Below are 144179 nucleotides of genomic sequence, written 5' to 3' on the forward strand. Positions count from 1 at the left end.
CTCACTCACAAATTACTATTCAAGTCTTCACTTTCCCTTTGTTGAGTATACATCATCATCATCATTAAAATATTTGAATACTTACTGAGTACATTAGAAATTCAGACCATGTTGGAAGAAGTCATTGAGAGGACATTGACCTGTGAGCTGGACCTGGGCAACTGGAGGCTCCTCACCCCCTCCCCTGTCCTTGGAATGTACGTTCTGCCCACTGTTCTCATAGCTGGAGCCATTTCAAGGACACAGCCTTGAGAGAGTAACGTGTTGTTGAGGCCATCTGGACAGTATACATGACTGAACCTTGTTAAGATCTCTATATAAACTTTTAAGATTCTGGTGGGCAGGTGCAGAGATCTACTAGTCTCTCGGCCACCCTAAACAAGCCTTGGATGAAGTCCCCTTGCTGATTAAAACTGCCACCTACTGATCTGGAGTGCTCTCTTTCTTCTGTCTCTCCTTGCTCTTAGTGTGCAGGGGTCAATTTTAGATTTCACCTGGGGAGCTCTCAAGTTTGAGAACCAACAGACCAAATTCCCAGTTAACTTCATATTTGTCCTCTACTGGGAAACCAGATGGCTGGGGATGGGAAGGGGTGAAGTCAACATTACGGGGTCTACTCTGGTTCCTGAAACATCTTCACTGCCTGGGAGACACAATAAATGCTTGATGAAAGGATGAATATGTGAGTGACTGAGAGAACGAGCAGTCTTGTACTGCCCCTGGAAGCCTGCTCTAACCCTTTTTGTGAAGATAACATGAGCAAACAGTCACCCCCAATCCCAATTCAGTGAAGTAGCTATATATTTTATTTGATAAAATAAATTTATTCTTTCCTCATTCTTTTGCAGAGCATTGGTACAATGATTATGGTAGCCTGAAAGAAGATACTGTGGTGAGAAGATCACCCCCAACTTCTTTAGATCAGAAGCACTCTTCCCACATGTCTGAGTCCATTCAGGCTGCAATAACAAAATACCACAGACTGAGTGGCTTATAAACAACAGAAATTTATATCTCATGGTTCTGGAGGCTGGAAGTCTGAGACCAGGGTGCCAGTATGGTTGAGTGAGGGTCCTCTTCTGGGTGGCAAACTTCTAATTGTATCCTCACATAGTGGAAGGGGAAGGAAACTCTCTGGGATCTCTTATAAAGGCACTAATCCCATTCACAAGGGTTCCACTCTCCTGACTTAATCACCTCCCAAAGAGCCCATCTCCTAATACCATCACATTGGGTGTTGGAATTTAATATATGAATCCTGGGGTCACACAAACACTCAGACTATAGCACCCCAGCTGCTGGGTGTGTTGACAGATGACAGCTCTTAGCAGAATTCCCACTCACTAACTTCAAACTCAGAGATTGTCCTCTGCTAAGGAGAGTCACCTTGCCCACAATCACACCCTTTCCTGTGTGTGGCTTGCATCAAATGATCAACATCAGGGTATAAAGGCCCCACTCCCATTCTACAATTTGGGATAGTTCTGCAAGGACATTTCAGCACCAAATAGCCCCATGGGATGATCTGGATATTGTGTGACTATATCACATCCCAGCTTTTCCTTCTGCCCAATCCTACTTTCTTCATTTCCTCACAGGTCCTAAGAACACCCCCCAATAAACTTTCTGCAAGGAAATTCAGTCTCAGAGTCTTCTTTCTGGGAAACATGACCTGTAACACTACATTTTAAATTAATTTATTTATTTATTTTTGGCTGGGTTGGGTCTTCGTTGCTGTGCATGGGCTTTCTCTAGTTGTGGAGAGCAGGGGCTACTCTTCGTTGTGGTGCGTGGGCTTCTTACTGAGGTGGCTTCTCTTGCTGTGGAGCACGGACTCGATGTGCATGGGCTTCAGTAGTTGTGGCATGCGGGCTCCATAATTGTGGCTCACGGGCTCTAGAGTGCAGGCTCATAAGTTGTGGTGCACAGGCTTAGTTGTTCTCCAGGATGTGGGATCTTCCTGGACCAGGGCTTGAACCATGTCCCCTGCGTTGGCAGGTGGATTCTTAACCACTGTGCCACCAGATAAGTCCAACACTACATATTTGTTAATTTTTAAATTCTTACTTCACTACAGCTGGAATTATGGCAAATCTCATCTATTTTTTCTTCCTCAAGCCCAGGCTAAAACCATGTTACTGTATTAAGACTAGTAGGTCTAATGTAGAAATTGAATCCTGCTATTAAGACTTAGTGCAACTGTTTGGACAACGACACATTAAAGTCTGGATTCCACACAATTTTTCAGAACCTATACATGTAGCTTAACCCCCTCATCCTTCACTCTCCCTTACCTTCTGCTCCTAGAGTCACTCAGATATTTCACTGTGAAACTCACAGAAACAATGACCTCTGGTTGCAGAATGGAAAGAAAAAGAATGACACCCTGGCCTATCTTGGAAATGATTTGAATGAGGGTGAATCTCATGCCTGTTTACAAAGGTATGATTTTAACATTCATTTGTTTCTTTGATTTCTTGAGTACCGTTTCTTCAAAGGTTCAAAACTCAAAAGAAGTTTTAAACATCCTTCTTTTTCTATTCTTAGGTCTCTGTATGTAAAAGTGCTGTAATTAGGAGCATGCATCAGATATATCCCACTTCCTGTTCTATTTTCCTTGCTTAGGAAACCAGATCCTTCCAGAAAGGTGAAATAAATAGGACTGGTTCCAAACTCAATTGTGAAGTAAAGTTTGTCCATGATGAGCCTCTCCCCTTTTGTGGTAGACTCTGTCCCTTTGTTGTTTCTCTTCCCCAACTCCGGGGCTCCTCAGCCCACTGCCAGCCTCCCATCCATCCCTCTCCACAGCACCCCCTTCTCCTTTATCCAGCTTTCTCTGTCCTAAAGTTCTCTGAATCAGTCTGATGGCTTCCATGCTGCCTGTTGCCACTACAACTGAAACTTCCCTGTTCTATAGCTCATCACCCAAGGCCAACTTTTCTCTCTTAGGAGTCAATTTTGCCTCACATACTTGTAGTTGATTAGTAAGTATTTAAATGAATGAATGAATATATGAATAAATGAACTGTTCTCTAATAATTCACCACTTGGTATCCATCTTATCCCTACACACCCAAGGTATACGTGTATTAATACAAAGGACCAATAAATGACTCCACAATGAAAAATAGCTGTGATATATCTAGATATTTCAACAATAATATGGCCTTGGGAAAATGAATCTAGCATCTTAGGAAGCTATTACTCAAAGACAGAGAAGATCTAGAGATGACAGAAGTTTATAATACTAAGTCTGATCTTTAGTGAATGAATGAGAACCTTTATAAATCTCTTCTTTTGAAAGAAGTTCTGTTCTTTGGTCATAACTCCTGTACAAAGAACAAGATTGACTGTGAAGAAGACAAACAAAAATATCCTTCAGTTCTGGAGAAACATAAACTGACAAGGAATAATTAAATTAAATACCATAAAGATAAAAAGGCACATACAAAGTACTATGTATAATAAAATCGCTATTTGAAGGTAATCAAGCAGAAAAATACACTGTAAAAATGTAAGACCTATGGTCAGTGGTGACCATAGTTATTAGGGGGAAGACTTCAAGTAAAATAATTGAAAAATTAACTCGATATTGAATAAAATATAGCTCATGGGAATTTATGTTTTAGCGTTTACCAAATTCCTACGATAGTCTGAAATCCCATTATTTTAAGCAAAGAAAGAGGGAACTTTGAAAAAGAGGGAAGAGAGGCAATAATAAAGTCAATCAAATGACTTAAAAATTTTTTAAAAAGGTGAAAAGTTTGGATTATGAGTATGGAGGAAAGAAGATTGGATAAGAGGGCTTAAGACCAACCAGCAAGGAGTTAAAGGTACCATTTAGTGATGGTGATTGGCAGCTGTTAAGAATTTCCACTCAGTACAGGTAAGAAGAAATGAGCTTGTGTGGCTACTGGACCTCAGCTGGATATCAGGAAGAATTTCCTGACTGTAAACGTCAAGAGTTCTGGTTTGCAGTATCAAAGGGAGGCTTCTGGGATGTGCCTATCCCAGGAATATTTTTCAGCCTTAAGCAGGAAACTGTTTGGGTGGTTTTCAGTAGACCTGTGGATGGATGGGATGGGCTTCTCAGAATCTACTGGTCTCGTGTTGCCGAGGGGTGTGCCATACACAGTTGCCTTCACAGAGTCCATGCCAACAGCTGACTCCCAGCTAAGGGGCCATGGAGTTTTCCCCCCAGGAAGGAACAACTAAGTCTTTCAGTCTCTGTTCCAGTCTCTTGGACCAGTCCTTAGGTATACACTGTAGTTTTTCAGCTCTTCAGCACTTAGGTACTTTGCTTTGGAGCCAAGGGCCTCCTGGGAACAATGTCTCATCTGTGTGTTGACAGTAACAGCCTGTGGGCCAGAGACACTCAGCCAAACTCTCCCTCCATCCCACAAGGGCTGGATTGCACACTTCACCTGCAGTAATCCACGTTTAGCCAGCCCCAGCTCGCCCCTGGGGCCAAGTTCCCCCCTGCCCCTTCTCCAACCTTTTACCCAATTTGATTCCCATAGCTCCTCTGCCACATTTATACCAATCCTCATGCAAGATGGTCTCTACCAGCTCCGATCCCACCCACAGTGAACGATAACACATTAGTGGCTCATGGCCTGACTCGAACAGTAGATACCAAAGGGGGAGGTCCATTCTGCTGAGTTGGGTGGCCGGGTATTTATAAGAGGTTTGATCTGCAAAGAGATGCCAGTCTTTTCCTATAACATGATGGCCTTTTATTTATCATGCAGCTGTTGATTTACATGGGGAGTTAAGAACTCGAAACAAGCATAGAGTTTTTACATGGTCTGTTTCTGCTGAGTTCAGAGACTTGGAAATATCATTTGACTTCTGGCAAAAAGACAGTTTCAGAAAGGCATTTAAAACCATCTTTTTGTCCTTGGCCCTGAGTCAGAGAGGGACATGGGCTTATGAGGAAAGCAGAGTTTCAACCCTCAGGCAACCCTACAAGAGGTTGTGTGTAAGTCGCATGCAGTATACGAATTCAATATCAAATGACACACCAGAACAATCTCCCTCTAGGAATGTTGCCCCTTCGTAGCAGTAGCGCAGTATTTCTCATAAAGCCTCCATCCAGTGGTATGTATGACAGTGCATGGGCCTACTCAGTATGAATGCAGAAGAGAAAATCGGAAGGGTAGTGAGAGACTAGAGGAAATTTAAAAGAAAGGGAAAGTAGAGTCAATGAGATTTTAAGGAACAAACTGGGGCTGTGTGTGTGTGTGTGTGTGTGCGTGTATGTGTATGTGTAAAGCCTGGTGATCCTGTTTACTGTCTCTGAGGTTTGGGTCACCTCTTTTTATTCGGCATAAAGTAGCTACTTGGTCCTACGCAGAAGAAGCAGGGAGAAATCAGAGTTCCATCTTTGACGTCTTTTCTTCTGATTCATGATTTTCTCTCTGAAAAACACCAAGAGACTGATATTCAGATTTGGAGTCCACTCTTGTTTTTGAACTCTGAGATTAGCAAATTGAGCTATTTAATTCCTCCTGAAAGTCCTAAATCCATCTTCAATTTTTATCTCATGAACTTCTCATATGGAATTTACTTGTTTCCCACTGATGTTGTACACAGAATGGTAAAATCCAAAATTCAGCTCCTTTGAATATGCAAGACATTTCCAAAAATGTTTTTGGAGTTCTGTTCCCATGACTATATCTTAAAAAGCATCCCAACTCTGACCACCATATCCTCCTATCCCTTTACTCTTTTCTTTTTTTACACTGATACCATTTTTTTGCCTTTAATATTGATAAAGATCAGGAAGCTTGAGAACACATTGTGTGGACAAAGTTTGGGTAAAACAGACTTTTGTTTATATGATTGGAGGATGAGAAACAGCAAAAAATTGGAAACAATCTAAATGTCTATCAATAAGAGAATAGTTAAATAAATCATGGTCCATCAATACATTTAAATTCTGTGTAGTTGGTTAATAAACTATAAGAAAGCTTTTCACACAATGAAATGATACTTCATATTAAGTAAAAGAGTCAAGCTGTACAATAGTATACAATAGTGTATAATACTCTTATCAATTATGCAAAAGAAGAGGGTGAGTGCATGCATTTATATGAACATTTCCTATCCCTTTACTCTTAATCAAATCCAGTGGAGGTCAAAGAATTTTTATTCAACAGGAAATTAAAGGGACCAAGAGGGGAAACAAACTTCAACTTGCTTTACCTGTAGTCTCACACTTACCAACCTCTTCCCTTTGAGGAATCCATCACAAAAGTTTTGCACGTGCTCTACTGAGACTTCCGTTATGGGCAGTGTATCCCACACATCATCCAGAGTCTGGTAAATTGCCAATGCAGGCAGCTGAGACTTCTTTAGTTTGAAAAATGATATCACCTTCCCATTTTGCTTCACACCAGTGTCCACCAGAATAAAAAGAATCTGCAGTAGGAGAAGTTTGAAAAAGAAAGATCTCTCTGAGGTCCTGGGGAGGAAGAGACACCTTGTGATTGTTGGAGTTTACACTGATGGAATTTAGGGTCTGTGCCACACAATTTAAATCTTCATTGAGTTAAAATGAATTTCTTCTTGTTTTGCATTGTTTTGGTTTTTTTATCCCTTTGATCGGGTTTATTTCATTTTAAGACCATAGAACTGGAAGAGACTTTAGTGGTTAGCTAAGGGAGAAAGTATGGCCTATTGGCTAAATGAAGAGAATTCTTTTTAAATGTTACCTGTAGTATTTTCTAGCTGTGTGACTTTGGGTACATTACTCAGCTTCCCTGAGATTAGGTGTTCTCATTGGAAAAATGGGCTTTTGTTGGGGGAGATTGAATGAGAGAATGGATTTAATATTTCTAGTACAGTTTTTAGCATATAGTAAGTGCTTGAAAACTGTCAACTATTTTATATTATTAAATCAAACCTTCTGCCCAAAGTGGAAATCTTCTTGATAATAGTCTAGAGAGTTATCTACGTTTAGTAACACTGAAAACTTCCAGTGCTAGGGAAACAACCACCAGAAAGTCAGCTTGTTTTATTACCAGACAGCCCTTGTCATCGAGGTCTCTAATTCAATGCAGTAGCCTTGAAGTGGTTGAAGTTTTACTATTTCAGTAACATAAGCAGAACTGCACAAAGTAGGGAAGGGAAAGAAATAAATATTTATTGGACATCCAGTGGGCACTAGATACCTGACAGGTGTTTTAGATGAGAAATAAGCCCTGAGGTCTAAAACTTCAGAGTTTATAGCAAGGAGTTAATAAATCGTGACTAACAGGTGATTTTTATTTTCAGTTTCTTTGGGTCTCTATTTTCTCTGCACCCATCAAGGCATTAAAAAAAAGAAATAGACTTACTGCTAATGGAAGATATGATTAAATACATCTTTAATAGTATAAAATACATCTTAAATTTTAAATCAGAGTAATGGGATTTATTATGCCCCAGTTCTCACTTTGTTATCTCTTAACCTTATGTATTTTCCTCATTTATCTCACTTCCCTGGTCCCATCTCCCTTTTTCTAGTGTCTTGTTGCTGAGTATTCAAAAGGGTATTTCCCAGTCCAGACTTACCTTCCCCTGGAAGAGCTTAGCTGCTTCCTTGTATCTGTGCAAGCTTGCTTCATACTCTGGGGAGGCCTTGTTCATCATCAGTAGAAGATGAATTGGAATCATACTATTAAATAGGCCAATTACAGCCTGGGAAATTGAAATGCATTGAAGTAGAATGAAAGTGAAAAGGAGGGAAAAAAAACATTAGTGACAACCGGTGAATAGGTACACTGGAACATACATGAGAGCTGTCCATCCATCACACCAGTGGCAACTCCTCCAAGATGGTTCTGAGTCAGTCTCACCCTCTGGTTTTCATGCAACTGTGTAGTTTCCTCCTCCCCACACTGAATAGGGCTGAGCTGAGTAACCAAAGGGATATTGCAGTAATGCTGGAGTGTGACCTCCAAGGTTAGGTCATAGAAGACATAGTGGTTTCTGCCTTGTTCTCACTCGTATCACTTACTCTCTTATACTGGTCACTCAAGCAGTCTTATGAAGAGATTCGCATGACAAGGAACTAAGGCCTCCTGCTAACAGCCAGCACTGACTTGTCTGTGACTGAGCCATCTTAGAAGCAAACTCTTCAGCCCCAGTCAAACCTTCCCATGACTGCCTCCCTGACCAATGGCTGCCACTTCACATGAGCCCCCAGGTTTGCAGCATCTAGCCCTAGCAACTCCCAAACGGTTGACCCACAGAAACTGTGTGAGACAATCCATTTTTTTTCTGTTCTAAGTTGTTAAATTTTGGAGTAAGCTGTTATGCATCCATAGGTAACAAATACACCGTGGAACATTTTAGTCACCTTTTAAACCCCTTTTCATGTTGCAAGAGCAGCCAGATGCACTTAAAATGTGGACTTTGCATGTTAGTAGTGTATACTTTTGAGTGCTTACGATGTGCTGGGCACTGTTTTCCAGTCTTTACGTGTAATAACTAATTTAATCCTCAAAGTCCCAGTTTTATAAGAGAAGAAATTGAGGCCCAAGATCTCCTAAAGTCATGAAAGTGTTGAGCTGCGGTTCGCAGCAAGCAGTGTGGCTCCAGAGTCCATGATCTTAACCACCAGGATGTACTGCCTCATACACAGCTGATGGCAAAGCCTCAACAGAACCAATTCAGCCCTCAGCATGGTTGAATCAGACCACCTCAGGTCAGCCACAAGGTAAGCTCTTCAGGAGACCAGAAGCATTGGCCCTTTTTTGCTGATTAGAGATGGTCATTCCCCAGGAAGTTGTCGGTGATGGAGGGGAGGGGACAGCTGTGAACCGGAGGGAGGAGAGAAGATAGAGTGTAAAACTATGGCACGGGTTCCCTTCATTTCCCTTTCCTGAAATGGTGCTGCAACTGTCGCTATTTTAGACAAAATCCCATTCCTTTTCACCCCTCCCGTCTAAATACAGAAAGCACTGCTGTAAAACTAGCATGTGCACAAGAAGAGAGAGTATGGTGTGTTAAGGAATCTTTGGGCAGAGTCCCAGGGTGGTGGGAAGGGGAGCAACTAGGTAGGATCCTTCCAGAAGCTACACACTACTCTGTAGAGATTTTTTTCAGCTCCACTGGCCAACATGTAGGTAAGGAGAGTCCAGTGAGTTCTTTCCCAAAACTTTCTCCCTGGACTTTCAAACCAGGTCTTACATTTTAAGTTTGGGAGATTGGATGCTAAATAATTGTCTCTTGTTCTACTAGATCCTGCTACTTAAACTTAGACCATGCATCTACTCTCCTAGAGCGGAGATGGAGAATAAATCTTGAGAGGAGTCAAAAAATCAAAGCTGAGGAGTCAAATGATATAGTTGTCTTAGCAGAAGGGATTGAACACAGCAGAAGTGATTAGTTTAATCTTAATAGATTAAACAGCTGGATTTTCACCTTGCAACCAAGTACTGAGTGTGTGCCTTAAAACTGCACAGGAGGCCAAATACATGGCTGTGAATTTCTGCCCAGTTGCTATGGGTACAAACCTCTGTATCAGCAACCGATGAGAAACAACTATAGTAGTATGGGCAGGTCACCAGTTGAGAAAAACACTACTTTTCAGAAATGAAAATGTCACAATAAAAATTGAACTTGCTTCTCTAAAGAAATTCTTTCCTAATTTCTTCTTGATGTGATTTGCTGTCACTACTAATATGGAACTTAACAAATGTCATTGTTCTATAAGATGAGAGATGGACCAGGCATCAGAACTCAGGAAGGCTAGTCCTTGCCTCTGCCCTCGTTCACCTGCAGAACTCCAGGACCCTGGACCATAAGCTCAGGGACCGGAAGATCATCTTTTCTGGTCCCACATGCACTCCTGGCAGCTTTATAGACACAATGACCAGAATGATGATGGTCTAGGAGAAAAATTCCTTTTCAATTATTGCTGCCAACACCCTTGTGGTGCGTGTGTTTGGAATCTTAGCAAATGTGGAAATGGAGTCACCATTCCATGGAGAAAAACATGGTGTGAGAGGCGGACAGGAACTTAGTCAACAGGAAAAGGGGTATTTTCTGTTGAAGCCTGTGTGGGGCAATGGAAAAACCACAGGACTCAGTCAGACAGACCAGTCATAAAAAAATCAGGGACAAGTGGATAGGGCTGTCACTGAAGCTCAAATTCCTAGTCATATGGCCTTGAGGAAGTTACTTCACTGTTCTGAACTGCCATTTCCTCTCCAGTAGAATAGAAATAGACAATATGAGCTAATGCATCATCAGTTAAATTTTCTGACTTGAAAGATGCCTTTTCCACTTACTGTGTAATCTTGAATATTGTTTGGAACTTGAGAGTTCTCTATAAAATGGACATAATAATTTCCTCTCTCCTACCTCAAAGAATCTCTGTGAGTATTAAATGAGAAAATGGTGTGAAAGGGCTTTGTAAGTTCTAAAAAGCATGACATGCATATAAAGTACTGTTAGTAGAGAAGGCATAGCATTTCTGAGCTGATGTAGATCACTGGAAGTCAACACTCCATCAGTCTATGATTTACGTTCAGGAAGGCAAAAGGCAGGACATGTAAAGTAATGCTATAAGCTGTAGAGTGTTAGAAGGCCAGCAGGACAGCTGGACCAGCACCTTCACCCAGGTTTCAGGCAGCATGCAACACCCAAGGAAGACAAACCCAGAAAGAAACCTGAGACCCCTTGACGATCTAGGCCAGACCAGGAAATGTTAGTTATTAGTCGACAAGGAGATAGGCACAGAAAATGGGAATAGGTGTATAAAAGCTTTAAAGAAATTTTACATCATTGCGACATCCAAATATGTGATCAGTGGGCTTTGTTTTTAAACATTTCATTTGTCTATTAATTTACTTTTATTGTATTTTACAAAAGTATTGGTCACCAATGCTTTAAGAAAACAAAATGGACCTTCAGCATTTTTGCAATTGCAGCAAGCTCACAATCTTGTTGCCTTCACTGAACTCTCTCAGGCAACCAAACTCAGAAGTTTTGAATTAGTCACCTCAGCACTGCACTCTCTCTTTCTTACTAGTCATGTGACATCATTTAACTTTTCTGTTTCTTTCTTTGTTGGGTAGGGACAAGTCTGTCAACTTAAGGGTTGTAGAGGGATGGCAACATAAACAACTAGGTGTTCAATTAATGGTGGTTAATATTATTATTGGTCAAAAGATCGGAACTCCTGGAGGAAAGGATTTCTGCTACGAAGGCAAATACCCTCCCTGACATAGCGACTTAAGGGTCTGCAGACAGGGGCTATTTACCATAGGGTTATACTCTGTCACCAAGTGGAGGTTGTTGCTCTGAATGAAATGGCTTAACTTGGTAGCATCCATGCTTTCAATATCTTCACTCTTTAAATCCAGTTGTTTGTTATCCACCTGGGTCACACAAAAAGGATAACATTGTCACTGTCTTCATGCATCAATAAATGTTTCTAGACTATTTACCACATGTCAGGCACTAACTAAAGCTCTAAAGACAGAAAGGTAAATAGGAAATGTTCCCTGCCCTCTAGGAACACACTGTCCTGTGGGACACAGAGAAGTAAACAGAAACATCACACAGAATGTGGCTAGCGTCATCACAGACCCATTTGTCACCTAAGGAAGAGCAGAAAAACTCCCAGGAAGAGGCAGCTCCTGAAGAATGGCTAATAAGACTTGTTCAGATGAATGAGGATGGGGATGGGATTTTAAATAAAGAACAGTATTTGCCAAAGGCAAAAAGATGTGAGATGCCCATTCTAGAAGCTGCAGTTTGTTTAGCTTGACTCTAGCAGTAGATGTTAAGTGCAGGTAGAAGAGAGACATAGACAGTGGGGTAGGCAGGACAAATTCCTAAAGAGCCTTGAAGTCAAGGTAAGTAGATTAAACTCTAACCTGAGGGCAAGGGGAGACACTTACAGGATCAGATTTATGTTTTATTTATGTACCCTTCTAATGTGAAATAAAACACACATATAGAGAAAAGCACAAAACAGAAAATATAAACCTCAGTAAATGATCACAGAGCAAACAACTGTGGAACCACCACTCAGGGAAAGAAATAGAACATTACCAGAATGCCTGAAGCCCTATGTGATCCCTTCTAATCAATAATCCATTAGTTTTCTGCCAAAGTGACCATTATCCTGACTTATGATGACCATCTTCATCCTTTCCTTTATAGCTTTACTGCTTAAAAATGCATCTCTTAATGTTATAGTTTAGTTTCATCTTTTAAAAACATTATGTAAGTGGAAACGAATTATTTTTTGTATGTGTGTCTCAATTCTTTTGCTTAAAATTTTGTTTATAAGAGCCATCCATGTTATTGCATTTAGCTATAGTTTGTTCATTTTCCTTGCTCTATAATATCCAATTGTATAAATATGCAAAGCATTTATTCATTTTACTACTGATGAAAATTTAGACTGTTTTCAGCTTCTGGTTATTAAAATAAGGCTGCAATGAACACTCTTGTTCATTTCTCTTGGTACTCATGTCTCTATATCTGTTGGGCATGTATCTAGGATTAGGATTTGATTGTAGGATATGTATGTTTTTGACATGTATTTTGATGTGTGTTTGGGAGACAATGCCAAGCTATTTTCTAAAATGGACAATAATGTACATTTGCATCTGTACTGTTGGAAATGTCCCATTGTTCCACATCCTTGCCAACACTTGGTATTATCCACCTTTCTAATTTTATTCATTTTGATGAATATCTGGTAGTATCTCACTGTGGTTTCACTTGTATTTCTCTGATTAACCAGTTGTATATCCTCTTCTTTGAAGTGTCTGTTCAAGTCACTTGCCTATTTTTCTATTGAGTTGATCCCTTCTTTGCTGATTTGAAGATGTTTTATATATTCTGGATATGAACCCTTTGTGGTTTTATATTATATATCTTTTCTCGCTGGGGACTTCCCTTTTAATGGTGACTGCATATGAACAGAAGGTAATTTCAATGTAGTCAAGTTATCAGCCTTTTCCTATAACTCATGTGTGTTTTTGTTTTGTTTTGTTTAAAGTGCTTTGACTACACCAAAGTTTTGAAGATATTCTCTTATTTTATCTCCTAGAAACATTATTACTTTGTTGTTCACAATGGATCTAAAATCTACCTGGGACTCATTTTTTCTTCCTTCTTAAACTGATGCTTAGATTCTGATTTTTAGCATTACTCTTCTCTAAAATACACATTAAAATCTCCATATTTCCCTTTATAAGGCTATGGATGCCTTCTAAATTCATAAATTTTATATGTATGTTTCATTATCATTCAATTCAAAATGTTTTCTAATTTCTGTTCTTATTTCTTCTCAACCTATTGGTTATTTAGACGTGTATTTTTAAATTTCAAAATGTAAGATTTTTGGGTTATATGCTTGTTTTGATTTCCAGCTTAATTTCTACATTTTATTCTTATTATTTGTCAACTTCTGTATATGTGATATGTGTCCTTAAAATTATGAATATACTATAGTTTTTGAATACAGTATTCTGCCTATGCTCATCAGGACACAGTTAATTTATAATTCAAATTTTATATATATATATATATATTTTTTTTTTTTTTTTTTTTTTTTTTTGACTAGCATATTCTCTCAAGAGAGGAGTGTCAGAATCTCCCAGTATGATTGTGGATTTAACCATTTTTTCTTACAATTCTGGCAGTTTCTTCTTATATATTCTCAAGTCACGTATGCAGATTTAGAATTGGTAAATCTTCTGGGCAAATTAAAAGTGTTGTCTTTATGAAGTGTCCTTCTTTATCCCTAGGGATGCTCGTTGCAGAAAAGACTACTTTGTTCATACTAATATACTTATACCAGCATTCTTTTAGAAGTGTTTACATGGCATATCTCCATCCTTTTACTTTCAACCTATCTTTATACTTTACGTATGTCCCTATTTTTTAAAACATTGTATCTCTTGTAGAAAGCACATAGTTTTATTTTTAAATCCAGTCTGATAATCTTTGCCTTTTAATTGGATTATTTTTATATAATGTAATTACTAATATATTTAATTAAATATTCATTTTTCCATTGGTTCTGCCTGTTCCAAATCTCATTTTCCTTCATTTTTGGCCTACTTTGAATCCATTGAGCACTTTTTATTACGCCTTCTTTCTCTTTTTTGACTCAGAAGTTACACACGCTGTAATTATTCTCCTAATGATCACCAGCATGTGTTACAACATGCATACTTTACTTACCAGAATCTAATATTAGCTGGCAATTCTACCTTCTTCTTGGATAATGCAGACATTAGAACATTCTAATACACTTTACTTCCTTCCAAATCAGTTCGTGGCCCACACTCAAGACTTACAGGCAAAAAAAAATAAAAATAAAAAAATAAAAAAAATAAAAAAGACTTACAGGCGATTATTGTTCTGTGTGTTAATTCTAAATCTCACAAGACATTATTATTATTGTTATATAATCAATATACATTTACATTTATGCATATATTTATATCTTAGTTTCTCTTCATTTCTTCCTGCATTTTTGAGCTTCTATCTGGGAATTTTTTCCCTCTGCCCAGAGAACACATTTAGTATTTCCTTTAGAATGAGTTAGATCTGTTGGGTGACATATTCTTTCAGTTTGATTGTTTAAAATATGCTTCTTTCACCTTTATTTTTGAAGGTTATTTTTGCTGGGGGTAGCATTCTTTGTTGAGAGTTATTTTCTTTCAGTTTTTGAAAGATATAATTATTTGTATTCTGCATTCCACTCTTTCTATAGAGAAGTCATCTGAGAATCTTAGTATTACCCTTGGCTTACTTTGAAGGTAATCTTTTTTGTCTGATTTAAGATTTTTCTCTTTTTCTTTGACTTTCTGTTATCATACTATGGCATGGCTATGGGTAAATTATATAGATGATACATATATATAATTATATATGTGTGCAGGTGTATGTAGTGTGTGTGTATATATATATGTGTATGTGTGTGTGTGTATTTATATATTCATATATGATCAGGGGCTGAGGTGACTCGAATCTGTGCTGCAGCTCTTGGGAGGGCTGATCTACTTATGGTTTATCTTTGATTTTAGGGTATTTCTCTTTAGGGTCCAAAGTAGAACAAAGGATGTCTTACTAGTTTTACCTCCTACTTCCTCTTGTGGCCCCTGAACTCCAACATTTAATTTTCTGGCTCCTTGAATATTGCAAAAATGCTAATAAACCTCTCAGCGTCTCTGCTGCTCCTTCTAGAACTGGCTAAGCCCCCCAGATGAAAAGCAGTCCAAATACAGGGTTCATCTTTTTGGGTTTCCATTTTATTTTAGATCTTAGCCTAGACATACCCCCTTCTCTTGCTAGTTCTCCAAGGTCTTTCTTTAAAATATTTTTTTTGCTCAGCTTTTTCCAAAAAATTATCTTTAGTGGAAGGGATTGTCTAGTTACCTGGTCTGTTATCCCAGATTTGCATTTTAGAGCTGCCTTTCCATGATACTCAGGTATGTTGAAAAGATAGGATGTCATATTGCCAAACATTGCTCCCAGAAGTTTCCCATTCCCCTCCCCCATCTCCTCATGCCCATAAAGACAGAAGATAAAACTTCCATCACCCATAGCAACTATGCCTACAGGTAAAACTGTCAGGGTCAGATCCTGAACAATTCTGCTTCCTGAAATAATTTGGGTCATTTTTGAGATCCTTGGGCCACCAACACTTGAACACCTCCTTAACCCTTTCCCTTTATCTGCTATCTTATATCGGTCCTACCCCATCAGATCTTGCCCTGGATCAGAACCATCTTCTATTTTTCTCTTCTTTTCTTCTAGGTGGTCTCTCACTGGGTTAGTTAAAAGCAATATGAACCTCCAAGAAACCCAATGCACTCTTTATGGTTAATTGTATTAATTCTGAGTCTATTTAGTCATATCTGGGTATTTCTCTTATAATCCATTTGTGTTCAATTATTTGTTGAGTGCCTGCTGTATGTTAGGTGCTGAGGCCCAGAAGTGCTGACCTCACTCAGATGTCAATTTAATCACTTTATTTCATGATTGTTTTTCACAACCCGAACTTATGAAATACATAAATGCCGAGGTACAGCAAATGTTTGTCTTTCAAAAAAAGAATTTTGAAAAAAATTCATCGAAACCACAGGATATTTTAAAAGGTGAACTCCTTTTGCATATTTAATTGTTTTTAAATTCACACAGTTTGAGTAGAAAGCTTGGGGCAGAAATATAAAAGCAGGAGAAAAATGTCTTCCTAGGTGGAGTTCTTGCCCACCCTTCTCCCATCCCTCTCCTCTAGTCGGTAGAGAAGAAAGTGAACACAAAGGATCTTAAAAGCTGCTTAAGGCCTGCTTTGCCACCTGTCATGTCTCCTTCCTAAGGCTTTGCTAATTGTGCAACCATCAAAATCATCATTGTAATCACAAAACAGTGTCCTTTTAATCTTTAATACGTTTAAATACTTCCTGATTATTTTTCTGGAAACTTGCAGGCCTGGTGTCTAAGCTCAGGGGACAGAGCTGTGGTCTGAGCCAGGAGTTCCTCCCTTTCTGCTCCCTTTTCCAGGCAAACCCTCACATTTCCCAGAACAAGACGAACAGGAAACGCCAGCTCCTCCAGGTGTTTCTGGACTTAAGGAATGCTGTATACTGGAAGCACCACGGTTAAGCGGTGATAACATTCTCTGAGAAGCAAAGAGCTTTAATAAAAACCACCCTCCTGAAGGCTTTCCAGTTGGTTGGGCTTCTTTGAACGAAACATACCCGGTTACTTCTCTATTTCTTAAACCAAAAACTCTGGAACGTTCATGTGTAGGGTTCCTGGAAACAACATTTGAAAGGAATTCTTCCTCTGTAAAGGGAATTTATTTGCCTAATGCACTGGAAAGAAAACCCAACCCTGGAACCAAGAGTGGGGGAAAGTTTTTTATATATTTTGCCAGTTTTTGGAAAGAATTTTCCTTGAAAAATCATATTATTTTTCTCAAGAAAAGAGGCACCAGAATAAAAACAGTAAACAGTAAACCAGAAACAGTAAACCAGAAGGGTTGTCACCTTACAATATAATTTTGAGGTTCTCCAAGAGAATCAGATGTGGATTATGTTTCAGACACTCTGTCCTACCAATGGATTTCATCACTCCTTTTCTGTTTATTAGTATTCCAGCAATATTCCTTTGAATTCTGCTCGATTTCTCTAATTAACAACCCAGCAGTTCATAAGACATATTAAAGTTGTCTTAGTCTACACCAGTTACAATATTAAATATCTGGGCTATCACGGAGAAATCATTTGTTTAACAAATGCCCTCATGTCTCTGGGTTTGTTTTTTTTGTGTGTTTTTTTTTAACATCTTTGTTGGAGTATAATTGTTTTACAATGTTGTGTTAGTTTCTGCTCTACAACAAAGTGAATCAGCTATACATATACATATATCTCCATATCTCCTCCCTCTTGCATCTCCCTCCCTCCCACCCTCCCTATCCCACTCCTCTAGGTGGTCACAAAGCACTGAGCTGATCTTCCTGTGCTATGCGGCTGCTTCTCTGGGTTTGTTTTTATAAGCTGCTTAGCTTACCATATACTTGGTAAGTATATACTTCAGAAAAAATATTTAAAAATTTGACTTATCTTACTTCTTGCCTTTCTTATCAGTTTATTTTTATGCACTGGTTTCTTCTGATTCTCTGCTTGGAAAGGTGCATTTCTTATAATAGGTTTCCAAGGAATAATTGTGAAAGGCATGAAAGGATGCCTCTACTGTGTTTCCATCACTATCCCATTGGGTCAAAGTTAGGCTAATTATATGTCTTTTTTGGCATGTGGGATCTTAGTTCCCCAACCAGGGATCGAACCCGCACCCCCTGCACTGGAAGCACAGAGCCTTAACCACTGGACCACCAGGGAAGTCCCTATATTTCTTAAAATAGAAGTGATTGAGAATATTCAAAATGAGGTAAACATTCAAATAATATCTGAAATTCCAGTTTAGGACAGGCTCATGGTTTTTTCAACATGGGATTACATCTCTGTTGGGGCAACATTAAGAGTCCTATTGAGAGTGGTGAGGATTACTATCACTCTCACAAAAGACAAGCTCTGTCCTCACACAGACAGGTTGTCATACACAACTTACTATTGCTCCATTTTACGTTTTTCCCAATCACATGTATATAGTTGGCCTGCACTGTTTTTGCAGGTGATGCGTTCCATAAATATAGCATTTGCCAGTCTCTCATCTCTCCAACATAGCTGTCAAATCATATTCCCACTTATTATTTCAGCTTATTTCTAAACACGTTCTTACAATGGAAATTTACTGTAGGGACAAGTTCTGCAATTTCTTTGTCAAAATATGCCATGCCTAGATTAGCTCTTGAGAAATAATCCTGGGGTTTGATTAAATAGTGCCATGGAGATAGAGAAATGGTTTAGGAGAAAGTGTGTTTCTTTTCTTTTCTTTTTTTTTTTTAAGTCTTTAGAATGAGGGGCATTAGAGTAAATAGAATCTAGGAGTAAAAACATTGGTTTTCTTCAGGGTTAAGTACTGTAGAAAGTCACTATAATATGGTAGAAATGGTAGCTTTGGAGTCGGCCATGCTGGGGATGAATCAGGTGTCTGTGACTCTTTAGTTGTGCGAGTCTAGATACTGGAATCAATCTCATGCAACTTTAGTTTCCTTATTGATAATGCAAGGATAATAATAATAATTTCATCAGAGCCTTGTGAGAATTCAATGGTTGAAGCTCGGGGAACACCTGGCAGAGCGCCTATTGTAAATTAGGCAGAAAAGCAAACAGATGAAATTCTAGACCTTAGATGAAAGTAGGTACCAGAAGATTGCAACTGGCTCATGGTTCCCAATGTCAAAAAGAAGAGTCTTAACTGCAGACGTAAAAGGGTCTCCTCATGGGCCTACATAGGGTCCACAGTGACCAACTGGCAGGAATCAGTAAAGACCATGTCCATCATGTAAGGACATCCGTTAGCTCCCAGACCACCCCTGCAGGACTCGGGAATTGACCATTGTTTCTAAACACTAGGATCATCTTCTGAAGGGCACGATCGCATTGTGTGATGTTTTTTGAACGTGTTAAAAGCAGAAACTAACACACCATTGTAAAGCAATTATACTCCAATAAATATGTTAAAAAAAAAGTTTTTTCAATGCAAAAATTTGAAATACACCACAATTTTAAAAACCCTAAAAAAAAAAAAAAAAAGAAGAATACTCTTGGTTGATGTTCTTTAAAAAAAAAAAAAAATAATAAAGTTATTCCAAACTCCTGAACAATAATCCTTGTAAAATTCGGACTGAATTTTTGAAAGTGTAAACTGAGAAAAAAAATGTTTATCTAAAAGCTGTCAGTGCAGAAGCTGATCCTGTCCCAGACCTGCCAGTGGAGTAGGGCAGAAACCAGGGTGCTTGTTTTTGGTATGGGACATAAATAATCTTGTCCCCAGAGGTTCCAAGAGTTCATTCGGAGTATGTCTGTCACTAGTGGGAAACAACAAACAGATTCTAAAGGAGAGCGAGCAGCTCTGGGAAGTCATCAACAGGGCTTTGTAAAGAATAAATTGTAAACAAAGGTAGTGCATCCATTAGAGGTTGTAAAGCCTGCAGAGACATTGGAAGCAACAGCACTTGTTTTTCTTCCCCACATGTGTATCTTGGTGGTACTAGGACTTTAAATCAGGCTTTCATAAGATCTATAAACAAAAAACTGGGAAAGAAGTACTTGTGGATCTGTAGCTAATTAGAATTTTTGTACTGATAGGTTGCTACAAATAGTTCAACAGTACAATGAAATGCATTACTGTAACCTTCCATATCTTTTTTTAAAAAAAATATTTTTACTGAAGTATAGTTGATTTACAATGTTGTGTTAGTTTGTGGTGTATAGCAAATTGATTCAGTTTTATATATGTACATTTTCATATTCTTTTCCATTATGGTTTATTACAGGATATTGTATATAGTTCCCTGTGTTATACAGTAAGCCCTTGTTGGTTATCTATTTTATATATAGTCTGTATCTTTCTCACCAAAGCTCTTCAGAGAAGAGTTTGATTTCATCCTATTTTAGAGTGCAAAGCTGCAACTGCTGTCCAGGTTGGGGAAGAATTGCTGAAGGGACTCAGGCACCTTCAGACATATTTTTTGGGAGTGAGTAAGTTCCTGAAACACTTTCTTAGTGTCTTCTAGGTACCAGAGACATACTCTAGACCTTGGAATACAAAGATGACTAAGTCATGGTTCCTGCCCTTGAATAGCTCATGGTCTAGTGGGGTAAAATGTGAGACAGACACAGAAATACGTGACATGCCTTATAAAAAGTGGTAAATGAAAACAGAGACATGGACATTTAGAGGAATAGTTAGGCCAGTTTGGAGATTCCAGAGAGGCTTTCTGAAGGATAAACTGCTTGAACAGATCCACTGGAATATGAGGGTGAGGCTGTGACAGGGGCCCTGCCGGGAGCTGGCATTCTGAGCAGAGAAATAGCCTGTGTGATGTGGTGGAACTACACTGTGTATAGTTGGGTATTGAGAGTGTAGAGCCCAGGGTGGGAATGTGCTAGAAAAGGGAATGGAGAAGTAGGTAGTGCCACGTCATAAAAACTACATGTTTAAATATCTTGATTTTGCTCTCTTAAGACATGGGGACTATTGAAGAATTTTTAAGAAAGACGTGTCATCGTCAAATTTCCATTTTATATCCATCATTGTGATACCAACCTAGAAACTTTAATAAGTAGTAAGGGGAGATCTATTAAGAAGGTATTGAAAATATTTATGCCAAAGATGCTAAGAATCTAAGCAAGGAGTGAAATAGAAAGAGTGGAGGAGAGCATAGGCCCAGTAGGCTAGGAGGTATGATCGGCAAAGATTAGATACTGAATGAACACAGCCATTCAGTAAGACAGTGTTTTAGAGGGAAGAACATGATTCAGCAGGTGCAGATGACAAATTCAGTTTTGACAAAGTTAAGACTGCAGTGCTTATGAGGATATTCAAACAGTTATATCCAGCAAGCATTTGAATCACAGGAGAGGTCCAGGCTAGAGGTAAAACATTCCAAATCCTCAACAAACACATAATCGTCAAACATGACAAAGAATTATATCACTGAAGGATTACACATTCATTCAGTAATTGATTCGTTCACAGGCAGAGTACAGAGGAATTTAAGGCAGTGAAAATACTGGGATACAGTAATGATAGATTCATGTCATTATGTATTTGTCCAAAACCATAGACCACAGAACACCAAGAGTGAACCATGAAGTAAACTATGGAGTTTGGGTGATTATGATGTTTCAGTGTAGTTTCATCAATTGTGACAAAGGTACCACTCTGGAGGGGGATGTTGATAATGGGGAAAGTCATGTATGTATGGGGCAGGAGATAAGAGGAATCTCTATATCTTTCTCTTAATTTTGCTCTGAACCTAAAACTACTCCAAGTAAATACTTTTTCAAAAAGTAAAAAAAAATAATTATTCATTCACATATTCATCTATTCACCAAACATTTATGAGTACCTGCTACATGACAGGCACTTTTAAATGCTCGGTGGTTGAAGTAATGAACAAGACAGCCTTTGCCTCCATGGAGCATGGATTATATAACCTAGATTGGGAAGAGCATTGGGTCAGGCAGTAGTATGGGTGGAGGAAGAGAATATCCCAGGGAGACGAAAAGAAGAGGTAGACCAGGAGAAGGAGGCTCCTAGGTCAAGGAAAGAGAGAATATTAAACAGAAAAGAGAGGCCAACAATGTCAAATATGGCAGAAATGTTCAGTCAAATAAGACTTAAACAGTATTCATTGGATTTGGAAATATGGAAGCCACCCTGAACTGGATGAAAGCAGTTTTAATGGAGTGGTACATAAACTAGGTAGTTTATGGGCTTAAAGAAAGTTGGAGACACTGAGTAGAAAATACATTTAAAAGACAGTTGGATGAGGCATATGAGATAGATAGGATGGAGGTGAGAGCAGAACGGACCTTCAGTTCAGAAATCTTGAAACTTTAACTTTTGCTCAGTTTCTCATTTCCAGTGGACTCTGGTGATTTTCACCTTGGTGTTCCACCAACAATGTAAACTCAACAACAAAATAAAGCAACAGAAATCCCTATTTCTGTTATGCCCTCACTATTCCTAGGTACCCTGGCTTTAAACCTCGCCTCCTTTCCATAATTTTGATATCTAATCCTTGCAGGACCTGCCTTTTCTTCACTTTCTACTGCTACCTCTTTGCTACAGATCCTTAGTACATGATCTATTTTGTCAGCCTAATAAAAGTTCTCTCTACTCTTGTCTTTTTGCCTAACAATCCATCTGACTCATTGCTGCCAAAATAATTTTGCAAACACATTTCTGTTCATATTATTCCCCTGACCTAAAGGCTTGAGGGGCTGCCTAGTGCCAAGCAACTTAAGTGCAAACCCATTTGCTGCTATTCAAATTTCCTCACAATATGGTTCCAATCAAGCTTCTCTGTCTTTTATTCATTCGCCCAAAACATGTTCCCTGAGATCCAGTCAAGTTGGCCTGATCACTGTTTCCCAAGTTTATTTTTTTTCCCCCCATGTTGGCCATGAATTCTCCTCTATTTTGTCCAAATTTTATCTGTTTTTAATCCCAGTTCAGTTGTCTCCTTCATAATTTATTTTGGTCAGAATTCCTACCCTGCCTTTATCATTTGAACCCTTGTAATATTTTATCTATGGTGATGCTCTTTGTATTATAGATACGTGCATATTATGTTTACAATCTCTACTATATCTGTAAGATCTATGAGAGGGGAGAATATACTCAATGTGTTTTTATTATCATTATCTTGCATAGCACACAGAGTAGTTGTTACCGCATGTTTGATGAATGTAAGTGAACTCTCAAAGGTATGAAAATATAAAATTTTAGAGCTCACAATGACCTTACTGATGATATGGTCAAACCCTTTTATTTTATAGATGAAAGAACTGAAGCCAAAAAATGTTCAGTGACCTGCCCAAGTCACATGGCTGGTCGGTGACAAAGCAGTGCTCCAAATCTTATGTCCTGACCCTCAGTCCAGGCTTCTTCCCATTTCGTGACACCACCTGTTTAGGAAGCTTGAGTTGAGCCATCGTCCTTGTCATCATGACTCAGGCAGCACCATTAGTGTTCAAGACCTAGACTCCTTCCTGGTCTCAGAAGTCTGTACATCCACAACCCAAGGAAAAACTGGTAGAAGGCTGGAGCTGCCCACCTGACTTACCAGACGGAAGAGGGAAATGGTGTTCCCAGTAACACTGTAGTGGGCCAGAACCTCGGAGGCAGTGCTGATTCCAAATGACACATCTTGGAAATTTTTCACCACACTGTGGAATAGGGACACTGCTGGTACTTCTAAATCCTAAAAACGAGAAGAAAAAACCCCACAGGTTGTTTTTGGAGGAGAGAGACAGAGAAACAGGCTAGGGAGTAGAAATGTGTTCACTCGTATCAGAAATCATAGTGTCCAGTGAGACAACATTGACCTCTAAAAATGCAGGCTGGATTTGCAGCCACATAGTTGAATTTTCCAGGCTGGGTGGGTTAATAGGTAACTATAACATTGTGGCTAAGCCTGGGACTCCTGTCTGGCTTTACCATAGAACTTGCAGTTTATTAGTAGCTGAGAGGGGTCTCAAAATCATAGAGACCTGCAGAGTTGGGCTGCGCTATCATTGATATACCAGAGGGGGCAAATGTTTGGGGAATAATTTGTGGAAGAAAAAAGAAATGCAAAAATCAGAAATAGGTGCTGTCAAAAGGACCAAAAAAGAAAATAATGAAAATAAGAGAAATTAAAGTGGAAGCTTAGAAGGTTTATTAACAAAGGCTTGTGTAGGATGTAGAGGAACAATCCTCTTTCCACTGTGTGTAAGCCATGAAGATACTGTTCATGCGTTGGTCCAATTCTAGAACCCAGGCCTGCAGGACAGAGCAGGGAAGCCTATTCTGAGTGATGAGTCCAGTCCTTCTATAGCAAGCTGGCATTATTTCCCTGCTGTCATGGGACCTTTGTCCTCAGCAGCTCCAGGCAATAAACTATAGAGTGAATGTATTTGTCCCTGACATCTCTCTAACTAGAGAAGTAGATGTGCTAAGAGAAAAGATCATGGTGAGCCTTGCATCTGGGGTCAAGCAGAGGGAGTTGGCACCTTGCTCATCCAAAAGGGTGTGTGGAGTTCATTCGAGGTTATGAACGATTGTTCATCAAGGCTTCCTCTTTTTTTATTCTGCTCCTTAGAATGGAATTGCTCGTGAATCAAACAACGACACCCGGTGGTCATTTAAGTTATTGCGCCCAACTCCACTTGGCACTCCTGCCTGTCTGAGGGTGGCTGTTTTTGTCTACAGTTCAGATCTCTCATCATTGAAAAATTTGCTCCCTGGTCTTCCTACCCGACTTACATCTCATCAAGGCTATTTCCAGCTGTGTACACAGAATAGACAGGGTGATGATGAGTTGGAATTAATGAATGGAAAGAAGACAAGAAGGTCTGCCAGGAGAGAGCAGGGGCTTGATCAGCTGTGAGAATCTCCAGATGTTACCTCCAGAGAAAGAGAAAAATGATGGAATGATGCCTTCTCCTTTATGGCTGCTTTTCTTAGCCAGGAAGCCAATCTGGAAGATGGAGGCTAACACCTTCAATATATAAAATGCCATCCTTATTCAACATTTCAGAGCAAACAAAGAGAGAGAAGCATGGGGGACTACTTATTTGGTAAGAGGCTCTAGACTGGAGGCAACTATTGACAAATGCGTTGCCTGGATGATAGAAGTTGGGTTACTCTGGCCCCTGCCTCAGAAATTCAGATACTGTCCGAAGCTTCAAAGCATCCACAGATGGGGAGACACAGTCGGCAGTCTCAGAACTCTTAAAGCAAGTGTGAGGAAGACATAATTCAGAGACTGGGAATGTCTAGAAATTGAGAGATCTTGATGGACAAGCTAAAAGCAGACTCTGTACCCTTTGGCTGCTAAGGCAGTGTCATCTGGCCCGCATGTGACTAACGCGGCTCCCTTAAGGTAGAATATTTCTGGTTCTTTGGAGGGACGACAGCTGGGGGTATCTGGACAAACCTGGAAGAAGCCTATGACAGCCACCTCAGCAGCAGCGACGAAGTCCATGGCGGCTTGGACATCTGTGAGCCGCACGGGTTCCCGGGCGCCGGGACCATCTAGACAGAGACAGAGGAGGGTGGTGGGGGGAGAGTGAGAGAGAGACAGAAGGTTTGGGCATACTGAGTAGAGAAGAAGCAGCTCTAAATCATAGGGGCATCTCTACTTTTTCTCTTCATACTAAGGCCAATGAGATTTAGGAGCGCAGTTATCATTCCAAGGCTTTATTTATTTATTTTTTACTAACATGGGGAGGGGGGTGTCCCCACAAGATAGCCTATTTCTGAAGGAGAATGCCAGACTACGCGAGGCAGATCTTTGTCCAGCATCTCCTGGGAAGTTTCCTAGGTTTGGAAGACAAATACCCAGAGCCTTAGCGTGTTCCCTTCCCTTCTTCCAACAACACTTTCACCCCATGGTGCTCTTTTCTTTTACCTGAGGATTCCTGAACTTCTGCAGCAACTTCCGGGGATAGTTTGCATGTGAAGAGACATAACAGATACAGGCATCTGAACGGCATGGCCCCCATTTTCCTGCTCCTGGTCCTGCTGCAAACCCCGGCCGTGGTGTCTGAAGCTGCCGAATCAGGGAAGCCCACTCTTCAGTTGACTGTGGTGTTATTCAAGCTCTGGGAACTTTGCAGCTGGCTCTGGGATGGGGGACCTTCAACTTCTGAGATAAGAGATGGAGTTCAGTGACAGGGCCTCAGAACAAAACCAGCTAGAAGAAAGTCAGGTCAGTTCATTTAAATAAAATATTCTATGCCGGGTATTGACCTATGCACTAGAGATACAATGATACCTGTGACCTGATCACCTCTCCCAGCCTAGATTGTTTATGTGAAAAATGGGCAAATGAACAGATCATTTAAATATAAAATGGAAAGTGATTATAAAATTGGGAAACTCATAGGGTGCTAGGAGAGGATGGACTAAGGACATTTTAAACACTGGTGGGGTCCAGTGAAGGCTTTCTTCCTGCTGGGGATGCCTAAACAGAGTCCTGGGTAAATAAAATTTTATGAAGCAACGAAGGTGGAAAGGGAGTTTCATGTAAAGAGCCAAAGCACAGAGATGTAAACGTGGTGTGAGAGATAATTATTAGTATTACCAGAAAAGGGAATGATAAATCCAGGCAGAAAGGCACGCTGGGACCAGATCGCAAGGGGCTTTATATTCTAAGTGTAGGAGCTTGTCTTATTTCGTAGGTGATGGGAAGCCACTGAAAGATCTTAAGCAGGAGAGAAACAGTGCCTGATGTGGCCCAGGTGCCTGTGGAAATTTGAGAGATTCTCACAGGCAGAGGGATATATAAGTCTCAAGCTTAGTAGAAACTTCTATATGATCATACTATAAAATAAAATAAATTGAGATTTCCTACCATTCCTATCCTGAAAGCTCATTGCCCATCGCACTGGAACAGGGGAACGACACTGCTCCCAATGATGTAACACCACGTGTACTGTGCTCTGCCCCAGTTCCTCTGAGGAAACTCATGAATGGGAACCATCCGGTTACCATATTTGTTTGAAGGAAGAAAGCAAAGAAATGAGGGTCTCAATCTGATCATACAACTGTTTTATTCTTGTACTCTTGTGCTGTTTACAGTGTCTCCCAGTAAAGAAGAACCCCAGTTGGCAGGGAATGTGATTAGGGACCTTCAGTGAACGAGCAGCAACCACAGGAGAATCCAGGGATGGGAGGAGATACAGGGACCCCAGGCAAAAGGACTGTTAGTGCTAGTTTGCCCATTTCCTGGCCTCTAGTTGCTCGAATGGGAATAAAAGAGGGAATATTAAACGATTGTCTGTTGGGATGGAGAACTGGGGAGATCTGGCTATGAGAGGGGATCAGACGGGTGGGGCAGGATTAAAGCCTGGGTTTTAAGCATCTTGTTTGGGGGACCACTGTGAGAGACAGTGTGGGAGAGGATGCAGCGATAAGAGAAGGTGGAGGTTGCTGGAGAAGGGGCTCAGCTGTGATCAGGGAGGAGGGACGGGGCTCTTCTGGGTGGCAAAGGTAGGGAAAGGGATGGGCAGAGGCGCTCATTCTGTCCAGTCCTTCTTGATGGACAGGCTCCACTCCCAGGTAAGGTGGTCGTGCTTGTCATCATCTGTGAAGAAGGATTTGTTGTGGTAAGTGCCTCGAGCCAGCATGCCCTTGGGGGCCTCCTCAGTTGGAGTCAGAAACTCATACTCTTCTGGCCGAGGTCCGTAGCTGCCAACCATGAATGTTGCTTTATCCACTGGGAAGAAAGAAAAGTTCATTAGGGTGAAAGCCTGGTAGAGGGAAAACAAACTCTGCACACTGGAGAATTTGGAGCACAGCTCACTGTGATCAAAGCCAAGAGCAATGGTTTCCAATCCTGGCTAAACACCAGATTTACCTGGGGCAACTTTTTGTTTTCTCTTAAAAACATTTTTTTTAAAAAAATTGGAGTTCTTTTTAATAATACACTATTCTTTGACCCACTCCCAAAGGTTAGTGATCTGCTGGGGGTCCCAAGAAACAGTGTCTTTAAAACACATCACAGCTGATTTTGAGATTCAGGAAGGTGGGGAATCAGTGCCCTAAATCCATGGGGATCAAGACTCTTTTTATGGAGATGTAGCAGATTATACCATAAAAAAAATCTCAGGTGGTCAAAAGGTACAAACTTCCAGTTAAGATAAGTAAGTCCTGGGGGTGTAATGTACAGCATGGTGACCATAGTTAACTGTACTCTAGTGTATATTTGAAAGTTGCTGAGAGAGTTGATATTAAAAGTTCTCAACACAAGAAAAAAGCATTGTAACTATGTGTGGTGATGGGTATTAACTAAACTTTTGGTAATCATTTTGCAATATATACATATATCAGATCATTATGCTATAAGCCTCAAAATGATACAATGTTATATGTCAATTATATCTCCATAAAAAAATATCTCAAACTAGTTGAGACCTGAGTTCTGGCTTCAGCTCTGCAACTACCTAACACTTTGGAGCCTCTCTTTCTTTTCTATATAATGAACTTTAAGGATCTTCTGTCTACAAACTATCATTCTACGAACAGTTGGAGGAGGTAAGGTAACAGCTGGGGATCAGAATGAACAGAATTCATGGATGGAATAATTAAATGAAAAGGAAAAACCAATAATTTGGTTAAAAAAAATAGTGATGAACTGGGATAGATAGTAAAAATAGCCAACCAAAGTTATTAATAGGTAACTGGGATATATATTAAGAATAGTAGGGATTAGAAAGTATAAGTAAAGGTAGGTAGGCAGGCAGGTGACATTTAGTTGGCTGTTGTTTTGAATAAGCTTGGAGGAACAGCTACAGACAGGTCATCGACCTCTTGCCCAAGTGAAGCACCACAGCCTTTACGCCTAAAGGAAAATAGGAAACTGAACTATTTTTTCATGAGACTAGGTATTGGAAAGATCAACCAAGATCTTTCAGGTTAACAATCTTCTGTGGCATTTGAGTCACTGAGTGGTTCTCTATGTCATGCAAATTGATCAATGTCTTCCCTAGCCCTCATTGATTGATTCGGAGGAACTGACCTACACATTATTGTTTCACACTTCTGGGGGATGCTGTTTGACACCTTCAGGTAAAAGGGAACTTTACAAGTGCTTCCATCAGCCTTCCACCTTTCTCTTCTCCCTGCCCATATTAATGGAAGACAACTGAAGACAGGTTCCCACGGCATGTACCGCTTAGGTACAACTTGTCGAGAAAACTGCACGTTAAGTAATGTGATATTATTTGTTTCAGTTACAAAGCTTTTCTCAGTTCTAGAAAGAGTATTTTTTTCTATTTCTTTGTTTATGAAATTGAGCACCGTCCCCACCCCTCTGCCCTGCCACCTGCCCCCCGTATGCTGCTCCCACCTCCCATTGGATAGATCTTTCCTATCTTGGATTTCTCTGACACCCAGGTTTTATACTTGTGAACTGTTTTTTTTTTTTTTTTTAAATTTTAAGAGTACATTTATGTACTTTGATTCAAACTTATCTTGGTTACTCTTCCCCTTCATAAGTAATAAAGTTGAATTCCAGAAGCTGAATGCTGAAGGTTAGTGGCTGACCCAGTCTTAACTAAGTTTCCTGAATATAGAACTTGCCATTAATATGTAGGTCAGAAGTATATGTGTGCCTCTCATAGGGTGAGTGTCCACAGCTGTCATCAGATTCTTAAATGAGTCTAGGACTAAAAATTGCTAATAACCTGAAGTTTAAGTGTCAGTGAGAAGCAGAGTTTGGGACAGTGGAAAGTATGGATACTTTACCTTTCACCCCAGTCCGGTAGGTGTGTTGAACATATTTCAGTCCTGACACAATATCCTTGTTCACCTGTAGGTGGGAAGGATCCAAGCGATTCAGATTAGAGGGTCTTTCATTTTTCTTCATCTTTCATGCTGATCCTACCTAGCTGAGGCTTCTCTGAGGACGAAAGGACTGAAGATTTGGTTCAGAATAAGTTACTACTGTCTTTTAGCGTGGTGATGAGGCAGACATTGGAGAGAGGAGGTCACAAGACTCAACGTTACCAATCTGGTTGTAACTGTCTAATACTGTGATTTTTGGTGTCGGGGAGGGAATGGTTAATTACAACATTGTCTCAGTATTCTTCATTACATTTCTCCTTCCTCAATGGTCCAGAGAATGGTCTTGATCTCCCCCTCCCTGATATTACTGGCCAGAAGACCACCCTTGTTTTAGGTTACAAAGGTACCAATGGAAACTATTGTGTAGATATCTGAAAAATCCTAACTTCAGAAATGATCCACCTAGCATATGAAAAACAAACAGAGAAAAGTCGTAATGGAAAATCAGGTCTAGAAGATGATTTTGCCTGTAATGTAACTGTGATTGGAGTCTAGAGATGAGGAGATGGGTCACAGGAAAACATCCCCCTATGTAAATAATGGGTGAAATCCATTTGCATCTGGCAGGTATTTTGGATGACTGTCATTTTCAGACGTTGTCTGAGATCTTGCCACTTTCCCAAGCCTTTCAAAGAAAATTTACTAAAGCAGAATGAAAATATAGACAGCCCAAGCACTTTGTTTTTCCATGATTCATTCTACCTAGGACTGAACTGGTCTCTCTGTTAATTTTATACAGTGGTCATGTTTATACAAACAAATTAAAGTGGGCATGGCAGCATTAGCTGGATGGCTTTGTTAATTGTTCACCGATGTAAGAATTAAAGCATCTTAAAAATAGTTTCTCCTCAACAATAAGTAGGACTCCCTTTTTGTTTTGGACAGAATAGTTAAAGCAATCTGTCAGTGCTACATTTTGTTTTGTTGGCAGTGAGGTAGCATAGCAGTGAATACTGCCAGCTGAGGTTTGAAACTGTCACTCGGTAAAATCTGTAGCATAAACCTACCAAAAGCAGACAGAATGAAAACAGCTTCATTGAAGAACTGTGATGAAACGAAACCCAAACTTTCTAATTCCTCTGACTTCCACTTGTGACTCATAGAAATAGGAAAAATGAATGCATCTTTCTAGAAGTCTCTAAGCTGGTCTTCTGGGCCTATTAGAAGATGTGGTCTGGTGGTTAAAAGACCAAAACACAGGAATGGTGGCAGAGTAGTAAATAAGGGCTTCAAAATAAAGAGACTCCTGTTTTTCTAATGCTGCATAGAGTGTTCATTTAATATAAATATGGTTGAGACAGACAAAAGAAAAGTATAAATATTCCTAGCTATTCTCTTCCTCTGCCTGCACATCCCTCGCAATTGTCTTTTCCACCCCAGGAAAAGACAGTTTACTGGGGGCATGAATGAAAGTGAGAGCCATGGAAATCACATATACCACACCTCCTTGGGAGGCAGAAGGAAAAGGGGGAGAAACTAAAAGAACCATCCCAGTTTTCGGAGATTGTTGTTAAGTTTTGAGGAAGAAAGAGAAGAACTTTGAGAGCAACTAAGAGAGATAATGAAAGAGGATTCTAGGATGTGCTGCTGGTGTTATGAATGCAAACTTTCTTGGCCATTTTTCAAGAGACATCAGTAAAGATTTAAATCACTTTCCAATTACATATTTTCAGTTTTGGACTGGTGTTTCTTCCTCGATCCACGCTGGGACAGGCCACAGGGCAGTTCGACTTTATGTGGGTTACACATAGAGAGTGATCTTTCCCTGTTAGAGACAAAGCCAAATCTCTGAAGTGGATGGGACTTGAAAACTGCTTTCTGTGCCCACCTCCTCCATCGCCTTCATGTGTAACCCTGACTGCCGAGGACCCAACCCCGGCCTTCCCACCCATGGCAGAAGCCCATGTACCAGACCTTTCCTTCTCATCTTATTCACATCAACATTTTCTTTTTGAATTTTATTTATTGATTTTTATACAGCAGGTTCCTATTAGTTATCTGTCTTATACATATAAGTGTATATGTGTCAATCCCAACTGCTTATTAAATTGAGAAATTAAGGCGGTAGCATTAATGATTCGAAATTAGACTGATGTGAAACTCATTTGAAGCATATTTGGATACAATGCCTTACTAAACTCTCAGGTGCTTTAGTAATAAATACAGGAAACAAGTAAGTGACTATTATAGAGTGTCTATTATAGAGTAGGCATCAACAAATATTTTCAGAAGGAAATTATTTTGAGGCATATTTGTATGTGGTGGGGAATGATTGTCCGTGGACCCTGAATCATATCCTGAACCTTGGAGAAAGAAGGGCTGGTGTGCAAATAGAGAGGGCAGATGGGGTCTTTGTTGGTGGAGCCCAAGCCCTGGAGGAAGTGACCAAGTGGGAGTGAGGGGCAACCAAGGCACATATAAGCAATTAAATGCAAACAGTGAATTTCTAACTCATTTGTTTTCAAAGTCAAGGTTACTTTTCTCCTTGATTTTGGCTGCTCACTGGGATATGGGCCTATTCATTCTATGTCAGTTTATCTCCTATTTAGTTTTGCTCTTACTTGTTTACCTGCTCTACAACTAAGTTGTAATTTCCAGTTATTTACCAAGGACCACACCCCCTGGATTTATATATCCTTGAGCAATTAGAGCTGAGGCTCTAGCTGTTCTATTTTCTTTTCCTATTAATTTATTCATTCATTTATCTATTTCTCAATAAATAGTCATGAAATATCTACCATTTACAAAGTTTTGCTTGAAATATTGCAAAGAAGGGATAGATAGTCTCTCCCTATCTCAAGGTGTTTAGGCTGAATGGGGGAGAAATGATACAAATGATATAAAACAAAGTAATGTGTGTCTTGTGGATGGGAGTATTAGAAGGTCCCAGGAGAGGGATCCCATTGGCTTCAGTGATCAAGGGAGAGTCCAAGGGAAGGGTCCTGGCTGGAAAAAGGGCATGAAGCAAAGGTGCACCTTTAACAGGTAGAGCCCAGGATTGGGGAGAGGACAGTCTAGGGAAAAAAGATAAATAAACAAAAAGTATGCCAACGTGATAATGCAAGGAATTTGATTTTTTCTTCCTCTGATTATAGGAAAGATTTAAACTTTATTAAAACATACAAAACCAGATACTTACTTTGAAGTTAATTTTGACTCTATATTCAACACCTTCCTTTAGCACAAAGGTTTCTTTTTTGAGGGCTTCCAGATCCCCTGTAGAAGTGGATTTTGAAACAGTTAATTCTCCTCAGAAGGACATTCACGAGGAGATGAATGAAGTTGAAGCTCCAGAGCCATTTGCTGGGCTCCTCAGAGCAACATGATCCACATGGTCCTCAAGTCAAAGAATGTCTGAGATTAGTTGCTGCACAAACACACATTTGAAATGCCTGAAATCTTGCAGCCAGATGTGAAAGAAATGTGATAGAGCTTTTCCCCAAGTTTGACTGCAACCTTAAGAATATGTAAGACATTATGGTTAAAGACTCTGCCCCCACCCCACAAATAAAGAAACAGGAGAAAAATATTATATGAGTGCCAGCTATTTGTTTTTGGAGATTTGTTAGCATTTGTGGTGTTTTCTAGCTTTAAAAAATGTACTCATTTGGTTCCTTTTTTTCATTCTAAAAAAAATTCACTTTTGTACTTAATTTTGCTTTTGCATTTGCAATTTCATATCATTTTTCTTAAGGAAAAGGAAACATCATTTAAGTTATAAAAGCTTCAGGCTCCATAAAACAGATCTGCCCCTAATTCCTGTACCCTGGTTAGAGAGGTGATTTTTCTCTGCTCCTCTCCCAATGTGATCCTGTATAATTTGACATTCGGGGTGACTCTGTGTGTGTGTGTGTGTGTGTGTGTGTGTGTGTATGTTTTGCACAGTTCTGTGCAGCTGTTTCATGTACAGAGTTGGTACCAGAATCCTATGTATACATCTGGGATTCACCTCCATAGCTTTTTTGTGACAGAAAACTGAATTTGGTTTTCTTGCTGCTGGGAAAAGAGGACAGAGACCAAGTTTTCCCTGCAATATCATCAAGCCCTTCTGAACAGAGCAGGTTTCCTTAGCGCTAATTCAGACCTTATCTTGCAAAATGACGGTTGTACCTGGTAACTTTACGCAATTTCACACAGGAAGAGGTCTGAGGTCCGATGAGAGAGAGAGAGAGTTTCTCTCTTGGAGAGATGCTAGAACATGGAGGTAGTTGAATGCGCGCTCTAATGATTTCGGTTGAATAGGAAGTGTGTCTTAGCCTCCAATTTCCTCTCTCTGACAAAAAGCCCATATAAGGTAAAGAGTGGATGTGTCCTGTGTGAGGGGAACCACCTTGTTGCTAAGCCTACTGTTCTAGAGTCATGCTTTATTCTGTCTCATGAGTCCATTTTTTGAATCTGGTAATAATTTTTTGTTTTTTACTAAAGACCTGCCTTTCATGCCCCCAACCCCTAGCTCGGTGGCCCTTTCCTCATTCCTCCCAGTTGCCAATTTTCCCCAAATCACCCACCTTCCCCGTCTCTCCTCATTTCCTCCAGACCTAAGTCTCAGGAAAGGACTTGACCCTTGTCACAATAAAGTGAAAGAAAATAACATGTTAATTTGTACATCTTTAGTGGGGGAAGTTGCTTCTTTAAAAGAATCAGAGCTTTAAGTTAAACAATGTGTATTTAACAGTGGAATTCCTAGCATTATTCAGGAGGTCTTAGATTGCTTCCTGTCTTCAGGTAAGTTCTGTAGCTGATGTAAGGTCAATATTTTCTCTGATGTTTAGATTATATAAATATTACCATTTCAGAAGCATACAGCTTGCTTCTTAACATTTCCATCAGCAGTCTTTTTACACAAATAGTAATTCTCCTGCTACCATGTGGAGATAAAAATCTGAAATAAATATGATATAGGTAGCTATATCCAGTACTTACACCTGACCCCTTTTCAATTAGAGACAGAGATTGGGCTTTTCATTAAGCACAGTAAATACTGTGAAAACTATGATTTGTGAACTGGTCTCAGCATACCTTACTAGAATTCACTTTACTAGGATTTTTCTTTTTTTTTGCTGGGACAGAGGACAAAAACCAGTTTACCCAGTGATGCCATTAGGCCCCACTGAACAGAAAAGATGTGTCCACTTACCAGTGAGGTCCATGGTGATTGGTCCTGGGGCACTTTCACAAACCAGGGTAAGACGGGTGACAGTGACATTGGGGGCTGTTGGGTCTGCAGGATTCAAAAGGGAATGTAAGCACAGAGAGGAGGTATTTACATACTCTGTGTGTGTGTGTGTGTGTGTGTGTGTGTGTGTGTGTGCATTTCAAGTAGGAGAGAGAGAAGATAAAAAAGAAAAGGGATATCTCCATCTGGAGGAGAAATAGAAATGGAAGTGGCAGATTCACCATGCTTGGTCTTAGTGGCCTTATAAATTCCAGTGATGCTATTTCTGCTTCAGGTACTTGTAGGTCCATCTCAATCATCAGTAGCAGACATTTCCTGAGTGGCTATGGGTACTCTGTTGGTTAGTCATGGCCCATCCATATCTCTGGGCCATGTCTTAGTCTGCCATTGCGTATGTGTATGTGGAAGAGATGGTTATTTAGGTAAGGAGTGAGAAGGAGAAAGAGAAGAAAAGGAGAGAATGTGAGCAATCGTGGAGAAAATACAATTCTGAGTGGTAGTCTGAAATTCCTTCTAAACCCTCCCTATGTGTTATTTTTATCTACTTCAATGTCAACTTGCACCTTATCTCGAAAGAAAACTTAATTATCTGGTCCATAACTTGATTCGGCACATAGAGATGGCACCTCACTCACTTAACTCTGGAAGCACTTGGTACACTTTCCTTTGCAACTGCTCCTGAGTAGCTGAAATGTCTGCCTTGTCAGTGCCCCTCCACCTGCCCCCCATCTCTGCACACACACACCTGCTACCACAGGACCGTCCCCCAGGAGCGTTTTCTTGTACTTAGTTAGACTTTCATCATCTTTGTCCATCTCCTGCAGCTCCTTCAGGGACTTCTGTGGTGGAGGCTTGTAATTGAGCTTGCCATCCAGCTCCTCCTCCTCCTCCTCCAGGTGTGGTTCTGGGGCCTTTTCAGTCATTTTGATCTACAGAGAGAGAGAGGGAGAGAAAGAAAGAGAGAGAGAGATGACGGTCTATTAGCCAAAAGTCAGTGGATATGAACGATGTTTGTCGGGCTGTTCTTAGCATTATTTTTGCCAGAATGAACTTGTGCAATTGTCAGTGATTTTCCAGATTTTCCGCTAATTCAGCCTCATTCTAGTTCACAAAATAAGAATATAATGCATTCCAGGCTTTCCTTTGACATGCCTGAATGTTACCACACTGTGATGGGTCCCTCCCGTTTGCTGAATGAAACTGACAGAAAATAAGTAACTCTTTAGGAGTTCTGTAAAACAAGTGAAACAACATAGTGCAAGCTGCCCCGGACAATAATGAGTGGCCCTAGTTCATATACTTATAGAAATTATCACAGTCCTCCAAATCCAGCCAGCCTTGCCAGTGTCAAAGTGCTCAGGGTGTACAATCCCAGTTATGATGGTTTCAAGTACGTGCTAAAAAAAGTTAGCTCTTTCCCATTCATTGAATCTTTCCCTGAACTCCTGCAAGACCTCAAAGGTAACTCCTGAGAAGTTGTAGGTCCCTGTGATACCTGCCTGAGTGTCTGATTGGTTTTCACCCCACACTGCTAATAATTCCTTGAGGGCAGGTACTAAGTGTTGTGTTTCTCTTGAATTTCCCAAGACACTGGAATAGTTCAGCCATTTTATAAGTGTTCATTCATTGACTTAATAGGTTCTATATATAAAGATCTTCTGTTCTTTGGAAATGACACAAAATAGCAAAGGACTCTAAATTCCTCCAGACAAATTGTAACTGTGTCTTTAGTACCTTCTATCCATTTCCACTTCCCATTTAGTACCTCTCTACCCTCTCGAGATTTCCCCTGACCTTATGCTCTAAGACCTCGCCCGGGCCTACTCTGGGGTCTGTCTTCTTCCATCATCATTTATATTTACTTGTTTTGTGTTAAAACATTGAGGGAAGATCTAATAAAATTATTCACACTTAAGTGTTGATGAATGAATAATAAATTTAAAAATTATTCCTCTTAGGGCATGTATAGTCAGAGCTTTTCAGAGCTGAAATGAACCTTAGAGGTAATATATTCCAAACGCTAATTTAATCACTGAGAACCTTGAAACCCAGAGGTTAAGAGAACTGCCCAAGTTCACATAGCTGGGTGAGATGCCATGTCTTAATAAAGAGGAAGAAATCTCTACTGGAAGAATTTCAGGCCCCATGGCTGGCAGCAATGGAGCTATTTGGGGAAACAAGGGAGATATTTGGAGAAGGAGATAATGTCCTGATTTCCTTTTGTTCTGCTCTGAGGGTAACTCTCTTCCCTGTCTTGGGTAAAGGCTTTAGTGCTCGGAAGTGGCAGAACACTAAGAAAATAGCTATCACATCTCATCCTGAGTGACTCTTCAAATCTCTATAAAGTCCCCTGAGAGTGAAGCTGTGTCTGGCCAAAATCAGTTATGGTTTTGAGTCTCAATGTCACTATTACTGGCAACAGGAAGAAAAATAATTTGGAAGTGAAGCCAAACAAAAGCAGTTTTAACAGAATAAAAAAAGGAAAGGAAAAGAAATCATATCTCCTGGCTCATCAATCCTCTTCCAGCAAAATAACAAGCCAAACACTGTGACTCCTGATCAACTCTGAAAACAGTATTGCAATGCCCAGGTCCGCTTCCTGTGTAGGAAGGAAGCATGTAGGCCTGTTCCTATGGCAACTCTTGCTTCAGCTACAGAACCAGCTCCACTCAGAGTTGAGCCTCTAGAGAAGATCACAATAAACAGAGTGACTAACTCAACTCATGTTACAAACAACACTCAGGGAAAGTGAATGAACTGGTTGGAAAAACAATGAAGGATGCAGTGGGTGGAGGTCGTAGGTTGTGGGTAGTTTAAGGACAACCATTAAGCCACACATAAAGAGCAACCCAGAGGAGACTAATCCGATGAAACAGGTTCTCTTCTGGAGCCTGACCAGATATCCAGGGTAGAGGTCACATAAGAAACCTGCAGACAGAGCATCAGTAAAGCTATCTACAGATGAAAGCATCTCAACCCCCATAGGCAGGACTTTCTGGAATATATCGCTTGGTTCTAACAAGTCATGTGCTTGAAGTTTGACCATGAGATGATGACATCACAGTAGATCAAGGTGACTTTAATAACCTAGGGAATTGTAATTCTGCACCCTCCAATCTCAATTTTGAAAGGAGAGAGAGAGAGATAGAGACAGAGACAGAAAGACAGAGACAGAGGGACAGAGAGAGAGAAAGATCTGGTCTAGGACAGCATTTGCTAACTTCTCACACTGTAATCATTGACAAGTCAATTTAACTGTCATCTAGAGCTTGATCTTTTCATTAGTGAATCTGAGACTTGTGTCACTTTTAAATTTCCTTGATTCATTAGAGATACAATAGTTGCTCTATAAAAATGAGCCAAAAATTTATTTAAAGACATTGAAGATCAGAGGATAATGTGGGATTACTATATGAAATTGTGGAAGTCAAAAGGAGGAAATTCGGGACTACATGAAAATAATTTGGTCTAATTATATAGCATAAAAAAAAAGAGATATGAAGTCAGATGACCCCAAACCAGTTCACTCTGGAGAGCTGATTGGAAGAAAAGATGAAAATGTTATAATATGGCAAATAAAAGACTGGAAACCACTTCTCAGGGAAAGGCCTTTTAAAAGCAAAATTAAGGTCACAAATATTTGATGAGCATCTAGTATTTACAAGACACTGTACTTTAGCACATACTGATATTTAAGTTATTCTCCAAAGTGGAGAAAACGCTGGAGGAAGAGCAATCTAGCCATATCAAAAAAGCCCAGCTCGTTTGACTGATGGTTCTTAATCTTTTTGGAGATTACAAAGCTCTTTAAAAATTGGGTAAGGGTCACGGTCCTTATAAAAGGAAAAAAGGAAAAAGTCCATGAAATTGTGCATGCAGTACAGGGGTTCATGGACTCCTAAAGTCCTTTGTAGATTCTACTGAAGTCCATGATTAAGAACATGACCTTGAAACTGTAACTTTTGGAAACAATGAAGCAGAGCGTTGAGTGTTAAAGGGGAAGCTTGCTTGTCTCTGAAGCCTGGCCAGACCAATGGCACAACTCAGCCTCAAGCCAAGGATCCTGTCTGTGAACCTGAAACGTTGGCCCTCAGAAGCAGGAGAAGATACCAGGTAACATCTGGATCTGACCACAAGCCCAGCAGAAGAGCGACGGTGCACAGGGGGCAGTTTTAGGGAAGAGTTCTGGGTCAATCTATTTGATTTTGGATAATTATTCCCTCACTGAACTAGGCCTCATCATGCATGAGTTCTCATTCTGGCTTTGCCACTAACTAGCTGTAACCCTGTGAGCAAATGTTCCAACTGCTGTGATCTTCCTTTCCTCATCTTGGGAAGTGAGGGGTTAGGGCAGACCATCTCTAGGTGCTTTCCTTTTCTAAGGCCTTTACCTGTAGTCAAGTGTCAGCTAAATTGCCATTCAGTTACCGTATTTCACCGGTGTATATAAGAGACTACCTACCTCTGTTTTACTATTTCAAATTTATGTGAATTCCCCAAAGATCCTACGTTTTCAATTTCACAGTTCATTTCCGGGGAACTTCAGATTCTCCCAAAGCCCCAACTGGTTTATATATCTTGACAATGGTGTCCCAGACTACCTGTGTGTGTATATTGAACTACAAATACAATTTTCCTTTTTTTTTTTTTTTTATAATTTTTACTGTTTTTTTTTTTTTTTATTTGGCCGCACCGTGCAGCTTGCAGGATCTCAGTTCCCTGACCAGGGGTTGAACCCGGACCATGGCAGTGAAAGCCCGGAATCCTAACCACTAGGCCACCAGGGAACTCCCTCATTTTTCTCTTTTCCATTTTATGGGTGCTGCTGAAGTGAGAATAGGAATTTTATGGAAATTCCAGACTTTTTTCTAATCTCATCATCTAAAGAACAGCTGGTTTTGTAATTGATGATAATAATTCTAACAGTTATCACACATAGTGCTAAATGCTGTCTTGAGGATTATCTCATTTAGTCCTCACCACAACCCTAAGGACGGCCGTTATCATCATTCCCTTCTACAGATCAGGAAACTAAAGGTGAGGTAAGTAACTTGCCCAAGAAGACTTGTTGTGTAAGCGGCAGAATGAATATCTGAGCCCGGGTGGTCTGACCTGAGGCTCTACGCTCTGTCGCTCCAGCTGTCTTTATTAAGAAGTAATAATGAAACTGGAGAGCTCTGGAGAGCTCGTCGGTCATTGTGGGAATCTCCCCGGGGGGTGCACAGGCAGAGGTAAGTGCTGCTTTGCAAAACTCTGCAGGGCGGCTTTAGCAAGTCAGGGAAGTGTCACATAAAGAGGGTTTCGGTGCAACTAGGCTCCGTGTCCCCTTGCGCAAGTCACTGAACCTCTGTTCCAGTTTTGGCCTCTGCAAAATGAAATCGTTGCGTTAAAAGATCTCTGAGACCCCCTTCATAATTCAATGACCCTAATGCTCCTTAAGTTAAAGAAGCCTGTAAAACAAGAAAGGGAAAGAGGAAGCGGAGGTGAGGTTGGGGAGAACCCAGCCCATGAGCATAGAACGTTCTTGTTGGGGTCTGCTCCCTTCCCTCTGGAGCTCACCCCCTGTTCCACAAAGAGCAGGGTTGTTTTGTTTGTTTGTTTCTTTGTAGGTTGTTTTTGACTTTGGTTCTTTACACAGTAGAAGTGAAATGGAGAATTATCAATTTTAGATTTCATAAGGCCCCAAAGCACACACGCTTTTTTTTTTTTTTTATGTGCTCACCACTCTAGTTATCTATTTCCTGCTTCACAGATGCCTACACATGTGAATTTTCACAGCAAACCCTCACACACCCATGTTTAGTATTCAGTGAAACAGTGCCAAGCTTTAGATGGGCTGAGGCAGGAACTTAATCCTCTCAGGCTCAATTAAAATGCCAAATTAAATTAGGGTGGGTACTCATGGCATGAGTATAACATAGCACAAATCGGTGTTTTTGCTTACAAATTCAGTGAAATTTCCAAGACACTGAAAGTGAAATGCACTTAAGAATTTACCAGTCTCCAGGATGGAGCACACTCTTCTGGTCCATTAATGCAGTTCTAAATAAGTGGAGGGCAAGAAAAGGTAAAACTCTTGAGTTTAGATGAAACAAATCACCTGGTTAATTCATAGAAAGATGACCCTGTATGTCTCCTGGAACTTGAGCTTCGAGACCGATGGACCAGAAATTCAAAATGTGTATCCATGATTGACTTTTTATGGGACTTAAGCCAGTTATTAACCTCATTGAGCCCAAGTTTTTCCACCAGTAAAGGGGGAATAATAATCTTTCTTTACAGGGTGGGAGAAAACATGAAAAGTTCTTGGACTATCCTGGTCACTAGTAGATGCTCAATAACACTCTGTTCCCTTTGTCTCCTCCCTTCCTGGTGATGCTGTCTGTTTTGCTACAGTTTCAGCTTCAGCAAGGTAACTGGCTGCCAGACACCAATGCTTTCTTTTGGATCTGCAGTGTTGACAAGGTCCTCTCCTTCCTTCTTAAAAATAGATTTTGTCTCTTTGAGGAGTAGGAAAGAGACAAGAAGTTCTGGGAATTGCAAGGATTGTTTATGAACTGAGTCAGCCGTAAAATGGGACTGTCACTATTATATTTATTTAAAAAGCAATTTAATTTTAGATTCTATTTATTGCTCTCTTTCATAAGTGAAGCCAGGGGTCACTCTGTGAATGATGGGAAATGACAGGAGACACAGGCACAGCTAATGGAGAGAATTCCCTCTGGCTCTGGAGCAAAGTACAGTGGAGACTTAACTCATGCCCCAAAGTTGCCAGATCATGCTTCTAGATGCACAGGCCGGGAGTATTAGATAAAAGAGTAAAGTTGAGGGAGAGAGAGAGAGGAATGTGGAAGTAACAGAAGTAGGGGATTCCCATCAGACAAGTACCTATGTGAGCATCAGCACTCCCTTTCATCCCTGACATCTTCACTTCCCGATGTCCAGGATATGCCCACTTTCCCCAAATCTGGGGTTGTAGCTTTATAGCGGGTCATGGAGAGCTGGACCATCTCAGAGCTAGTTGAGGAGGATTTGGGTCTGCTCTGCTGCCTACGTGGTAATTCGGCTCATTTGGGGGAATCCAAGTTTATCCTTCGGGACACCAGAAGTTGTCTTGGTTCTGGATTCCTTTCTGGTGTGTCACTATTCCCTAGTGACCTAGAGGAACTGGTGCTTCCAGGGCTCCTCAGAGCTGCTCTCTACCACCTCCGCCCCACCAAGAACATCTGAAACTGCAGTGCTGGGTAAGAGGAACCAACCCAATGCCTGACAGGACAGTGTCTTGTTACATACAATAAACATTAAGATCAATCAGAGGAGGGTACAGATTCCTAGAAGCAGAATTCTTTAGCATTTCCCTTGAAATAATTATTTCCCAAGAAATAATACATCATTCCTTCCTGGACATTCATAGTACAGTTGGTCCTCTGCTGATACTGAGGGCACGGGACTCAGAGCATCCGTGGATTTTAGTATCAAGGAAGAAGGCGGGTGGTCCTAGCGCCAATGCCCCGTGGACACCCAGATTCATATGCAAAAGGAGCGAGAACTCAGCGGATGCATTCAACTTTCCTGAGCCTCTACTGTGTGAAGTCACCCTACTTCCACAAACATTCATTTGAAATAATGCTCAAAGAAAATTGCATTAAGGCAGCCATTATTGGGCAAAAGACTACACTGCAATTACTCGATCCATTCACAGAGGTTGTAAATTAAGCATGAAAAGTTAGACAGAAGTAGACACGATTTTTATAAGCACAACTGGTGAATATCAGCGCCTCTAAGAAAACCCAAGTGAATTTTTACCAGCTCTGGCTGTGGAAACCAGAGCGTGTGCAAACCAGCAGGGAGGGACTCAGTGATTCTTCATTGAATGGATAAATGTCGAAGCTTCAGGAGTAACATGAGACCCATCTCTGGGGGTGCCAGTATGGACTCTAACGCAAGATCCTGGGTGACAGTAACACTGACCCAGGAACAAGGATGCTCAGAATGTGGGATTAAAGAATATTTCTTCCATGGGCATTTCCTAAAATGTCCCTCTGAGGCATTGTAGCTACTGGTTCTTTTTTGCACCAGTGTGTGACCTTAGCCAAGTCATTGAACATTTCTGAGCCTTCCTGCCTTCACTGTGTCCTCTCAGAATTCAGATTTATAAATTTCTCATACCAGACCTGACACGTAGAAGGCCCTCCACGTAAGTTGTTTCTCTTTCTCTATCTGCTTAATTTTTACTCCCCCCAAGGCACCTCTCTTCCTGCCAGCTGAAGTCTGGAATTTATTGTGCTCCCATGAATTGGTCGGGGCCCTCATCTTTCCATCAGATTGACTCTGCTGTTCTGAGCTTCCACTGAAAACAGAACCTTGACATTGCTCAGAGGATACTTCCTGAGGGACAAATTCACGGTCTCCCAAATAAGGACCAAATTCCAATGCCTGGAAGATGCCAGCCTTTGTTCGGCTATAACCTGGTTATTCCACGTGTGCTGGATCTGGGCGGTATGCATGGGGAATGAACTATTCTCTCAGAAGTCCACACATCTCAGGAAATAATACGATGATCTTACTATGTCTGTGTCATATCTGGATTTGGGAGGGATCTTTCCTTATAAATGTAATGAGACAAAGCAATGGCGAGGGTGAATGATGGTTGCCTACGACTGAACTCTCTGGGGCCAGCACAGACCGCTTGATTTCCTTTGCTTGATCAATCCTGCGCTGCGGCTCCAACATGCTAACCCTGAATTCAGTGGTTCTTGGTCTCTACGTGAAGGGGCGACTATGGGACCTCCATGTAGGAGCAATCTGCTTTCCTCCACCCTGAGCAGAACAGCTCAGAGTTTATCAGACCCATGCCACAAGTTACCCTAGGTCCAGAGTTTAACTACAGACCACTTTCTGAAACATGCTGCCTAGGACATCCTCTAAAAAGGAAGAAAGTATTTCAGGTCACACCTAAAGCACTTCTCATGGCTGCCAAATTCAGACCCTGACATTTTGAAGGCCCACTGACTGGGGGTCCTCTCTGAGCCCACTTGGATTTTTCTAGAATGTATCTCTTAATAAATTGTTTGGTATCTTCCGTGTTTGCTTTCAGTTCTCTCAGAGGTAAAGAGCTGGTCTTTGGCAACAACAGCACTTATCTTTTTGCCCATCTCATTGGCTTTTGCTAGTGGTAGAAATGCTACCTATTCCTGTAGAGGGATGAGTGAATAGCCATGCTCCCCCCTTGGATAATTAAATCCCACTGTACCCTAGGGGAAGCTTTCATTATGCATTTCTTTTATATCACCAGAAAATTCTTCAGTGGAAAACAGCTTAATATTTGACAACTTTGAACCATTTTTTTTTTTCTTTTCAACCAGTCTCTTTAAAGTCTGCCTATAAACAGGAAACCACACATCTCCACCCCAGCACCAACCCACCATCTACCAACGCGTTTCGTATCAGTTTGGATCTACAGTCTTTTTGCTTCTGAGCTTGGCCAGATGCCGGCTCCAACCTTGTAGGAACCTGGCCAGGCACACCCAGTGGCTACGCTCAGAGCCCTTTTCCAAGACATCCAGAATTTTTCTCCTGGGCTGCAGCACTCACCCTCCCTCACCGAGGTGCCTCGCCTGAGTCACTGCTGCCACTCCCTGCTCTGACTTCCCCTTCTCTGCAGCCTCCTTAGTACTTTCTTTTATAATGTTTGTTTTAAAGAGGCACAGCCCCTCTCAAAAAAATAAACCGTAGAGGACTGTCGTCTGGTGTAGAGATTCCTCCGTTTGTCTGTGCTCACCTGTAGCCTCCCCTACCCTGAAGGTATTTCAACTTACATTCAGGGGTTCACGTCTCCGTCCTGGGTGCCTCTGTCTCTCAAGGCTGACTTCTGAGTACTGGCAGTTAGAACAGGAAGGAAGTTGTGAGAAAAAAAAAAAAAAAGTTTTAAACCTACTTGAAGAGGAAACCCTGGGCTGTCTCAAATCCTGTTCCTCTGTGCTGTGTATCTCTTGATCAGCCAACTCTGAACAGCATTCCTGACAATTCATGGCACATGTGAGAGCACGGCCACCCATGTGAACACGGATATATCTGAGTGTGCAGACAAGGGCCTGGAGCTTATAACTGTGCGTCCTATGAATAATTGTGTGGCTATGTCTAAAAATCAAGTCATTTCAGTGCATACGCTTCTGAGGCAAGTAATCTAAAACCAGTAGCAGAAAATTCGCATAGGCCTTACTTTGTATCACTAACTTCTGTTCCTTTGGGGTCTCTGCCAGCTTCCTTATCAGCCAGATATTTTGAAAGTTAGCTGGCAGTGAATGCAGGGTGCTAAGAAATTATGAATTTTAACTACATGTATTTAGCCCTAAATCTTAAGATTTGTCCTCAAACTGAGCTTTAGAGTTTTGTTGGTCATAATTTCAAGATGTAGCGTGTATTCCAGCACAAACTATCAAATGTTATTTATTGTAGTTTTCACTAATTTTTCTTTTAAATTAAAAGAAGCCAAAGCACTGTTTTGATTAAACCTAAGAATGCAGATTACAAAATAAAACTTCATTAATTCATAGTCTTCAAACTCAGAACTTGTTATAATTTAACAAGTGCTAAAACTGACTTTGTACCTTATTTGAGGAAATGGCTTGTGAAGTAATTTAAATGGGAACAAGTTGCAGAGGCCATATTTAAATCATTTGAGGGAACAAACAGTTTTTAAAGCATCCAAGCCACATTTTCACTAGACATTTCCATTGTTGCTGCTAATAATAAATGCTTATTTATATTAATATTTCAATATTCAGTATTTACATTGTTCTAATATGTTTAGAGCTGACAAATTACGCAAATATATTTGGAGAAACTGACATTTATTTTGTAGTCATTTAAATGTAGTGCATTTTGTTCACTTCATTTAGTAAATTGATGCCACCAGCTAGATCTTATCCTTAGCCAATGGAACTGAAATAAATAAGGAGGTGGTGGTCATTTGATGGGAGAAAAGAGATTAATCTAGAAAAATATGAAAAGGAAAACAGTATAGAATTAAAATTAATAAAAGCGAGGAAAACCAAATACAGATTTAGTCTATAAATTTCAAAATGATGTAGATAGAACATAGCCTTTGAAACAAAGTATCTGACTGTATTATAAATAAAAGCAAATATTAATTTACACAGAAGATAGTAAAGTTTGTAGCTCAGAGCTCTCAAGAAGGGACATATTTCTTCTTTCAATAATATTTTTTGAGCACATAATTCCTCCAGGTATTGTTCTAGACACTGCATCTAGATATACTGTTTATAAATACAAGGTATCTAGATACAGCAGTAGGCAACAGACAATCTCAAAATCTCTGCTCTCTTGTGGAATTTATGCTCTAGGGGAGACAGACAATTGAAAAATAACATAGAATAACATAGGTAGAGCTACCATATGATCCAGCAATCCCACTCCTGGGCATATATCCAAAAAAAGCAAAAACTGTAATTCAAAAAGATACATGCACCCCAATGTTCACAGCAGCACTATTTACAGTAGCCAAGACATGGAAGCAACCTAAATGTCCATTGACAGACGAATGGATAAAGAAGACATGGTATATATATATATAGAAGGTATATATAGACATGGTATATATATATATGATGGAATATTACTCAGCCATTAAAAAGACTGAAATAATGCCATTTGCAGCAACATGAATGGACCTAGAGATTGTCATACGAAGTGAAGTAAGTCAGACAGAGAAAGACAAGTATCATATGATATCACTTATATGTGGAATCTAAAAAAATGATACAAATGAACTTATTTACAAAACATAAAAAGGCTCATAGACATAGAAAACAAACTTATGGTTACCAAAAGGGAAAGGAGGAGGGAGGGATAAATTAGGAGCTTGGGACTAACAGATACACACTACTGTACATAAAATAGAGAAACAACAAGGACCTACTATATAGCACAGGGAACTATATTCAATATCTTGTAATAACCTATACTGGAAAAGAATCTGAAGAAGGATCTGTACACCTGAAACTAATACAACATTGTAACTCAACTATACTTCAATTAAAAAAAACAACATAGGTAGAATAAATTATTTGGAACAAGAAGGATTTGAAAAATTGAGAGTGGTAGATTCAATGGATGCCACTACCCATTTCTCATGCTATTAGGGAAGCCATCACTATTCAAACAGGGCATTTTTTTTCTTCTAAACCCAATACGTCCTCACAATTTTTCTTAATGCACGGCTTTAGGCACAGATATTGGAAGGTATGGAAACCCCTAAAAGTGTCTGTAAAAGGAATATGTATGTATGCAGTGTGTGTACAATTATTGGGGGAGGAGAGAGAATTCATAGCTTTCATCAAATTTTCAAGGAGGTCCGTGACCTCAAATGAATTAAGAGTTGCTAATGTAGAATAGAGCCTCTTCTTGATGATATAATGATGGATTTTCAGTAAGTAGGAGGACAATTGCCATACCCTTCTAAAATATCTTCCAGCATCACAGTCAGGGTTGGGATCTACCTGAAATTACCATTTCTCATTTTCTTCTGTTGCAGTTCATTTTTCACATGTATTTTTATCTGATGAGAAAACTGAGATTAAGAGATTCCGTCAAGAAGATTAACATGGCAGACACCCCCCTTCTAGCCCATGCTGACAAAGATGTGTTATGTACCAAGGCTCCCATCTCCATATCTGAGCTTCTGCAAGTGTACAAAAATGCCTGCCATGGTAGTAATATGCTCTTACTCTAAGGACCTTAGCTCTGTAATGCCAAATGAAATCAATGGAACTGGGAAATTTGCACAGGAATTTCCGGAAAACAATCAAAACTTTTAAGTATTTTCCAGCTTTCCTTTGCTGCTATAAGGATACTGAAATGTAAATTCTAGGCAAATTTTCCATGGTACCTTCGCCGTGAGCCTGAAAAAGTGACGGATGACTGCAGACTGTTGAAACTTCCCCTTTCTGCAGACACATATTTCATTTTTTTTTTAAATTTAAAAAGCATATATTAAGCATTCTGTTAACCAGCATTTTTAAAGAACCTTCTAGGGGCATCATATGATACTAAATGAGGCCTTCCACAGACTTAAACTAGATGCATTTGAAATTAAATAGATGTAAAGTTCTATATCTAAATAAATAGAAAAAAGAAAAGGAAGTTCTAAATGTTGAGAATAAAGAGAGTTGAGATTGTTTTGGCAGTTACTCCCAAGGCTGTAGCAGACAACAGATTTAGCAGACAGTCAATAGTGTGATGTGTCAGATGGTGGGAGGGTGGACAATTCAACTTTGGACTCTCTCAGTAATACTGTCCTGATCACATGTATATATTGTACTATTAGAATGTGGGCTAGCCATGCTAGATGACACATGGAGTGTTATGTTAATGCAGACACAGTATTTCAAGAAAAATGTTGGCTAACTACATACGTTCTAGATGAGACCAACAAGCTTGGTGAGGATGTGGAGGAGGGCTGACCAGAGGGAAAATTCTAGAAATTATCAGAATAATTACTGAAGAAACTAAGGATGTTTAAGCCAGGAGAAGAGAAGTTCACAGTGTTGGTGAAAATGCTATTGACATTGCAGAAATCACTAAAATCAAGTCTAAATACATCCGTCATGACCAAAAATTGAGCTCAAAACTAGCATTATTCTCTCATCATTCGATGGAGTAAAAATTTGAATGTTTTATTTCCCTCCCTTCCCCCCAAATTAGACCAGGCACTGCTAGGTCATAGCACAGGGCCTGGGGTCTAACGGCTTCTTGCCTTCAGAGGTGCCATCAGGATCTGTGTCTGAGGACTGAACTTGTTCTTAGGGAGTCTTCTCTCTTGGCCTGGTGCTTTTATATTACACAGAGAAGAAGAACGACAATTCAGGGGGCTAATCTCCCCTGCAGGGAAGAAATTTCTCTCTGCCAGTGACAAGTTCTGAGAGAGTCACAGAGTGGTAGGCGCTGTCGTTTTGAACCAGAGCTTTTACCTCTTTGGAGCAGTTCCTCAGAGCTATGTGAGAGGCTGACTCCCAGCCTACAGTCCTCAGTAAGATCCCCGGATAAAACTTAACTCACAAATCTTAGTCTGCACAAATTTTCTTCAGTCGACAGACATCCCAAAGGGACTCTTCAACTTCAGTCCTCAAAGAGATGTGGGATTTGCATCCCACCATTGCCTCCACCCACCTGCACAGATATATTTCTTGGAGGCTACAAGTAGGGAAAATAAACTCTCAGGGGAAGACTTTCTGCCCCAAGAGCTATTCATTCTGCAATGTGTCCTTGAGGCCCAAACAGCACCTGGGGTGGACGGGAGAGCTGCAGGTCAGGCAGATATGCTGGATCTGTGTCTCCCTGTCCTTGTATCCTTAAGACAATGGTTTCACTCCTCTGAGCCTTAGTTTTCTCTTCTGTAAAAGAAGGCTGATATCATACTTCGGCGTTCCTGGAAGGGTTGGAAATAATGTGTGAGAAATCATATAGCAGCATCCCTACTTCAGAGTAAGTGCTCAATAAATGGTCCAGCCGAAGAAAATCATCACCACCATCACATTCTGATCCTTATTACTGCAGAGCAAATGTTAGAATAACTAGAAAAGAGTCAGTTTCATCTCAGTGCTTATAATCAGCCTGCATGCATATCCAATATTACCTCTTTCGTTGAACCTTTCCACTGCTGATCCAAAACAAGTGTGTAGTTTTTTTCTGAACCCCTAGAGTGTGCACTGTTTATACAAATATAATTTAGTACCTTAGTAAACACTGCCGTGTGTTATTTAGTGATTATTTTATGAATATTAATCTCATTTCTCCACCCAAATACAAATTGCAGGAGGAAAGGTCTGTGTTTTACATAACTTGCAGTCTTTGGAATGCCCAGTGTAAGACTTGACCAAATCATGCCAGAATTGAAGTTCTTTAGTAGAAGTATATCTATCTAAACTAGACAGAATTACCTGCATTCTACCCCTGATTCCATCTCCTTCCTGTGGTGAGAATATTGCCTTGCAGAAGGATGAGTATGAGTATGGTCACGTATCTACAGGGGTCAATGAGACCAACCTTTCTTTTTCTTCCTTTCTTTCATATATATGACATTTTAACTACGTTATTCAGGGTTCCATAGCCTTGGCATAAAGACTCATTTCTTTTTTTTTTTTTTTTTAAAGATTGATTGATTGATTGATATGTTGGGTCTCCGTTTCTGTGCGAGGGCTTTCTCTAGTTGCGGTAAGCGGGGGCCACTCTTCATCGCAGTGCGCAGGCCTCTCACTATCACGCCCTCTCTTGTTGCGGAGCATAGGCGCAGGCTCAGTAGTTGTGGCTCACGGGCCTAGTTGCTCCGCGGCGTGTGGGATCATCCCAGACCAGGGCTCGAACCTGTGTCCCCTGCACTAGCAGGCAGATTCTCAACCACTGCGCCACCAGGGAAGCCCCAAGACTCATTTCTTAATTCCACAAACCCTTAATCTTTCCCAGTCCACACCATGCCACGACCTGTGCACAGGTACAGAGATAAACAAGACACAGAACTAGACCTGTGCAGCTAGTTCTAGTTGCCAGCGATGTAATGGGGGAAAACAGAAATAAACAAATGGAAAACTTTTTGTGAGCTTAGGAAAAGTAATATACATGGGGTATTATGAGAGCACTAAGTAAGGATATCAAAGAAGGCTTCTTGGAGGAGGTGACTATAATGCTCAGTCTCAAAGGATAGTAGGTGTTGGGTTGTTGACATGGGGAGGGTTGGAAGGGGAGGAGAAGGCATTTGAGGAAAGCGGAAACATGAGCAAAGGAGTGGCATCCTAAAATAATGTGGTATGTGCAGGGGATTACAAGGAAGCAGCTCAGGGTGGCTGGACCTCAAAGTGCACATTACATAAGGAGGAGAAGCGTGCCTGGAGCGGGGTAAGTGCAGGTCCAGGTCACAGTGGACCCCTTACACTATGTAAACAAGGAGCTTGGCCTTGATCCTGTCCGCGATTCGGAGCCATTGAAAGTGAAGGAGGGACAGGATCGATTTTGTGTTTTCCTTTGCAGTTTACTCTGGTAGCTGTGTAGATGGATTCGATGAGAACAAAACCAGTTTGGAGACTGTTTAGGCCTGAACTAGAGACAGAGGTGATCAGACTCGAGAAAGATTTAGGTGAAGTTGGCATGGCTTGGTGATTAATGAGACGTGAAGGATGAGGGTGAGGAGGGGTGTGGAATCACATATGACTTATGGGTTTCTTGCTAGGATGAGTGGGTCCTTGGTAGGAATACCAGCTGAGATAGAGAACACAAAGGAATGAACAGAGGTACTGGGGGAGTAATGACTTGAGTTTGGACATGTTGAGTATTGAGTTTGAAAGACACTGGATCACTTCTAGGAAGTGATTTCAGACAGTAAGTGTGATGTATAAAACTGGATTTCAACCTTAAGTTAATGATTTACACTTCATCAGGCTATGGGCAGTAGTTTAAACCAGGTCACGCAAAGTGCGGTCTGAAGATCAGCAGATCAGCATCACCCAGGAATTTGTTAGAAATGCAAATCCTTAGGCCTGATTTCAGAACTATTGTATCAGAATCTCAGGGGTTGGGGCCAGGAAGCTGTTTTAAAAAAACTGCAGGTAAATTGTAAAGTTTGAGAAACACTGGTTTAATTATGTAAATGGATGAGATCTCCCATTGCTGAACTCACTTATTAGTTTTAGGAAGGTTTTAAAATATAAGTCCTTAGGATTTTTCTAATCATGTCATCTGTGAATAGAAACAGTTTTTTTCCTTTGTTTCCAGTCTTTGTGGTTTCTATTATTTTATGCCTGATTGCACTGGCCAGAACTTTCAGTACCGTGTTGATAAGAGTGATGAGAGCAGACATCCTTGACTTGTTCCCGATCTTAGAGAGAAAGCATTCAGCCTTTCATAATTAAATATGATGTTAACTGTAGGTTTTTTGTAGATGGTCTTTATTAGTTTCCCTCTATTTCTAGTTTGTTGAGAGTTTTTATCATGAATGACTGCCGGATTTTGTGAAATGGTTTTTCTGCATCAGTTAGTTTGATCATAGAATTTTTCTTCTTTAGTCTGTTGATATAGTGAATTATGTTGATTGAGTTTTGGATATTGAACAAATCTTGCGTATATGGAATAAATCCCACTTGGTCTTGATGCATTAGTATTTTTATATATTGCTGTATTGGATATGCTAATATTTTAAGGATTTTTACATCTAAATTCATGGGAGATATTGGTCTGTATTTTTCCTTTTTACTGTTTTTGTTTGATGTTGGTGTGAAAAAGTTTCATGAGGGTATGGGTGAAGGGGTCAGTTGTATGGTGATAGATGGTAACTATATACCTAGACTTGTGGTGATCACTTTGTAGTGTATACAGATGTTAAACTATAATTCTTACACCTGAATCTTACATAAAAATAATTTTAAAAACTCATGAGGGTAAAACTGGCCTCATAAAATGAGTGGGGGAAGTCTACCTTTCTTTCTATTTTCTGAAAGAGAATATTGTGTTTTTAATGAAGTTATTTTTTCAAGATTAATAACGTTGTTCTGGAGAATCCCTTAGCATGGTAGGGTGTTGAGGGAAGGAGGGACCGGCCTTGTGCATTCCTCCTTCACATTTAGCGTGTTCCTCTCTAGGGTCCATTGTGCATTAGTAGAGTGGGAAGCTCAGTCTAGGGGATTCAAAATGTGGAGGAGATGCATTTTTGACGTGTGTCTTCCGACTCACTGGTATTTTAAGAAACACTAAAGAAAGATTCGAGATTAGCACTTGTGTAAGCAGCTTATAGGACAGCTAAAATCTTAATTACTTTCTAATTACTTAGTACTTGCCCTTTAACTCTTTTCCTGTATATAATTAATAAGACTTTCCCATCCATCAGAAAGGATTAAGTAACAAAGATTACAGAGTTATGGAACAAAGATTATTTTTTTAAAAAGTATTTTATGATATTTAGATTTAAAATTGACATATAGGAAGACTCACTCTCTGTGGTGTACAATTCTATAGGTTTGACCAAATGCATAGAGTTGTATATCCACCACTATGATCTAGATACCAAATCATTCCATAACCCTTCAAAAATTCCTTTCATTTCCCTTTATAGTCAACTCCTCCTCTCAATCCCTGGCAACCACAAATCTGTTCTCCAGCCCTATAGTTTTGCCTTTTTGAGAATATCATAAATAAAATCAGACAGTATAGAGTCTTTTGACTTTGGATTCTTTCACTTAGCAAAATGTGTTTAATATTCATCTATTAAATAATGTTATTCCATTTATGTCACTCCATCCATCTATAAATCTTCTCTCTCTTTTTCTTTTCCCCCAGCAAGGTTCCTGCTGGCTTTGTTTCTTTTGTCTGTGAAATCCAGGCACACCCAAGGTTCTTCCAGGAAATTACTTGGTTATTGATCACCTTGTTTATAGCTGTGTGACCCTATTACCTGATTGATAAGATCTGAGATAGATAACTGACCAAAAGTTCACCACACTAGGCAAGGCAATGACCAATGAAGTGACCTGGTAGAAGAGCTCTGTCCAACAGAGGCAGGGGGTGTTGATTGACTGGCTAGTCTACTCCAATCCTCTAAGACTCAGTAGAAGTAGAGTCTACTCTACTTCTACAGTGGAGGCAGAGCAGAAAGTGCAGCCACTTGGAACAGGGAAACACGATGCACCTCCTGAAGATACCAGGTGACCAGGTCTTTAGAACTGCAGGGTCTTGAACAATGTTTCATTCTCCACATAGCCTTGCTGAAGCTGACTGTGTTCCTTGTCTTTCATACTCCTCCTTGTATCCCATACTTTTACTCTTTTCATCCTTGTTTCTTTCTAGATGTTCAACATTTTCTTCTTCTGTCATTTCCTTTCTGTTTCAAGAACTTCCTTTATTATCCTTTTAAGGTATTTTGATGACAGATTCTTTTAATCTTCCTTTGTCTGAGGATGTCTTTATTTCCCCTTCATTCCTGAAGGATCAATTCACTTGATAATAGAATTCAGAGTTGACAGTTCTTTTCTTTCACGATGTGAAAAATGTGCCACTTCCTTCTGGCTTCCACTGTTTCTGATGAGAAGTCCTCTGTCCTTCACCAAAGAAATGGAGAATGTGGGAGGGTTTGACAGATAAGCATCAAGACATCCATGGGTCTGGTGTGTAGGGGTAGAGAAAGATGTGAAAAGTAATGGAGACAAAGGAGGGAGTGGAAAGACCCATCCAGAGACAAAACATCCTGCTGGCTCTGCAAGGTGTTTGCTGTCTTCAGAATTCCTCTAATTTTGGTAAATACCAAGGGGAAGATTACTGAAAAAAACCCTTAAGCTGGTTAGCTGCCTATGTAATCTGCTTGGGGCTGCAGGTTAAGAATCATCCCCTGCCTAGAAAGGATAAATTGACCTTCTTTCTCTATAATCTCATGGAGTGCAATTCTCCTATAAGTAACAATTTAGAGAAGCGCACTGTAGTTCACTAGCAATGCATGAGAGTAACCAGCAACACAGGCATCTCGGTCCAGGTCTGCTTTGCTGTAGTAGAGTAGAAAGATAGCTGAATAAACAAGATATTTGCAGGGTTGGGCCTTGCTCCTGGCTCCCCTACTCACTTTATATGCAATCTTGAATAAATCATTTAATTTCTTTACGACAAATTTGTCAAAAGAGCTTAATGATGCTGGCATATTAGTTAAGGTCTATTCAAAACTGTATAAAGTGATGTACAAATTCATATTAGTGGCTCAATGCAATTGGAAGTTGTGTGTCAAGTGTCCCACTGAAGGGGATTGTAGTCTGGACCCTACACCCTGAAGCATTTGGTGTGAAAGATCCAGCAATCAATTCTCAAATAAATATCATCAGTTAAGAGTTCCCAGCTATCACTTGTGCTCTTTCTCTGTCATGTATCACTGAATTTTAGGTTATTCCTGATTTGTGGTTTCATCTGTCTGAGAAAATGCATATAACACTCATTAGGGAGAGATACTGGTATTTCTCAATGGCACTGCTCACATGATCAATGTCTCCAATGAAGCAGGGGACACTGTGAGAATTACGTGATCATCTGTGTGTGTATATGTGCGTGTGTGACAGAGAGAGAGAGGAGAGAGAGAGACAGTATGCAAGGGCTTGTGTGTGTCAGGAAAAGGGAAGAATGGGGGGTAGGGACTAAAGGTAACAATGGAGAAGGAAAAAAGATTTTGAACTACAATCTGCAAGTCTCCCCTTGGAAATCAACACTTTGTGTGTGTTTGTGAATTCAATACCTATTTATGGGCAGGAGAGAGCCCAAGTCAGTTTGTAAGAACATCCAATTAACAGAAAAGCCTGTCCCAGTCTCACCCCACACTCTTCCAGCTTCTTTGCACCTGGGCTTATGCTCCTAAGCCTATGATGATGCACTTAGATAGCATGAGTGTATTACAGAGAGATAAATCAGGATGCAAAGGTCCTTTATTCATCTACTGTGAAGAAGGCAACCGGATAGCTCATTGGAGAAACACTCAGCTCTGTGAGTATTCCTCAACTTCTGGGGAGTTTAAGCAGGATATAATCAAAGGGCTTTTGTTTGTGGGGGCAGGGGTGGGGGTTTGATTTGGCTCTAAAACAAAGAAATGGAAGAAAAGAACACACTGAACCTGTGGGCCTGGACCAGGGCTGGGGATGGAAATGGGAGAAAACATGGAGGAAATACACCAAAACTTCCTTATAATGCCATGGGACAAGCTCATAAGTGAAACTTGATTATTACAAGGTCATTGCAAACCTTGATTACTAAATTCACTTAGAAGCAACCCAAAACTGACCCTCCCTTTTGGTGGCTCCAAAGCAAACAGTTTTCTGGGAAAAGGGGGATCTGGGGCACTAAATGACCACAGAGCAAACAGTTCTTTACTCCCAGGGTGTGCTTGAAAACTTAGTCCAGGCACCAGGAGGCTGATGTGGGAGCGTAGGATGAGGGGAAGGAGCCCGGAACCAGGAGGGGAATGACCGCAGTGCAGGGGCAGGTGTGCTAAACCTTCTCCCTCCGAGCTTAAAACGTTTGTTTGTTCCTAGCTGAAGCAAGGTACTCGCTGGAATTTTGTTTTTGTTTTTTTCACGGCTTTGGTTTGGGTCTTCCTTGGCTCTCCAAATTATTAGATTCTCTCTGCCTCAGTGGGACCCTGGGTGACGTTTATAGGTCCAACCACATCAGTGGAGGAAATTGCTCCTTCGCCTATATTCTCCCCATCCTCATCCATCAACAATGGAATCGTCTATCTGCCCATATCTATGCTGAGAAAGAGGGAACTCGAAGCCTAGGGCGATAATAGTAACATTAGAGAACCTGACTCAGGAATCTTCAGAAACTGCCCTTCCTTACCTGGAATTTATGAAGTATCATCTGTAGCTTCCTACAGCCGAGCTCTGCTGCCTGGGGTCTAAGGCAACAGTAACCTCAGTTCCCTCAAACCTATGCCTTGAAAGCTTACATTGCTGCATCCACTTTCTGCAGAGGAACAGCTTGTAATTTTCAAAAGGGGAAGGGCTAACAGTGTTTTAAAAACAGGGAAAACATTCTGTCTCACAAAGGAATGAATTACTAGATACTTTGGGAGGCAAAAATGTGAAACCTCTGCTTGCAGCTAAAATCAAGTCTGATACTAGATTCAGGATTATTCAGCTTCCAGGGATGCCCTTGGAGTTCTTCGGAAAGCACGGTCAGGATAAGTTCAGCTGTAGGTGATACCTGTGGCTGACAGGACTGATTTCCAAGGCAGGACAAGGTCATATTTGTTCTGCTCATCCCAAAGATGTTACAGGGAACACTGGAGGGTAAATCTATGACAGAAACACCCTAGGGATTGGTTGACTGTCCTAGGTACTCAAAGATGAAATATTGTACACGAAATGCTCAGTAAATGTAAAAACAGTTATTATTCATAGTGCAAATCCCGAGGGCCATGAGGATTCAGGGATTAGCCAGGCAACTGTTACGTAACTCTTTCCAAGGACAATTCTTTTATGTAACGCATCACACTTGGAATTAGACAGGAACTCGGTCCAAGCCTAGAGAAACTTGCAACTGCAACTTCAGAGTTATATAAACATGCAAAAGAAACTCGCCAGAGAAAAGGGGAAGTGTAATCAGGGGTACATAGAAGTCAAGTGTGAATTTATGTTCTTTGGGGTTGCTGTTAGGGTTGTCAAAGGGATCCAAAGAAGTCTTCTTAAGACGGAATTTTGAGAGCAAAAATAAGTTAATAGTTGGGGCATTTGAAGGATGCAGAGGATTACCCAGCAAGTGCAGGTAGCAATTACCTCTCTGGTGCTTGACAAGGACCCTTCAGCAGATGGCCTGGAGGAAAGGGTGTGGGAGTCCAGGTGAACCTATGTCGAAACCATAAATTTGTTTGCAGGGCTTCCTTGTCTCCCAGAAGGTCTACTATAAAAAGGTTACTCCTTTTTGAGTATTTTTCACCAAACACTCTATATTATTCCCTCTTATTTTCCCCATTACCCTAAAAAGAAGATATTATTTGATTCATTTTATAGATGGAGTGAGACCTAGAGAGGTTTTGCAACTTATCCAAGGTCACATAAACAGTTTTGTGGAGCAGGAATTTGAGATTATTTCTATTTGATTCTAAAGCATCTACTCTTTACACTGTTTTGCCCCCTGAAGGGTGATATGACTGATTAAGGTTACCTTAGACCCTCACATTACAGACTTTGGATCTAACATAGTAGGATTTCAGTTAGAGTTGCCAGATAACATAAAAGATGCCCAGATAAATTTGAATTTCAGATAAACAACAACAAGACAAGTTTCTAAGTATAAGTACGTACCATGAAATATTTGGGATATACTTATACTAGAAAAAAAATCATTTGTTGTATAGCTGAAATTCAAATTTAACTGGTCGTCCTATATTTTTATTTGCTCAATGTGGCAATCCTAAGCCTAGGAGGCTCTCTAGATTAAAGAAAGGAAAGTTTGCAATTTCTTACTGCTTTGAAAGAATTGGGAAGTCCAAAAGCTTGATCTGAGGGAAATTCTCCAATTTTCCTCTGTGGCTTTGGCAGAGCTGGGATGTGTCAGTTACTGGTGGCACAGTCAGAGAGTAACACTGCTATTGGCTGCCCGCCAAGACATTCCCATGGTCCCAACCACACTTGGGAGAGGCACAAACTTTGCCTGTTTACCAGGGAAGGAGAGGGCCCGCAGCACAAGAACTGGATTCAGTGAGCAGAGGAGTTGGCAGCATATTTTCTAAAGCCACTGAGGGCTTTATGAGGTGAAGATCAGCTGATGCTTTACCTACGGTTTGACGGAGAAGGTCACAGGGTCAGGATCTCAGGACCCAAGTTTCAAAGCATTAGTTCTCTTTATTTATTTATTCACTCATCTGACAAATATGTATATGGCGTACCTACTATGGGCCGGGTACTGTTGTAGGTTCTGAGGCTACAGAAATGAACAAAGACTGAAAAAGCAGCCTCCTGGAGCATATTCCAGTGGGGGATTAAGACAAGGTCCATTGCATGTGAAGTTGATCCAGGACCCTGTCCAGTTTCACCATCCCTGGTTCCAGCTCACAGAGTAGTCAATGTGTTTTTATTGAACAAGTTGAGGACTGGCCAGGAGAGAATTAAAATAGTAATTGGGGAAGAGAAAATAGGGAAAAATATCTTGGAGGCAAGGATTTATTAATAATTTTACATGATTTTGAGAGTAGTAAGAACAAGTTGATAAAGTTATACAATATTAGTTTTGAAGGATGTGCAGTGTGGCAGAGAGAGAGAAAAGATGGTTAGCGTGAGCCAAACATTGTTGGGAACAATTGAAGTTAAGAATATTAGCATAAATCTATAATGAATGAAATACGGAATTCTACGAAAACAAGCTCCCAGGCGGTAGATTATGGACGGTTTGGCTCCAGGTGGGAGATTAAGGCTGTTTGGAAGTTCTGTGGAGTTTTTTCAGAATCTTCCTTCCCAGATTAAGTGCTATCGACTTTTGTGATAGAAAAGGAGAAAGAAGAATATTCTTTAGCTTAGCATAAATCATGCTAATTTCTTATTACATGTTATTGTAACATGTAATAAAAATCTGTTATGTTCTTTTATTTGTACTTGAAGAATGACTATGTACATTTCTGTAGCTAAAATGAAAGTCTGGGAAAATCATATTGGATAGCTCCTTGATTTAGATAGGAGAAAATGTTGAAGATTTCTGAGAAATATGTGGCTAGGAAGCTTTATATCTGGATGTGGAGTTAAAGCACACACTTACTACTTAATCACCCCACACTGTCTTCTGTGTGTTTGTGTGTATGTGTGTGTGTGTGTATTGGGATGTATTGAACACTTCTGTGGTGTTGGTATACCAGGTTCAGAGTTTCCCCTATCCAGACTACTACACTGTCATCTCTAGAACTAGGAAAGAAGTCTCTGGATCACATGAGAAGTAAATAAAATAAGGACCATAAAGAACAAAGGCCATAAAAAATGGGTCAGTAAACATTTAGAGTCAGGTTATTTTATAGCTAGATGGAAAAATATGTAAAGCTTAAAGAATTTTTCAGTGCTGCAAAGACTATAGATATTCTTTAGTTCATTTCTCTCCCTTTATAGATGGTGGAACTGGTGATCAAACAGAAGGACATCATTATAATAAATTCACATAGAAAGTTAGTGGCAGATTTATTGGAACAACAAATCCACCTAGATTTTTGAACTCTATCAGGTGCCAGTTTATATCCCACTATAATGAGCGCCTCCCTTGATTTATACCACATTCTCTTAAAAATCCCTTTAAAAGATGATAACTTCTCCCTTTTGGTGTCAACACAAGATACTGAGCTTCTTTATCAAGGTGCTTCTCTCCCCACCTCCAGTTTATCATCGGGGTCCAATAAGTAATGGTTCTCATACCTCGAAGGGTCTTCTTTTTTTCTCTTACTGTCTAAGGAGCCTGAAAGAAAACCATCAGCCCCCCAAGGACCAGCAGAATGAGTGACAATTCTACTTTGGCCCCTCCAACTTCAAACCAAGGTCCCACCACCCCACGCAAAGGACCCCCCAAGTTCAAGCAGAGGCAGACACGTCAGTTCAAGAGCAAGCCTCCTAAGAAAGGTGTGAAAGGGTAAGACCAAGATTAAAAAGAAGACTTTCTATTGTTTTTATCCCTCCATATAGCTGATTCACTTTGTTGTACAACAGAAACTAACAGAGTATTTTAAAGCAATTATACTCCAATAAAGGTCTATAAAAAAAAAAGAGTGCTTTGGTTTTAAGAAATTAATGCTCACAATATTAAATAGACTTATAAAAATTTCCAACCCCACCCTCTGTTTTCCTATCTAACAGAATCTTTGCTGAATCATGTTTTCAGTCCTGGAATCCTTTCTCCGTCAGCTCCCAGATCTACAGTCAGAATTAACATGGAAAATGGAAACTTCACAGTGACCTTCGACTTGACCTTTCAGACTTTTCTTGACCACTCTCCTTCGTTGATGTAACCTGTGCTTTAATCTGGAACACAGAAACACTGGCCACTTTTAGAACACACCGTTTATTTTTATGCCTTCAAATCTTCTCTCTTCAGTTCTTTGTTTTTCTCTTTCTCTTCTTGGCAAAATCTTGCTTATTTTCAACACACACTCATGTTAATTTCTTCTGAAAGCCATTGCTGACTCCCTTAAACAAACATTATCATTACTTCCATGTTTGCATTTTCTACATTCAGCGATGGTAACTTGTGTTATTTTATATTATATTTATTTCTTGTCATCTGTTCCCTGAGACTGAGATCCCTCAGAGAAAATTCGTGTGTTTGTTTTTTTTCCTTAACTCCCAGGGCCTAACACAATGCCAGGGACATAGTAGATGCTTAATATGTACTTTTGGATAAACTAAACAAATGGATAAATTAATCATTTTTATGACTTTCATATTGCTTTCTCATTCCAATTTCTATTTTAAAAAGTGGAGCTTGGGGGCTTCCCTGGTGGCGCAGTGATTGAGAGTCTGCCTGCCAATGCAGGGGACACGGGTTCGAGCCCTGGTCTGGGAGGATCCCACATGCCACGGAGCAACTGGGCCCGTGAGCCACAATTACTGAGCCTGCGCGTCTGGAGCCTGTGCTCCGCAACAAGAGAGGCAGCGATAGTGAGAGGCCCGCGCACCGCGATGAAGAGTGGCCCCAGCTCGCCGCAACTAGAGAAAGCCCTCGCACAGAAATGAAGACCCAACACAGCAATCAATCAATCAATAAAAATAAATAAATAAATAAGAACGTGAATTTCTAAAAAAAAAAAAAAAAGTGGAGCTTAACTAAATTGCCCCACTGATCTCTTTTTTTTTTTTTTTCTGGCTCTCAATTGTCTTGAGTTAAATTTTTACAGAGGGGAAACTATCCCTCCTCTGGGACACATTGTCTAAAACCTGCCTGAGTGCCATTTCCTTTGCCCCAGTTCAATGCAGACAGAAGGGGTTTCTCAAATACAAAAACTTAAACTTCTTCTTCTTTCCGTTTGAATCTGGAAACTCTTCACGTGACTTATTCCAGGATCCTTTGGCTCCGATATCAGCTAATTTCTCTTGTATTTTTTTCCATAGGTTTGGAGATGACATTCCGGGCATGGAGGGACTAGGAACAGGTGAGCCACCCAAAGATTTCAGTGAATTTTACCCTTGGACTTTCACCCTTTTTTCTACTTCAGGCCACATGGGGCAGTTGAAAGTTACCAGAAATACCTCAGGCAGCAGATTCTTTAAAGATCTAGAAAAGTGGGGTTTTAATTTAACTTCCTAAATAAGTATGTGTGTGCCCAGAGGCTAAAACTCTAAAAGAAATCAGACTTGCCCCAAAGTTTAATGAATCTTTGTGTTTTGTTAAATACTCTTGAGGGCGTACAATGATGAATTGTAGTCTTTCACGGTAGAAGGATTCTTCGAGTGAGCCTAGACCAACTTTATTTTTCAGAAGAGAAATCTGAGACATAGAGGAATTAAGTGACAATCTGAGGCCACAGAGTGAGGTACTGGAAACAAGGGTGGGGCCAGGAGAGCCTTTTCACTCTACCGGGCCAACGACTCCCTCACCTACTTCCTTTTTTCACACATCCTCTGGCACCCAGAACAGGGCCCTGCATACTGAAAGTATCCGGTACAATATTTTTGAATTGGCTAGAATTTTTATTTGTTGGATAATGCATGCAAATTACTGCATATCCTTTTTAAAAAACTTATTTATTCTATTTATTTATTTTTGGCTGCACTGGGTCTCTGCTGCTTCACACGGGAGCTCTCTAACTGCGGCGAGCAGGGACCACTCCTCGCCGCGGTGCGCGGGCTTCTCATTGTGGTGGCCTCTCCCGTTGTGGAGCTCGGCCTCTAGGGGCGCGGGCTCAGCAGTCGTGGCTCGCGGACTCCAGAGCTCAGGCCCAGCAGTTGTGGCGCAGGGGCCCAGTTGCTCCACGGCATGTGGTGTCCTCCCAGACCAGGGCTTGAACCCATGTCCCCTGCACCTGCAGGCGGACTCCCAACCACTGCTCCAGCAGGGAAGCCCCCTGCATATCCTTTTAAAAATTAATAGACGTTATTTTTTAGAGCAGTTTTAGGTTTATAGGAAAATTAAGCAGAAAATACAGAGTTCCTATAGACCCCCTCTGCCACCTTCCTCCCCCTGTACATCGTTTCCCCTATTATTAACATCTTGCGTTATCGTGGGGCATTTGTTATATACTTCATGAACCAATATTAATACGTTGTTATTAACTGAAATAGCTTGTTCATTCTTTGTGTTGTCCAGTTCCATGGGTTTTGACAAATGCACAATATCCTGTATCCACCAGTACAGGTTCATACAGAATACCTTCACTAGTCCCCCAGATCTCCTGAGCTCTACCTGTTCATCCCTTTCTCCCCGTAAACTTCTGACAACCACTAATCTTTTTACTGTCTCTATAGTTTTGCCTTTTCCAGATGGTCCTACAGTTAGAATCATATAGTATGAGTTCTTTCACTTAATAATAGTTATCTAAGCTCCCTCCATGTCTTTACATGGTTTGATAGTGCATTTCTTTTTATCACTGAATATTTCATTATCTGGTTGTATCACAGTTTATTTATCCTATTGATAGGCATCTTGATTGCTTCCAAGTTTTGGCAATTATGAATAAAGCTGCTATAAACTTCCTTGGGCAGGTTTTTGTGTAGCCACATTTTTCCAGCTCATCCAATACACTTTTGATAAATGGTGGCACTCAGAGCAATCAGTGTCCTTTCCGGGCAACTCTCAGCATATCTACTTTTTATTGTCTAATGCCACTCCTCCGATCTCAAATAGAATTTCTAGCCACTTTTATAAGGCTCACATGCTACTCTTTTAAATCAAACGCTTCTCTATTTTGGCCAGGTGTGTATAAGACCAGCAAGTTCACTTTTGACTCTGGAATATATCCTTAACTCTGCCAACGTATTTGGAATAGTGGCAAAAGGTTTATACTGATGGAAATTCTGAAGTCTTTGATCTGGTTCTAGTTCAGTCTCTACAACTGTGAGATTTTTTTGCTGGGTGTTTAATCCCTCTGGGTATCAGCCAGCTTCCTTGTAATTGAGGAACAATAATATCTTATTGCTGATGCAAGAGACTGGATGAGATGATGCCTTGAGATCACTTCCCAGTAGGCAGTGGGATATAGGCATTTCAGAATGTAAAGGAGCTTAAGAGCAGTCAGAGAAGCCCAAGGAACACATCTGGATTGGTAAGGAGTAAGGAGACTGGATTTCCAGACCATGGGAATTTAAAGCGGCCCTATTTCTTTCTTACTTTAACCCTTGGGCTAACTAGAATTCCACCTCTGTTCCCTCTTGAGTGGTTTTGTGAGACTCCGTGTGATCAGAGAGCTACACTCCCCCAGGATAGACCTAGTCCAAAGCCTTGAATCATGTCCCCAAAAAGGATGCAGAATAAAACCAACACAAATACCTTGGGAGCCTGTTCTGGGGGAATCAGAGCCCTGCAGAGGATTAAACAACTGGTCTGATCTTTCCTGGGCTGAAGGGCCATTCTAGAGAACTTCCCCGTCATCTGGACAGCATATGGAAGGGAGGAGTGAGGGGTCTCTGCCTGAAGGATGCCCTTTTGAGCAGAAGAGGCTCTCCTAGGGGTGAGATTGGCTTATAAGTTCTTCTTTTTTCCCTTGCAGATATCACGGTAATTTGTCCTTGGGAGGCATTCAGCCACTTGGAGTTGCACGAGCTCGCTTAGTTTGGGATCATCTGAGGCACCAGAGGTTCTGCCACTCTCAACAGCATCTGCTGTAACTTTGGTTACTTCTGCCCTATTGACCTGCCAGAGTCTTGACATACAGCTGTCGGAAATGGTTTCTTTGGCTTACGCAGTCATTTCCCTTAAGTTACTACTAAGAGTTCTCTTAGTGTCAGACTCTCTCATGCAGTATAGTTTAGCTCAGAACAGCGGGTGAAATCAACTTTTGATAGGGCCTTTCAAACATTACCACTTTTTCCTATCAGCTGGTTAGAAGTCATCCGTATTTCTCTAAAGTTTAAGTCCTTCAAATCTGTTTTTGCTAGGCATTCATTATGATTGGTATTAGGCTTTTAAGATACCATTTATGTCACTCCTCTACCTTTTTCTTTAATAAAGGAGATACCTCGAATCTCATGATGAAGTTCTATTAAATGCTATATGCAAATATCTGATGCCCTGTTCTGAGACCCAATTAAACAAAGAAGGCACAGTCACACAGGAAATAAGCACAGTGCATGCAAAAGAGCATAGGATTAAGAGTCAAGTTCTGATTCTGCTTTGTAACTTTGTAAATCATGGCCTCTCTGGGTCTAAATTTTACTGGACTAGGTTATCCCTGAGATCTGATGCAGCTTTAAATTGTACAGTTCTGAGTTGGTGGCAAACTGGAGATTTAAACTCAAGACTCTGAGCCTTCTGAGTGCCTTGATTCAGTTGATTGAAAAGATTTGTATCCTTTAAAGTTTAGACTCAGATGCAAAAGATAGGTAGTGGAATCGGAAAAATAAAATAATGGTTTGCTTCACCGCTGAAGTAGTGTCAAATGTAATGTGCACATAGCTATCTTTCCCCAGTGCTTTCAAGGCAATTGTGCAATTCAAGGGCTCCCTCTGTCTGACTTGGTTGCTTTGGGTACTAGCAGTATTAACTTCTTCATTTCAGTTTTGTAATTTGTGGCAAAAGAATGGAGTAAATTAACTGAAAAGAGAGGCAGGATGATAGAGGGGAAAGAGATTTGGGTTCTAATCCTGGCGCCATCATTTTGGGCAAAGATCTCACTCTTGGGATCCTCCAGTTTGCCTGAATTAAGTAATCTAAGGTTCACGGTAGCAATAAATCCTGTGACTTTGTCTGAGCATGGGAATGAGAGATGCTCAGCCCTGGAGAACATTTCTTCGGCTGCAGGCTCTGCACTCACTGTTTTGCACAAATGACATTGTTGCCTTCCGGCCAGAAATCTAAAAGCTCAAGGGACACATCTGGATGGGAATGGGGTAAGGAGACTGGGTTTCCAGATCATGGAAATTTAAAGCATGCCTATTTTTCATTTTAACCCTTGGCACAACTAGAATTCCACTTTGTTCCCTCCTCCCATTACCAAGTCCAAGCTCGTGTCGCTCACTGCATGACAGGCCAAAAAAGGAGCAAGGAAGAGCAACTTTATTCAGAAAGCCAGCAGACCTAGAAGATAGTGGACCAGTGTCCCAAAGAACCAAATTGTCCAGGTTTGGATGCTAGTTTCTTTTAAATTGGGGTATAGTTGTTTTACAATGTTGTGTTAGTTTCTACTGTACAGAGCACTGAAGTGAAGTTCCCTGTGCTATACAGCAGGTTCGCATTAGTTATCTATTTTATACATATTAGTGTATATATGTCAATCCCAGTCTCCCAATTCATCCCACCTCCCGCTTTGCCCCCTTGGTGTCCATACGTTTGTTCTCTACGTCTGTGTCTCTATTTCTGCCTTGCAAACAGGTTCTTCTGTACCATCTTTCTAGATTCCACGTATATGGATGCTAGTTTCTTTTCTAGAACAAGGTGGGGGAGGTGTGAGGAGGTAAAGTAAAAGAGGTGATAAATTGTTGCAAATATTTTCTGGTCCTGGCCAGACTCTGGAGGGGATTGTTAATTTCTTCTTTCCTGTAGCCATTCACAGGTGGCCTAGTCCGGATGTTTCCTCTGAGCATAAACAAAGGCATTTTAGCTTCACATTCAGGCATGGGAGCCAGGGTTCGGAGACGGGCCATTATGCGTACTTTAAGTTATAGGCAACATCCCTTTAGTGATGAACTTGTAGCAAAAGCAATAAAATACAAAGGTTAAAGTAAAAGAAACAGATCCAGTATGGAGTCAGATTTGTTCTTCCCTATAACACTTAGTGAAAAATAGAAAGTATAAAAGAAAAAGTAGGGTATAAATTCAAAAATGAAACCATGACGTGCAAGGAGTGTAGTGGTAAGGATGTTTTCCCCCCAGCAGGAGCTCACGCCTCCACCCATGTGCCTGTCTTTGAGCAGCTGCTCCGTTTGGCAGCCGGAACCTTCAGTCTGCCCTCGCTCATCCCAGTGGAAGGGTGTGCCTTTCACTTAGGGATGCCTGTCCTCTTCTCCAGCTGGGGAGATCTGTCCACATTTGGCTTACTTTGCAAATGTTTCCTAAACATCAAGCAATAATGCTGACACAATAGAATTCACCCAAAGGAACGTAGCCAATGGCCAGGATGGAGAAGGATCTAGAAACCATGCTATGTGAAGAACTGTTGAAGAATGCATAATATTTAGTCTGAAAGAGAAAATGTTCATTGCCAATAAATTTTTTTAAAGTTGCACTGAACAGGATGGAACAGACCTATTTCATGTAGGATTCTAGTATTTAGTAGTAAGCTAGAATAGATATAATTTATTTATTTGTTTCCAGTCTTATTGAGATATAATTGACATACAATAATGCATAAATTTCAGGTGTACAGCATAATGATCTGACTTACACACATCATGAAATGATTATCACAATAAGCTTAGTGAGCAGCCGTCATCTCATATAGATAGAAAATTAAAGAAATAGAAAAAAAATGTTTTTCTTGTGATGAGAACTCTTAGAATTTACTCTCTTAACAATTTTCATGTATAACATACAGCAGCATTAATTATATTTATTATATTGTACCTTACATCCCCAGTACTAATTTATCTTATAACTGCAAGTTTGTATCTTTTGACCACCTTCATCCATTTCCCTCTCCTCCCATCTCCCCACCCCCCCTTGGTTACCACAAATCTGATCTCTTTTTCTATGAGTGTGTTTGCTTGTTTGTTTGATTTTGAAGTATATTTGACCTACTACACTATGTGAGTTCCTGTTACGAAGCATAGTGTAGAATAGACACAATTTAAAGCTTATTCAAGCACTAGAATTTCGTTCTTTCTATTCCTAAATTCTAATTCTATCTTTTCTATTATTTTTAATAAGATACAAGAAAACCTTTATTACACAAATAACACATGTGAAAGAGATAAAGGTAAATTATTATCCCCATCAAAATCCCAGGAGCAGAGATACCATACTCAAACAGAGTAATTGGGGAAATTTTAACAAAGGGACTATTTACAAAGGCTTGGGAAGGATTAAGGAGAATCTACAAAAGCTAATAGAGTAACTTGGGGCTAGCGACAATTTGGGGGCTACGTGACCAACCTAGATCTGGAGGAACCCTAAGAGGTCAGCTCTAATCATAAGGAAGTGCACCCCCCAACCCCGAGAGGGAGGTGGTCTTCAGTAGTAAGATACAGCCAAGCCACCGTGATCCCATGGGTAATCAAGAGGGGTGGGAGTGAGGCTAATTAATACCCCAATGTTGTTCTCCCATTCTCTACTTTTCTGTTGATGCCTTCCATTGGATAAGCCTAACTTGAAGTCAGGAGGCAAAGGAGCCCATTGCTGTGGTGAGTAGGGTTCACCTTCAACACCAAAGATCAGGTGGAGAAGGGTGGAGAATGGATGTAAAGAGGCAAATTGGACATAGCCAGCAGAGCAATAGTATCAAAGAACAGACACTCTTTGTCAACCAGTGATCTTTACTTAGAGCTGGGAAATAGCATGGATACATTTAAAACCTCCAAAGTTGATTCTAATATAAACCCCAGAAGCGGAGGAAGCACAATGTCAAATAGGAAGAACACAATAGATGAAAAAGAGCAATTGCAGAAGGGAATTCTCGTAGAAGTTTAGGGTTTGGAGGATTTTTTGAAATCTCTGACACTTCCTTGATAATAACAGCCACTGAGAACCTTTTGTTACAAACACATGCAATTTGAACCTCACACCAGGTTTTCTGAATAAGAATCTCCAAGGAAAAGATCTTAGAATCTGTATTTTTAATATGGGTCCCCAATGATTCTTCATTTGTGTCAGTTTGAAAACACTGATGTGGTCCAAGCCTATATTTTAAACATTGGGAATTAGCGAATTCTTAGTGTATTGCCACCCAGTGACTGATTTAACTGGCTCTGAGGTAGTAGGTAGATGTGCCCCTGGGCTGAACAGCTGGTGTTTGTCAGGTGGAGTAAAATGGAAGCTTTGTTCGCACCCAGACACTCCAAGGACAAAGCTAGTGGCAGAAGCTGAGCTCTGCTGAAGTAAAGAGATAAGGCGCCCACATCTGGGGTCAAGGAAGACTCCCCCGTCTGCCGATGCACAGGAAGCCTCCTTGGGGGTCAAAAAGGGAGGGAGCGCCACCCCATAATAAGGGTGGACATGCACCCACAGGCCTCTGCGGTGGGATCCATCCTAGCAAAAAGTTGTGCACACATGTTGGGGAACATCCTAGGGCAGGTCAGGTGTGAAAAAAGAAACAGGATAATTGGCCAAAGGTAAACAAAGACCTGGAAGAACCGACCTATATAAGGGATTTAAATCACCTCTTTACTGCCCTTCTCCTCATTAGGAAAGACGCCCATACCCTTTCTCTCTGGGTGTGTATTTCTGCCTAGCTTCTGACTTTAAATAAATAAACTGCTTCTCTGTGGGCTCTTGTGTATTTCTGCCTAGCTTCTGACCTTAAATAAATAAACTGCTTCTCTGTGGGCTCTCCCATACGTTGTGCTGTGTCTCTATTAATATACTTTGTACCTGTTTTTACAGTTTTTGCCTTCTTGAAATATTCTTACTTTCACTTGGGGGTAAGAGCCAGGGGAAGTTTGCTTCAAGCCTCTTGCCCCTGGTGGTCTAGTGGCTAGAATTCCTGGTTTTCATCCAGGCTACCCAGGTCCAATTCCCAGGCAGGGAACTAAGATCTCTCTTCAGGAACACTCACTGCTTTCTCTCCGAGATCAGTGCCACTTGCCCCCCAAAACATATGTAATATGGGTGAGAACAGGGGCTAATAGTCGTGTGTTCTGAGTCTCAGACCGTTGTGTGGACTAATAAGATAGACGATGCCTCCCTCCTCCACACCTAACCCAGTTAAGTGCTTCTTCAGTTGCAGAGAATGTCAGAGAGTACAGAGTCTAAGTGCTGGACAAATTCCAAGAAGCTAGAGCCAAACAGCCACCATTATTCCCAGGGGTGACTTCTTGCCATTGCCTGGCGTGGCCACCCTCCCTCTGCAGCCTCTGTCACTCCCTGTCCTCATCTGCTTCCTCTGACGGGAGTAGGTAGACCAGGGAGAACGAGAGCTTTTTCTGGGCAGGTGAGGCAGTGACCTTCACTTACCCTCCACCCCTTTCCTATTTGTTTGCTTCCTTGGGTAGAAGTTGGGGTTGATGGTGCTGGTGATATAGACACCAACCCCCATTCCAGAGTTCCTAACATTACAGTTAGAGCAGAAAACTGTATATAAGGAGAAAGTGCTCCTCTGGTGTACACACCCTAGGCAAAGAGACACAGTTGCTATTAAACAATTGCCGCTGTGCTGTTGTAAAAAGATCAAGAATCACCATAAACTGAGGAAAGGAGAGCATTTTCTCGACAACTAGAGAAGCGAAGGGAAAAGATACACAGACAAGAATAACCAATAAGTCTAATATTTAGCGCAAGGAAAAATAATCACACAAGACTGAGCAACATAAAAACTAATATTATGAGAACTGAGCAGATATGACACTGAATTATTTCAAAGAGAGAAACAGAAGAGAACTTCTGTTTTATAAAAGGCCAGAGGGGAAGACTTATACAGGCCATAAAAATTGTGTGTTTGTGTAAACTAGCATGTGCTTTTTTTTTTTTAAACATCTTTATTGGAGTATAATTGCTTTACAATGGTGTGTTAGTTTCTGCTGTATAACAAAGTGAATCAGCTATATGTATACATATATCCCCATATCCCCTCCCTCTTGCATCTCCCTCCCACCCTCCCTATCCCACCCCTCTAGGTGGTAACAAAGCACCGAGCTGATCTCCCTGTGCTATGCGGCTGCTTCCCACTAGCTGTCTATTTTACATTTGGTAGTGTATATATGTCCATGCCACTCTCTCACTTCGTCCCAGCTTACCCTTCCCCCTCCCCGTGTCCTCAAGTCCATTCTCTAAGTCTGCGTCTTTATTCCTGTCCTGCCCCTAGGTTCTTCAGAAGCATTTTTTTTTTTTAAGATTCCATACATATGTGTTAGCATACGGTATTGATTTTTCTCTTTTTGTAACTTGAAATGAGCTGCTTGACTTCTCGCTTCATTAGGGCAGAATCAGGCTGCTGAAAACTGAAATTTAAAAGCGAGAATCGTGTGGACAATTGTCCACACCAGTGGACACCATCTCCTTGAGGCAAAGCAGTCAGGAGCCCTCTGTTCTGCCTGGCCCTGCCACACAGCACCTACTAGGTAATCAGCTAATTTACTCGTCTTCTTGGGGCTCAGTGTTTGGGGATTAAAGCAAGGATATTGGATGAAATAATTGTCAAGGACCCTTCCAGTATAAAACTCTAAAACTCAGGTAATAAATCTAAACATATTTCAAACATGAGCAAACCATTCTCTTTATGGCCAGAGGTCCAAGGCACTGAGACTGTTTCCAGCTTTTTTCAGAATGAGTGGTTAACTATTTTCCTTTCACATTTCTCCAGGGTCCCCTAAACCAAATCATGCATAGTGCTGCCACCTGCTGTCATGAATGAACACTTCATGAACCCTGGGAAGACCATTTCTACTAGACTTCGGAATCCATTGAGCTAATTCTGAATTCATTCCCCCTTATTGACCAGTTTAAACTGTTGTGCTACTTGGCTGTCCATGTTTATCATGTACATGTTTGCCTACGCACAAGATAAACATTAAAAGAGTATACAAGTGAACATAGTACAACATTAAGTCTCTTTTCTACCCAATGCCCTGTGTCCATAATCCAATATGACTTGTCCTTAAGAAAAGGGGACTTTGTGGCTGAGTAGTATTCCATTAAATATATATACTACATCTTTATCCATCCATCAGTCGGTGGACATTTAGGTTGCTTCCATGTCTCGGCTATTGTGCTGCAATGAACGTCGTGGTGTGTGTATCTTTCTGAACTATAGTTTTCTCTGGATATATGGCCAGGAGTGGGATTGCAGGATTATCTGGTAACTCTATTTTTACTTTTTAAAGGAACCTCCATAATGTTCTCCATAGTGGTTGTACCAATTTACATTTCTGCCAACAGTGTAAGAGAGTTCCTTTTTCTCCACACCCTCTCCAGCATTTATTATTTGTAGACTTTTTGATGATGGTCATTCCGACCAACGTAAGATGATACCTCATTGTAGTTTTGATTTGCATTCTCTAATAATTAGCGATATTGAGCATCTTTTCATGTGTTTGTTGGCCATCTGTTATGTCTTCTTTGGAGAAATGTCTATTTAGATCTTCTGCCCATTTTTTGGATATTACTCAGCCATAAAAAAAGAATGAAATAATGCCATTTGTAGCAACATGGATGGGCCTAGAGGTTATCATACGAAGTGAAGTAAGCCAGACAAAGACAAATATCATATGATATCGCTTATATGTGGACTCTTAAAAAAAAGCTACAAATGAGCTTATTTACAAAACAGAAAGAGACTCACAGACATAGAAAACAAACTTATGGTTACCAAAGGAGAAAGGGGGGGGGAGAGGGATAAATTAGGAGTTTGGGATTAACAGATACACACTACTATATATAAAATAGTTGATCCACAAGGACCTACTGTATAACACAGGGAGCTCTACTCAATATTTTGTAGTAACTTATAAGGGGAAAAAAATCTGAAAAAGAATATATATATATTTATATATATCTGAATCACTGTGCTGTACACCTGAAACTAACATGATATTGTAAATCAACTCTACTTTGATTAATAAATTAAAAAAAACAATAGAAAAGATTAAGAAAAATTAAAAAAAGGGAATCGGGACACAGACACAGACATACACAGGGAAGACGGCCATGTGGCAATAAAGGTAGAGACAGAAGTTATACTGTCAAAGCTAAGAAACATCTGGTACTATCAGAAGCTGGGTGAAGCAAGGAAAGATGCTTCCCTAGAGGTTTTGAGGGAATATGGCCTGACCAACACCTTCATATCAGACTCTAGCCTTCAAAATTGTAAGAGAATTAATTTTCATTGTTTTACGTCACCCAGTTGGTGACACTTTGTTACGGAAGCCTGATTTGCCTTTGTTATGGCAGCGTCATAGGAAATGAATATACTTGGTTAAGTCTTGAAAGGAATACAAAAGATAATTATTTCTTTAGTCACCAAATTTTTCGAGCACCAATTTATGTCAGGTGCTCTTGCTAAGCGCTGCAGACATAATAAGGAACAAAACCGGACATAGTCCCTAGCTTCGTGGTAATTACCCTCTAGTTGGGAAGAAATACTTGAAACAAAATTGACATAAAAAAATATTTCAACTGTGGTAAGGTCTGTAAGTATTTGTGGCACATAAATCTATAGGTGTATATAGTGGGGAAATAACCGGGTAACGTTGTCAGGACAGACTTTCTTGAAGAAATGACAACTGAAGTGAAATCTGGAGGGAAAATACAATTATCTAGATACCGGGGTAATGAAGGCGTGGCTGATGGGAGCACACCAGACAGAGAGAAGAGCACGTACAAGGGCCCAAGGCAGGAGAGAAGCTGGCAACGACAAGGAATTGAACAAAGCAATTAACCAGTGTCGGGGGCGGGGGGCAGTGGGAACACAGTGCAAGACCAGACAGAAACAGAAAATGTCAGACACTTTGTGTCTCGTAGGCCACGCCAAGAGTTAGACCTTTATTTATCCATTCTAAGAGAATGCAGGAGGAAGTCAAGGTATACAAGTTTAGTCTCAAGAAAACAGCTGGTGGCTGAGGGTGGGTTTGTACATGAATGTGTCCTGGGTTCTTCTTCCCACTCAGATTATCCTGTGTCCTGAGAGCCAGGGAAGAGAGGCCGTAACCAAAGACCATGTTGCTGAAATCTGGGTGAAGAAATTAAGAGGACAAGGGAGCACGAGGATATTCAAACCCTTGGGCGCTGCAGCTTCAGTAGTTCAGAAGGAGAGCTCCAGACACCCCCAAAGTAAGCAGCACCAGCAACATCTGCATCTTTGGGAGCTGACATTGCCCCAAAGAACCCATTCCCCCCCGCAAGAGGGAGGAAAGGAAAATGGTACAAAAACTGTGATGGTCAGTTTTATGTACTAACTTGACAAGGCTACAGTGTTGAGTTATTCAGTCAAACACTAGGTATGGCTGTGAAAGTATTTTGTAGGTGTGATTAACATCTACAATCAGCCGACTTAAATAAAAGAGATCATCCTTGCTAATCTAGGTGGGCCTGACCTAATCAGTTGCAACACTTTCAGAGTAGTACTGAAGTTTCCCTGGAGAACAAACCTGGTTGTGGACCTGCTTTAGAGTTTCTAGCCTGCCCTAAAGATTTCAGTCTTGCTAGTCAACTCCCACAATCACGTACATTAATTTCTGCCATAAAACTATTTATTTATTTATTTATTTGAAATATAGTTGATTTACAATGTTGTGTTAGTTCCAGGTGTACAGCGAAGTGATTCATATATATATATATTATATATATATATATATATATATAATATATATATACACATATAATATATATAATATATATATATATTCTTTTTTAGATTCTTTTCCCTTATAGGTTATTACAAAATATTGAGTAGAGTTCCCTGGGCTTTACAGTAGGTCCTTGTTGGTTATCTATTTTATATTTAGTAGTGTGTGTATGTTAAACCCAAACTCCTAATTTATCCCTCTGTGTTTATATCCTAGTCATTCTGTTTCTGCGGCAGAACATTGGCTGATACAGAAATGAAGGTGTAACAGGTTTGGCTGATAAAGCACCTGCCAGGAATCTCAGAAATAGCTGGAAGGCATAGGGGAATGAGCAGCCGACTGCATTTCCTACTGTGATAGTGGAGGTCCAAAGCAGAGAACTTGGTTTTGTGATCGTTATTTAGAGCATGTTTACACTCAGGCTGTTAGGACTTGTGACAATGCAATTCACATGCCGTTGGAGAGGTCTGGTAAATGCTTGAAGGTTGGGGGAGGTAAGCCTGGTCTCTGGGTGTGGTTGATGGCCATACTGAACTTTTCCTCAAAAGATTTCTCTTGGTTCTTTACACTGTGTAGTTTCTACCAGCAAGTCTAAGACAATTATAAAGCAAAGTAAGGGCAGATTCTTTATAGAACTGGACTTATACTGCCATCTTGTGGATGTTTAGATTTGCAATCTAGTGCTGACGAAAACAAATATGTAGACAAATAAATATGCACATACCTTCTTAAGATATGTGAAAACTGGAAGAGACTTTAGATTATTCACTGATGCCCTCATTTTACAGAAGAAAAAGCTTGAGGTCCAGAGGGTGAAATGACTAGTCACTCATGATATTGAGTTACATGAAACATTTAAATAGCAACGTATTATAGTTTTTGTTTGTTTGTTCGTTTGTTTTTTGGCTACTTGCAGGATCTTAGTTCCTTTACCAGGGATCAAACCCCTGCCCCCTGCAGTGGAAACGTGGAGTCCTAACCACTGAATCACCAGGGAATTTCCTTAATACATTATTTTACTACAAAATTAGTGTTATAAAGCCAGTGTAAAAATGCGTTTCATAAAACTAAAGAGCTTATTCCAAACAGCAAAGTACCCATTATACTCTTTCTGTTCTCCATTTCCTAGAGTTGACTCTTTAACTGCTTCTATTTTTCATCTTCTTGTAGTTACCACAACTTTAAGTAATAGATTTATACTTTTATTTAAATAAACAACATTTAGAGACTCCCTGCTATGAAAGATGAGATATTAACTTATAACACTGGCTACTTTCCCCATCCATTCTTATTCCCTAAATTCAATCCTTATTATTTTTAGGTCTCATTGATTATCACTATAATTTTGAAAATATAGTTCAAGTGGTATTTCGTCTTCCATCAGCTTCAGTCATTGTCTCGAATCTTTGCTTATTTAGGACGAGACTGTTAGTGTCTTTATGCCTCCCTCTGACTTTCCTTCCTCTTTTCCCCATTCTGTCGCCACAACTTTTCTTTTACATTCTCACGGTTTTTAGCATTAGTTTTCTGTTCACTAGCCCTACATGAACCTTATATATTTTTTCCTATAAATTGATTCTAAAAGCAGAACTAATCAACAGCAGTTCCATTATTAGGACCATATAATTTTATTTGTTTCAAAACAAGTCCAAGTAGCATGCTTTAGAAAACATTCCCTCCTCCATCCATTCAATGTCTACATTTCCAGGCTGCTCAGTGGAACATCTTCCAGGACTAAGGTCAAAAGGACTCTCTTTCCTTACATGTCATCAATTACTTAAAGTCCTGTAAAGTTTTTTGTTTTGATTACTTGTTTATTTCTCATGTTTTTCTAATTTTTTTTTTTTGGCAAAAGAATGATATGCCTTTGTCATACCCTCAAGTTTATCTGGCTTCACGATTATTTTGTTTATTGAACCAAGTCTTCTGACTGTTTTGGGGAAGTCACCCCTACCAGAGCCTCTGTCCTACTGGACCACTCTGGACTCATTGTTTTCCAACTTTGTTGCGTTGCTATGTCATCCCAAACATACTCTTATTTTAGATCACACTTGTGTTTTCCTTTCTGGAAATGTTTACAATTATCTTTTATCATTGGTGCTCTAAAATTTACAAAGATTTTTCACAGATCCCACTCAGCTATCCGGGAACCCTTCTAGGTTGAAAAGTTCTGTCTTTCTAAGTTTGGGAATCTTTTTTTTTTTTTTTTTAAACTGTTTCTTTGATAATATCCTCTCCACCATTTTCTCTGTTCTCTTTTCTCTGGGATTCTAAGTCAAAAGATGGGTTCTCTATTTCTCTTATATTTTTTCTCATATTATATTTCTCTTTATCATTTTGCTTGCATTTTTGGATGATTCTCTCTTTTATTTTTCTACTATTTTATTGATTTTTATTTTTTGCAATCCTGTTTTTAACCTCTTTAGTTTTCTCTACTTGCTTCTTTTTCTTCACATCCTATTCATAGATGTAAAATCTTTTTGAATACCCAAATTCTCTTTTTTTCCCCCTTCAGTTATGTTTTTCTTTTTGTTTATCTTCTTTTTTTTCTTTGTAATGCTGGTTGTTCTCTCCTGTCTGGTTATCTTTGGTTTGTCTCTTCATATTTAAGAATGAAGGATGAGATCCGGTATAGGCATCTCCTCTGCTATACTGGTTTCCAATGGCTTTGCAGATAGGCTGCTCCATGGAGTGGAAATTCTGAGACAGAGTTCTGTTTACACAGGCAGGAGCTTGTGGAATGGCAAGCTTAGCTTTAACATGAGACGACGTGGAGATGGCTGTCAGGTGGGGTTCCTTTAAAAGTCAGAGTGAGAAAACTTTACTGTGGGTGCCCACATCCCACTAGAAGCCCCAGCTCCCCAGATGGCTTGCAAATGTCAGCAGGGAGGGAGGTGGAGAGAGGAGAATTGAACCGGCATACCTCTTCTCTGTTTATAGTTTCAATACTCCATCTGTTTCTAGGCCCCAGACCAGTCCCTCCCCCTGAGCCCAGAGCGTCTCTGAGATTCTAGTTGGCAGATTGTGGCACCCCCATTCCCCTCTCAGCCCCTTCATGGAACTTTCCAGGCTATTACTTCCTTCGCTGTGGTCTATCAATATACTCCCACCTGTTTTCTGTCTTCCAACCGCTCATCTCTCGGTTACTATTGTCCCTTATCCCTGCTATTTTCTTGAGTGTGTGTGTGTGTGTGTGTGTGTGTGTGTGTTTCCGAACTATGTCAGTGTGTTCTGGGAGATACAGCATATAAATGCATGTACCTAGTCCAGCATCTTGAATGGTTGAATGGTTGCTAGATCCCCTTTCATGTTAAATTGTTCAACTTTATTAGCACTAGTGTGGTTTTCTGATTCTCAGTAAAATACTCGTCTTCTCATTTGTTTTTTAGGATGTTGGTTTCATGGTATGGAAGTTATTTCACATCTACTTTTTAGAGTAGGGATTCACAAAGGAACTTGGAGATAGTTTCTGTTTCTTCCAATTAACAAATCAAGGACTGGCTGAGGACCTTCATGTGCTCTGGAACAGGATGTTCATAGAAAATATAGCATATTGTTATCGCCTTCTGGGAGTTTGAATGACAGCAGGGACAAAATTATTCAAGAAAACCAGAAATTAATAAAAGAGATTATGTAATTAAATCCTAAATTGTATGAAGTAGGCTGATTGTCCTTTGAGCTCTTTTAGCAGAGTGAGAACCATGAGACCTGGAGATTGCATGGACAGCTCCTTAGGGGAGCTAGAACCTGAGCTGGCAGGATGGGGGACCGTAGTCAGAGAGAAGGTGGGCAGATGTGAATGATCAGGGCACATTCAGAGGTCCATGAGGCCCATGAGGACCCAGTGGAGGCCAACCTATTATTGTCTGATGAATGAGATAAAACCCAATCAAATCTGTGGAACCACTTTTTCAGTCAATGAACATTAATTGAGCATCTACTATGTGTAAAGTACTGTGTCAGGCACTGGATAATTAAAGCAGAAAAAAGAATGTGAGAAAGCAATCTTTGTCCCTTATTAGTTTATGTAAATAAACACAGATGTTGGAAACATGAAAACATACACAAAGATGGCTCTCATTTTAGGTCTCTTGGTTTCCTCATTTGCAAAATAAGATTGTATCAGGTGATAGAATCTCTAAGCCTCCTTTTAATGATTATTCAATAAGTTGTTGTCCTATTTTATTTTGGATCCAGAAGTTTTCAACCTGCTAGAAATGAATGGCAAGGACTTGCACGGTTGAATTAATCAATATTCATTAGTTTTTCAATGATAAATACTAATGGATAGCAATATGATTAATCTTTTAGCTATTGTAATTGGTTTTATAACACTGTAGCAGGGCAGTAAAGCACATCTTACTAAGATAGCTTTATTGTGAAAATACAGAAGGACTATAGTTTTGGATGGGACTAAACTTATTATTCTTAGTCAATTAAACAGATGCAAAGGCCTCTGAGGTCATGGGAAAGGGAGGGAAATTGTACCCAGAAGTTTAACAACCTTCTCTACAGTGAAAACGAACTTATTAGAGGCTTCCATCTCAGAGAAACGGAAAAGTAAAGTTCTACTTTTTCATTTTCCAGAAGGGTAGGTTAATTCTTAGTGTATGTCTAGGAAGGAAATCATCTAAAGATGGTAGAGAAAATTCAGAAAACGTACCTTGGTTTCTAACACCCCAGTCTTTCAGATCCTTGGATTTAAATACATTTATATTCCCTATTCTTACAATGTGCCTATCAGAGAGACTATATTCCAGAGTTGTATAACTTTAACATTTGTTATTTATCAATTAGTAATGTGTTCAGCTGCAAGTAGTAGGACGTTTGTCTGTTAGTTTAAACCTTTTTTTTTTTGAACTTCACATTTTTTTTCATCATAAAAAGGAGAGTGAAAGTATGTCGATTCTAGTGACAGTTCAATTGCTTAAAGATGTCAGGGCTGCTCAAAGATGTCCTGGCCTGGATTTTCAGGTCCTTTCTTTCATGACTTCAAGATGGCTGCTTCAGCACCAGCCATCACATCCATGTTTAAGATAGGATGAGGAAAATAGAGGAAAGTTCCAAATAGCCAGAGAATAATACACTTACGCCTATCCTCATTCCAGTAGACTTCTGCTTATGGATCAGAACTGTATTACATGGTTACTTCTAAGCAAAGGGGGCCATAAAGATTCCCAGCTCCTATACAAGGAGACCACTAGGATGAAGGGGCTGGGAATGACTTTTGGGTCCAGTCACTAGGGTCTGCCTCATTTTCCCATAAATTAGCAGCATAATTTAAACAAATAAATGCCTAAGCTTACAGATTTTCCCCACAAGTATTTGCCAAGATAGTTTATGGATTGATATTCATCCCCTAATTTATTCAATGAATATTTTAAGCCTAACTCTGAGCCAAGTGCTATCACAATGATAAGTAAATAAGACATAGTCTGTTCCCTCAGGGACCTTCCAGCTGAGATAGATAAACTGGAACAAAGTGGGAACACCTAAATCAGGTTGAAGCTGGAAGGGCATGGGAGGAAACACACCATGTGCCAGGCAGTGTTTGAAGTACAGGAAATACAAAGACAAGAGAGACTCTTAATCCAGTGGAAGGAGAAAGATAAGTGGGATAAGAGATCTAATAGAGATCTTGTTGCCTGAGTTTTTTCCATTATAAGGCCTGCAGGCCCAGGGAATCATTGCTTTCCTTATCCATTTTAAGACAGGAGTCTCTTAGATGTTTTGTAGGTCAAGCATCTTATGTAGTTCAAAGCTCAGGGCCTCAGAAATAGTATTCTTTCTAATCTTTACAGATTTCCTTAGTTAGGTTTTCTGGTAGAAACACACACACACACACACACACACACACAGTCTTCCTTTATCCTCTAGTTTTATGTCTTCTTTCTTCATTCTACCTTTTCTTTCTCTTCTACATCTTCCCTTCCCTCAATAGTTACCTTGAACTCATGGAGTTTCACCACTCCTTCAACCTAAAGTGTTCACCTAGGTCTGATATTTAATTGATATGGCCATATGGATTGTTCAGATATTGATATTTCCACAACATAGGCAAGTAACGACCTCCTGAGCCCCCTAAGTGTTCCCTGCACCCCGCCGCCCTAGCCTCTTCTCCACACAATCATAAACCAAGGGGTGAATGCCTAACATTGCCTGAGACCTTTAGGAACTCACTCTATTGTCCGTGCCTTACTGGGTATTATATATTTTTAATACTTCTTCTAAGCTCTTCAGTAGAATGCAGAGTCTGCAAAGCTCAAATGCTTCCAGGGGCCAGTATGTACAGAAACTGGGTGAAGCTGCCTGAGCAGAACCAGAGACTGTGCTACATTTTACATGACATAGGCTGTTTCCATGTCTTGCCTATTGTAAATAGTGCTGCTATGAACATAGCGGTGCATGTATCTTTTCGAATTCAAGTTTTTTTCAGATATATGCCCAGGAGTAGGATTGCTGGATCATATGGCAGAGAAGAGTTTTTTTTTAAGTGCTCTAAAAATAATTAAGATTTATATCCATGGCATTTAAAAAAGTTAGTATACATAATCTGTGGATATTGCATGGAGTTTAAATTAGTTAAGGATTAGTAAATGTACGTTATAAGCTCAGTTATTTTTTCTAACAAAGGTTACCACAACACAAACACACACACACACACACACACATTTGATTAATTTTCTCCATATTTTAATAGTCATGGTGCCTAGAAGAAGCAAAACAAGTTGGAATGAAGGCATCTGTAATATATCTTTTTCCCACAGTAAAAATAAAGTTAAAAGAATCATCTTATGATATTATTTTATCTAGGCAACTAACTGTATGCTAAGCTACAAATAGGTGATTTGCCCCTGAAGTTTTAAAAGAAGGATCAGTCCCTGAAGCATCTCCTCTAGGTTCTAATTTCTCCTACAAAATCTGTGCCTGCAGCTCATCGCTAAATCTCTTTGAGATGGATCATTTCAGACACACACAAGATATGTCTGGGACACCAGAACATCTTCAAAGAGAGTTTCCTGCAGCCCACCCACCTCAACGAACTGCATTTGAGCTGATGTGTCAGTATTTTGGCTCTTCCCAGAAAGCAATAAATCTTAGATGTTGTTTTATCAGGTACACGATGTCAGTCAGGCTGTTTAATATGAGCCACTTGACAGTTGAAATGATGGCTTATGACAGAGAGAATGTTAATGTAAAATGTCAATCCAGGTAAACTGGAGCAATTATTTATTTTTATAAAATTTTGTGTGTGTTCATCACATTAGGAAAAGAAAGTGGATTGAATACCATCTTTTCCCCATGGACCTAGCACCACTGGCCATTGGTTATGTATTTGTTTGTGGTCCATCTACCCCACTGGAATGTTAGCTCCATGAGGACAAGGTATTTATCTGTCTTATTCACTGTTATAACCATCTCAGCACCTTGAAAAGTGCCTGGAAAGAGAAGGACGTCAATAAATACTTCTTGGGTGAATAAATACAAGAATAAATGAATGAGATGATTTTGTGCATGTGAAACCATGCACCTCAGATTGGGACTTGAACCCATGTAGCCAGGACTCGAATCTGGCCAAAACCCAGATTGGGACTTGAACCCACATGGCTGGGACTCGAACCCGGCCAAAACCCACAGTCTTCCAACTGAGATCACACAGCTGGTTTCAGGACTTAATGAAGCTCGGGTTCTTGATGTCTCATTGCAGAAAGAACTCAGTGAGAGACAAAGTTATGGGTAAGAAGTGGATTTATTTAGAGAGAAACACACTCCACAGACAGAGTGTGGGCCATCTCAGAAGGCGAGAGCGGCACCAGGGTATGGGGTTGTCGGTTTTTATAGGAGTGGGTAATTTCATAGGCTAATGAGTGGGAGGAGTATTCCAACTATTTTAGGAAGGGGTGGGGATTTCCAGGAACTGGGCCACCACCCACATTTTGATCGTTATGGTCGATCTTGGAACTGTCATGGTGCCTGTGGGTGTGTCATTTAGCTTGCTGATATGACCGTATACTGAGGCTCAAGGTCTAGTGGAAGGTGACTTGTCCGCCATCTTGGACCCATTTGGTTCTAATCAGTTTAAGTCATGTCCTCGGGCTGTGTCATTGTTTCAAAGGTTGTGCCCTGCCTCCTTCCCTCCTGTTTTCACATGGATGGTTGTGAAGCCGAATCTGGCCTCTGTACCCCGACACCGAATTAAATCTCAGAGACAGTTTTGGGTGAAGTAGAAAAGAATAGTTTTATTGCTTTGTCAAGCAAAGGGGGTCACAGTAGGCTAATGCCCTCAAAACTGTGTGTCCTGACCTAGAGGGGGTAGTGAGGAGTTTTATAGTAATGGTTCAAAGAGGGCGTGATCAGCTCGTGGACATTCTTCTGATTGGTTGGTGGAGAGGTAAGTGGGAGTCAGCATCATCAACCTGGTTCCACCTGGTCTGGGGTTTAGGGGTCTACGTGCTTGTGGGCAGCATACAGTTAATTTCTCCCACCGGGTGGGGATTTCAGTAACTGCAAAACAGCTCAAAGATACTGTTATGTTTATCCCTTGATGGGGAACTGGGACCCTGCCCCAAGGCTGCACTATTGTTTCTCTTGACTGTTTGCTTCTCCCTTGTCTCTGCATCCTCTCCCTTCCCTAATTAATGGAACTCAGGGAAGGTCATGGAGGCCGAATGAAGCCTATTTCCTGTCGTCAAGAAATGGGGGACACAGAAAGGCTATTGTGCGCAGGAGCCCCACAGGGTCCTGCTCGGTTTCAGTCGCAAAGGTCAATATGGCATAAACAGTGGCATTCCTTCTCTGGATACAGCAATGCAAACTGCAGATGCCGGTTGAATTTTAACACATTTCAGTGGGATCAATGTTCTCTTACTTTTACTCCTGCTGTGATTTGTGATTCTGCCTGAGTTTACTTGAAGGGGTTGCTAAGAAGATACTGTGCTGATTTATGAAGTTACCGTCTCTCTACTCCAAACCCACCATTCTGTCCTCAGCTTTGAGTGATGCAGTGGGAAAGTTCAAGCCATCGGAATGGAGTGTTGCTTGCCCAGTGGAGCGGGAATCAATTCACTTCTCTCCGTCGCACCAGTTATTGTAGCTCCCATCCTTCAAGTGCCTCTTAGGTGTAAAGCACTATCCTAGGCGCTTCACGCTCCTGTCTCTGTTGATTCTCCACAAACCTGTCTTGCAGGTGTTATGATGACATCATTTATCATGAGACTTGAACCCAGAATTTAATGCCCCACAACTAGAAAGTGGTGGAACTAGTTCTTGGTGAAATCTAAGTCTAAAGCCTGATGGTTTGCCTTTTTTCCTTCTCCTACTATGTGCACACGAATAATCTTGCAGTGGCAATTTTCCTGTTTTCCATTAATGAGGGCTGCAGAGCACTTATGTCTTCACTGCTTCTGATCTGCATGTCTCTCACGGCTTCTTTTTTATTTGCATCATCTTTCCATTTTCAAAAACAGCTATCATGCCATTTCTTATATTTTCCAAAAAATTTTATAGCCTCAGTCTTGATTCTTAAAGATGTTCCTTAGAGTTTCAGGTCTGAAGCTATTGATCACTCAAAATTCCTCCTCTATTTAATTTTAGTGCCACATTGGTCTTTGGAATTTCAGGTTTCATGTTTCCTCTATAAGTAGATTTCCAGTGGAAGACGGGGGCTTCCTTTACTGTTTTTCTAAAATTATGTAATTTGGGGGTATTTTGCTTTGCAAACATTGATAGAACATTTATTGTATGTTTGATACTGGTGTGCAGTTCTTACGGCAATATTAACCTAAAATAGGTAACAACAGCTGTTTATAAATAAGAGAAACTGAGGCTTTCGAGGTAATTAATCAATGTAACTAACTAGATGAGAAGACAGTGGAGTCATGCCTCCAATCCAAGTCTATTCGAAGCCAGAAGCCTGTCCGTCAAAACATTAAAATCCACTGTGTTCTCACCATCACCCAAAACTTGTCTCAGAGCCATAGTTTACAGAGCACATTGCTGGTTCCCTGGTGCCTCTGTTCACTCCAGAGCCAATGGTACCATGTTGATGCCTGCAGAGCACTGATCTGACTCTACTGTAAATGACTGTTTACTTCTGTCACCCCAACTTGACAGGAAGGGTCTTTTTCACTGTTTCCTTCCAGCACTTGGCATAGTGAGGGGCACGTAGCTGGGGGTTAACAAATGTTTATTGAATCAATGGATGAATGATTCTGGGCTCACCAAACATATGCTCAACTTTGCCTTCTGTGCCTGCATCTACCTGGGGGAATTTCCATCTGCTTCAACCCCGTCAGATCTCCATCATTAAACATGTGGTGGTTGTCACGTCGTTAACAGATATTTGTTGTTGACGAAGCTGATAAACTGATGTGGAGAAATAACTTCTCTGATTGCCTACAGGAGCAGTGAGAAATGCCCTCGAGTGGACATTGTTATAACTGTACATTTTACTGAGATTATACTGGCTGTGTCGTCTCTTGTTGCAAGTGGCATCAACCCAATTCACACTAGCTTAGCCAAAAGTATATTTATAACTTTTAATATATAACTGGAAAATGGAGTGTTGAAGCTGGCTTCAGACCCTGATGGGTCCCAGAGCTGAACAATCTTGTTTCTGTTTCTGTTGGTGTGGCCCGTCCTTTCTCTTGATTTTGTGTGTCTCACTCTGGTTTCATTCTGCAGAAAGGCTCTCCCCGTTTGAGCAAAAAGGAGGGACCAGGGTAGGAAGACCATAAGTCAGTGGTTCTCAAAGTGCTCCCAGCAGAATCTACATCACCTGGATTCTGGTTGGAAATGCAAATTCTCAGGCTCTAACCCAGACCTATTGGGTAAGAAACTCTGATAGTGGGAACCAGTAATCAGTGCCTTTTCAAGCCCTCCAGGTAACTGTGATACACACTAAAATTTGAGAAGCACTGGTTTAAGAGTGGGAACTGGGTCCTGAAATAAAAGGACTTCACCCAGTGACCTTTAATGTACAGAAATGGAGGAACACAGAGGTGGCCCCAAATGAGAGCTGTACATCTGGAATTCATCTGAGGTACACGGCACGCATTTGCGAAGAGCCTAATTCATTCACCCTAATTATGACCTTATCCCTATTTTGAAGAGTCTTTAAAAAGAAAAGGATTTGGAGAAGATTTAGTGATGGATGCTATTTTGGTAGGTTCCACCTTTAAGATGGACAGAAGAACTGGAGGACAGAGGGGTCTGTATTCCATGCAAGAAAGGCATTCAGGGTCAAAACCCCAGCATTTCATAAGAACTTTGAGAGCACTGCAGCTTCCCAATTTTACTTTTGGTTTGAGAAATGTTTTTTAAATGTTTTAAAAATTTAAGCACCATTTTTTTTTTTACTCTATAGTAATAGTAATCAAATTCTTGGATGAAAAAGTGTTGTTTGTTAATTTGGGGAGATAGCACAAAAAGGGAAAGTTCGGGGAGAATTGTGATCCACCCTGGAACCAGTCTTGAGGAAACAGAAATCCCAGTAGATGAAAACAGAAGCCACAGATCAGAGGAGGAGAAAACTGCCTAAATTCCTTGTATTTCCAGAAATAGAGCCTCCCTCTCCCCAACCCTGCGGACGCCAAAGGCTCCCTGGGGACCTCAGTTTCCTTAGCACTAGTAACAAGTCACTTTGGAAGGCTGTGTTCTGAATCATCTTTCTTTTCAGATTTAACTGTTTTTATTCTTGTTTGGTCTTTTAATGAAAAAAAAAAGAGATTTTCAGGACAGTAAAGATGATGGCAGCAGCTTGGCAGTAGCTGAGCTGAAATAAAGGTTGCAAGAGCTAAGAGAGAGCTAAATAATAATTCTAAATAATAGAACAATTCAGAATGAAATAACTCTAATAATTATTCTGAAGAAAAATAACTCAATAATAATAATAATAGTAACATAATAATTGCAAACACTCATTGATCTCTTATGATGTGCTAGGTCCTTCTGTTGTATTAACTCATTTAGGTCCTTCTGTTGTATTAACTCAAAACGCAACTACTGCCTGTTTTGCAAATGGAAAAGACTGACACAGCTTGTCCAACTCAAAGAGTATTTGAATATAAACCTGTGAAGTTCTGTCCTCAGAGCTTATGCAGTTTATCATTCCATAACGTTATCTCTTGAGAGAAAGTGAATCTCATCATAGTATACAGAAGTTTCCCAACATTTCACGCTCTTTAGTGTTGGGAAGGCCACTGCACACAGTTTACCTTAGGAGCTCCTCCAGATGAGGACGGAATCCAACAACTGTCCTATCCTCATCCTGACCCTGTCATTACAGCTAAGACATCAGAGTGGAAATTAACTTCTTACTGAGAAGCATTTCCATCTGCTGACCTTCTACAGGGGTCAGTAGAGCTACCTGTGATTTATATTCTTTTTACAGTTCCTTGAACTCTTCGCTGTGAAGATTAAAGGCTCTTTCTATTGAAATGATTTTTTTTTTTTATGGGAAAAGCTAACTTGAGCCTAATTTGGGGAAGAAAAACACGTGAACCTTTGGAGGCGGGATAACCTGCAACCTGACTGCTTCACAAAACAGTTGACATTCACATGTTGAGTTTCACTGTTAATCTATCCTGATTCTCCAAGACTGCTCAGAATGTTCATTGTATTTTTGATTTCACTGCTGGCTTAGCTGAAGAGCTTGATTGTTCTTATCTGAGCGGCATTAGAGTCTAGCAAGATCTTACATCATTCTACAGGAATCAATTTATAAGCTTTGTTTACTTCGAGATTCTAGTTGACACATAACTTTAGCAGCTACAGAATTACAGATAGCATTACCAAAAAGCTATTAGCTATTCTCTTAGAGATAATATTTATAAATGAAATATAATTACCGCCTAAAAGCACGCTGTTTCCAGAGCTAAAAGCAATAAAGCTAAAGTAATAAAGAGTTTACAGTTAGTTCTCCTGGGAGAAGGAGGCCTCCAGCAGAATGGGAAAGAGGCTGGGGTGAGGCCTGGGGCCAGGAAGGGGAAAGTAGAAAGAAGAGAAGGGGATCACGAGAGGAGCTAGGCTTTTCCAGACAGTGGGTATATTTCAGGCTGCGCTAAGAGAGCAGACACTGGCGCCCAGAGAGACTGAAAGTTTTCTGCCCTCACTGGGGGAAAGATTTTTTAAAGTACTTTTCCAACCTGATAGAAACTTTCTCGTGGGAATGCTTTCTTCACAGATGTTTTCCCCAATGATTTCTCTTATTTTTCCCGGATAACAGGATTTTAGAAACATTTAAATGAATGCAACTCCAGCAACCTGTAGAGTATATAGCCGTTGTCCTTGATGTTTACGTTCAGGTCAGTAAATAATTATTGAGCAACTACTATATGCAAGATCCTTTTCTAGGTATTTTGAGAGATACCAAGATGAGCAAGATATGATCCTTGTCAAGAAGCTTAAAATTTCAAAGGGGAGAGAAGACATGTAATACCGCAATCACTGATATTAGTTACTCTGTGCCAGGTATTGTTCTCAATGCTTTAGATATGTTAACTCATTTAATCCTCATAGCAGCCCTACAAGAAGATGGCATTATTTAATTTAATTGCTGAGGAAACTGAGGTAGAACGTTATTATATAACTGGTCGAATGTTACACAGCAGAAAGTAAGTTGAAAGGTGAGACAGCGGGAGATGAAATATTTGCCTTAAAGTCATACAGTAAATCACTGTCAGATCCTGGGCTATAATTCAGTTGGAGTCTTCTGATTCTCTGCACAAGGCTCCTTTTATTAAACTATGAAGTCGTTTTGTTTTTTCCTTAATAATGAATGGGACTAGAAAGGATTTCCATACTCCATCCAAGACTCCTGCTTGCTTATTCTGAGAAAGCAATTAACTTTAACTCAAACTTTGTTTTTCTGAAGAGCCCCGAAAAGTATCCACTAAGGGTTTTATGAAACCTTAAGCAAAGAACTGTGTGTACTAATACCATTTTGAAAGTGTTTTCTGGCTAAAACTAATATAAACGTACATTTACTGTTGACTTTAGGAAGGTCTTCATATGAATATCGGTTTTTGAAGTTTATTTATTTAAAAAAATATCACTCATTTATCTAAAAATGTATGTTTTGGTTTAGCATATTGGAATCAAAGTTTGTTAGATAATGTTTTTATTGGGAAAACTGGTTTTATTTACATAAAATATCTAAAGCATAACTTAAAAGAAATACACTAATTTTAAAAACATCCTCGGGGGCTTCCCTGGTGGCGCAGTGGTTGAGAGTCTGCCTGCCAATGCAGGGGACACGGGTTCGAGCCCTGGTCTTGGAGGATCCCACATGCCGCGGAGCAACTAGGCCCGTGCGCCACAACTACGGAGCCTGCACGTCTGGAGCCTGTGCTCCGCAACAAGAGAGGCCGCGATGGTGAGGGGCCCGCGCACCGCGATGAGGAGTGGCCCCCACTTGCCGCAACTGGAGAAAGCCCTCGCACAGAAACGAAGACCCAACACAGCCAAAAATAAATATAAAAATATATATATATAAAAGTCCTTTAAAAGAAAAAAACGAAAAAAAAATCCTCTAAGCGATTATTATGTTTAGTGAAATAAGTCAAAGACAAATACTTTGTTATCACTTATATGTGTAATCTAAAAATTAAAACGAATGAATATAACAACACAAAAAGGGACTCACAGATATAGAGAACAAAGTAATGTTTACAAGGGAAGCGGGGAGGGGTGAGATAGGAGTATGGGATTAAAAGACACAAACTACTATGTATAGAATAAATAAGCAACAGGATATATTGTACAGCACAGGGAAGTATACTTATTATTTGGTAAGAACTTTTTAAAACATTAATTATTTATTTTTGGCTGCACTGGGTCTTCGTTGCTGTGCGCGGGCTTTCTCTAGCTGTGGCGAGCAGGGGTTACTCTGTGCTGCAGTGTGTGGGCTTCTCACTGCAGCGGCCTTTCTTGTGGAGCACGAGCTCTAGGCGTGTGGGCTTCAGTAGTTGTGGCACGTGGGCTCAGTAGTTGTGGTGAACAGGCTTAGCTGCTCCGTGGCATGTGGGATCTTCCCAGAGCAGGGCTCGAATCCATGCCCCTGCATTGGCAGGCAGACTCTCAACCACTGCGCCACCAGGGAAGTCCCTTGTAATAACTTTAAATGGAGTATTATCTACAAAAATATTGAATCACTATGTTGTACACCTGAAACTAATATATTGTAAATCAACTATACCCCAATACAAAAAAAAAATCCTCTCAGCATGTTAATTTTCCTAATTTATTTTTTAGGAAATTGGCAGGACTGATTACCATCACCTGGGACCCTTAGACAAAAGTGAACAGCAAGTGGTTTCACGTCAATATCGTATTTTTGACCTGTCCTTTTCACCTTATCTGCTTTCTCAGTTCCTGGATCGCTGTATTTCCCCTCCAACCATTTGGCATGTCTTGCTTCTGTGCTTTCAGCAGCTACTGAAACTTGACTATTTTCTATTTCAGTCTTTCACATTCTATGCTTTTTCAGTGTTCAAGGGGATAACTATATGGATAAATCAATTAGTGATGAAGGTTCTGTTAGTTCTCTAGGTCTGTCGTAACAAAGTACCACAAAATAGGTGGGCAGAGATTTATTCTCTCACTGCTCAAGAGGCTAAAAGTCCAAAGTCAAGTATTGGCAGGTTTGCAGTCCTTCTGAAGGCTCTAGGAGAAGAAATTTCCTTGTTTCTCCCTAGCTTCTGGTGGCTCTCAGCAATCCTGTGTTCCTTGGCTCAGAGAGATCACTCCCATCTCTGTTCCCTAAGTTCCATGTTCCTTATGCCTCCTCTGTGTTTTTGTGTCTGAGTCTCCTTCTCTCTTCTCTTATAAAGACACCAGTCACTGGATTTAGGGCCCGCTATAATCCAGTATGACATCATCTTAGCTAATTACTTCTGCAAAGACCCTATTTCCAAATAAGGACACATTCTAAGGTTCCAGATGGACATAAATTGGGGGGACACTATACAGCCCAGTACAATGGGTTAGTAAGACAAAGCAGGAGGGAAAGTCTGCTCATCCAAAGAAATATTGTTTAATTTGAGAGGAATTGCAAGGTTTCATCTGCCCAGAATTACTTCAACTATTCTGTCATAGTTTTAGTTTCCCTTTACGTCTGATTAGAAATGTCCAATGATCTCCTTGAACCTGACACCATCTCCAAAAACCATGGTGACAAATGCCCATATGACTCGGGAGAAGAGGGAGGGTTACTTTGCTCAGATTAGATCAACTTCGCTAATTATCTTCCTGAAGAGCAAACAGAATTTTGTATGTCTTGAAAGGAAATGATTGTTAAAGAGGAGAGAAGGCAACTTGAGCATAGTGAAAAGACTCTAGTCTTTAGTATCAGACAAAGCAGTTCGAGTCTCAGTACTGCCATGTACTAGTTTCCTAATCATGGGCAACTCTCTTGGCAGCAATCTCTGGGGAATTAAATTTACATCTAGGGTTGGTTATTTTTAGGATTAAAGAAAGACACAGTAGGTATTCAAAAACAATGTTTCCTACATTAACAGTAGTAATACTAGCAGTAGTAGTAGAGCAAGGCTGCCAAAAAGGGATAGGCTGCTAGTTAAAGAGATGACATCTAAAATGTATTTTACCTTTATACAATTTTGAAGAAGTTAAGCTTATATTCCATACCCAAAAAGGGGACAGTAGGCTACCTTAGAATGCTGAAACAAAAGATTCAGTATTTACTGGCATGGTCAGAACTCCAAACTCCTCATCCTTTGTATGCTGGATTCAGCTTACCCACATCTCACCTCTGGCAGAGCGCCGATGTCGGACCTGCGAACTCCCAGGGCCCAGACTCAACCCTTCCCAACGTGGCACAAATTCAACACCTTTTCTCACAATAATTTTGTTGTGCAGAGAAGGTAATGTGTCGAAGTTGGAGTGTTTCTCAATAGCCAGCCAGCTCTTTCAGATAGCACCTTTCAGGATTCTGATCATATGTAAATTTCAGGTTTGTTTCTTTTTTTACCACCAGCTGGTAGGCCAACTTCTTTCTTACTGCCTCTCAACCCCTCCCATTAGCCCCTGCTTTCCAACATAGAGTGCTGGGGTGATCGTTGGAACTTGTCATGGCTTAAGCCTGGCTGGCTTAGTCCACAAAATCTATGAATGCATCAGAGAAACTTCTGAGAAGTAGCCATTCCACACCAGTTTTGGTCTCTGTATATCTGTCTCAGTCTCCTTGGTGGATTTCTTGCCCCTCCACATCTCCCGCCAACATCAGCACCATCATCACCACCAACTTGGCCCCATGGGCTGTGGCCCCACCTCCAGCTTGTGGTAGAAAACGTTCAGGCAGAGATGTCTTTTTAGCAAATGCTCACTAGGGAGCAGCACATTGAAAGGTTTAAAGCCTTTGTATATACTTTCACTGGGTGGATCCCTTTAACCTTCTAAACAGTATTTTATTATAAAGGTGAAATGTATACTTTCGCATGAAGTTCTTATCTATTTTTTTCTTAGACTTTCAGGACAAAAACAGACTGGTGATAATACTGAACTGACACTGAGTTTTTATAGAAATTTAACGAGGCTCTGTGGGACGGTAAAGTACATACAGTGTTTACTTTGTAGAGGTCAAAATACACCTTATTTTTCTCATCCTCAGTGACCCATATCCTTCCATTTTGAGGAAAAAAATCAAGAAAAATGTTCTGTCACATAGTTCTCTCCACTTCCTTCAGAGAACTGAAATATCTGCTACTGCCAACGGCAAAGGATTTTCTGAACAAAACAAAAACTTGTCCTTGCCAAAGGATAAAAAATAGTTGACCATTGGAAGAGACTCCAGTAGTGAATGGAAACTAACACAGCCCTAAATCCCTCTTCTCTTAGCATGATCCTTATAAGCTTGGGACCTTGAAGTGGAAGAGCAGGGGGTCATTGTGTTATGTTGTATATATTACACTAGCCAGTGACACAGGTAGAAACTTATTTAAGAAAAAGGACTTCTATCACCTTTAAATACCTGAAAATAATCTTCTTCTTTCTCTCTTTTTCTGATGGTCACACACACACACACACACACACACACACACACACACACCCCACAAGTAGTTTTGCTTTAAATTGACTATGGAAAGGAGAAATGTAGAAGAGCTCCAGCCTACTTATCTCAGTCGAAGAATCAGTGAATCAGACTGTGACAGGTGGGTTGTAGTTAATTGGGATGACAGCTCAAAATAAATGCAGTTTTCCATGAGTAGTGGTGAGTAGAACTTTTATACCCATATAGTTTTAATCCTATAATACAAAAAGAAAAGAAGTGATGTGTGTACATGTAATGTTCTGGTAACATAAAGAAGCAATAAGAGAGGAAAGATAAAAACTAAATGCCTCTGCAGTTGAAACTGGAAAGCAGTTAGGTAGAGAGTATGGAAAAGCATCAAATGTGAAACAGGGGTCAAGAAGGTAGACAACAAAGATTGGTCCCAGGATTTAGCTAAGTGGGAGGGAAGAAATTACTTCGGATTGGGAGAATTGGAGTCAGAAAATAAGAAGTTTAAGGAAAATGTTCTTTGAAAAAAACGTTAGAATTAAGTAATCATAGCGCATTCAAAATACTGTGAATACATGTCATGAACACGAAAGTGGAGGGACAATGGGGTGAAAGGACATCTTTGTCCTTTGAGCTGGTTCCACATGAAGGTAGACAGGAGGAACCAAGAACAGAATTGATGATGTCAGAGAAGGAAGAAAGGATGCTTGCGGCTGAGAGTAAATTGTTCTTTGTTCTTGAGATGAAATGGAATTTTGCACTGCTAGTTAGAAATTTATATGGCACAGGTCTCAGAATGAATTTTTATAAATATTTTATTCTGTAGATGGAGTGGAATTAGATGACCTCCGGCTCTGATAGATCCAGCAAAAGCAGACCATAGATTTCACATTCAAGTTCTCACGTCTGATATGTGTTCCTCACCGTGGGATACTACATCAAAAATAATTTTTGTCTTTTAATTCTCAAGGCTTTGCCCATCAGGTAATCATTTCCTGTAGTTGCTTGGGACTCACTTGCCCAGAACTCACCTCTGGAAGCAGGAGATCCATTGCGAGACTCCCACAACAAACCTTGAGTGTCTCTGAGATGGAGAACTCCATGGTCACATTCCCTTTTTTGCTTTCCTCTCATGGCAAGGCTCTGCTACGTTGCCAGAAAGCAGCCCTGCAAGTTTAACGTGGCTTTATGGTGTCAAGAGCGATCAGTTCATACAATCCAACTAGGCTACTACTTCCGTGACCTCACTGAAAATACCACACCCTCTTGCCACTCCCGCTCCCCACTCCGTTGAATCCTATTATCTTCTCCAACTACCATGGTGACAGAAAGTCCTGATGTTGGTCATTCTTTTGGGAAAATGGTTGTAATAAATATTGTGGGGTGGGTTGTTGCTCTAAGCCAAGGTTTTTCAATCTTGACATTTGGGGTACTATTGACATTTAGGGCACTATTGACATTTGGGGCACTATTGACATTTGGGGCACTATTGACATTTGGGGCACTATTGACATTTGGGGCTAGGTAATTCTTTGTCTTGGGGGGTTGTCCTGTGCATTGTAGGATGTTAAGCAGCATCTCTGGCCTCTACCCATTAGATGCCAATAGCACAAAATGTCTCCAGACACTGCAAAGGGCACCTAGGGGATAAAATCACCCTGATTGAGAAGCACTGCACTAAACCACTACCTCCCATTAATTACTTATGAATTGGTCCCAACAGTCTAACAGGGCATTGAGAAAAATGAGAGGTTTCTAGAGCTCAGGAAAATCATCAGCTCAGGAAGTCTCAGGGAGTGGCTACAAAGGGTAAATATGCACTGGCTCTTATGAGGCAGAGGTAATTTCCAGAGAAGCATAGAAGACTGATGAAGAGAAGACAGAGATGAGGGGTATAGAGAAAGACAGCTGAATGGAAGAAGAAATATGAAGAACAATGTTGCTTTCACTCTAGGTCTTACACAGATAACCAGAAGGAAAACCACAGTCAGGAAACCAAGGATCTGGTCTCCACTCTGCTCACCTCTTTGTTTTTAGACCTTGGGCTTATCCTTAGTTTCCCGATCTATAAAATGCGGCTATGTTTCCAGACCTGGGTATCTCAGATTGTTGTGTTAAGGTAACACATAAGAACATACTTCGTAATTGTGTTCTCTTTAAAAGTGTCAAGAATCACTATTTTTGTACGGCTGTGCCTCATGTATAAGTCAGAAGGCTGGGAGGATGTTTCGCAAATCTGTAGAGGGCTTGAGGCTAAAGAGAGTCAGGTTCATCCTAGAGCAGAATCATGTAGTTTGGCAAAAACCCAAGTCATACTTCATAACCTAACTCTGGATTCTTGGGCATAGGGAACCGTTATGAAGGGCATTCAAGAGTGTATATATCTGAGTAGATAGGATAGTAAAATTTAACTGTTAACATCTTCCATATAAAGGAATTTCTATTAATTTCAATGTACACTTATGGGTCTTCTCAAAGGGAAAACCTTAGTAAATACTAGTACTAAGGCCGCAATACTGTTTGTACTGCTTGTGTTCTATGGTAGAAAGAAGAATACTTGCCTGGCAAAAACTTTTTAAAAAGATAGTTTAAGTAACTGTATACAGAGTAATCATGGCATTTTTTCTCTTATTTTATATGGAGAGCTGATAAAATCTTTCTCAAAACAATTTTTTTTTAAAGATGAGGATTGCTGGTAGACAACAGGGGAACAAGTGAAAACACCAGATTGAAAACTTAAGGCAAGAAAACCTTTTGGAACTTCCTAAAAGGTTATGTTGAGGATCAGCTCAAGTTTTAAAGAAAGATTTAGTGCTTATTTGTTCAACCCTGGTAAAAATAACTAAACATGTTTGCCTTCGGGAGACTAGACTATTGTACCTGGCCAAAAGGAAGAATGACATTAGCTAAGATTAACCCAGTTCTTTCTGGAATATATGTGTGGCAGAATTGAGAAGTGTAGGTAGAAGCATAATGACTGGATTATCTTCATCTTCTATTTACGTAGGAAGTTAGACATATTCAGCTTTTCTGTTGACCAAACTACAAATGAAAATGTGTGGAATATGCTTTAGGCTTTCTGTATCTGAAATACCTTTGGAAATTGCAGTCATGCTAAATTGGATACTGAGAGCTTAATTATAGTAAAATCTGGTAAAGTAGGAGGTAGCCTTCAGCAGCTGAGATAGCAGACAGCTTTTTGTTTCTGTCTGGTCTTTGGGGATAAATTCAAACCTTCCTCTCTTATACTTCTCTCTCTTTTCATTCCCCCAAGCCAGAAAGCTTAAACTTTTTGCAAAACATTGTTACTTCAGTCATCTCATGGGGGATGATTAATCAGTAACCCCAGTTTAATGATACAAGGAATAGAATGGCTAGTTGCCAGAAAGACAAAGGTGACTTGAAGGATGTTATGAGGTTTTGAGGAAAATCAGTGCTCTAAACTGGCATTAGATCGCTGCTTTATTTCTGTCAGATTCTAGGATTTCAATAAATGCTTCTCCAGAACAGTATAGAGAGTAGAGTAGTGGTAACTTTCAATGGTGAGGTATATTAAAAAATGGGGTAGGCACCCTCAAAGTTTGTGGGTTCCCTATCACTGAATGATTTCTGATAGGAAGAAGAATTTCTTTCCCTGTTAAAGAAACACACAAAACAGATGGACAAACCCTCATGATTCCCACTTAACTTGAAATTGTATAATTTATATGTGGTGTTGGATTCTTAGAACTTTTGGGAGAAAAGTACTGAAGCTATGTTTAAAAAAACAGGTCCATTTTATGGGATACAGCATGGTTGACGCTTGAGGACAATAAGCCCATCACAAAAAGACAAATACTGAATGATTCCACTTATATGAAATACCTAAGTAGCCAAACTCATAGAAACAGAGAGTATAACGGTGGTTGCCAGGGGCTGGGGGAGGGGGAAATAGGGAGTTGTTCAACTGATAATAGAATTTCAGTTTTGCAAGGTGAAAAAGTTCTATAGCTCTGTTGCACAACAATGTGAAAACACTTAACATTAGGGAACTAAGACATAGAAAAGTTAAGATGGTAAATTTAATGTTTTTTTTTTTTACCACAATTAAAAATTTTAAAAAGCATTAAAAATTTATTTTAAACTGTTTGGCAAAGAAAAGGCCTTTGTTTTAAAATTCTATCAAGAATAATTGAGTAGGAGCACAGAATGCAAAGTGTATAGCTGAGCGCATGTGATTATGTTAGTCTAACAGGTAAGCTTTCAGATCAGAGAAGAAGAATCCCCAAATTTTGAGTACAACAAAAGAACAACAATTCTGCTGCTTCCTGTCGGTTAAGTGACTTAGAAAAAGATACATCATGCAGTCATTCAATAAATATTTACTGAACAAAGAGGAGGGCAAATCATTGTGCTAGGTGATGGGGATTCAGCAATGAATAAGACTGATTTCAATTTCATACCTCAGTCTACTGCAAATTCCCCTTGCTGAGGTTGTCAATGACCTTCTAGTGACGAGCTACATTAGAAGCATTTTTTACAGAGCCTCATTGATTATTTCCTTCTTCTTTAAACTTTCTTCTCTATTGGCTTCCTTGACTTCACCTTCACCTGGTTCTTTTTCTACTAGAGCTGTTTCCTCTAGCTACTCCATAAATATTGGTATTCTTCAGGGTTTTATCCTAGACCCTCCCGTTTATTCCAAGTACATACACCCTAGGAAAACTCTTCAACTAGCTAATGACCCCCAAATCTTTTTTTTTTTAATTTTTATTTATTTATTTATGGCTGTGTTGGGTCTTCGTTTCTGTGCGAGAGCTTTCTCTAGTTGCGGCAAGAGGGGGCCACTCTTCATCGCGGTGCGCGGGCCTCTCATTATCGTGGCCTCTCTTGTTGTGGAGCACAGGCTCCAGACGCGCAGGCTCAGTAATTGTGGCTCACGGGCCCAGTTGCTCCGCGGCACGTGGGATCTTCCCAGACCAGGGCTCGAACCCGTGTCCCCTGCATTGGCAGGCAGATTCTCAACCACCGCACCACCAGGGAAGCCCGACCCCCAAATCTTATCTGCACCTTAAACATCTTTCTCTGGGCTCCAGAATGTTACATCTTATATACTATTAGATAGCTCTACCTGAATGTACCAAACTCAACATATTTAAAACTCAACTTACTCTCTTTTCTGATGTTCTTCTCTCCTTACATGCTCTTTATTGGGAAATGACATCATCATTAATTTTATTGCCCAAGTCAGAACCTGGGAGTCATTCTATATTTCTTCCTCTATGCTGTCCTCACTGAGAATGACCCAACATGGTCTGTTTATTTCATCTCAAATAATTTATAAATATGAGCCATCCTCTCCTTCGTTTTACTGTCATTGCTTGAGTTCTCATTTGAATGATCACATTTGAATTATTTCAATAGACACGTTAGTTTCCACTCACCTAGCCTTGACTTTCCTTAATCCATCTGACACATTACTATCAGAATGACCTTACCACACTAATCTGATTATGTCATTTTCTCTGTGCAAAATTCTTTAATAGTTTCCCATTACCTCTAGGACAAAATCTTTACACCTTTTCAATGTCTTTTGAGTTCTCTCTCTCCTTTTCTTAAGCATCATCTCTTACTTATGTTACCTTTGCGTCCTACTCTCAAGCAAAATTGAACTCTTCAGCTTGAGACCATCTCTTTTACAAGAGAGATGCACTTTTCTTAGCCAGTTGGAGTCATATTTGTAAGTGGCTCATAACTATTATTTTATTGATTTTAAAAGTACACAATTATATGATAACTCTCTTCTTTCTGTTCAATTTTTCCATAAACCTAAAACTACTCAAAAAATAGTCTATTAATTACATGTTTTAAAAGTACACACAATTCCTGAAAACAAGGAAGTAATTAGTTTGCTTACCACTTATGCCTGCTTTATTAAGCCCCTTCCCTGATGATAGGGAGCACAAGAACATTAAGAAACTAAAGTAAAGATGATATTAGGGAAACACAGGCAGACACTTTTTTCTTGGCATCGTTAGTGCCAAGCCATTACAGGTGAAGAACTGGTGATTCTTGGGACACTCATGAAAATTTTTCTGTGGAGTGGAATAGATTCTCAAATGAGCCAGCATTGCCGTACCGTTGGAAGCAAATGAATAATCTGTTATTTAAAGAAAAGAAAAAGTAGTTAACAGATGTACATCTTCTAAGAAGAGAATCTTAATGACCATAATGTTACTTTTGAAAAAATAATCTTAATGCTACTGATGATGATGGTAATGATAGCAGCAGCGAACATTTGTTGAAAACTTACTCTGTGCCAGGAACTGGGCATTTTTACCCCTGAGGTAGGTGTCATCATTATTATACCCATTTTCCGGATGAAGGTTCACAAAGGTTAAGTCTCTTGCTGAAGGTCACACAGCTCTTAAATAAAAGTATAATGAGAAAGCCTCTTTGGCATTATAGTTACTACTGCCTCTAAGAGAATGTAGAAAAAGAGAATTTTTTCTACATGTTCCACCAAACATTTCTCATTTCTTTACTCCGAAAGCTTTCCCTCATTTAAAAGATCTGCACCACTTCAGCCAAGATGGGTGAGAGAGACCTTTGTCGTAGTTATTTAAAACCCAGATTATATGAGAGCTGTAGCTTCATCATCTCTACATTAAGCCACAGCAGGGGGAAAGCTACATGAAAAATGAATATATGATAATAAGTAGTCTCTGCCTTGGGCAACATCTTCCCTTTGAATTTAAAAGAGAGAGAAAATAGTATACCTCTGTTATGAATGTGGGGAAGGGAAGATTCATAAAACTCAGATCCCTTTGTTAGAGATTCACACAAAACAACAAAGGGAACATGTAAATGCTTTTTACAGAATGGAAGCTCCTTTGCTGGCTTAGGCTGAACACAAAACGATGTTGCGGCAGGGTTGGTGAAGAGGAAATTAGATATTTTGCAGTTCCTAACAAGATAGAACACAACCAGACTTATACTGCTTACAAAAACCATTTGGCAAAAAAAAAAAAAAAAACAGAAAAAAAACCATTTGGCGCTAGTGGAATGCAGAGAAAGCCTTGAAGGGGAAGGTTCAATGGATGATTCAGAGCCTCTCCCCTCTCTGCATCTGGTCACACCAGGGCAGTGGGATTACAGAGAGAATTTTCCCTGGGAAAACAAAGGTATGGATGTTCTGACTTCACATGTTATCGTGTTTTATTCTTTCCCAATCATGTTCACGTTTTATCCTCGAGACAGATTTCTGGTGGCAGTAAGGCGGGTACTGTTATCCCTATTTATTCAAGAAAAGAAATTCAGAGCCAATGAGGTTGTTTGTCCGGGCTATGTTCAGGGAGCTAATAAGGGATGGGAAATGTACTAGAACCAAGGATGCTTAGGCTGGTTCTGTACTCATTGCTCATGAGGTCAAAGCAAACAGAGGAAAAGAATGAACCTCAGATCTCCTCCTTCCAAGGTCTAGGTAAGGGCATGTGAAGTACAGAAACACACAGTGGAAGAAAAGACCATCCCAAGCTCACCAGAATTAACTCCTAGATTTGTGGAGTGATTGTCTTGTTTTGGGTTCTTCAGGAAAAGATCCTAATACAAAGATTTTAATGCAAGAAATTTGATTGGGAGGTGGTGACTCAGGAAAAGCCAGCTGGAGAGTGGGAAATTGAGAAAGGGTAGGGAAGTCAGTCAATAAAGGGTGCATAATCAAACTAGTTACTGCTGTTTGTGACTGGAGCTTAATTCTCCCAGGATGTTGAAAATGTACTTCATAGTTTGCCCATCCAAAGGGCGAGGGTTAAGAAATGTTGCAGAGGTGGGTGTAAAGGAGGAACACTGATTCCCCAGCACTTCTAGCCAGATTTACGCAGGCTCTCACCTGCAGAGAAAGTCCTCAGAAAGTTGAAAATTGGCTGGTTTCCACTCCAATGATAACATCAAAAGTGGTGTGGGTGGGGACAGACAGCATCTACATCGTATTACCTCCAACAAAGGTCAAGAGTGGAAGAGAAAGACTGGAAGAGTAGACATAGAAAATTCTCATTCTTGGATAGAGAAGGATACTATCATTGACTGAGTTTTCTCAGTATCAGAGGTAATATCAGAAGACCACTTTTTAAAATTTTTAAAGAACCTCCCTCCTGCCTCTTCCTTAACCCCTGGCAACCACTAATCTCTTCTCCATTTCTATAGTTTTGTCATTTTAAGAGTGCTATACAAATGTAATCATATAGTATGAATCTTCCGGAATTCGATTTTTTTAAATCAGCATAATTCTCTGGAAATTCATGTTGTTGCACATATTGAGAGTTTATTCCTTTTTATTGTGAAGTATAATCTATGGTACGGATGTAACACACTTTAACTATTCAGATGTTGAAAGACATTTGGGATTTTGCTAGTTTCTTACTATCATGAATAAAGCAGCTAGGACCATTTCTGTATAGGTTTATGTGTGAGCATAAGTTTTCATTTCTCTTGGATAAATGCCCAGGAGTGCAACTGTTAAGCTATATAATAGTTGCACGCTATTTTTTTTTTTTACTTAATTGCCAAACTGTTTTTCAAAGTGGCTTTTACATTTTACATCCACATCAGCAATGTATGAGTGTGGGATTACAGAGAGAATTGCAGTTGCAGTTTCTTTTCATCCTCACCAGCGTTGCATGTTGTCATTATTTTGTATTTTTAGCCATTTTGATAGGTATGTAGTGATTCTAATTGTGATTTTTATTTTCATTTCACTAATTATTTATCATGTGGAACATATTTTCATGTGCTTCTAAATATAAAGCCTTGGTTGGATATGTGATTTACAAATATTTTCTCTGAGTCTGTAATTTGTCTTTTAACAGGATATTTTGCAGATCAAAGTTCTTGATTTTGATTAGATTCAATTTATTACTTTCTCCTCTTATGCATCGGGCTTTTAGTGTCAAGTCTGAGGACACTTTGGGTAGTCCTAAGTCCCAAATATTTTATCCTATGTTCTTTTCTAGGCATTTTATAATTTTACATTTAAGTCCATGACCCATTTCTGTATAAGTTAAATTTTGTGTAAGTTAATTTTGTATAAGGTGTGAGATGTAGGTTAAGGTTCATTTTTTGCCAATGAATACTCAGCTGTTCCAGCACCATTTATTGAAAAAGTAATCCTTTCTCCAATGAATTGAATTGCTTTTGCTTATTTGTCAAAAATCAACTGGACATGTTAATGTGGGTCAATTTCAGGGTTCTCTATCTATTTCATTGATCTTTGTGTCTTTCCCTCTGTCAATAATATACTTTCTTGTTTATTTCAACTATATACTAAGCCTGAACATTGGGAAGAGGGATTCCTCCCACTTCATTTTTAATTTTCAAAATTATTTTGAGAAATAAAAGTCTAGAGTCTTTCCCCTTCTGTATAAATTTTAGAGTAAGTTTGTCAATGTCTACATAAAACTTTCTGAGATTTTGATAGGAATTTTGATAAGCATATACATAAATTTAGGGAGAATTGATATTTATTATGTGGAGTTTTCAAATCCATGAACATGGCATGCTCTCTCCAAGTATTTAAATTTTCTTTGATTTTTTTCCTCAGCATTTTCTCATTTTCACATACAGCTCCCATACATGTTTTGCTACATTTATATCTATTTCATTTTCTTTTGGGCAATTGTAAGTGATATGCATATTTTATTTCAGTTTCTACTTTTTCGTTGTCAAAATCATTGTCAATATTTTTGTGTGCTGATCATTAATCCTGTGACCCTACTAAAAGGTTCTAGGTGGTTTTGTTTTGTAGATTCCTTGGAATTTTCTATCTCTACATGATGCCATTTGCAAACAGAGGTTGTTTGATTTCTTTTTTTTCCAATTTGTGTGCCTTTTGTTTTTTTTTTCATGCCTTATAATTGTGACAGAGAAGCACAAACCTGACTCCATATTGAATCTGTTTCTTTAACTCTGTTGCCTGTGCTTAGTCATGCTGGCTCTGCACCTTTTTAAAAGAATGTTGCCTGTAGACTGATATGTACATGATAGCCCATTTTCAAGGCTCTGACCTTTAGAGGTATAATACTTTTCTATTCATATAGAGATAAAAAGTTGCAAAACAGAAAATAAAAATTGTCTTGTTGCAGGTTTATAGGAACATTGTGACCAGACCTACTTGGACAGCTGCAAAAACAAAGGATTCCTGCACCAAGAAGTCTGTAACACCAGCCACACCCCCATCACCTTTTAGTATAAAGAAGCCTGAATTCCAACTCAGGTAAGATGGTTCTTTGGGACACTAGAAGGACACCTTCTTGGTTTGCTGGCTTTCCAAATAAAGTCACTATTCCTTGCCCCCAAAACTCATCTCTCAATTTATTGGCCTGTCATGCTGAGAGCACTATGAGCTTGGACTCAGTAACACTATTGCCGTGACTAATCCTTCCAGTTCTATGTTAAATAGAAGTGAGAGATCCTTGCTTTGTTTCTGATCTTAGAGGGAAAGCATTCTACCTTTCATCATTAAATATTATGTTAGCTGTAGATAACTTATTGATGTTCTTTATGAGGTTGGAAAAGTCGCCCTCAATTCCTAGCATACAGAGAGTTTTTATACTGAATGGAAGTTGAATTTTTTTTGGTGTTAATTGATATGATCATATGATTTTTCCTCTTTAGCTGGTTGTTATGGTGAATTAGATTGATTAAATTTTGAAGATTAAACCAGCTTACATATGTGGAATAAATGCTACTTGGTCATGATGGATTATTCCTTTTATACTATGTTTGATTAGATTTGCTAAAATTTTGTTGAATTCCCAGAATTCAACATCTGGGAGTTTCAGATATGTGGATCTTATGACAAACAGATTTTATCTTTTCTGCCAGGCTTGGTCTGTCTTATTTGTGTGAAGAAAATGTGATTTTAGGAGTACAAGAAAGGGTTCCACCATACATGTTCTCATGCTTGTTGGTGACTAAAAAATTTTAAGAGGGGACAAATTCTACAATCGAAAATAAACAGCTTGAAGTGCAAAACACCCATGGGAAAATACATCAGCAGATTTTAACCTTGGGGAAAGTAGTGATACAGACACCTCTAATTTTGCCCACTGTGAACAGCAACATGTACAAATGTTGGGCATTTACCATTCCTCCTTGGTATCCATTATCCCTGCATTTCCCATCCCCACTCTTTATTAACACACCACATCAAAACTCTGAGACCAATCTTCACAATGTTTAAAATCTTGTGTTTTTTGTTTTTGTTTGTTTGTTTCTTTTTTTTTTTTTAACATGGATGTGTAACATAAATAACGCCTATAGATCTGAGTTGTTCTCCTAGAAGTGAGATATCTGGGGGAGGAGACTCAAGCCCAATCTGTTTTTCCCTGCCAACAGTTTAAAAACCACTCTCCTAACCCATGTTTCCCTGAAAAATAATGTAGGACAATTGCTTGAGGGGAGAGGAAATACTCAAGTAAGTCACTTTCTTTTTTGTTGAAATGATGTAGTTCCAAAAGTCTGGATGTGAGAGGCTAATCAAAGTCACTGCTACTTTCACTCTCTCTAGTTACCTTTAGAACCAAACCAAAACAGAAGGTTATGCAGGACTAGAAAAGGAGAATGTCTCTGCAGAAATCATGTTGATATCACTGTAATTAAAAATATGCTCCAAATCCAAGTTTTGACTACAAACAGGAAGTTTTCTTTGTGAGCCTCAAGACTCTCTTTCCCTCTGATGCTGTCCTTCTGTATCAGTGTGACTCCAATGACTCTCCTGTCACCACAAACAATGTTTTTGGAGGGGAGATTTTGAGCAATTCTTGGAGCTAAAGCTTTAGTAATTGTCACTATATAAACATATGTAATACATGTAATACAAAACCTAGAAGTGACACTACCAAAATAGAAGTTGTGGTAGGGTAGTGAGGTTACAGGATTTTATTCACCCATGAATTTTGAAAATAATGTTCAAATCTAGAGTTTGGTGCTTAGTGTATTTTATACCTTATTGCTTTGATAGGAGAAAAAGATGTAACTGGGATTTCAGTTGGCCCAATTTACCCTCTTCCAGAGAGAAGGAAACACAAGACTTTATGGAAGTGTGGTCTTCTGCTCACCTCCTCACATTTCTTCCCCACCAGGGAGCAATGAGGGAGTGAATTTTCATGACTGCAAAAGACAAAGAAGGAAACGACCGCTCTGGCATAGTGGGAAAATTACTGTATTTTGAGGCAGGATGCTTATGTTCAATCCCTGATCCTGGAATTACTAACAATGTAATTTTGAACAAATCACTTTATATCTCTAGCTACAATTTGTCTTCTATAAAACAGAATGTTTACCTCTAAAGGGTACCTTGTTAATTTCTTCAGAGGTGCATCTACATCTCTCATGTTAGAGGAGAGTCATTTCCTAAATGCAGATAAATAGCTGTTCACGCTTGATGGAATTAATCTCTGTGCATTAGTGATGAAAACATTTTATGCATTGGTTCCTGAATTTGCCCAAGCATTGGAAGTTTTAAAAGCTGAGATTTAAATCCATCCCAGACTAAGTGAATCAGAATTTCCATGGGCAAGATCCAAGGCTCATATTTTCAAAAGCTCTTCACAGTGATTTTGATGATGGGTCGGATTTGGGGAGACCAGGGCTTTTCAAACTTTAAGGTGCATGTGATTCACTCAGAGCTCTTGTTTATATGGAGATTTTAATACATGGACCTGGGGTGGGGACTGAGACTCCGCATTTCTGAGACCCCCAAGATTCAGCTCTCAGGGGACGCAGATGCTGTAGATGGGAACAGGAACACCACTCTTTAGGTAGCAAGGGGTTAGATCTCCCTTTGGGTCTTCCTCTCTTTGGAAGGGCAGGTCACATACTGTCAAGGAGGTTCTTTCTAGGAAAAGAGAAACATGACTTCAGCCCAGAGACCCTTTTCGTTATGAGTATTTCAAATGGTAAAGGAACCATAAATTATTTCTGGCAGGACTAAAATATAAATGCTGGAATGTGTAATTAAAATGTCAACTTTGAGAAGACATTAAAAGAAAAAAGGCAGTTGATCAAATATCATTCCTTGTTTTTATGAGATATTCTGGAAGATAGAGGCAGGAGTCATGGTTTGTTCTGCAAGTTCATAGATAGGGAAACTTGATTATTATAACAATTTAGAATCAGACAAAGTTCCAGGTAATAAAATTCCATTTTTATTGGAAGATTTCCTCAACAATAGATACTTACTGGGAAATTCCATGTTTAATCATTTAAATTCAGACTTCTCATAAATACTGAAATGGGGTCAGGAAACATTTTTAAAAATCCAAACAAACTTTTAATGTTTTAAATTAAGTAAACATAAAAAGCAATCTCACTTGATCAGTTTATCAGGATCCAAGATCTCATCTTCAACTTTGTATGTTCAAGACACTGGATTATAAAAGTTAACCATAATATCAACATTAACTTACACTAAAAATAAAGCTGTTTGGTATAACAATTGTTTCCTTCTTCTAATCAATATATATTTTCCTATAGGCAAATTGATGATGATGTTATCTGGAGGCATGGTTTCAGAATGAAGGAATTAATTATATGATCTAAATACTTAATATCATCAAATTCTGATAATTTGCTGCTTCGATCTCCATACCAGAGTTGACTTTACAATAGGTAAACGCACACCTCAGCCCATATGAATGGATACTGTCCTCAGTTGGGACTCTGGCTATAATCCACCAAAATGGTGCATACATGCTGAATACCAGCCCCACTGTGCAAGGTGCGTGGGACTTCTGAGCCCATCAGGATACTCTAATCTTGAGACGGTGAATGATAAAGTCAGTGTTTCTTACTTTATGCTTTTATTCCTGATCATCACAATCTCTCTTCCTAGTCACCCACTGAATACTACTTTTCTCTTCCTTTGGGAGAATAGAAGAAAATTGATCATACTCTTCAGTTTATGGCTAATTATGGCCATGTTTATTTTGTGATATTTATTATTTTCCTTTACCAGCCCCCATGCCCAATTCCATTTTCTTAACCCCTTAGTAGGTACCCACTTTGTATTTGTCATATAAGTCTTTCCAATCTGCCTTCCATAACGTGCTTTACTCTTTGAAAAATATAAGGTGTGATTTTCTTTCAGTTTAATGCATATAAATTTAATGCTGTAAAATAAACGTTATAATTGCATTTGCTTTCTTACCATTTTCACACAACATTTGTGTTTTGATGACGATCAATGTTACGAAGTCTAGTTCATGGCTTCTGTCTGCTGCAATAATAATTCCACTCTATGTATTAATATATATCGTTACTTAGCCATTCCACTGGTGAGACCATGTTAGACCATGTCCACCTCTGTTACCACGAGCACTACTCAGTGCATATCTTGATGCACTCAACATTTTTTTTTTAAACATTTAGTTCAAAGCTTTTTTTTTTTTAAAGAAACAGATGTTCTTTTTTTTTTTTAATTTTTATTTATTTATTTATTTATTTATTTATTTATTTATTTATGGCTGTGTTGGGTCGTCGTTTCTGTGCGAGGGCTTTCTCTAGTTGCGGCAAGCGGGGGCCTCTCTTCATCGCGGTGCGCGGGCCTCTCACTGTCGCGGCCTCTCTTGTTGCGGAGCACACGCTCCAGACGCGCAGGCTCAGTAATTGTGGCTCACGGCCCTAGTCGCTCCGCTTCATGTGGGATCTTCCCAGACCAGGGCTCGAACCCGTGACCCCTGCATTGGCAGGCAGATTCTCAACCACTGCGCCACCAGGGAAGCCCCAACACTGAACATTTTGATTGAGTTTTTGGTGTATATGTCCAAGAGTAAAATCGCTGAATTAAAAGGTATAAGGACCTTACATTTTCTATTGTGTTTCCAATATTTTCCTTGCTTATTTCAAGAGTTCCTTGTATATTCTCAATATTAACTCTTGTCAGTTATAAAAATTACAAATACTTTCCCCAGTCTGTCTTCTATCCATTTACTTTAAGATGTCCTTTATTTAAGAGAAGTTTCAATTTTTGATGTAATCTAATGTATATATTTAATTTTCCTCTTATGTCTTGTACTTTTAGGATGTTACTTAAGACATTTTACACTTGTAAAGTCACAAAGATATTCTCTTGTTTCTTCCTCTTTACTATTTTACATTTAGATTTTTACCTAAATTTTATTTTAGTGCATGGTGTGAGGTAGATATCCAAATTTATTTTTCTCCACATAAAGACCAATTATACTAACAGCATTTACAAAATCACTTCATTCTCTCCCATATATCATATATTAAGTTAAAAGTCTACAAAAGACATTTATGAATTCTGTACTTGTTATCTGTTCTTGTTCTAGTGGCACACTATTTTAATTATTTGGCTTTGTAATATTGCTTGCATGCAAACATATTTGCTTGTCTTTTTCCAAAATATATTAGTTATGCAGGGATTTTTATTCATTAGTATCAATTTTTGAATTAATTTGTTAAATTCCTTCTTTTCAAAACTTCCTGAGATTTTAATGTAATTTCATGGAATGAATAAGTCATAAGTTATTTTAGAAGAGAACTGCTGTTAACACATACACACACATGCACACACACAATCTTTCATATCCTCTAATAAAATATTAAATTTTTCTCCATAAAGGTCTTATGCTCTCTTTGCTAGGTTAATTCCTAGGAACTTCATAAATGTTGTGGAATATTATTTTTTAATTGTTGATTATTGCTGGAATAGAGTAGAGGAACAGAATTGAATCTTGTATGTGACTCTTTTATTAAGTAAAAAAAATAATTTCTTATGTTCAGTAGTTTATATAGTAATTCTCTTGGGATTTCATTAATAAATAATATCTACTTGTCATTATAGCTTTATTTATGTTTTATTTCATTTACAAGACCTACAATACTTTGTTGAGGAGTCACTGTAATGGCAAAAATTCTTACCAGGTTCCTAAACTTATATAAAGTTTGTCTAAAGTTTTTATATTACAGATGTTTGGAAGAAAGCCATAAGGCTAAGAAAGTTCTATTCATAATTTTCTAATAATTCTTATTATTAATAGATTTTTAACATTGTAACAGGCTTTTCTTCCTCTATTTGATATTTTTCTCTTTCATTCTGGTAACATGGTGAATTACTTTGACAGATTTTCGGATGTTTAACCTCTTTGTATTATTGAGTTATACCCTATATTACTACGCATTAAAAAGAAAAGAAACATTGAGGTATATGGAGATTGATTCTAGTAATACCTTTTTTTCCCTGTTAGTTTGAAAATGGTTACAATAAGATATTAAACTTAAAAAAGTTAAATAATAACCTGTTCAATAATAGGGACTTAATATTTTATTTAGGAGTTTTACATCTATGTGATTTTTCTTTAAATAAGTTAATATCATCAGTCACTCTCTTTTATGGCAGGACCGTTCATTCTCTGAAAGGTAATTTAAAAAATTTAATCTCAAATATATTATAGCTTTATTTTTTAAGGCTTAGAGGGAAATCTTATTTCTCTGATCTCAACCCATTGTCACTTCACATATGCTCTCAAAACTCTATTAAAAGCATACTACATGGAGAATGCGTCCCCTTTTTTTTTGCCTCTTTATGGCAGAAGCTGTGAGATTTGGAGCCCTAAGATAAATAAAGCAAGGTAGCTTTTTAAAAATCTTTTAAATTCTTGTTTTATAAACCAGACAGATACCCTAGCTTCTGGTAATGGCAGAATAGCTTAGTCAAGTTAGTTCCTCTAAGATATAAATTGTAAAGTGTGGACAATACATAAAAACAACTATCTGAGGGCATTGGAAAGTGACCAAATACAGGCTAAAGGGAATGTACCCTTGAAAGATGGAAAATGCAACAGGTTAAGATTTGGAAATTTACAGCTTTTTGCTTGAGCACATTTCCCACAAAACTTGGAGTAGGAGACAGCCATAGCCCATTGAAAATATATGAATTAAACCTTCCACTCAAAAAGTTAGAAAAAGAATATAAAAATTAACTTTACAAAAAGCAGAAGGAAATAATAAAGATAAATGCAAAAACTAATAAATTAGAAAACAAAAACTAAATAACTAATAAAGAAAATATCAAACATATTTTTGAAATTATCAACAAAATGGAAACCACTTTTCTAGTTTAGTTAAAAAGGCAAGCTCTGATGGACAAATACATGATAAAAAGTTGGGGAGTGCATAGCAAGACTAAAGAATTTTAAAATATCATATGACTACTTTATACATCTTTGGAAAAAAATTGTGAACCTAAATGAAGTAAATAAGTCTTTAGGAAAATACAATTTATTACAAATGACTGCAGTTGAGATAAGGCAGCAGATTCAAGAAGATCAATCTCCATAGAAGTAATAGAGAAACTTGTCTAATAGCTTCCCTGCACAAGAGCACTTGTTTAGATGATTTCACAGGGAAATTCCACTATACATTTAAAGAGCCAGATAAGCTCAATGCTGATTAGGCTATTCCAGTACATTAAAGAAAACCTTTCCAAATTCTTTTATGATGTAAATATAACATTAGTACCAATATCAGACAAAAACTTCATTCAAAAGAATGACCAATTATGATAAATACTGATGCAATATTATAAAACCATAAAGCACACAGAATTCAATATACGTTACCTTTGTATTCAATAAATTTATTTCAGCAATGCAAGGATGGTTTAATATTATGGGTTCCATTAATCTAAATTGTATATTGATACATCTAAGGAGAAAAATTATGTGGTCATTGCCATAGACTCTGAAAATGCATTTCACAAAAATCAATGCCTACTCCCAATTAAAATAAAAAATGTAAGAATAAAACAATATAACATGTACACTCCAATGGCAACATTTTATTTAGCAGGAGTGCCTGAAACACCAGACATATGTCTCCCAAAGTCAGAAACAAGACAAAATTTCCTAAATCATTGATAATATTTAACATAGTACCGGAAGCATTACTAATAAAAGCAGACTGTTAAAAGTTATTAAAGACCTAAGAGTTGAAAAAGGAAAGGTAAAACTGTCTACAGATAATGTGATTGTATATCGAAAAAAATGCAAATAATAGAAAACCTTCTACAAAACTAAGATTCCTTAATAAAGTAGAAGAATACAAAATCAATAAGTCTATATCTATCTATATAGGCTTATACTTACAAACAGTAACTAGTTAGAAGATATAATGGAATAAAAAATCATTTATAATCATAATAAGAAATATAAAATGTGTAATCTGTTTATGAAGTTTTAAAACATTCCTGAAAAACATAAAAATTGACTTAAATGGAAAGAGATGCTAAGAACATTTAATATCATAAAGATGCCAACTCTTTCTAATTTATATATTTAATAATAGTTCTAATAACCATACCAAAAAGTTTTTTTCTTGAACCATATAAATTGATTCAAAAGTTCATATGGAAGAGTAAATAAGCAAGAATAACCAGAAAAAATTTTAAATAGAAAAAATTGAGGGAGATTAGTTCAACCTTACTCATGGTAAGAGAAAGGAAAATTAAAACCACACTGAGATACTGTTTCTCGCCATCAGTTTCACAGCATATTCTGTTGGTGTGCTTTGGGAAGACAGGTCTTCTCATACTTTGCTAGCAAGAATGCAAAATGGTATAACCCTTATGTAGGAGAGTTTGCTGCAGTTTGTAAAATTCCCACTAAATTTCCTCCTTTGATTTAGCAATCTCACTTTTGGAAATCTATCATAAACATAAATTTTCAAAAATGAAAAATGATATATGCACAAGGTTACTCATTATGGCATTATTTGTAATAGCAAAGACTAAAGAAAAAACTCGCATGGTTATCAATAGGCAATTGGTTGAACAATTAGAGTACAATCACACAATGGAATACTATGCAGTTTTTTAAAGGATTAAAGGTTTTAGAAGACTGTGTACAATGAAGTACAGTCATCTCCAGAAAATATGGTAAAGTGAAAGAGTAAAGTGCAGAAGAGTGTATATAGAGTGCTCGCTTTTGTATAAAAAAGGGAAGTGGGAAAATATATGTATTTACAAAAAGAAACACTGGAGGGAAATTTAGTGTTGATGTAAGAATTCTTTGAATATACCTCATTGAGTTTTTGGTTTTTTTTTAACATCTTTATTGGAGTATAATTGCTTTACAATGGTGTGTTAGTTTCTGCTGTCCTCATTGAGTTTTGAGTTTGGAATCATGTAAATATTTTACATAATCAAAAATTAAGTAATGAAGAAAAATAAGTCTTTGGTATTGCTGATATTTGAAAACAATAGAAACAAATGAATGTTACTGTATACTAAGTTGGTGGAAAAATGTTACAGAGAAAAGGTTTATTCTACCTGATCTTAGAACACAGTGCTGTGACTGTATATAACGTAAGGACTAAAAGCTGCAAAAAAACCTTGAACTTCATTATTTATTTATTTTTTAGTTTATTCTAGATCATGAGTGTATAGTTAATCTCATTAACAATTAATGACCTTTTGAATTTAGGGTACCTTATGTATATATTAAGTACTGAATTTACTTTTCAAAATGGATTACTTTTTTTTTTCTAATTAATTTATTTTTGGCTGCGTTGGGTCTTCGTTGCTGCACTCGAGCTTTCTCTAGTTGTGGTGAGCGAGGCTACTCTTCCTTGCAGTGCGCGGGCTTCTCATTGCGGTGGCTTCTCTTGTTGCAGAGCACAGTTCTAGGCGCATGGGCTACAGTAATTGTGACAAGTGGGCTCAGTAGTTTTGGCTCACGGGCTTAGTTGCTCCTTGGCATGTGCGATCTTCCCGGACAGGGGCTCGAACCCATGTCCCCTGCATTGGCAGGTGGATTCTTAACCGGGGAAGCCCTTGAACTTCATTTAGAAGCTTAATTTTAGTTAAAAAAAAACTGTATTATTAATTTGAAAGTATTATATGTTTACTGTGTAATAAAGCATAGAACTATGTTAATATTGTTAGGAAATATTTGGATATTATTTAGAATAAGAGATACAAATATAAAATCAAGGAGGTTAATATTAAATTTGAATGGTAAATATCAGTGAAATTCATATTTTTTCTTTATAAACATGTATTTCTCGACTCTGCTTGACAAAAAGACCTAAAAACAATGAAAAATCAGGAACAATGAACATACATAATGCCCAGATTGTGGTTTCTAATTAATATTTCCCACTACAAGGGTCAGGGTTCTTTAGAAAAATGACTAATTCCAGCTCTGGGACAGTAAATGTACAAAATAAATCTGTATATCTTAAGCCAGAATGCAAGAAAACTATCAAATCTTAATGACGTTGTATCAAAAAGACATAGAAGCCAGGTTGAAGGGGCTTCTACTGGCCAAAATAAGACCATTTTAGCACTGCCTCCACCCCTAGTAACTGCACCTGATTAAAACATATTGAATATGTAAATGCCATGAATTTGTGTGATATGAACCATGAAGACAAAGATACCAATGGGGAAAAAAAGGCACAACAGAAAACTCTTCAGCCACTATTGGTTGCTAACAACTCTTAATAGTGAAAACCAATACATAAAGGGTAAGAATTAAGTATTTATCCTTTCTAGTTATTATTTTTGTGTGTGTGGAGTATAATTGTTTTACAATGTTGTGTTAGTTTCTGCTGTACAATGAAGTGAATCAGCTATATGTATACCTATATCCCCTCCCTCTTGGACCTCCCTCCCACCCCGCCCCCCATGCCACGCATCTAGGTCATCACAGAGCACCGAGCTGAGCTTCCTGTGCTTCATAACATGTTCCCTCTAGCTATCTATTTTACACATGGTAGTGTATATATGTCAATCCTGATCTCCCAGTTCGTCTCACGCTCTCCTTTCCCCACTGTGTCCATATGTCTGTTCTCTACGTCTCCATCTCTATTCCTTCCCTGCAAATGGGTTCATCTGTACCATTTTTCTAGATTCCACATATATGCGTTAATATACGATATTTGTTTTTCTCTTTCTGGCTTACTTCACTCTGTATGACATACTCTAGGTCCATCCACATCTCTACAAATGACCCAGTTTTATCCTTTCTAGTTTGAGATCTGTTTCAGGGTAGTTGAATAGCCCAAGTGAATGAAGGCTAGTTCTCAATTGAAGAATTCCAGGTAATAAATGAAGAAGGAACTGGAGTTGGAAAAACACAATTTTGTAATCCCTAATTTAAAAAAAATGATTCAGGCAAAGGTTATCAATGATCGTGGTATCATTAGGGGAAAGAATGATAAGGAACTTTACTGATAAGGAAGTTTACCTCCAGAATTTACTGACCACCCTTAATGTTATTAAGAGGAAAAGTAAATTATATGCTTCCTGATGTCATGCTATATGAATTATACAGCACCACTTAATTTTTCTTGTTTACCTCCCAAAAAAAGTAAAAGGAAAAATTGAAACTGAATTGAGCCTTTACATTTAACTTCTAATCTAATGGAAATGTGGAATACGAAGGACACGTTAAATGATATAAAGAAGCTATCTGCCAACTGAAGTGATCTTGTTTCTTAAACAAGCCAATGGCATTAAAATAATAGTAACATTGTTGAGACTATTCTAAATTAGTAGACTTAAAAAGACTTTAGAGGTAACAATCAAATACATTGAGTAAGTCTGCTTGCATCTGATAAAAACAACAAACTCTAAATTTATTATTTAGGGACAATTAGACCTATTTAAAAATAGGCTGGCTATTAGATAATATTAAGAAATTATTGTTTTTTTTTTTAAATATAAAAATGGCATGTCTTTTGGTAAGAAAATGTCATTCGTGTTATCATTACTATTGTCATTACTATTATTTTGAGATTCATTCTAAAGTAGATAAAGATCAAATCTCCTGGAGTCTGGGATTCATTTTAAAAATAGAAAATCTTGTAATAAAAGAAGGTATATGGAAGAGAGGAAAGACATATGGCCAAGTGTTGATGTGGGTACTTTGACTCTTTATTTTTGCTGTACTCTGTATTTTTGTGTTTGAAACTTCCTTTAAAATAGATGTCACCCAGTAAGACTGGCCAGAACATGGGGACTGATACAAGAGGCCAGCAGGAAGCTAGGAAGCAGGGGCATAGACGGACCGCAGGCCCAGAACGCCGCCTGGGCATGGACTGCACACCACGCAGGCTACTGAGCATAAACAGGGCTAAGCCTGGCCACCGCCACCAGGGAGAGAGTGAAGGGAATCAGCTGCCGGTGAGGCAGTGAAATACAGAGAAACACCAACGTTCCAGACAGAAGTCATCACTGGAAACCAGGCCAAAGCTGGTCTCAACAGACCACGTAATTGGAGGCAGGAAGAGAATGTTGCCAAGCTTAATATGAAGTTTGCTCCTTGTTTGATTATTTCAGGATAAAATAAAATCAACGAGTAGTTATGCATTCAACCCATAATTGAAGCAAGTCACAGTTGTTTCTGGCATTTATTCAGTGTGAGAGGAAAAAATGTATGATCGTTATTCCCTTATAATAATTTCTTATACTACATTGAAATACGTGATGAATACTTCTCAGATTCATGAATACTTCTACTCAGATTCAAAACTCAGAATTCTGTTAGCGTTTCCTTATGTTCCTTTTGCAATCCTTTCGTTAATTTTCTTCTTGTTTTCAAGTCTCAAGACCTACATTTTAATTACAGAGCACATTGAAATACCATATAAATATCAGTAAATTTTAAATGATAGGAACGGGGACCCAACACAACACAAGAATTCTGTGCATTAAGTAGGAATCACATGGACTGATGTGGCATGAAATTGACCTGTGACTAAAGATATTGGTTCAAATTACACTGGTATTTTCAACAAAATGAAGCTGTCTGTAAAGAAGTTATAATGCTATGTCCTGCATCTAGAAAGGGAAAATGATCTCTCTCTCTCTCTTTTTTTTTTTTTTTTTTTTTTCCTTTTTAAAATGGGAACACAGAAGTCTGAAGAAGAAGCTTTGCTGGTGTAAAATCCTTGTCAGGCTCAGAAGGCTTGTCAATTGGATTAGCATGTGGGAAGGACTCCTTCCAAATGTGCAGCCCCAGCCTCCATCTGCAAGAGAGGACTTTTTATCCTTCCATTGGCTCAAATTCAGAAACGTCTTCCTCCGTGGAGTGTTCACTTACCCATCTTGATCTCTTTTCCTTGCCTCTTTTTAAAATTCAAGGCACTATGAAGCCCAAGCAAATAAAACTTCCTCAAAGTTTTTAGGCTGGGAGACAGAGTTTTCCAGATGGTTCTTATTTCTTTGCTTCATGGAAATGGAAAATTGCAGATAGCTTGTCTCTGCTTAAGAATGAGAAGTTACATATAGATGAGAAGAAAAAATGAGGGAGGGGAACCCAAGTCATTAGTCTGTTTTTTATTGTGTTTAGAAATAAGAGCTAGGCTCTGTTAAATATTTGTAGGTGTGTTCTTAGCCATTATACCCTCAGTGCTCCATTTCTGGTGTATTTACATGGCTTGACAAAGGCAAAAATTAGAAAAATGGATTCTCTCAGCTTGGTATGTGTAATATTATACATTAATTTAAAATTTTTATTTTGGTACCTGTATATGGTTTGGAAATTTTGATAGCCTCACAGCCTTATACTAAACACACATACACACAAACATGCAAGGAGTAATCACATGACCCATCTCTCATCCCCGCGTGCTACTCCCCAGGGAAAATAGTTTATCAACATGTTTGGATATGGCTTCTAGTATTTTCATCCATGTTTGTGAGTAGTATGCTTATTGCCTATTTCTTGATTTTTTTCAACTTAGGATATTGTGTGATGGCTTCCTACTCTGGAAGATGAAGATTTAGTCCTTTTATATTATATCCTGCTCCCATGCACTTCCATTTTGCATCCTTCCATCACATTTATTCAACACATTTGGTTAGATCAGCATTAGGTTTAGATTATTAGAACCACATACATGTTGCTCACTGAGGCATTTGGTGTATGGAGGTTACATTTTTTCTTGTAGGAGTTAATAATTGACTTATTTTTCATTTGCTCAGTTTTCTATGTACTATCTAGAAAGTTTAGAAGGTGAGGGAAAGCCTTGAACCTCACAGTGCTTCTGAGGGCATGGCCTTTGGAAGCACCAACAGCAGCTTCATTTCTGGAATTTTCTGAGAGTAGCTCTCCAGCTGGCATGTATGTAGAGTCAATGGGGGAACCCTTCCTAGGAGACAGGATTCACAGGCTGCATGTAGCATATAGCTGCAAAGCCTTGGGATCTTACTGGGATGCAGAAAGGGATAAAAAAGCTGCAGAGAAAGAAGGGTAATAAGTGTTGCTTGGAGAAGTTGCATGTTAAAAATGGGAGAAGCTCTACTTATAACAAGCACCAGTGGTTCCATGAGCGATAATTGACACCAAATTCTTGGCCAGGGTACTAAGTATATTTTCTAAGGGAAAATGGAAATTAAGACTTTTTAAATATGTGGGAATCAAGGGACAAAAAGAAGGCTTATGGAGATTGAAATGTCTCAAATGCTCTGTCTGAGAGAGAAAGCAGTGCTTATGGATAAATTTTACCCCCAGGATGCGGAAAGCATATTATGACAATTTACTCCTCAGTAGGCAGTTTCTTAGAAATGAGTTTCAGCTCACAGATTGTGAGCTTCAGACTGTTGTTCATAGACTGAATGGCTTCCTGATCCACTGAAGGCAAGACATTTCTCCCTTTATCTCTTATACTTCCTGTCTACCATTCTTTCCAAGATAATACTGGTACTTTTGTAGGTATGGGTAGTCTTAAATTCTGGAATATAATTTTTCCGCCTAGGAATATACCCACAGGGGTCAAAGATTTGTTTTACAAGTTTTATGGGTATAAGGACGGTGATGTGATAGCCTGTATCCTATTCAATGTGACTGGAAAACACACGAGTTGTAAAGTTGAAATAACAACAGTTTGGGAGTCGCCAATGGAAGACAGGAACCAGAGCACCAAATTGCTGAAGAAATCCAGATTAAGTGAGTATCTTATGAGCTGAGCTAAAGAGAAAACTGATTCTGAATTTAAATTTTTTAGTGCATGAAAAGGATATTCCACTTAGGAATTTAATCTCCCTGGCAACTTCATATTTAGACAATCTATGTTATTAATTTTTAGGGTATTGTATTATTTGAGATATTATATATGTTGTCACATATAATCTTGGATGAATTATAGTGAATAAAGTTACTAGGGAATTTGAAATGAGAAATTCACATCCTTATTTTCTCTTCCCTTTAGATGGAGGGTGGATAATCAGAGTCTGTGCATTCAGTGGGTCATGTCTTTTTACTAGTAAGTAGGGAACTTTGCTTTAATCAAGGAAAATGACACCACTCAGTCAAAAAGGCAGTTGAGTCTTCTAGTTGAGGAAAGAGAAAAGGACTTTTCCTAGAAGGCCCACCTGTTCCAACCAGCTCTATTCCAGCTTTTTGACCTGCAATTGCATAAATTCATCAGATCAGCCCTGCCTGTTTTTGATATCTGCAGTTTGGGGTTGGGGAAAAAATGGCCTACTGTGGTGTTAAAATCAATTTTGCCAAAGAACATTGTGCTTTACGAGAGAGATGAGCACCTGACTGACCTTAAATAAAGTTGACATTTTGAGTCTCATTAACTATAATGTCCTTGTACCAATTCTCTATTAACTGTGGGATGGTTGAGTCTTGCCATTCCTTCCTTTGCTAAGCTTCCAAACCAGTTGAGTGACTGTGGAGTCACTTGAGCTGTGGCACCTGTAGCTACCAACCATGACCACAATCGTAGGCTCTTTGGTAGAGCCAAGCTGACAAGCACATGGCAAAGTGGGTCTCAATCCTGGACTAGAATCCCCTGGGGTATTTAAAAAATTATGATGCCCAGTCCTACTCCCCAGAGATTTGCTTTAATTGGACTGAGTTGGGGGTCATAGTATCAATGTTTTTATAAAGCTCTAAGAGTTTCTAGTTTCTAGAGTTTCTCAGAGTTGAGACCTAAATAAAATTAGAAGCTGAACAGTAAATACTGTTACTGCCCCCTGAAACAGGCAAGGAACAGGCTTCTCAGTGCTAAGAATGCTCCTTTAATTAAGACTTCTTTTTTCTTCTCCCATTCCTTCACTCTAGTGTCCTCAAGGAAGAGGGGAAAAACTATCATTAATAATTTAGAGACATTATATGTTCCAAGAGCAAAGGGTATAGTTTCAGGTGTTTAATCCTTATCACAATAGTTGTATTTTCATCTAATTGAAGAATCAAACACTAAAGGTAGCATAACTTTTCTGAGACCACACTGGTAAGTGAAAAAATAGGATTAGAACACCAGTCAGTTTGAATTACTCCATTATTTTATTGCAAACTTATTTGGTAAATAGTTTTTAAAGTTTACATTTTTGGGTTGTTGTATCTTTATTTAAATTCTTCTTATTTGCAGCTGTTTTAAGAGAGAGGAATAAAGATGCCTTTGCTCCACTGTGTTTAGTTATAAGTCAAGGGTGCAATTTCACCCTAATTATTACCTCTAGTTCCCCAAACGCTAGAGGTGGTATAGTTCAGTAGTTAAAAGGGCAAGAATTTTGGAGCCAGACTGCATCGGTTCAAATCTCAGTCCAGCTATCTTATAACCTAAGTAGTCTACTTAATGCTTCTCTGCCTCAGTTTCCCCATCTGAAAAGTGGGGATGATATTTTTTGCTTTGTCCTGTTGATTGAATATGTTAGTTCAAATTAAGTGTTGAGAACATCATCATAATTAATCAAAAGTCAGTTATTATCTTGGTATTGATGAGTAATATATGAACTAGTGAAAGTACTGTGTTGCTGCAATGGTGCTTCACTAACATACTTTTAGCCAGAGTAGAAGACACTCTAAGGTCGATTCTAGACCCCCATTAAAAGAGTTTGTTCATTTAAAGACTTATAAGGAATTTTAACTTTCTTGAGCATTTGCTATATGTCTGGCACCATATTAAGTACTGATATCATTTTGTTTATTCCCTACAACAATTCTAGGACATATTATTTCCTAATTGTATATATTGGAGGAAATATCTTTGCATAGTATATTATTTAAAAGACTTAGAGAAGAATCACTTATATAGTTTCTTTTTCACATTTAAGTGTTAATGTTATTAATTGGATTATCGGAGTATTGACTTTAGGTATTGGAACATTCGTTTTAGGTATTGTATAGTAAGGTTTTCCCACTAATCCACCTATGCTCCAATCTTTTGCCTTACCCCATTGCCCATTTTTATCCCCTCAGGCAACAGCTGTTATAGCCTAGTAGCCTAAATAATGTTTCCTAGGCTTAATGTGTTGTAAGCTACCCAAATATTTTTTCTTTAGGGTAGAACGCAAACTAAACCTAGTTTGACTGCAGGTGTTAAAACTTGTGGGTCTTGGCAGAATTAACAAATTCTTGATGCTGGTGGATAAGCGGAATGCTTGGAACTCTACCCCTTGGGTAGGTTTGTGGCTTGGGAAACTCAAAACCTGTAAAGATGGCCACATGCCAGCCCTTTGAGGTAGAGGCTTTGAATGTTTCTATAGAACCTCTGTTGACCAGCTTCACTGCTCCAATGGCTGCCTGCAAAATAAATAAATAAGGGCTGATGTGCTGTACAAGTTACAAGTACTGTAACTTGCTTATCATGCTGGTTTGAAAAGTAAATGTGTGCATTCAAAACTTGTCACATAGCACACTGTGAATTCCTTTTGAGTCTGGACCATTGTGAGAGAAAATAACTCAAATTTGTCTTGGCAAGAGTACCAGTGTGTACCTGTGATTTGTAAAATTATTCTTATCTACTTTGCTGCAACAATGTCATTACCTGGGTTCCTAGCTATTCATTTACAATCAATTTTCATTATCTTCTGTCACCCTTTTCAAGATTACATGGTAATTACAGAAATATAAAATCATTCAAGTAGACTGAATATTTGTTTATAAATTTATAATATCAGTGAGTAGATAAAAATATCTGCCCAACAGGAATTTACAGTTTAGATAACAGGATAACAAGTAAAATATGGACAACATACAGGGCAGTATATAAGTATTCAATGCCACAAATTTCACAGACAAGACATATGATCAGATAAAACTTCATGGAAATGGAATGGCTTGAAGGAAAAGCCCTGAAGAAGGTTTTATGTGTTTGGCGAGATTATTGTCATATGGGAATGACTTGAACTAAGGTATTGTCATAGGATTAAGTTAGGTATGATCGTTAATAATAAATAGATATGTCAACTGGAGGAAAGGTTTGGGTTCAATTTCAGATCGCTTTTGAGAAAAACACATTTATCTGAAAAAAACAAAAACAAAAACATTAATTGGAGAAGATACAGGCATTCCAATGTTCATAGCAGCATTATTTACAATTGCCAAGATATGGAAGCAACCTAAGTGTCCATCAGCAGATGAATGGATAAAGAAGATGTGGTACATATATACAATGGAATACTATTCAGCCATAATAAAGAATGAGATTTTGCCATTTGTAGCAACATGGATGGACTTGGAGGGAATTACGCTAGGTGAAATAAGTCAGACAGAGAAAGACCAATACTGTATGATATCACTTACATGTGGAATCTGAAAAATAAAACAAACTAATGAATATAACAAAGTAGTGGTTACCAGTGAGGAGAAGGAAGCAGGAGGGGCAATAGAGGGGTAAGGGAGTAAGAGGTACAAACAATTAGGTATAAAATAAGCTATAAGGATATGTTGTACAACAAGGGGAATATAGCCAATATTTTATAATAACTATAAATGGAGCATAACCTTATATTTAAAAAAAACACATTTATACATTTACTTGCCTTTTTGATGAAATTCTATTCACTAACACAAAAGTCATGTTGAAGTTGCTCCTTTTATGTACTTTAAGAGCATATCTCTTATTTTAACTTGTGTCACTGAATGTTTATAGTGCTAATCAGTACTGATCTCTGAGATCATCCCTTTCTGGTACTGGTAGAAGGCTGAAGACTACATTTTCACTAGTTACGGTTTATCATCAACGCACTTTTTTGTGTTTGTCACATTAACGATGCTGGAGAGCTTATTCTCAATGCTACACAGTGCTGCTTACTTCCCTTTGCTGATAAACTAAAGTTCTCTTGTAGGAAGTCATATGTGGCATTTGTTTGTTTTAGCTCTTCCTACTTCTAATAACTGAGTGGAGATGAATAGTTGGTATAAGAAGAATTGAAATAATTCTTAGTTTTCTGAGGATGGGCCATTTATTCTATTGCTCTGGATAAATTGTGACCTTATCGACACCTTTAAACTCCTGTCACAAATTGATCTGTTACAAATTCCCAGTTGTCAACGTATTAAAATGTAAAATATATAAAGACCCCAAGAAATATAAATATCCAGATTTTTGCAGTACAATGCAATGTCCTTTTTAAAAAAAGTTTGTTGTAATTGTGCATTTAATTCTGACAGCAATTCAAAACACGAAACCACATGTTTTCCTACCCTTCCCCCAAACCTGGGACTGCAGTACTAAAGAAGTATGCTAATTACTTTTACTATTAAAGTATGCTAATTTACTTTTACTATTACTTTCTCCTCTCAAAGTAATAGTAACAGAGACTTGATCAGTTCAGCCTTTCCATGACATTGTGGGTAGGGGTATGAATTATGGAAACAAATTGCCTTAGTTTGAATCCTGGCTCCCCCTTTTTCTGGCACTCTTGACTTGGTCAAAATATTTAGTTTCTCAGTCCATCTGTACTGTTATCTGTAAAATGGAAATGATAATAAATATCTACATCTTGGGATTGTTCTGAGATACAACTAATGAATACATGCATTTTAAAAAGTGCTAGACACAAAGTAAGAACACAAATCGTTATATAGTTATGGTTAAACATTACCTATTTTAGTTTTCCAATATATATCTATTTTAATCACTGAAAATTTACCACTATACAGGCTTAAAAAACTCCACCCTATTATATACACCCCTTTATGGAATTGTGGTGGTTTTCCATTGCTCTGGATAAATTGTGCCCTTATCTTCAACTATCATCTAAAATGTATATTCTACTGGACACAAAGACTTGCTTTGCTACAAGACTCTTAGCATTTTACCTTGTTTCCCCATTTGCCAAGGAGGGAGAATGAAAAACAAAAAAGGATTTTCTCCCTGCCCTCTAATCCTTTTTTATGACCTCCCACCCCCTAACCCTGCCACACACATAGACATACTGGCACTGATTTATCTTCAGGAGAATATAATAAGAAAACATGAATCAGGACTTTTAGTCTTCCACATTTGAACTTTTGGACACAACTTTAAACAAATTTGGCATATGTTAGCCATATGTTTAAATGTCAGCCAAGTACTTAGATGTCTAATATTCGAAGATAAATGGCAAAGTTTAGAATTGCAGTAGAAAATTCCCTTTTTGTTCAGAGCTGGACTCACACAGTGGAGTTTTATGTTGTATGATTTGAAGGGCACCAGACAGCCTTTTTCCTGTGTCCAAACAATATCCCCTTTGCCCCTCCTGTTCTCAATGTCCCTCCCTTTGCTGATTATTTTTGGGGAAAATGAGAAAGACTTGCATGCTAAAGCAAGTTGGATTACTTTCTGTCCAGGGAGGATTAGGAAGCATGAAAACAGCCAATACATTGGAACACTTCGGTTGAGTAAGAGAAAAGATGGGGGAAAAAAAGAGAGATGGCCCTGAATTAATCTTTGCTCATATGATTCTCTTGCTTAAAGAGTTTCTGTTTTCACTTATTTCTAAAATTCTTTGAAGGCAGATTGGTTCAGTATAGGTCCCCCCTATGTTATCAGGTAAGTCATGGTTATATTTTTAAAAATGAAACCATCAAGGCTGCTAAGAACAAAACAGCATTAGCTAGATCCAAGGACTATGCCAATATAAACAAGGACAGGGACATTTTCCTTTGACAAATGATCTAACACTTAATGTCCATGATATTGAATGAAAAATATGTTTACTGAATGGAAAACAAGGGTAGAGTAACTACCCACTGTTTAAGCATAAATTATACCTTTGTTTCTTCAAAAGTGATGCTGTTTATTTCTCTCTCTTGTTGTTGCCAAATAAGTGCAAATATAGAAGGAAATTCACAAAGTATCTGCAAATCCCATATTCAGCTATGAGAGACTGACCTGACCAAATATCGTGATTCCATATGCTTTATTTCTGTTTGTTCTCTTGCACCAATAATTAAGAATGACAACAGACTAAAATTTTTCTTATTTCAATTTAGCCGTTGGAAAGCATTTGTATTTTGGTATAAGTGTTAATTTATAATATATCCATTGGTCTTATCTCTATATTAACGTGTTTTTTGGGGTCTTAGGACTTTTTTTGTTTTGTTTTGTTTTAACTTTAAGCTAAGGCTGTCCTGACTAGGATAGGGCAACAGACTTTTTGAATCATTATGTTCTCATGCAGATAGAAGAGATTTTTAGTCAACTGGCTACATGTAATCTTTCAGCCACTTAAAGAAACACTGCCATACATAGGGGACTGATTCCATTAAGATTCTTAAGCCAAGGTATGATAGGCTGGCTTTGCTTTGGGGATATGAATTATTTATAAAATGAAGAAAGGGTAGACTATAAACACTATAGGTTAAAAACTTCATTCAGCTGTGGATGTGGTAAAAACACAAATAGAAACCATGGGTCTTGAAGTCTGGCTGACTTTGGTTTAAATCTTTAACCTCTGCCATTACTAACTTTGGACAAGTTACTTAAATTTTTGAATGCCAGTTTCTTTTCTTTAAATGGAGATACGAAAATATTCCTCGAGGGCTAGTGTAAGGGGGTAAAAAAATAAAGCATGTGAAATAAAAGTTGGTTGTAGACCATCAATAAATAGTAGATACTAATATTAAGATTATAGATTTCTAAATTTTCTTTAGTCTACTTACTATCACCATCATGATTATTCTATATATTCCCTACTTGCCTTTATCCTTGCACTTGATGAATTAGATCTCATTATCCTGAAAATGTGTAAAAACAGATTCAAACTATTTTTGTCAGCCTTTCTTTTTATAAGTTTGCTATGTTACCAACATAAGGATATTTAATAATCAAATGGAATTCTCCAAACCCCTTGCTTTGTAAAACATTCATTGGGGGTACTGTCCCATTGACTTTGGGTATCTTCTAATAATTTATCTTATTTTAAATTAATAAGTTGGTGGATATTTCTGTTGGAATCTTTCTTCAATAGCTGTTAGTTTTCTAAATTCACAGGACACCCCATGACAGACATTGCCACCTTTATGGAAAACAAGATTTAAGCATCAATTAGATATATATAAATATAAATAATGTACCTTTTTGTAGGATTTATCACTCGCATTTACTTTAGAATATTTACTGTAAGAAGAAAGCCAGGAAAGGCCAGGGAAGGGAACAGTACCTCAATAATTCAATTCTCCATTTTGAAATAGATTCTGTCTTCATGACTGCCTCATGTCCTATCAAAATTATTCAGTGTGTTTGTCAGAATGAAATTAAGAATGATAAGAATCTTCGTTAAAATAAAAATGACTAAATTAATGTAAGTGATAAAAACTATTTTAAAAATTCAATTTAGATCCCAAGGAGCTCAGTTTGGGAGGATTTATTAAAACATCTAGAGGATGGTTCAAGATGTTGTCTTGAATCATCTTGTCTCTTACATTTTAGGCACATAAATTGATATTTTCATTAAGGTTCAGAGCTAAGTGGAAGTAGCTACCATGGGCTATAGATTTAAACTACATATTTTCTAACTTTAAACAATTCTTAAAAAATAAATTGTTATTCCTGTTTAGAGAATTTTATATTTTAATTTATTGTACATATGGAACAAATTTAACATGGATAAAAATAAGACTGATCTATTCAAATTTTGGTTTTACCTCCATTTTCTTATTTGGAATATTTCCTTCTCATTCATTGTGGGTCAGCTCTTCTACTTCAGGGATTTAAATTCTTGATCTTTAGGCTTTTGATATTAAAGGCTTTTAGGTTTGCTATTTCCCTTGGCAACCAGCTTTAATTGCACAAATAAGAGTCCTTTCTGTGACCATAAACTAAAAGGGCTGTTTGTAGTTTACTTTTTAAAATATTCCCTCTCATGTAAGATCTCTCATGTTCTTTTATGTTAAAAAAGTAGAAATTAGTCACTGCTACACAGGATTTGAAGCCTTGAGTATATCTTTTTTTTTCTTGTGGCGTCGTTTCTGTTACTTTACTCAGTAACAAATCATAACGTTTGTATTCTGTCTCATCACTTATAAATCACTTTAATATTCTCATTTGAACTTTATAATAAGCCTATAAAGTAGTAGAATTGTTTAGTGAACCCCTGGCCTGTAGTAGGTTCTTAAACATTGACTGAATGAAATGTAGATATTAATGTCTTATTTTTTAAAATAGGTATTTGAAGCTCTGAGAAGTTAAAATGATTTTCTAAGGTCACTAGGTAGAGTTTGGACTCACTTTCAGCTTTTCTAGATCATAGGGCAAGGTTCTTTCAATCGTATTATGGCTTTAGTTTTTGTTACTGTTTTTTAAGGTAAAATTTACAGAGTGAAATGTTTAGATGTTAAGTGCACAGTTTGAGTTTTGAGAAATACGTTTATCTATACAACCAACACACAATCAAGATATTGAATATTTCTGTTTCCCCAGCATTCCCAGGGGACTTTTCCTGTAACTCCCATTCCAGGCAATTGTAACAGAGAAGAGCAAACCTGACTCCATATTGAATCTATTCCTTTAGCTTTAACCTTGGAGCGCTTGTTACCTGTTCTTTAGTCATGCTGGTTCTGCACCTTTTTTAAGATTAAAAAAAAAATTTTTTTTAATTTTTATTTTTTTATGTTTATTTTTAGTTTATTTTTTTTCTTATTAGTCATCCATTTTATACACATCAGTGTATACATGTCAATCCCAATCTCCCAATTCATCCCACCATCACCCCTACCCGCTGCCGCTTTCCCCCTTGGTGTACATGTGTTTTTTCTCTACTTCTGTGTCTCAATTTCTGCTCTGCAAACCGGTTCATCTGTACCATTTTCTAGGTTCCACATATATGCGTTAATATACAATATTTGTTTTTCTCTTTCTGACTTATTTCACTGTGTATGACAGTCTCTAGATCCATCCACGTCTCTACAAATGACCCAATTTCGTTCTTTTTTATGGCTGAGTAATGTACCATTGTATATATGTGCCACAACTTCTTTATCCATTCATCTGTCGATGGGCATTTAGGTTGCTTCAATGACCTGGCTATTGTAAATAGTGCTGCAATGAACATTGGGGTGCATGTGTCTTTTTGAATTATGGTTTTCTCTGGGTATATGCCCAGTAGTGGGCTTGCTGGGTCATATGGTAATTCTATTTTTAGTTTTTTAAGGAACCTCCATACTGTTCTCCATAGTGGCTGTATCAATTTACATTCCCACCAAGAGTGCAAGAGGGTTCCCTTTTCTCCACACCCTCTCCAGCATTTGTTGTTTGTAGATTTTCTGATGATGCCCATTCTAACTGGTGTGAGGTGATACCTCATTGTAGTTTTGATTTGCATTTCTCTAATAATTAGTGATGTTGAGCAACTTTTCATGTGCTTCTTGGCCATCTGTATGTCTTCTTTGGAGAAATGTCTATTTAGGTCTTCTGCCCATTTTTGGATTGGGTCGTTTTTTTTTTAATATTGAGCTGCATGAGCTGTTTATATATTTTGGAGATTAATCCTTTGTCCGTTGATTCATTTGCAAATATTTTCTCCCATTCTGAGGGCTGTCTTTTCATCTTGTTTATGGTTTCCTTTGCTGTGCAAAAGCTTTGAAGTTTTATTAGGTCTCATTTGTTTATTTTTGTTTTTATTTCCATTACTCTAGGAGGTGGATCAAAAAAGATCTTGCTGTGATTTATGTCAAAGAGGGTTCTTCCTATGTTTTCCTCTAAGAATTTTATAGTGCCTGGTCTTACATTTAGGTCTCTAATCCATTTTGAGTTTATTTTTTGTGTATGGTGTTAGGGAGTGTTCTACTTTCATTCTTTTACACAGAGCTGTCCAGTTTTCCCAGCACCACTTATTGAAGAGACTGTCTTTTCTCCATTGTATATCCTTGCCTCCTTTGTCATAGATTAGTTGACCATAGGTGCGTGGGTTTATCTCTGGGCTTTCTATTCTGTTCCATTGATCTATATTTCTGTTTTTGTGCCAGTACCATATTGTCTTGATAACTGTGGCTTTGTAGTATAGTCTGGAGCCAGGGAGTCTGATTCCTCCAGCTCTGTTTTTTTTCCCTCAAGACTGCTTTGGCCATTCAGGGTCTTTTGTGTCTCCATACAAATTTTAAGACTTTTTTGTTCTAGTTCTGTAAAAAATGCCACTGGTAATTTGATAGGGATTGCATTGAATCTGTAGATTGCTTTGGGTAGTAGAGTCATTTTCACAATATTGATTCTTCCAATCCAAGAACATGGTATATCTCTCCATCTGTTGGTATCATCTTTAATTTCTTTCATCAGTGTCTTATAGTTTTCTGCATACAGGTCTTTTGTCTCTCTAGGTAGGTTTATTCCTAGGTATTTTATTCTTTTTGTTGCAATGGTAAATGGAAGTGTTTCCTTAATTTCTCTTTCAGATTTTTCATCATGAGTGTATAGGAATGCAAGAGATTTCTGTGCATTAATTTTGTATCCTGCAACTTTACCAAATTCATTGATTAGCTCTAGTAGTTTTCTGGTGGCATCTTTAGGATTCTCTACATATAGTATCATGTCATCTGCAAACAATGACAGTTTTACTTCTTCTTTTCCAATTTGTATTCCTTTTATTTCTTTTTCTTCTCTGAATGCCATGGCTAGGACTTCCAAAACTATGTTGAATAATAGTGGTAGAGAGTGGACATCTTTGTCTTGTTCCTGATCTTAGAGGAAATGCTTTCAGTTTTTCACCATTGAGAATGATGTTTGCTGTGGGTTTGTCATATATGGCCTTTATTATGTTGAGGTAGCTTCCCTCTATGCCCACTTTCTGGAGAGTTTTTATCATAAATCGGTGTTGAATTTTGTCAAAAGCTTTTTCTGCATCTGTTGAGATGATCACATGGTTTTTATTCTTCAATTTGTTAATATGGTGTATCACATTGATTGGTTTGTGTATATTGAAGAATCCTTGCATCTCTGGGATAAATCCCACTTGATCATGGTGTATGATCCTTTTAATGTGTTGTTGGATTCTGTTTGCTAGTATTTTGTCGAGGATTTTTACATCTATATTCATCAGTGGTATTGGTCTGTAATTTGTAGTATCTTTGTCTGGTTTTGGCATCAGGGTGATGGTGGCCTCATAGAATGAGTTTGGGAGTGTTCCTTCCTCTACAATTTTTTGGAAGAGTTTCAGAAGGATGGGTATTAGCTCTTCTCTAAATGTTTGATAGAATTCACCTGTGAAGCCATCTGGTCCTGGACTTTTGTTTGTTGGAAGATTTTTAATCACAGTTTCCATTTCATTACTTGTGATTGGTCTGTTCATATTTTCTATTTCTTCCTGGTTCAGACTTGGAAGGTTATACCTTTCTAAGAATTTGTCCATTTCTTCCAGGTTGTCCATTTTATTGTCATAGAGTTGCTTGTAGTAGTCTCTTAGGATGCTTTGTGTTTCTGCCATGTCTGTTGTAACTTCTTCTTTTTCATTTCTAATTTTACTGATTTGAGTCCTCTCCCTCTTTTTCTTGTTGAGTCTGGCTAATGGTTTATCAATTTTGTTTATCTTCTCAAAGAACCAGCTTTTAGTTTTATTGATCTTTGCTATTGTTTTCTTTGTTTCTATTTCATTTATTTCTGCTCTGATTTTTATGATTTCTTTCCTTCTGCTAACTTTGGGTTTTGTTTGTTCTTCTTTCTCTAGTTCCTTTAGGTGTAATGCTACATTGTTTGAGATGTTTCTTGTTTCTTGAGGTAGGATTGTATAGCTATAAACTTCCCTCTTAGAACTGCTTTTGCTGCATTCCATAGGTTTTCGATCATTACGTTTTCGTCGTCATTTGTCTCTGGGTAATTTTTGATTTCCTCTTTGATTTCTTCAGTGATCTCTTGGTTATTTAGTAACGTATTGTTTAGCCTCCATGTGTTTGTGTTTATTATGTTTTCTTTCCCTGTAATTGATTTCTAATCTCATATTGTTGTAGTCAGAAAAGATGCTTGATATGATTTCAATTTTCTTAAATTTACTGAGGCTTGATTTGTGACCCAAGATGTGATCTATCCTGGAGAATGTTCCATGCGCACTTGAGAAGAACGTGTAATCTGCTGTTTTTGGATGGAATGTCCTATAAATATCAATTAAATCTATCTGGTCTATTGTATCATTTAAAGCTTGTGTTTCCTTATTAATTTTCTGTTTGGATGATCTGTCCATTGGTGTAAGTGAGGTGTTAAAGTCCCCCACTATTACTGTGTTACTGTCGATTTCCTCTTTTATAGCTGTTAGCAGTTGCCTTATGTATTGAGGTGCTCCTATGTTGGGTGCATATATATTTATAATTGTTATATCTTCTGCTTAGATTGATCCCTTGATCATTATGTAGTGTCCTTCCTTGTCTCTTGTAAGATTCTTTATTTTAAAGTCTATTTTATCTGATATGAGTATTGCTACTCCAACTTTCTTTTGATTTCCATTTGCATGGAATATCTTTTTCCATCCCCTCCCTTTCAGTCTGTATGTGTCTCTAGGTCTGAGGTGGGTCTCTTGTAGACAGCATATATGTGGGTCTTTTTTTGTATCCATTCAGCAAGCCTGTGTCTTTTGGTTGGAGCATTTAATCCATTCACGTTTAAGGTAATTATCAATATGTATGTTCCTATGACCATTTTCTTAATTGTTTTGGGTTTGTTTTTGTAGGTCCTTCTCTTCTCTTGTGTTTCCCACTTAGAGAAGTTCCTTTAGCATTTGTTGTAGAGCTGGTTTGGTGGTTCTGAATTCTCTTAGCTTTTGTTTGTCTGTAAAGCTTTTGATTTCTCCATCGAATTTGAATGAGATCCTTGCTGGGTAGAGTAATCTTGGCTGTAGGTTCTTCCCTTTCATCCCTTTAAGTATGTCCTGCCACTCCCTTCTGGCTTGTAGAGTTTCTGCTGAGAAATCAGCTGTTAACCTTATGGGAGTTCCCTTTTATGTTATTTGTCATTTTTCCCTTGCTGCTTTCAATAATTTTTCTTTGTCTTTAATTTTTGCCAGTTTGATTATTATGTGTCTCGGCATGTTTCTCCTTGGGTTTATCCTGTATGGGACTCTCTGTGTTTCCTGGACTTGGGTGGCTATTTCCTTTCCCATGTTAGGGAAGTTTTTGACTATAATCTCTTCAAATATTTTCTCTGGTCCTTTCTCTCTCTCTTCTCCTTCTGGGACCCCTATAATGCGAATGTTGTTGCATTTAATGTTGTCCCAGAGGTCTCTTAAGCTGTCTTTATTTCTTTTCATTCTTTTTTCTTTATTCTGTTCCACAGCAGTGAGTTCCACCATTCTGTCTTCCAGGTCACTTATCCATTCTTCTGCCTCCGTTATTCTGCTATTGATTCCTTCTAGTGTAGTTTTCATTTCAGTTATTGTATTGTTCATCTCTGTTTGTTTGTCCTTTAATTCTTCTAGATCTTTGTTAAACATTTCTTGCATCTTCTCGATCTTTGCCTCCATTCTTTTTCCGAGGTCCTGGATCATCTTCACTATCATTGTTCTGAATTCTTTTTCTGGAAGATTGCCTATCTCCATTTCATTTAGTTGTTTTTCTGAGGTTTTATCTTGTTCCTTCATCTGGTACATAGCCCTCTGCCTTTTCATCTTGTCTATCTTTCTGTGAATGTGGTTTTTGTTCTACAGGCTACAGGATTGTAGTTCTTCTTGCTTCTGCTGTCTTCCCTCTTTCTGCACCTTTTTAAAAGAATGTTGCCTATAGCCTGAAATATACAGGATAGCCCATTCTCAAGGCTCTTACCTCTAAAGGTATAACACTTTTCCATTCATATAGAGATAAAAAGTTTTGGAACAGAAAATAACAATTGTCTTGGTGGAGGTTTATAGGAACATTGTGACCAGACCTACTTGGACAGCTGCAAGAACAAAGGATTCCATCACCAAGAAGTTTGCACCCCCTCCCTTTTTACTATAAATAAACCTGAATTCTAACTCAGGTAAAATGGTTTTTGGGGGGCACTAGTCCACCATCTTCTCAGTCTGCTGAGTTTCTGAATAAAGTAACTATTCCTTGCCCAGCAACTCGTCTCTTGCTTTATTGGCCTGTCAGGCAGTAAGCCATACAAGTTTGAACTCAGTAACACTGTTCTGCCTTTTTTTTTTTTTTTTTAAACCAGCATACCATAGTTTTGTCTGGTCTAAACATACATTCTAATAATGTATGAATATTCTAGTTGTTCCACATCCTCCTTGTTGATATTTAGTATTGTCAGTGTTTTAAATTTTAGCCATTGTGGTGGGTATATAATGGATCTCATTGTGTTGCAGTTTGCATTCCCTTGATTAACTTGCTGAGCTTTCTTCATGTGCTTATATGCCATTTGTGAATGTTTCTTAGTGAAGTGTCAAACATTTCCCTCATTTTTATTTTTTTAATTTAAAAAAAATATTTATTTATTTATTTATTTGGTTGTGCCGAGTCTTAGTTGCAGCAGCTGGGCTTCTTAGTTGTGGCTCTCCTGCTCCTTAGTTGTGGCTTGCTGGCTCCTTAGTTGCAGCATGTGAACTCTTAGTTGTGGCATTCATGTGGGATCTAGTTCCCTGGCCAGGGATAGAACCCAGGCCCCTTGCATTGGGAGCACGGGTTCTTAACCACTGCACCCCAGGGAAGTCCCAAATTTCCCCCATTTTAAAATAGGATTGTCTTTTTGTCATTGAGTTGTAGGCATTCTTTATATATTCTGGATACATATATTTTGTCATATGTATGTGTTGTGAATGTGTTCTCTGAGTTGGTTTGTCTGTTCATTTTCTAATGCTGTCTTGACGAACAAAAATCTAACATTTTTTTCTTTTGTTGTTATCGCTTTCTGCATTCTGTCTAAGAAATATTTGCCATAACCCAGGTTGCACAGATATATTTTTTTCTAAGTGTTTTATAGATTTAGATTTTACATTTTGGTCTATAAGTTTAGCATTTATGTTATGTCCATTTTGTGTTAATTTTTCTGTGTGGTGTAAGATAGGTGTTGAGGTTAATTTCTTCCATGTGGATAGACAGCTGTTTCACCAATTTTCATTGAAAAGATGTTTATTCCCTTTATTGAATAGTTTTACTTTCTTTCAAGTCAATTGACCGTGTAAGTGTGATTATTTCTGGACCATCTCTTCTGTTTGATCCTTATGCCAACACCACAGTATCTTAATTACTGTACCTTAATAGTAAGTCTTGAAATGACAGTGTCTTCCAATGATTTTTGTCAAAATCACTTTGACTAATGTAGGCTCTTTGCATTTCCATTTAAATTTTAGAAATAGCTTGATAATTTTGATAAAATCATTCTGGGATTGTAATTAGAGTGTATTCCAATCTATTTTGGAGAGAATTAATGGGTTAACAGTATTGAGTGTTTCAATCCATGAATTTGATACATCCCTTCATTTACCTAGTTCCTTAATTTCTCTGGGCAATTCTTTGTAGTTTTCAGTATATAAGCCTTTGGATATTTGGTTGAATTTATTCCTAAGTATTTTGTTTAGATGTTATTGTAAGTAAAATTTTTGGATTTTATTTTATAACTGTATGGTGCAAGTATGTGGACACAAATTGATTTTGCATATTGACTTGTGTAGAGAACTTGCTAAATTCACTTAGTAGTTGTTTCATAGATTACCTCAGATATTTTTATATAAAAATTCATATCTGCAAATAGAGACAATTTTACTTTTTAATGCAGTTTATATTTTTCTTGCCTTGTTGCATTATATAAGACCATGGAAAGTACTGAGTAGAAATGATATATGGTAATGAATAGAAATGATGAAAGCACGTACCCTTTCTTTGTTCTTGATCTTAAGATAAAAAGTGTTCAGTGTTGCACCATTAAGTAAGTTGTAGGTTTTTTATAGATATGACTTATCAGATTGAGGAAATTCCATGTTATTCCTAATTTGCTGTGAACTTTTATCATGACTGGTACATAATTTTGTCAAGTCCTTTCTATATCTGATGAGATGACCATGTGGCTTTTCCCTTTAACCTGTTATTGTGCTGACTTACACTGATTTTCAAATGTGAAGCCAATTTTTCATTCCTATGATAAACACCATTTGGCTAAATTAATATGCTAAATTTGTTAAGGATTTTTATATATGTTCATGATACATATTGGTCTGCAGTTTTCTCTGCTTGTAATATCTTTGCTTTTGGTATCAGAATTATGCTGACCTCAAAACAGTCTGGGAATATTCCATCTTCCCCACTTCTACTGAAGGACATTATGTAAAATTGGTATTATTTCTTTCTTAAGTATTTGATATAATTCACTAATTCTGGATGTGGTGTTCTCTTGGTGGAAATTTTTTTATTATTGCAGTTACCATAATAAGAATAAGTCTATTTAGATTTTCTATTTCATATTTTCTCAATTTTGGTAAGTTTTGTCTTTCAAGGAATTTGACCATTTTTCTAAGTTGTTAAATTTATTGGCATAAAGTTATCCATAAGACACCCTCATTATCCCTTTAACATCCGTTTAACATCCATGGCATCTGCAATTATTTTGTCCATTCTGTAGCATAAGCCTGACAATTGGTTTTTCTTTTTTGAAAGGTTGTGTGTCTGACTTACACTTTGATTGTTGAGGTATCCATTTCATAGATGGCTCTTTCAAATAAACACAATATCAGCCACAGAACTAGATAAAGAGGCAGTAACCACTGCTCCCTCCATCCAGCCCGCTAATCAGGCTTCTTTCTTTTAGAGATTTTGGTTGATTTACGTAACTCACCACTTGGGGTGCTTGTTTTTCTCTTCTTGTGTTTTAAATTCCCACTCTTATGTTTTAAATTCACCAACAAAGAGTACAAAGAGTGAACCTGCAAAACTCTTAGGCCTCCACCCTCAGCCTCAATGAAAGAACCACAAGCCCAAGCTCTCCTTCTCTCTACCCACAACCTTGCCCTGTGGCCCGAGGCATGCCATGGTACTCTCCAGGACCTGTGAGTAATAAACCTCATTCTTTTTTCAAAGTTTCCTGTTGGTTATTGCTGAGGGCCACCTGCAACTGTAACAAGAACCTGAAGGGCCAGTCCAGCCACAACACTGGTTATCAATAGGCTAAAGCTGGCACAAACACCCTCATATTGCTCAGTCGGCAGTTAACTCACTGGTAACTTGATCTTTTTGAAGTTTGTTTTTAAGCTTTTTAAGGGTGCTTTTAGAGTAGCTCTTAATTTAGGCCTGTATGTATTCAGCAAGGTTTCTCTGTTCTGGCTCGTTAAAATTTCTCTGTCTTCCTGTACAGCTCTAGGATCTCCATTCAGATCATAGATCCCTAGAAATTAGTCCCTGGAAGACCTCACTTATCTTTGTCCTATGCATGTGCATATTCGCATTTGGCTGAAATCTTAAGAGGAGTCATACAAAGATTTTTTTTTTTTTTTGGTAGCTCTCTTCTCTTTGATAACCTGCCCTATTCAGCCAATGTGGCAACATCAGTATGATTTCTGCCTTATCAGCTTATTGAGACCCAGGGGGCCACCTTACACCTCAATCAGGAATGTGCCCCAGCCAACAAGTTAAGGTCATTGTTTGGTTCATCTCATGTATTTTCCTCTCTGAGGGATTTTCCTCCCCAGAGATAATAATCTTATGCTGCCTGTTGTCCAACATCTGAAAATATTCCTCATATATTTTGTCACATTTTACTATTGTTCACCTTGGAAGAATTACTTGCGTATCAGTTAGTTCATCTTGGGCAGAAGTGGAATTGGTTCATGGGCAGGAACAGAAGTTTTACTTAATGACTGTTTTTGAGCTACTTTGTTTCTATTAGATAGCCATAGCTTAAAATAAGTATATAATTGTACTTTATACTCAGCTTTCCCATATCATATAACTTAAATAAGCTTAAACTTCTTGGAAAATTTCCTTGCTTCCTTAGAAAGTGCTTCTCAAAGTGTAAGTCTAAGTTGAGCATCATTTGGGGAATTGTTAGAAATAAAAATTTACTGGCCTCATTCAAGACCTGCTACATCAAAAACAGTGAGTTTGGGGCTTCCCTGGTGGCGCAGTGGTTAAGAATCTGCCTGCCAATGCAGGGGACACGGGTTCGAGCCCTGGTCCAGGAAGATCCCCCATGCCATGGAGCAACTAAGCCCATGCACCACAACTACTGAAGCCCGTGCACCTAGAGCCCATGCTCCGCAACAAGAGAAGCCACTGCAATGAGAAGCCGGCACACTGCAAAGAAGAGTAGCTCCCACTCGCCGCAAATAGAGAAAGCCTGTGTGCAGCAACGAAGACCCAACACAGCCATAAATTAATTAATTAATAAAAACAAAAAACAAACAAACAAATAAACAAAAACTGTGAGTTTGGGGAACATCTATTTGTGTTTTCTTAACAAGTCCCCAGTGATTCTAATGTGCAGTAAAGTTCAGTTACTACCCTGTCAGGTTTCTGGCTATGGTTCTCCATACAGCGTCCTTTTTTTTTTTTTTTTTTAATTCAAGTATAGTTGATTTACAATGTTGTGTTAATTTCTGCTGTACAGCAAAGTGACTCAGTTACTTTTCATATTCTTTTCCATTCTGAATAGGATATTGATTTTAGTTCCCTGTGCTATACAATAGGACCTTGTTGTTTATCCATCTTATATATACCAGTTTGCATCTGCTAATCCCAAACTCCCAATCCTTCCCTCCCCCACCCTTACCCCCTTGGCAACCACAAGTCTGTTCTCTACATCTGTGAGTCTGTTTCTGTTTTATAGGTATGTTCATTTGTGTCATATTTTAGATTTCACATATAAGTGATATGGTATCTGTCTTTCTCTTTCTGACTTACTTTGTTTAGTATGATAATCTCTAGGTCCATCCATGTTGTTGCAATTGGCATTATTTCATTCTTTTTTTATGACTAATATTCCATTGTATATATATATAAACCACATCTTCTTTATCTATTCTTCTGTCAATGGACATGTAGGTTGTTTCCATGTCTTGGCTATTGTAAATAGTGTTGCTATGAACATAGGGGTGTGTGTATCTTTTTGAACTATAGTTTGGTCTGGATATATGCTCAGGAGTGGGATTGCTGGATGATATTGTAACTCTTAGTTTTTTGAGGAACTTCCATACTGTCCTCCACAGTGGCTGCACCAATTTACATTCCCACCAACAGTGTAAGGGTTCCCTTTTCTCCACACTCTCTCCAACATTTATTATTTGTAGAATTTTTAATGATGGCCATTCGGACTGGTGTGAGGTGGTACCTCATTGTAGTTTTGATTTGCATTTCTCTATAATTAGCAATGATGAGCATCTTTTCATGTGCCTATTGGCCATCTGTATGTCTTCTTTGGAGAAATGTCTATGTAGGTCTTCTGCCTGTTTTTTGATTGGGCTATTTGGGGTTTTTTTGTTGTTGTTGAATTGTATGAGTTGTTTGTATATTTTGGAAATTAAGCTCTTGTCGGTTGCATCATTTGCAAATATCTTCTCCCAGTCCGTAAATTGTCTTTTCATTTCCTTTATGGTTTCCTTTGGTGTACATATAGCGTCCTTTGTTCTAATTACTGGACTACTTGTTTAGCTTCCTCCTAAGTTCTGTGAAAACAGGAAATGTGTCTCATATTTACCTGATTCCATATTTACCTGATTCCATAACTTATGCTTGACAAAAAATTTTAATACCTGTGCTGTAGTTGGGTCACTTGCTTTGCCTCCATTTCTTAGAACAGTTCTTTTTCCTTATATTCCAAAGCCCCATAAGTCTTCTCCCAAGGTTTTTTTGGACATGAAAAATTGTGTTTTTTAATGACTCTAACTGGTTTCGTTTCATGGGATTATCACACTTTATCTTTCAGGGAGAGAAAAATTGACTAAGAAATCTGATACATTTATTTATGGAGTAAACCTGTTTAAAGAAACATTATCTTTGTCGTTTCAAATTTGATTACTCCTTTCAGGTTGAAGTAGACGGGGGAAAGTTCCTTTTCACTGGAATTCTGCCTTTAGGAACCTTATCAGTTGAGTTTTGTAGCTAGACCAGGCCCTGGTGGAGAAAAGAATGCCTTAGGATATAGCTGTTTGTTTTCCTGCCTCAGAAGTAAAATCATAACATCCTACTGTCTCAGGGACTAAGAAAGTTAAAAAAACAAGCAAACACCCCCCCCCCCCAAAAAAAACAACCGTTTTGCTCAGTGTAATTACAAGCACATTGAAGTAAGGATTGTGCGGTGAGGGTTCTAGGACTATTTCTGGCGCTAAGCTAAATTTCTATGGTTTCATTATCTGCAAACTAAACATGATGTACCGGGTCCCTTCTACATGAGAACTGTTTACTCCTATTTGTCTTACAGTTTCATTCTGTCTTTTGCATCATAATGTTCTTCTTCTTGACTGGAATATTCCTGTGAACCTACAGATATTTCAATGTCCTAAAATTTTTTCATCTCTTTTCTTGATCCACACACCTCTACAGCCACTGCAAGAAGTAGCTCATCTTTCAGTTAAAAAAAAAAAAAAAAGTCTTTGTTCTACTAAGCATTCCATTAGAACTTTAGAACTTACTTTTTTTTTTTTTTTTTGGCCGTGCCCCATGGCTTCTGGGATCTTTTTTTTTTTTAAGTAATTATTTATTTGTTTATTTATTTTTGGCTGTGTTGGGTCTTCGTCTCTGTGCGAGGGCTTTCTCTAGTTGCGGCAAGCGGGGGCCACTCTTCATCGCGGTGCGCGGGCCTCTCACTGTCGCGGCCTCTCGTTGCGGAGCACAGGCTCCAGACGCGCAGGCTCAGCAGTTGTGGCTCACGGGCCCAGTTGCTCCGCGGCATGTGGGATCCTCCCAGACCCGGGCTCGAACCCGTGTCCCCTGCATTGGCAGGCAGATTCTCAACCACTGCGCCACCAGGGAAGCCCGGCTTGTGGGATCTTAATTCCCCAACCAGGGCTTGAACCCAGGTCCTCGGCAGTGGAAGCACGGAGTCCTAACCACTGAACGCCAGAGAATTCCCCCATTAGAACCTATTTAAAACAGGAAGGGATGGGGGTCTTTGGATACATAGCATACATTTTATCATGAATCCTAATAAATCCTAAATTTGTTCGCAGTTTTAGTATTTACTATCCTTCTGCTAACCTCATAGCCTCAGAATTTTATGCATTGCTATGGCATTTATCAGTTCTCTTTAAGGATATATATATTTAATTTAAGGATATATACAATATATAATATGCATAATGTAGTATATGTTTAGATGCCGTTAGAATGCTGCTTTCTCTATGTGGCCTATCTGAATGTCCAAATCTACCTTTCATCTTTGTCTTTTCTAAATCTAATCAGAAACCTTTGTTTTATAGGTAGACTCGTCACACAAATTTGTTTCTAATATCAGCAGATTCAGAAACACAGCTTGTGATCCTAGTTTGAAAATTTTATGCTTTGTAGTTTAATATATGCCTATTTACTGCTTGGAAAAAAATAATCAGAGTGTACAGTGGTTAATCAAATATTCACCATTCCTACAGACATCTTCAGTATCATTTTCTCAATAGCAAATATTGAAAACATTAGCAGCAAATGCTTGTTTATGTCTGTCTTGTCTTATGTGAAATCTAGGCTGTATGAATAAAATGAGAACTTTTACTTTTTCAGGCAAATCTGTTTTCAGTATAGTCATAGAGAAATCAGTTACCATGACTGCAAGATTAGTTGGCCATTTATTCACTTATTAAATTACTGTTTAGCAATAGTCATTCCTACTTCCTCGCCCAGGGACACGATTTGACCTTTCATTTTGAATTGCTAAGTGAAATTATAAATTCATGTATTCAACTTCCTACTTGAAAACACTGGTTTTTATGTTTCCTTGGTTATCAAAGTTAATTTTTTTAGATTGATTTTACTCAATCTTGTTACATGAGCTCTTGGGGGTGGAGTCAGAGGTTTTATTGGTGTCACAAGAACTCATAAAAGTTAATTTACTGCCCACAATGGAAACTGAAGTTTCTTTTCTTTGAAAATTATAGCATGCTGATGAATGTCTGATACTGACATTGCTACCGCTCATATATGGGATTGCTTGAAATGAATTCAATCCAATCATCTAGCAATGACCAGATGCATTCTACTTACTGCTAAAAGAAACCCACCCCAATTAAGTTTGAGGTAGAATTGTAGTAGCTATTCATTTTTGCTCTGATGGCCAAAAATTTTTACATTAAAAACAATGCCTTTAGAAGTAAGAGACATGCAATATTTTCACATTATTTCTGTCAATGAAAAAACGTTGCCTGCCATATCAGTAAACAAAGGATGTTACAGCCATCAAGCCATCATATTACAGCCACTTCAACGGTGAGCCCTGAGGGAACTCAAGGTAGAAACAGGACGCCTGCCATGAAGCCCTCGGCCACTGCAGCCCACCCCGCAATGACCCTGAGGAGACTCAGGATGGGAAAACACAGGATACTGACCCAGATAGCTGAGGTGCACATCAAAGGAATGATTTCAGTGAGCCCAGACTTTTGTATTTTCCCACACACAGAAAAGGGCTAAATTCATTAACCTGAGACGTCTGGTTTTCTTTAATTAACAGTAATCTTTTGATGTTCCGATTACGTGGTCTTTGTTGCAAAACCTCCTGTATATCCTGGCTCCTCCCTTACCTCTTGAGACTAGTCCCTCAAAGCTACCTGAGAGGGTGCGTCCCAGGCTTAAATCCTCAGTTTTGCCTGCCAGATAAAACATAATTCTCAACTTTTTAGGTTGTGCATTTTTTTCAGTTGACATTTCAATTGCTTAATACTTCTACTCTCCTGTATGGAGTCTTGTGAGGTACTTAAAGAAACGTATTGGAATCTTTGGGGCCTCTGGAAGGAAATATAAAATTAATTCACTAAAATAAGACATACTATAATACACTATAACTCTCATAAACACTGAAAGAATGATAATGATTGAAATAGCGTGGATTTAGGTGATATTGGTACCGCAAGAAGTAAGGAACACTTGGTGTGATTGCCTTCATACAATTTAAGGCTTTTATTTTCTGTGTATGTTAATCTCTTCTTTTGCAAAATGCCTTTGTATGTCATTAGACCCTTCTGAAGAATTGAAAAGGAGATGACGAATGGATAAATGCAGTGCTGCATATTACTTCTAACCACCAATATTTATAAACTAATGCTAGTCTAATGTGTGTATACCAAGCACACTAGCTCAAAGGTTAGGTTATGGAAACATCCAGCATCCTAACTCAACCACTGTGACATTTGAAATATCACATATCCTTTCTGGTCTGTTTCTTTACTTACAAACTAAGGATGTTTAAGGAGATGATCTATGATTCTTTCCGGTATGTAATCTATTTTGTGTTTCACTGATCAGCTGTCTGTTATCCTTTCAGTCACAGCTGTGATCATTTAAAGGTACACAGTTCTTCATGACAACTGGGTTCAGAAATTTCAAGAATATTTGAATAAATATGCTAAATATGTTAGACTTCAAATCTGTCCTATTCCTTTCCTAATTTTGTTAAAAATAACAATAACAACAACAACAACAACAAAACCCTTTTCAAGCCAGAATGGCAACATTTACCAATCCTGAAAGCAGGATTGCCATTTTTCTATTAGATGCAGCTGATTATACAAATAAAATGTAACTAAGAACCCAGTTCTGCTTAGAGCTGGTGATTATGGTAGTGGACTTTATAGAGAAAGGAATCACAAACTATCCTAAACATAAACCCCAGCGTTAAATAGAAGGGCTTGATCATCTGAAAGTATAAAGTGCCTCGCACTCCTGCCTTTATCCAGTGCCACTCTATCACTTATCTATTCTGGCAACTTAACTTTTTTACCTGAATTGTAAGCAAATTGAGTTTGAAATAGGAATGTAAAGGGACTTGTGTTTAAGTCATTATGAATAACAGTGGTTGGCAGGTTGCACTGTTTCTTACTATTTTAAAAAAAGCAGTGTTTACCTTCTCCCCGATGTTTACGAATAAAACAGCTTTCCATCAAATACGGACATACATCTGTGACCCTAAAATAAGGTGGTTTGAGACAAGGGAAAAGCTGTGGGAGCTGGGTAGTCTTCTGTTATTAATCAAAAGCCCAAATGGAGCTACATCTAGGTTACCCAGGAAAACTACAGAGGAAATTGATGTTTCCTTGACTCCCAAGAGGTTCAATCATAATGACTGTGGAGAAGTAATAGTGCTAAGTGCTTCCTTCCACACATGAATAACCTTCAATATTTGTATCGCAATTTACTATCTTGAATAGGACCCTTGCAGTCCTCTTACTTTATAAAGAAGGTAGTTACAGTGTATAACTAGATGAGTGGAGTATTTAGCATGATTTACGACAAAATCTCTATCACAGGGTTTTAAAAGAAGGTAGGTTGGAGAAAATTTCCAGAGCATCTGAAAGTTTTATTCATTGCAAACATATTGTGTAATAGTCACATTATACTAGACTACGGTTTTGTTAGCCAGTATAGACATATGTATCTATATCATTCCATGAATATTTATGTTGAACGGTGGCAAAATTCTATGCCAAGCCAGCTTTGGCCTATATGCACCTATTTGTTTGCTCCCAGCTGACAGACTATGATAGATGGCCTACCATCTGTATGTTTTGTGCATGATCCTTCTTGAAACGGTTACCCTTCTTTCAACACGCCACCCCTGTGCCCCTCCACCAGCACTCATACTGAGCTGGCTTTTGCTCAGCCTTCAAGATGTAGTTCCAGTGTTCATTCTTGCCATGGAGTCCTGAGTCCTCTCACACCCATCCTGCTGGATCAGGTGCTCTGTCTGTAATTACCTCTCTCAAAGCACAGCATTACATCAGTATCAATAAAATGTTATATAATATCAAATGTTATAATTTGTCTTTCTCTTCCAGTAGACTCTGAACTCTGAGGGCAGAAATTTGTCTCATTTATCTTTGTACCTTGTATAGCACTGTGGCCAACATAACATATAATAAGAGGTCTGCAAACAAAATGAATAAAAATATCAGAAATAACACTTTTTCCCAGAGGGACTATCAGAGGGGTGAAATTGTGGCCAGTGTCAAATGTTCATACCACTGGTTTCTCTATGTATAATAGATGTACTACTACAGAGGTAACTTAAGTGTCTTCAAACAGAAACATATGGTATAAATAAATTGTCTAGGATTATCAAAGAAACAATATAATTAAAAGCTAACAATGAGTTATTGTAATATAAGTTTTCAACTTTAAAAAATCTAATTACCTGTATTATTTGTGTGTGTGTGTGTGTGTGATCTTAGCTTTAAATTAAAAAGAATCCTGGGCTAAGTATAATCTATAAAAATAGTGAATCAATATTTTTACACCTGAAACTAATATAATATTGTAAGTAAACTATACTTCAATAAAAAGTAAAAATATTACTCTATAACTAAACTCGGAAGTTTGAACCAATGTACTCTTTTCAGCAGGTCCAAATTTACTCTGATTATTCTGGGAGAGACCCTCCAACTGTTAGTCATATTACTGCTATTAGATACTACTAGCATGAGATGGTGAACTGTCTTCTTTTCTCTGATATTCAAGCCATTTATGTTCAACTATATTCTTTAAAGATTAAGATCAATCTTAGTGATGCTTCCTCAGTCTCTACTGTTTGAGGGCAAGATCAAAGAGCATGTAATACCATGGGTGGAACTTCAATTTAAAATTTTTTTGCCATTCCACCACTCCTCCCCCGCCATTTTTTAACTTTAAAGAATGTGCCTTGCCAAGTGATTTGCCTTACATTGAAAGACAATTTTAAAGCAATTTCAAGTACATGACAAAATATCTAGAAAACAATTTCCTTGCTTGAAATGTGATTGTCTAGAAAGACAAATTATAAAAACCTGACATTAAAAAAAATGATTTATTATAATATTTGCAAGTGTCAGACAGGTTTCCATATCAGGTAGACTCTTATTAGGAATCTTGATTTCTTTCTCAGACAAGTCTTTCAGAATAGATTTAGAGCACTTATAAATATTGTTTTATAGTATTTATATAATGTTTAAATAAATGATGTTTATAGTGTTAAATAATGTTTAATAATATACTCCTGATTTATAGTACAGTTTACTTCCGTAATTTTTGGTCACAGTCTATTAGACTCAGATTTTAATACTCATCATTCATTTCATAATTTAAAATTTGATGGAATCATCCCTCCATGGCCTATATTGTCCTAGGCACTAGGTGAGTGGCCACGGACAAAGGTGACCTTGTGAAGCTTGCGGCTATCTGGACTGAAGCTTTCTGGTCCAGGAATATTTCTTTAGTCTTCTCATTTTTCTGTCCATCTGTCTGACAAAATCTTTAAAATGTGGGGCCTATGAGGACAAGTGATATCGGAGAATTATTTGCTAGTGAAAGGGGTGGGGATTGTGGGCTGCCCAGCACAGGGGGAGGGAGGAAGGAAATAGGAGAAGATGGGGAAAGTCAGTCTTCTTCCGGCTCCTTTGGAAGCACTCAATACTGTGCCTCTCTTCCTGGTTGCTTTTAAGATTTTCTCTTGTTTTGATTTTCAGCAATTGATTATGCCATGCTTCGGGGTGATTTTGTTTGTATTTGTCCTGTTGTAGAGTTCAGTGAGCCCGAATTTGTAGGTTGATATCTCTCAGCAGACTTGAAAAATTCTTTGCTAATATTTCTCAAATGTTCCTTCCGTCTCCTCTCATATCACCTTTTGGAACTCCAGTGAAAGGTGTCAGACTTTGAGAGAATGTCCTACATGATCTATTCTTTCCATTCTTTTTCTCTCTGTGCTTCAGTTTTGACACTTTCTATTAAACTGTCTTTGCATGCACTAATCCTGTCTTCTGTGCTGGTCTACGGTTCAACTTATTCAATGAGTTCTTCATTTTAGATATTTTTTAGTTATTGCAAGATGCAGTTCTAGAATTCCCATTTAATTTTTTTAGATTCAAATTCTGCATTTAAATATTCCATTTTTTATCTAATTTGTCTACATTTTCCTTATCACATTGTTTCCTTTATCACATTAATTATGTTACATACTAACTCCTACACATGAATCATCTCTGAATCTCATTAATTTTTTAAATCTCTTTTATCACCCTTTCCTGCTTAATTACATTTTGGATGATACATTGTCAGGCTCCACACTATCATGTCTTCCTTTTAAGAGGTATAAATCTTGTTCTGACAGTCAGTTAAATTATTGGCAGATCACTCTG

At 38.7% G+C, this 144179-nt stretch overlaps 3 protein-coding genes across 7 annotated transcripts; 1 reads left to right on the plus strand and 2 right to left on the minus strand.

The window, feature by feature from the left end:
• Positions 1-1696: 1696 nt before the first annotated feature.
• Positions 1697-26553, minus strand: ERP27 (endoplasmic reticulum protein 27). Of its 3 annotated transcripts, none has more exons than XM_082352923.1 (7): positions 25556-26553; positions 25082-25179; positions 23228-23365; positions 11256-11372; positions 7558-7683; positions 6230-6423; positions 1697-5420 (listed from the first exon to the last, which is right to left on the minus strand). In XM_082352923.1, exons 1-7 carry the CDS (start codon positions 25647-25649, stop codon positions 5339-5341), a joined length of 849 nt encoding a protein of 282 aa, XP_082209049.1. In that variant the 5' UTR covers positions 25650-26553; the 3' UTR covers positions 1697-5338. The 3 variants fall into 3 exon arrangements, with proteins under 3 accessions (XP_082209049.1, XP_082209050.1, XP_082209051.1); XM_082352924.1 differs by having other exon boundaries at positions 6226-6423; XM_082352925.1 differs by lacking the exon at positions 11256-11372.
• A 129-nt stretch (positions 26554-26682) lies between these two features.
• On the minus strand, positions 26683-44740 carry ARHGDIB (Rho GDP dissociation inhibitor beta). The gene is made up of 6 exons (XM_082352922.1): positions 44488-44740; positions 35415-35598; positions 34631-34714; positions 32633-32709; positions 29395-29458; positions 26683-27364 (listed from the first exon to the last, which is right to left on the minus strand). Exons 1-6 carry the CDS (start codon positions 44725-44727, stop codon positions 27165-27167), a joined length of 849 nt encoding a protein of 282 aa, XP_082209048.1. The 5' UTR covers positions 44728-44740; the 3' UTR covers positions 26683-27164.
• Positions 44741-58466: 13726 nt separating this feature from the next.
• PDE6H (phosphodiesterase 6H) lies at positions 58467-111707 on the plus strand. Of its 3 annotated transcripts, XM_082352611.1 has the most exons (6): positions 58467-59803; positions 61279-61319; positions 63873-65442; positions 73075-73237; positions 91242-91315; positions 101887-104198. In XM_082352611.1, exons 1-3 carry the CDS (start codon positions 59670-59672, stop codon positions 63932-63934), a joined length of 237 nt encoding a protein of 78 aa, XP_082208737.1. In that variant the 5' UTR covers positions 58467-59669; the 3' UTR covers positions 63935-65442; positions 73075-73237; positions 91242-91315; positions 101887-104198. The 3 variants fall into 3 exon arrangements, with proteins under 3 accessions (XP_082208737.1, XP_082208735.1, XP_082208736.1); XM_082352609.1 differs by lacking the exons at positions 58467-59803; positions 61279-61319; positions 63873-65442 and adding an exon at positions 105281-111707 and having other exon boundaries at positions 71053-73237; positions 101887-102017; XM_082352610.1 differs by lacking the exons at positions 58467-59803; positions 61279-61319; positions 63873-65442 and having other exon boundaries at positions 71053-73237; positions 101887-102017; positions 103888-104198.
• Positions 111708-144179: the final 32472 nt, after the last annotated feature.

The sequence above is a fragment of the Balaenoptera borealis genome, assembly GCF_965194805.1.
Source record: "Balaenoptera borealis genome assembly, chromosome: 13".
Classification (NCBI taxonomy): Eukaryota; Metazoa; Chordata; class Mammalia; order Artiodactyla; family Balaenopteridae; genus Balaenoptera; species Balaenoptera borealis.

Bases quoted from the DNA above. Each gene is read 5' to 3' on its own strand.
- ERP27 (XM_082352923.1), bottom strand. From the start codon at position 25,649: ATGGGGGCCATGCCGTTCAGATGCCTGTATCTGTTATGTCTCTTCACA. The intron at 11,373-23,227 runs GTAAGTCAGGTG...TGTGTGACCCAG, and splicing joins CCATTTCCCTCTTCCGTCTG to GTGGATAACAAACAACTGGA. The intron at 6,424-7,557 runs GTAAGTCTGGAC...CTCCTACTGCAG, and splicing joins CTAAGCTCTTCCAGGGGAAG to ATTCTTTTTATTCTGGTGGA.
- PDE6H (XM_082352609.1), top strand. From the start codon at position 73,042: ATGAATGTGTCCTGGGTTCTTCTTCCCACTCAGATTATCCTGTGTCCT. The intron at 73,238-91,241 runs GTAAGCAGCACC...TTAGACTTTCAG, and splicing joins GAGCTCCAGACACCCCCAAA to GACAAAAACAGACTGGTGAT. The intron at 91,316-101,886 runs GTAAAGTACATA...GTCTTGTTGCAG, and splicing joins TAACGAGGCTCTGTGGGACG to GTTTATAGGAACATTGTGAC.
- ARHGDIB (XM_082352922.1), bottom strand. From the start codon at position 44,727: ATGGGTGGCCGTGCTCTCACATGTGCCATGAATTGTCAGGAATGCTGT. The intron at 34,715-35,414 runs GTGTGTGTGTGC...TGAATCCTGCAG, and splicing joins GGACGGTCCTGTGGTAGCAG to ACCCAACAGCCCCCAATGTC. The intron at 29,459-32,632 runs GTAAGTATCTGG...TCCCACCTACAG, and splicing joins GAGTCAAAATTAACTTCAAA to GTGAACAAGGATATTGTGTC.